This window comes from Leucoraja erinacea, chromosome 33 (assembly GCF_028641065.1).
Source record: "Leucoraja erinacea ecotype New England chromosome 33, Leri_hhj_1, whole genome shotgun sequence".
In the NCBI taxonomy this organism is placed as follows: domain Eukaryota; kingdom Metazoa; phylum Chordata; class Chondrichthyes; order Rajiformes; family Rajidae; genus Leucoraja; species Leucoraja erinaceus.
The window spans coordinates 9,069,887-9,207,500 of record NC_073409.1 but is presented as its reverse complement, the minus strand read 5'-3'; the positions used below and the strand labels follow the sequence as shown (position 1 = coordinate 9,207,500).

Below are 137,614 nucleotides of genomic sequence, written 5' to 3'. Positions count from 1 at the left end.
CTCCAGAAATGCTGTCTGACCTGCCGATAGTTCCAGCACTTTGTGTCCTATTGATATTTATGTTCCTATCTATTTTCTTCTTTGCTGAACAATGTTTTTAAAGAAATGGAAAATAATTTTATTTTGAAATTGAACTCGAGACTTGGATGCAATATTCACTTAATATTCCTGTATTAATTTGCCAATGCAAATTACAAGGAGCAGAGGGAGGGAGAGAGAGAGCTGTGGATCCCATGGGTCAGGTTTCCTTTAACAACCGAATGGTTCCTGTAATTGGCCAATGTAACTGGAGTCCAGGGCTGATGAGTGACAGAGAAATGGTTCAAGCCTTTACACTTTCATTTATTTACGCTTGACACCGCTGTGAACAACTGGGATGAATATCTCTTTTATCTTGTTTCTAAGGAACATCCCTGCTGGTGATCCCAGCGTCCCACAGCACTGTCCCGAGCTCACTTTCTCCATGTTCAACCTCAAGGGTCAATGCTGTTTTTGATGTGGACATGGGTATCTACCGTATAGTGTAGAACTGGACAGAGCGCGTGTTCAATTCTTGTGTCTGGCACGCACTGTGCAATAAAGGTTCAGGCTCTCTCTAAACTGCCACACCTCCCTGGGCAATGACTGCAATTCTCTACGACTGACTTCAAGGAAACAATATCCCAGTAGAAGGCTCTGGGTAGGAAGCTTGCGAACAAATGCAAATGGCTTGACGCGTTGTTTGCAGCTGTGTTTTTTGCACCATTTTATCCAGCATGTAAAACAAAATGAGCGAGGTGCAAGGGCCGAGAATGTTGAAGTTCAAATTAACATGCCTTTCATTTGGCAGACCTCTGGGGGACTTGAAGTGGAAAGTTTACCCAGTGGCACTGTGAAGCTGCTGTGAGCAACACAGACACACTTGGATTATCACCTTGTTATCTTCACAGTTACTTAAGAAAGCAAATGGCCTGGACTGATATGCGAGCACTGGGACTGAAAAGGACTTTGCGACTGGTATTTGTCAACTGTACAAATTTACAAGCAAAGGTGTGTGCGTTTAACAGAGAAACCTACCATGGCTGTTGAGAAGCAGTCACAACAGCAGACTGCATATTGTGAGATTGGGGGTTCTCCTTTAGATTGGTTTCCAAAGACGTTCACCAACATCTGAGATGGCAAACATTTATTTCAATCTCTGAAACGTGCCGATTTGTTAACATGTTCAAGCAACAGGCCCTGTATAAAATAATCCATTGAAGGTGTGAACGAGATAGATGTCTTGCTACAGGAGGTGGAGGTGCAGTTTCCCAGTCCATTCTACTCTTGACCCTGGCCACACTGCCTCTGGGAATAGGGCATCACCTGCAGTGAACCTGCTGTGGGCAACAATTAAAGCAAGGGGTTAAAGAGGGAACTGCAGATGCTGGAGAATCGAAGGTTACACAGAAAAGCTGGAGAAACTCAGCGGGTGCAGCAGCATCTATGGAGCGAAGGAAATAGGCAACGTTTCGGGCCGAAACCCTTCTTCAGTCTGAAGAAGGGTTTCGGCCCGAAACGTTGCCTATTTCCTTCGCTCCATAGATGCTGCTGCACCCGCTGAGTTTCTCCAGCTTTTCTGTGTAACCTCCAATTAAAGCAAGGGCTCTGGCTTAACCTTGTAACCCTGTTGCTGTTCCTCTATATTCCAAGGTTAACCTGCAGTTTGGAGCAAGTGAGTGGGATTGCCCGCAGAAAGTGAGGGGAGTTATTTTAAATGTCAACTGGGGTCTTTGTTCACATTGAATAGGCAAGGGTCCAAACTGGGACCCCACCCCACCCCCATGATCAAATTCCCACTCCTGTCTGTCAATTAAGTGGGGGTTGTAACTGGCCTTCAAGTGGAGAAATATTATAGATGTTATGCATAGATCTCTGTTCTGGCCAATACCTTTGCTGTATTGATCCTGTTCCTGCTAACAATTGGACATTCCACCACCTAGGGGAGAACTTTGCCATTGATTGCCAATATTAAATACATCAGAGCTATTTGCATTTACCTGCACATATTTAGCTCTGTTGGTCAATAAAACTGAAGAATGAGAGTTGACTCTTGTACTCCTGTGTGTTTAGTCTAGACGACCACAGCTAAATGCCTTCTTTATGATATACATGCTTTCATTGCATAGTCCTACAATTTATTAACACTTGTCCGTATGTAACAACTATTATATTTCAGAAAATAACTAATTAGCTATTGTGCTTTAAGATGTCCTAAAGACATGATATAAATGCAAGTTCTTTCTTACTGTTTTAAGATGGGTTTTAAGCTTTATTTTCAGTCTTTTCTTATATCCTGCATTTTTCTGTTCTTAGATGTATACAAATGTAAGATCTGACATATTTGTCGGTTGCAAAGAAAACTACTAATAATTTGCCATTAAATTAACTTCCCTAATTGTTCACTGAAATGTATAGAACTGCTTCACTAGAAATCTCCTGCTCCTGCGCTGAAACTGCTGGATCCGATTCTGCCTCAAGACTTTAGCGATGGTTCCACTGGGAGCGACTTTAGATAACACAACAAAATCACCTTGAATTTATTATCTAAGTCAATGCTGATAGTTTAGTGTTTTAAGGAACACACTGGGGAAATGAATCTGACAACAGCAAAAGAAGTGGAATCAAAGATTGTAGACTACAGTCTGATGAATGGTCCCGACCCGAAACAGCACCCATCCGTTTTCTCCAGAGATGCTGCCTGACCCGCTGAGTTACTCCAGTACTTTGTGTCTATGATTGCAAAAGAAGCCCTGGATTGTAACACAGTGACATATTAACAATTCCTCAGCTGGACGACAACCCTTGTCAGCCCTTAAACCCCTAGTCCCCACCGAAGTGCTAATTTTTCCTGCGAATTCTTGACCTGTTTAAAAACCTGGATTTTGTGACAATAATGACGGTGGACTTATTTTCCCTGTGCTATGTAAGTGACAGGAGCTTGGGATTTCTATTGGTGGTAGTTTAGTGCAGGAAGCTCGAACTTGTGGTGTGTGATTCAGCTCCAGTCAAGATAGCTGGCACCATTCACCATGGTTGTGGCAACATGCTCATTCAATGTCATGATGAGCACTGGGATATTCATTAACTTGCTTTGCTGAAAAATAGCCTAAAAATGTCATGTTTTGTTCGGTGAGATATCATTTTTTTTAAGCATCCCAAGTATTATTGCTCAGCAAACTCTGGCCTCAACATTATTTATGCAGATAGTTCTGCTATAGCGCATGTTTCTATCATGTGAACTAGATATAACATGAGTGATGAATTAGGGAGCATTATTGTATTACAGCAGCTGAATTGGTTACAATGCAATTTAGATCATGGACTAGAGATGGAAATTGACAAACAGAATAAAGCTGTCTTGGATTTAAACTGTACAGGGAAAATAAAATTGCTTCCATGTAATGTCCCGCAGTGATCAGACACCATTGTCTCTTAAGTACACATCTGCTACTTTACTGCCCATGGCCATTAAAATTGACAACCAATTGTTTTTATTGACACTTCTGTAAAGAGACTCTATGAAACAATGGAACATAACCTTTAGTATTTTTTCATTTGTGGTAACAAAATAAACTAATGACATTGAAAAGACCTTTATTTTTTGATAATTCTATGGGAAATATATCTTGAGTTTGAGTTTAGTGTATTGTTAAGTGTACCGAGTTACGGTGAAAGCTTTGTTATTTTGAGTCTCAACCTTTCTGACCACTGATCCCCTTTCCCCATTGACAGAATGATCTTTATAATAGATTTTCTGTAACACTAGGTTCCTAAGGAACACAACTATCACGTTATAGCAGAACTACCTGCATACGGGGAAGATATTCCTTCAGATAATTATTTCAAAAATATACTGCACTTCAGATCCCATTTGTATATTTTCCTATATATTTAGCATTCTATACAGTGATTCAAATATGATTGCTTTTTCCTTCCTGTTTTTTTTCCCCATATGAATTATTTTATACGATCAGATGTTCAGTGAGCTCGTCGATATCATTTTGCTGCGTTAAACATAACGTACTGCAGTTGTTGGAAATCTGAAATTGAAGATAAAATTATTGAAATGTGTAGGAAAAGGAAGTGCAGATGCTGGGTTAAACCGAAGATAGACAAAAAGCTGGAGTAGCTCAGCGGGACAGGCAGCATCTCTGGAGAGAAGGAATGGGTGACGTTTCGGGTCGAGACACTTCTTCAGACAATTATGGAAGTGATGAGCAAGAAATACTCATTGACCTACAAATATTATTCTTTCCGCAGGCTGCATTACTTTCTGAGTATTTCTGGAAGCCGGATATTTCATTGAACTAATGCCTGGCAGCAACCAATTTGGGGAAAGGGGAATGACTCAGCATAGAGACCTTTGGATCTTTGTGTGCATGCTTCCTCAGTAAGCCCAGTTGCTTTATTGCTGATTGGAATATACATTAATAGTTGGCTCCTTTGAGGTTGTTTTAGCAATCCTTGCCTCAATGAACAGAACAGACATGGGATTTATAACCAAGGAATCTTTATAATTAATTACTCGGGTTGAGACCCTTCTTCAGACTGAGGGGCAGTGGAAAGGGAAACAAGAGACATAGACGGTGATATAGAGAGATATACAACAAATGAATGAAAGATATGCAAAAAACTAACGATGATAACGGAGACAGGCCATTGCTAGCCATGGCCTAGGTGAAAACGAGTTACAGACAATGAGATTCAACAAGACAACTTTGAAGCTAGTACAACAACCTGGGTGGGGAAGGGACGGAGAGAGAGGGTTGTAAGGGTTGCTTGATGTTAGAGAAATCAATATTCATACATCTACAATGTTTTGTTCTCCATATATGCTCTTGCCACCCAGTTTACCTGCAAAACCTTCCATTCACTTTCCCTCTTGTAATTATCTAGCATATCCCAGTCTGTTCATCCCTTCCTGATAAGCAAGTCTTGGTACCATTGTTGGGTGTTCTTTCTCCACTCCCTCTACATGCTTCCTGGAGCAGGACTATTCACAGTGCGTGTGTGTGGTCTAACAAAGCTCGGAAGGGCATGATTATCCCTTTAAACGGAACAACAGGACTTGATTCTTGAGGTCTACGAGCATTAACACATTAAAAATATCAAATAACACTCATTGTGCATTTGAGTTGAATTCAAAGCTGTGGTGGTCCATTCAAAAACACTTGTCCCTTGAATGAAACGTCTTTAACCTGACCCCTAGCAGTTCTGTCAGAGACGGCAGAGTCTTTGTGTTCTTGTTCTCTGTGGGGCCCAGGGCAGTGTTGTTGCTTGCGTTATGCAACATTTTCTGTTTCCTTCAATATGAGTGCAATCAACAATCATTCATGCTTTACCCTTTGATTTGATCTTTACATGTAGCAGAGTCATAATCATGTAAGAACCAGTGAGAATGGTGAGACCAAGCCAGCGATTTCTTTGTGGGAACACTGTCTGACTTTCAAGTGTTGCGCTTCAGTTGTAGAGTACTCTTGTGTGGGCCGGTTGGTCATCAGCCTTTGCAGTCAGGTATTGAGACACACACGTTAGGATGTTGCCAAGTTCAGTTGTTCCATTACAGGCAGCTTTGACAATTTGCCTCAGTTCCTTTAGCCAAAGAAGGAACTAGATTTCCCCTTCTCATGATCACCGAATCATTGCTGGTGACAGATTCCTGTGTGTGGTTGTCTGACGGAGCAAGCATTTGGTTTTCATTGAGATGACCCTAAATTGAATCAAGTTTTCCACTGTCAATCCAGGTTGGGGCAGCTGACGGGGCTGCTGGTGTCCATACCTACAATACTCTCGTGTCCTGAAAAGAAATGGGACAAAAACCTTCACAGTCGGAGTTCCTGCATTAGGAGCTCTGGGCAAAAGAACGTAAGCTTCAGGAGTAGAGAATGTACTGTATCATGGGACTTCCCATAACTAAGTCAATGTTTTCGCCTGATCCCCAATATCTCTTGACACTGTTTCTTCCCTGTGGCTATCAAACTGTACAACTCCTCCCCCTTCTATTGTGTGGTAGTCTGACTCCCCTCCCCCCTACCCAAATCTTTACACATCCCCAATCCTTTGCACTCGTTACTTTAATTTCATGTTTCATGTATCTTATATTTTAAGACTGTCGGCAGATCAATTTCCCTCCTAGGATAAATAAAGTTCTATCGTATCATCTCGTATTGTATCGTATCGTATTGACACACCTTAATTTATATTATCAGGCTTTATAAATCGGTAATCCAGTTTACCGCTGGGCGATTGGTTTAATGTTAGGTGAAAGTGGAACCAAGCCTGATAGTTTAATGTTAGATTAGTTAAGATTAGTGACGTGGTTGTCACATGTACCGAGGTACAGTGAATAGCCTTTGTTGCGTCAGCGGAAATACTATGCGTGATTACAATCGAGGCATCCACAGAGTACAAAGGGAGTGGCCTTACATTATCATGAGTGGCCTTCCTTTATCATGTTGTCTATCATGATTAAGGGAATAATGTTTAGTGCATGATGGAGTCCAGTAACGTCTGTTCAAAGAGAAACCATTTGAACTAAGGCTAAGCAGAGAAGCTATAGTTATCATCCATAGCAGCGCTAACCTTCTCATATACTGCACCAGTCACTTTACTGTTATAGCTCAGAGGTGCACAAAGCCAATATTGCCTCCAGGTGTGAGGAATTGTACCGGGTCGTCCAATGGCTGGTAGCCGATTGAGAATTTGCTTTCCATGCAAATTAAAATGTTTTGTTATCCCCATTGTTTTATGTGGAATAGGACAAGGGACATGTCTAAAATGGATTGCCTGTAACTATTGGAGAAATGTGTTGCTCTTGTTCGGTCAGCAACTTGCTCGACACCAGCATGGCCCTTTGCTAATGGTTTGCTAGGGGTTGGCAAATCTGCCATGCAAAGTCTCTGAAGAAGGGTTTCGGCCCGAAACGTTGCCTATTTCCTTCGCTCCATAGATGCTGCCGCACCTGCTGAGTTTAACCAGCATTTTTGTCTACCTGTAACTATTGGCTTCTCTGCTGCTTATGACTAATTTCAACTCCAATGTCTGAGTGAGTGTTTCTAAATTCCTCAAAATATTAAAATCTTTTTTAAATCGGATGTGGAGAATATTGAAAGAAGCAGGCATTCATTTGCATGAGAAATGATACACACTCACCTTGCAGTCATTTCACACCCAGGCCAGGTTCTATCACACAAGGATTCATCAATGTGTGGCCAACTAGGAGATGAAAGAAGCAACCTTGCTCCTCGAGAGTGAGTGCCGTGCCTCTCACCACACAGCAGGGAACATTAAGCATTGGGTGTTATGTAGGTAAACACAGCAGGTTGTTTTTTGCATTGTGGAAGGTTCCACAAGCAGCACAGCGATTAATGCCTTGTAACTCAGCTTCTTTGGTAGTCTCATTTGAAGGAGAAAATAGCGGGCTAAACTCCAGGCATTCTCCTCCTCCTCGTTAGATAGTGCTGTGAGATCTTTCACAATGATCTGAAGCCAGGGAAGAACCTGGTTTAGCATTTCCACCAAAGGAATTGGCACTGCACCTGAACATTAGTTTAGATTATGTGCATAACCGTGACATCAATCCCTTTGAATCAGTGACAAAGAGCTGTGATCAGGCAATGCATTTAACACAAAATCAAGTCTCCAAGATTTTCTTCTTCTTCTGGCGTATGATGTGCACAGCCTAAAGTTGTAGGCCAACTTGTTCTATTTGATCTTATTTGATTGTGCACGCCGGGTTGGTTGCATTCGTCGAAACAGGGCGGACCACGTGAAGGTTGCAATCTCCCACCCCAAGATTCTCATCAACTAATTAATTGTATGGTGGAGGCAAGATCCAATGTCTTGACCACCTGCAGTTATCCTGATGACTCGGTCCATTGGATTGGTTCATAACATCGTTTTTAATGTGAGTTTGATGCCAACTCCCAGTGTGTTGCTCCTGTTCGGTCGTCAACTTGCTCGAAGCCAGCATGGCATTTGTTAATGTTTGAGAAGGAACTGCAGATGCTGGAAAATCGAAGGTAGACAAAAATGCTGGAGGAACACAGCGGGTGCAGCAGCATCTATGCAGTGGCGGACTGGCCAGGGTGTCAGCTTGCCCGATGGCAAGTGGGCCCCTGATGAAGTGATAGCAAGTGATGGCAAGTGAGCCCCTCTTAAACGATAGCATTGTGGGTGGGCCCCCTTTGTCTCCTGGCAACCAATTGTCTCCTGGCAACCAATTAGACCCAGTCCGCCACTGCATCTATAGAGTGAAGGAAATAGGCAACGTTGCCTATTTCCTTTGCTCCATAGATGCTGCCACACCCGCCGAGTTCCTCCAGCATTTTTGTCTACCTGGCATTTATTAATGGTTCGCTAGGGATGGGCAAATCTGTCATGCAAAATCTCTGCACCAGGAACTGCGGCAAGCTACTGAGCCCAGTCGAAAGCAGGATGGGCCTGACTTGTGCTAATGCTAACATACGTATAGCCCCACTTCTCTCTCTGTGCCTGCTGGTTGTGGTGCCCCACTCCGCTGCATTAATTCACAAGTATTAACGTCATTTTTTGAAGGTGGCCCAGACAATACTCCTGCTTCCAATCAGTTCTCCCAACAAAGATAAACAGTTCTTGATTGCAAGAGGTTTTTGCTCATGATGTAATTGGTGCAATGCGTTTTCAAGTTGTGAAGCGTTTAGTATTTAACTGTTTTTGAATGTATTACTTTAAATGGGAGTCTAAATCAACCCCTTCATCTGCACGTTAACCTTGACGACAAGTCCGATGTTGGGGGGAGGAATGTGCCGCAAAGTCCTTTGATCACCTGGCCGGAGTAGAAGACATGAAGAGCAATTCCCTGCTCCTTGCAATAAGTGGACGGACTGCTGGAATCCATTTCATGCAATTTGTAAGACATGTGGTGAGTGCCTGGGGAGAATCATTGATTGGGGTTTCTTTTGCTCTCTGGCAGATTCCGACTATACCACGCACCATGCCTCAATTGATATCTCTCGTGACACGAAAGGAAAAGAAGGAACTTGGAAATGATTTAAATGCCACCCTGCCCTCCATAACCCTCTCATTTATTTCATGTGATGAGGTTACTCCTGTCATGTGTTCCCATCCACTCCGTTTGTGGACGACTCGTCGTGGATTCAAAACTCAACAAAAAGGTTGCAATGACATAATTATTGATGGGCCTCGCAGTTCTGTGCTTGAGTTTGGTTTATTGTCAGGTGTGAAAGCTTTTGTTGCGTGGAAAGGCAATACATGATTACAATCGAGCGATTCACTGTGTACAGATATATGATAAGGGAATAACCATGAAAAACACAGTGCCAGATAAAGCCAGTAAAGTCCAGTAACGAGGGTACATGGTAGCACAGGACTGCTCTCGAGTTGTGGTAGGATGGTTCAGTTGCCTGATAACTGCTGGGAAGCAACTGTCCCTGATTCTGGAGGTGTGTGTTTTCACACTTCTGTACTTTTTGCCCGATGGGAGAGGGGAGAAGTGGGAGTGGCCGGGGTGCGACTCGTCCTTGATTATGCTGACGGACAATAGCTTTAACTTTTGCATAAAGTCCCACTCACTTTGATGCTGTGGCTCTAACAAACAGTACCACACGCTGATAGGAAGCTGCACGTGATGGGGACATGCTGCCTAGTGTGCCTGCTACAACTAGTCACAGCTGCTGCCCACCTCACCCTCTGGCCAACGCCTCTGTGAGACTCGTCAACACGGTGACATCTCAATGCTGACACTCCTGCCAGCGGGGTAGCAGAGATTAGCTTCTCTTATGTTTAAGTGGTTATCTGCAACAAAGCAATAGATTTGAAATCTGCGCCAGGCTAAGAGACAGACAGTAACTCTATCAACAACTAGAGAGCAGTCCTGAGCAACTCTCTACCTCATTGGGAGTCTGGCTATCTCCATTCGGACTTTATTGAACCTTATCTTGCACAAAATGTCATTCCTTTTGTCATCTATCTGTACACTGTTGATGTCTCGATTATAGAAACACAGAAACATAGAAATTAGGTGCAAGAGTAGGCCATTCGGCCCTTCGAGCCTGCACCGCCATTCAATATGATCATGGCTGATCATCCAACAGTATCCTGTACCTGCCTTCTCTCCATACCCCCTGATCCCCTTAGCCACAAGGGCCACATCTAACTCCCTCTTAAACATAGCCAATGAACTGGCCGCAACTACCCTCTGTGGCAGAGAGTTCCAGAGATTCACCACTCTCTGTGTGAAAAAAAGTTCTTCTCATCTCGGTTTTAAAGGATTTCCCCTTATCCTTAAGCTGTGACCCCTTGTCCTGGACTTCCCTAACATCGGGAACAATCTTCCTGCATCTAGCCTGTCCAACCCCTTAAGAATTTTGTAAGTTTCTATAAGATCCCCTCTCAATCTCCTAAATTCTAGAGAGAGTATAAACCAAGTCTATCCAGTCTTTCTTTATAAGACAGTCCTGACATCCCAGGAATCAGTCTGGTGTCTGGATTATAATCATGTATAGTCTTTCCGCTGACTGGTTAACAAGTGAGAAAAGCTTTTCACTGCACATATGTGACAACAAACTAAAGTAACTAACTAACTAAAATATCGAGGTTTTGGTTTAATTGTGGATTGGATCTTTATCTAAGTGTGATGGCAAATTAGTTCTGCAGGACACAAACACATTGTTCACACATTTTACAGCAGATCAGAACAATATATAAAGTGTTTTTTAATTTGTTAGCAACGTTCCCACCAAGTCACACACCATCCTGATTTGGAAAGATATTGTGTTCCTTTATTGTTCCTGGTCTGAATCCAGGAACACCAACCTAACAAGACTGGGAGGATCTTCACCAGAAGGACTGCAGTGGTTCAAGTAGGTGATGTTTCGGGCGGTTGGAGAGGAGTAATACAAGTCAGCCTTGCCAGCAATAATAAGCTAATGACGCAACACTGTAGGCAGTGATAAGAAGAGGAAGTGGAATGATTATGTCTGGAGAATAGTTTTTGGAGGAACTGGACACATTGTCCTGGAATGTGATGCTGCTTTGGAGCAACACTATATCCAGTTTTCTCAGTCCCTCGGTCTCCCCAATAGTAACCTAAGTAAGGCTGCGTATTTGTTTGGTATTACCACGTACTTTATTTGCCACATGTACTGAGATACAATGAAATTAATTTTTGTATACAGTTCAGTACATGTATCACTATAAGGGTTTTGGCCTGAAACGTTGCCTATTTCCCTTCGCTCCATAAATGCTGTTGCACCCGCTGAGTTTCTCCAGCACTTTTGTCTACTATAAATAAGCATTTAGATACATAAGCATCTTCAGTAAGCATCTCAGATACTTTCCAAACCCCAATTTGCAAGTGCGGCTTTATTGACCTGACCATAATGGTCTGTTGTTCTGGGTTACAGGGTCAGTCTGGCCAAGCGTAGCCAAGTTTGTCGTTGACCTAGATATGAATCTCCTGAATGGTCGAGGAAAGGGATTGACTTACTGTACCCTTACAAGTTATTAGATCTTTGTATGATTCATCGCCTTGATTGGCCAGATGAGCTCATAGAACAAAGGAAAACAGCGACAAGATCCAATTTCCTTCCTGAAATCCCAACATCCCACCGAGACAACATATTCCCATGTCCCAGGGCAACCTTTTGCTTAGTGATTTTGTGTGGTGTTGCCTTGTTTTCTTCATTCTAGTGGAATGGTAAAAATGTTCATTGCTGTAAATTAACCTGGGATGTCCTGAAGTTATCATGGAGGTATAATATATGCTCGTTATGTCCTTTATCTTAATATTCCTATTGCGCTATGAACATATCCCACACAAAGCAAATGATGAATTGGTGCAATGATCTTTAATACAGCACACGATTAATTTAAAGGAAAGAACATATGGGCAAGTGGATTAGTTTCAACCAATATACTCACCGGTGTTTTTCACTGTGTAAACAGCTAGAGAGAAGAGTGAGGCAACGCACTGCGGTGCACACAGACAGCGAGGGAACCAGCACTGTGGCCCCTCATCGCAACTGCCCCTCCTGTGGCTAATCATAGTTCAGCGTCAGTAAGGCACATGTTTGTGTCTTGGACAACTTCCTACTTAAGCAGCAGAAGGCAAAAAGTGCCAGAGGAAATAAGAAGTAAACATTTATAAAAACATTATTCTGTCCGGCAATCTTCAAACTAGCTTTGAATTGACTGAGTTTAGTTGCATAATAAAAATGTTTAGACAATTGTGTTTATTAAGTTGTGTACAGCTTTCAAATTCAGTTATTAGTTGCAATATGTCTCCTTCTCTTGGTATGCCATGAAATATTCCCAATTTCTAATCAAGATATGACAGTCATTTTGTATCTTCCACCAGAGCTTGAGGGCAATCATTGAGATTCAGGTGCGCCTGAAAGCGTTCATAAACTGTGCATGGATCATATGTTAAAGACCTACATTTATAGATCTAATGCTGCAAATGGGAAACAGTACAGTCCCGACTAATAGCATGTGTGCCGTGTGAGTGCAGCCCTGTCATCACCTGCATGCCCGAATCAGCAAACATCTGCTTCCTATTTTGTTTTATGCAAGGTGCAAGTGTTTTCCACTTGAGGTTCTTGTAATATATGCAGCTTTGTCAGAATCATTTTAGACAGACTTTTGTAAACAGACGTTTTCAGCAGGGATTCAGATATTCCGCTGAAACTGTACACTGTTATATTGTCAAAACTCTTTTCCTGAAACTTAATCCATTCGGACACATTTCACTACTGGAAAATACACCTTGTAAATGTTGCCTTTAGTTAGCTTTGCACACTTTGATAAATACTTTAAGAGAGTTTGCTGTTCTGAGCGAGAGACTCACTCTGAGATGTCACTGAGGCTGTGAGCAATTCCTTCTCTCAGCAGAAAATCGCTCCCAAACATCTGGCTCCCAGGCTACTGAATTGACTGTTCTCTCAAACATATACTTTCTTTTTCCATTCATTCAAACTTTTTATTAATAATTTCCTGTTTTCCCATACTTAACTATCTGGACTGATGTGCTACTTCTACAATAAAGCTGGACATGAACGGCAATAACATTTTGGCTGTTCCCACTGTTGTCTCCAGCATTTCCCAAGGTTCTTCCCTTGTCCCCACTCTGCTTCTGAGCACCATCGTTCACCAGTCTCCACACATACACTCTTGGCCCCCAACTCCAGCTCACCAGTAGCTCTCTCCACCCCACCTCCCTCTTTCCTTCGGTCATCTACAGTGTGACATCCAATGCCGGATGAACAGCCTCTGACTAAACAATGGAGACAAACACCCTGAAACTCCAACCCCTTCCCTCTCCCATTGCCCATTACAACATGGACCCTTGCTGTTTGTTGTAATAAAACAGGAACACTTAGCCAGTCCGGCAGCATCTGTGGAAAGAGCAACATTGATCAGAAGTCTGAAGAAGGGTCTCACCCATTCCTTCTCTCCAGAGATGCTGCCTGTCCCGTTGAGTTACTCCAGCATTTTGTGTCATCTTGATCAGAACCTTGACTAAAAATGTTAACCTTGGTTCTCTTTCCACAGAGCCTGTTTTTTTATAGCCTGCATCTCTAGCTTTAGCTTTTTATCCCCTTTGGTTTGAAGGAAGGATGTTCCATAGCACTTACTATTGCCAGAAGCAGTGGTGGTACTTGTTAGATTTATCTCAGTTATTATAAGAACCCTCATCACCGCCATGTTGATATATTGTGGCACCATTACATATTCAGAACCAGAGTGTGTAGATAATATCTGAAGAGATTTGGTGCTGAGGTTCCTATGACCTTCATTCAATCTCCCGCAGGCAAAATGGTGAAAACCAGTCCTTGAGGGCTCCACTACCGGGAATGTTCACGGACCCAATATATGTGGCTGGTGCAACTTGGTTCCTACCACGTATATCAGCTGTTGAAGTTGTTCATCTGCCCAAAGTAAAACAGCAGGCAAAAGAGAGAAACAGATGATTCGGGAGTGGGGCTGGAGGAATCCCTGGCCTGGATCACACATTGCGCATTGCATCGCAACCTTGGCCAGCTCTTTCCTCACAGCTACTCCTGCTTCACCACAGGAAGCTTCCCAGATGTGTGGCGGAAATCTCATTTGCAGATAAAGATTCCGTCAAAGTTGTGGCTCTGGAGCAGGAGCGGGTCCAGCCAGTGCCTTCTCTGGCCACCCGTCAGTATAGAGGCAAGCTTCTGTTGGCTTGGACACAGACATGTTCTCCAGTTGTATTTTCACTCTTTCCATACAGATGTTTCTCTGCTGGTCTTTATTAATATAGTTTAGCTTAAAAAATAAAATCATGAATGTATCAATCCCAAACAATCTATCAACCTCCCCCCCCCCCCCCCTTATGTATCCAATTATCACTCGCTTGGGTTTCTACTGCCCCACCTCGCTTCCAGCTTTCTTCCCCTCCCACCACTATCAGCCTGAAGAAGGGTCCCAACCGCAACGTCATCTATCCACCATCTCCAGAGATGCTGCTTGTCCCGCTGAGTTACTCTGGCACTTTGTGTTCTTTACGCACATTCTCTATATGGACACAAGCCAATAGGGACATGTGCCAGATACCCCCTACGTGTCACAGTGCACTGTGCCATCCTCCGCCCAGCTCCACCCCTACCCCAGCCCCAGTGCCTTCTGCACCCCATCCCTCTCCCAGTATTTTGCTTTTGAAGACTGAGTCTGGAGTATTATCTTGATGGCTCGATCCCCAATATTGGGAAGTTGGAAGGTAATAACATGAAACCACAGATGCTGGTTTATACCAAAGATAGATGCAAAGTGCTGGAGTAATTCAGCGGGTTAGGCAGCATCTCTGGAGAAAATGGATAGGTGATATTACGGGTCGGGACCCTTCTTCAAACCCAATCCGAAATGTCATCTATCTGTTGTACAGCTGGACATTGCTTTCTTTGTGATTCTAATCTGTAAACCTTTTTTTTTTTTTTTTTTTTTTTTAAAATGTGTGTGTATATGTGTATGTGTATGAAATTCTTGTTAAAGGGAACGTTAGCTGCTTTCCCCAAACTCAGGATCACTGCCAGATGACATTGACTGAAACCTGGCAACCATCCTGGGCCTGTCGATACTGAGAAGTCTAATGAATTTACCTCATGCTACAAACTCCCTGCTTCATGTGATGGTGCTGCCGTATTTTCACACCGTTCTTTGAGGTTTGGATGGAAAATGATGTACCCAAAAGTTAATCTTAGAACATTGAACCGAGGGGCCTGATTTGTTCTGGCCTTTTCTTGCCCACTTACGCGCCCCCTCCCCCCCCCCCCCCCCCCCCCCCCCCCCCATGTCTACTTTCAATCTGAAGAAGGGTCTCGACCCGAAACGTCACCTATTCCTTTTCTCCAGAGAGGCTACTTGACCCGTTGAGCTACTCCAGCATTTTGTGCCTATCTTCAGTATAAATCAGCATCTGCAGTTCCTTCCTCAATAAAACAGTGCAGCCAGCACAGGAACAATGTTTGTGCCGAACATGATGCCAAGTTAAACTGATCTCATCTGCCTGCTCATGATCCATATCCCGCTATTCCTTGCACTTCCATGTGCCTATACAAAAGACTCTTCACCACCACCCCTGGCAGTGCGTTTCAGGCCCTGCACCACACTCTGTGTAAAAACAAACTTGCCCTGCAAATCTCCATTAAACTTTCCCCCTCTCACCTTAGTGAGATCTAATTCCTCTTGACACATTTCTCTGCCCTGTACAAGTGTAGCTGCCACTTCAGTTGCAACAGCAGACTTCTCTCAGTCAACAGATGGAATGTTTTCACCCAGCATCCTGTTACACTGAGGGGAGGAAGCTCTGTGCAGCTGATCTGGAAAATTGTCAGGAGACCTTGTGCAGTTTGAGAGCTGGGCCTCGCTGCACAGATGCTGTGCTTCCCAACCTTGGTTGGACCTGTTCCAGGAGCTTTCTTCACACAGTATTCCCCCTACCTCAGGGCACCTGGTCCAGCCCGCAGTTCCAGCGCACACCCTGATTGCCATCAACTTTAGAGCTGAAATTAGGACACAGAATGTGCACGCTTTTGTTAACAGCTCGAAGACTTCACTGGTGCTCCTCCTGAGAACCTGGAACTCTTGGAGGCTCCAGGACAATCCTGGCTTGTGAGAATTGGAGCCAGATACATCGGCACGGACCAACACTGAAGATAGGTGATAAATCATCCTCCACGATAACCTTCAACACTGGTGCACCACAAGGATGTGTTCTAGCCCCCTTCTATACTCCTTACACACATAACTGTGCAGCCAAATCATACTCATAGAAACATAGAAAATAGGTATAGGAGGAGGCCATTCGGCCCTTCGAGCCAGCACCGCCATTCATTGTGATCATGGCTGATCGCCCCCTATCAATAACCCGTGCCTGCCTTCTCCCCATATCCCTTGACTCCACTTGCCCCTAGAGCTCTATCTAACTCTCTCTTAAATCCATCCAGTGACTTGGCCTCCACTGCCCTCTGTGGCAGGGAATTCCACAAATTCACAACTCTCTGGGTGAAAAAGTTTTTTCTCACCTCAGTCTTAAATGACCTCCCCATTATTCAAAGACTCGATTTACAAATTTATAGATGAAAGAACTGTAGTGCACAGGATATCAAGTAATGTCGCGACAGAGTACAGGAAGGAGATTAATATCCTCGTAATCAAGTTGTTAGGAGTATATATTTGTCTTGGACCAGCCAAGGGCGAAAAAAGCAGACCAATGGCTTTACTTCTTTAGAAGGCTTAGGAAGTTCAGCATGTCCCCAACAACCCTCACCAACGTCTACAGATGCGTCATAGAAAGTATTTTATTGCGATGCGTCACAGGGTGGTTTGGGAACAGCTGCAACCAGGACTGTAAGAAATTGCAGAGTGTTGTGGACGCAACCCAGTCCAACCACCCTTGCATTGACACCATCTACATTTCAAGCTGCCTCAGCAAGTCCACTCTCTGCTGTCACTCCCTCACTCCCTCTTCTCCTTTCTCCCCTCAGGCAAGAGGTACAGAAGTTTGAGCTCCCATCTATCTCATTGGAGACCCTCGGACTTTATCTTGCAATAAACATTATTTCCCTCATCCTGTATGTGTACACTGTTCATGGTTTGACTGTAATCACATATAGTCTTTTTGCTGGCTGGATAGCACGCAATAAAACAAGCTTTTCACTGTACCTCGGTACAGGAGACAATAATAAACTAAACTACTCTCCAAGGTTCTATCTAGTTTCACTAATTTAATTAATTGCTGTTTGTTCTGTCTGCTCTTTAGTAAGGCCACCAGAGGCTTCAGAGCTCATTCAGCCCGAATACCCGAATTAGGACGGCACGGTGGCGCAGTGGTAGAGTTGCTGCTTTACAGCACCAGAGACCCAGGTTCGATCCTGACTCCGGGTGCAGTCTGAACGGTGTTTGTACATTCTCCCTGTGACGGCGTGGGTTTTCTCCGAGATTTTCGGTTCCCTCCCACATTCCAAAGACGTTGAGGTTTGCCGGTTAATTGGCTTGGTATAAATGTAAATTGTCCCTAGTGTGTGTAGGGTAGTGTTAATGTGCGGGGATCGGTGCGGACTCGATGAGCCGAAGGGCCTGTTTCCAAGCTGTGTGCCTAAACTAACTTAACTAAACCCCCAGCCATGTTCTCCAGAAATGCTGCCTGTCCTGCTGAGTTATTCTAGCACTTTGTGTCCTTTTGTTTATTAACCGGCATCTGCAGGTCTTTGTTTCTTTCCTCTTCCCAGTGTTGGCCGTCTGCCTTCTGTGTCCCTATTTTGCTCAGTAACAGGGGCATTACCTGAGGAAGATGTCCGTCTATTGGGCAACCTTTCTGAAGTAAGAATCAACAAGTGGGACTTGCTACGAGTTCCCCATGGGTCTGAAGCCAGGCGTACCAGTGAAAATATCCCCAGAAGACTTCCCCTTTAGCTTCAGTGCAGTCCGCTTTTAATTAACGATCCATTAAAAGGGCAATTTCTTTCCGAGATTGAGCCAGAGACCAATAAACCACTCATTTCTATTTCTTTATCTTCCTTCACTCACCAAATGGCGTCAAAAGACAGAAATAGAATGCGTTGAGTAATTACTGTGCTTTAGAACATTATATAATAGGTATCCCAATCTACTAAGCTTTGACAAAGACATCCGTGTAGAAGACAAATCAAGCATGATCTAATTAGACCTAAATGAAAGGAGAATCTTGCACAACAAAAGCACAAACAGATGGAATAACTGCTGCCTTGGTTGCGTTTTAAAGGCCTGGTCATCATAAACATTTACAAAGCTATCCGAACCCGGAGATGGAGTTACAACCTTGTAACATATACTTTATGGCAGCTGTTATTATTTATAATGTATACAACCTGTGTATCTTCAAAAATAAATGTAAACCTCGAGTACCGGAAGTCTTTCAGCTTTCAAACTATGCTCACTCTTTCTCACATAACATCTGCAAAAATGGTATTCTGCAAATTTATAATATTTAACAATAATGGACCTCCTGTGGGTTTGCTTATGTTTGGCCTTCTAAGCCTTAATAACAGCCATTCCTCCCACTTCCTGCATAGTTTCATGTCTTCTTCTTTTGGCAAAGGTCTTTCCTTCTTTGTTCCCTGAGCCACACTCAGTAGGGGATTGGTGTGCCCAAGGGTATTTTTTGCAAACAGTCTCATTCTCATCCACAACACTGCCTCCATCTCTTCACTGTTCAAAACTGCTCACAAAGATTGTCTATCCTTCTTGCATGGAATGACGTAGAATATACAGTTGGAAAACAGACCATTCAGCCCAACCAGCCCATGCTGGTGGTTATGCACCACTCATAGAAACATAGATAGAAACATAGAAAATAGGTGCAGGAGTAGGCCATTCGGCCCTTCGAGCCTGCACCGCCATTCAATATGATCATGGCTGATCATCCAACTCTCTACCACAGAGGGTAGAAGTTCATTGGCTATATTAGAGGGAGAAGATGTGGCCCTTGTGGCTAAGGGGATCAGGGGGTATGGAGAGAAGGCAGGTTCGGGATACCCTGGATGATCAGCCTGATCATATTGAATGGCGGTGCAGGCTCGAAGGGCCGAATGGCCTACTCCTGCACCTAATTTCTATGTTTCTATGTTTCTATGTATCCTGTACCTGCCTTCTCTCCATACCCCCTGATCCCTTTAGCCACAAGGGCCACATCTAACTCCCTCTTAAATATAGCCAATGAACTGGCCTCAACTACCTTCTGTGGCAGAGAATTCCAGAGATTCACCACTCTCTGTGTGAAAAAATGTTTTTCTCATCTCGGTCCTAAAAGATTTCCCCCTTATCCTTAAACTGTGGCCCCTTGTTCTGGACTTCCCCAACATCGAGAACAATCTTCCTGCATCTAGCCTGTCCAACCCCTTAAGAATTTTGTAAGTTTCTATAAGATCCCCCCTCAATCTTCTAAATTCTAGCGAGTACAAGCCGAATCTATCCAGTCTTTCTTCATATGAAAGGTTCAACTTCATCTAACATTAACTCAATGTACTGCGGGAGGAGGTGGTAGAATCAGATACAATCACTATATTTAAGAGGCATTTTGACAAATTCTATAATAGACAAGGCTTAGAACAATAGAACAAGGGCCTGTTTCTGTGCCATATGATTCTATGGCTATTACCTTCCAAATGCACACTAATCATTATCTTTTTTTAATTTGTAATGCAGTAACAGCCTTGACAATGCATTTCGTTGTCTCTGTACTGTACACTGACAATGACAATTAAAATTGAATCTGAATCTGAATCTGAATCTGACTCTTGACACCTTGAGCTACATATCCTCAACCTCTTTGTTCCTTTCTGATTTTGTGGTAGCTATCATGCATTGGTGGCCCCTTCACAAGGAGATACTTTTGTGAAGAAGACATCTTCTTTGTGACCAGATGAAGAAATGTCTTCCACAGGTTAGTTGACTTTGCCCATGGCCCTCCGTAATGATAGAGTGTTACGTTGGAAGAGGACCCATGGTTACATTTTACTTACACCAGGTAACTGAAGGCGGGAAGTTGGATGACCATTTGGGGATCATAAATAATGGGGCAGAGGCACAGCTGGAGGCCAGATGTTCAGAGGCCCATTAGGATACGTCGCGCGGTTTATACTTGCTGAGACTTGCTGCTCCCATCATCAGCTCATCTTATCCATGAGCTCCTCCCATTGACTTCATTCCCTCTGACTGCTGACGGGCCAACTGCGCTTCCCCTTCACCCATCAGCCCGACATGAAGAGTGCTCCCTGGTAATCCGGCACTCTCCCCCAGCCCCACCTCTCTCCACACAAACATCGCCCCTTTTCCCTGCTATCAACACGCACCACCGCAACAACCTTGCTCTGTATGGTTCTTATTCGTTGTTAACTCCCATATTCCGGCCACTTTTCCAACAAAACACTGCATTGCCCAAACACAGCATTGTGACAGTGTACATCACCCCCTCCTCCAATACCCCAACTTCTCTTTGCACAGTACCACCTCTCCTTGCCTTCCTGCATGTCCATCTCGATGGGCTCACTTACACCTGGTCCCATCTGCTGGCAGTCAAAGCATTTCCAGTAATCGCTTCTTTCCCTGATCTGACATTAATCCCAAGGGGTTCCCTCAATGTTTCCCTTCATTCATGCAGACTGCATGAGTGCAGAGACATGGAAACAAGGGAATGCATTTTAGTGACTGGCTGAAGTGTTTTGTATTCTTCCTAAGAATCTCTGTTTCATCCTATCTAGAATGAAAAACTAGGAAGAGGGGAGCTTCACATTTCACCCAGATAATTTATGTTGCTTCCCCTAGAACAGTGAGCCACTTGTGCACCTTTCTAATGTGGAAATTACATGTTGATCTTAAGCACCTGTGCTTTGCACAGATTAGATTGCATGCAACCATTGATTACTAGGCCCGAGCATTAGTAGATGCAATGCTCAGTCGTTGGTCAATTGTTTTCCCAACATCAGATGCACATCCAATGGGATCACCATCGAAAGCCACTATACCCAATAGCCCAATACCATCCAATCCATTGTCATTCAATCCAATGCCCATTCAATCCAATGCCTATCCAAAGACAATGCCAACTAACAGCACCCAATTCAATACCACTCAGTTGTATTCCATGCAATTGAACTCTGTCCCAGCCAACACTTATCCAATGATATTATTAGGGACTCCAGGACCTGCTGCCATATACAATGACAACAATTTCCGGTCATATGTACGATTTGCAATTCTAAATCTCCGAACACTAAGGACCAGACACAGAGATCAGCAAGGAGGAATGACTTAAACCCCGGTGTTCTTGCGACATTTCACTCTTTGCTTCTGACAACTACAGCCTTGATTCCGCAGCATATTTCTAACATTGCTGTATATTTTCTGATTTATAGTGGCCTCTCCACATAATTCACCACACACTTGAGTTGGCTCCCTCTGTCAGTGTGACGAGTCCATGCAGTAATTGGTCCACGCCTGGTGTGGGACAAGCCTTATCATGTGTCTCTACACTGTAAAAGGATCGATGTATTGTTTTTCTGCTGACTGGTTAGCACATAACAAAAAGCTTTTCACCATGGTACACGTGGCAATAAACTAAACTGAACAGAAGCTGTGTTCACTATCATGGGCAGTGATGGTGGCCAACCAACCTCTGTCTTCCCTCCACATGCTCCATGGTTGCCATGGCGAGAGGTTCTTTAATGCCCCTGTCCCACTTAGAAAACCTGAACGGAAACCTCTGGAGACTTTGCGCCCCACCCAAGGTTTCTGTGCGGTTCCCGGAGGTTTTTGTCAGTCTCCTTACCTGCTTCCACTACCTGCAACCTCCGGCAACCACCTGCAACCTCCGGGAACCGCACGGAAACCTTGGGTGGGGCGCGAAGTCTCCAGAGGTTTTCGTTCAGGTTTCCTAAGTGGGACAGGGCATAAGGCTCTTACAAAAGAAGACATGGTTATCAGGGTCCATGACACAGCAGTCTTGGCCTACAACAAATGTGCAGGTAAGGTTGTTAAGAGTGAACCAGGTGAAAAATTACGCTAGCCATTTTTTACATCAAGTGTTTTTACCAACTTCCCATTTTTAGCCAGGTGGTCCAACTGGACATTTGTGCATTCATTTAGCTGTGCAAAAAAAATAGTGAACTTGGCACGTTAGACCCTCCTGCTGTTGGTGCTGGGATAAACTGACCCCCCATGATCCTGATCGTCTGAAAGTTGCTTCGATATTTGTGGAGCAAATTGTGTAAAGAGATATATGTGGTGAGAAATTGAACACATGGGAGTGGGTTCCGTTACGTGTAAGTCACTTTACGTTGCTTGATGGACATTGGGAAATTGGATTGGGTGCTGCCATGCACGACTCCCCTAGTTTTACACGAATCCCGCGCCAATCTTGCAGCTAACAGTGTCATCACATGTGCAGCAGCTATTTCTGCGATTACTGAACTACCCTTGGTGTGTTAACCTATCGCCTGCATTTAATTAGCACAGAGAAAGCAAGGAACAAACTGCAGGGCAGATTGGCAGAGAGACGTGAATTAAGGAGTCGCCAGTGTCATGCCGTGCCATGACTTCACTCACAGCTTCCATCACAATATTCAGTCCCATGGACAAGCACCATTGTCGGCTCCCTCAATGATCACAGCATAGCCAGACTGATCAAATCATACGCTGCAAAAGTTCATGCCCATTAGTGATAGGAGCAGATTTAAGCCATTCGGCCCATCAAGTCTACTCTGCCATTCAATCGTGGCTGATCTATCTTTCCCTCTCATCCCCATTCTCCTGCTTTCTCCCCATAACCCCTGACACCCATACTACTCAGGGCTGGTCCCTCACTGCTCTTTCAGTGCATTAAAATGCTGCTTTCAATGTAAATTTGCAGTTTTGCAAACGGTTTCCAGAGAGGGCTTTAGTGTCACTCAGTAGATGTTTAACACTAGAGAAAGGTGAAGCTCGATCTCTACGCATTGGTCTTTCAATATCTGACATGAGGTGATTTGAGACAAGGCCTCTTAATAGATTCCAGCTTTTATGTACAAGCTAGAGCACAACCTGCAGCAGATTAAGTGTCTGAAGCCCTGAAGACTTTATATCATAAAGAACATTGCATTCAATGGTTCTTTATCGTCATGTGTACCTAAGTACAGTGTAACATTTTTTTGTATACAGTTCAGGGACATCCAGAAGGAGGAACAGTCCCTTTAATTCATTGGGGTCATTGTGGCATTTAACATAATATGGGTAATCTTTTATCTAACTTTGTACTCTCTCCCTAAGATCAGGTCCCTTCATTGCCTTGATTTCTAAAGAAAACAGCAATGATAAGCTTCTGACAATTTATTTAAAGGAAAGGTTACAGAGGCATTTGCCTCATCCAACTTGTGGATTTACAAAATATTCTGCGTTTAGTTTAGTGTAATTGAGAGATATAGCATGGAACCAGGCCCTTCAACCCATCGAGTCCATGCTCACCATCGATCACCATTCACACTGGTTATATGTTATTCCACTTTCACATCCACACACTAGGGGCACTTTTACAGAGGCCCAATTAACTTACAAATCACATGTCTTTGGGATATGGGAGGAAACTGGATCATCCAGAGGAAATCCATGCAATCACAGGGACAGCATGAGGTCAGGGTGGAACCCGGGTCTCTGGCGTGTGAGGTAGAGCTGCTGCCACACATTGCCATGCCTGTTCCAGGGTTCAATCCTGACCTTGGATGCTGTCTGTGTGGAGTTTGCGTGTTTTCCCTTTGAACACGTGGAATTCCTCTGGGTGCTGCGATTTCTTCCCACATCCCAAAGGCGTGTGTCTCTGTAGGTTAATTGCCCCAAGTGTAGGGAGTGGATGTGTAAGTGGGATAACATCGAACTTGTGTGAACTGGTGATCGATGTTCAACATGGACTTATGGGCCGAAGAGCCTGTTTTCACTCTGCATTTCTAAACGAAAACTAAAAGCTGCAGCAGTTGTATCATACATAGATGTATCAATAACCAACCTGAATGAATCATTTCCACTTAGTATTATCAGTGCGATTGAAAAGGTGCATTATAAAAGTATTCGGTAATAAAAGCAATGGTTGCTTCTGACAGAGATCTCTCCCACTCACTACCTGCATGTCAATGTAAACACATCCAAGTCTTCCTAACACTTCAGAAGTGGAGGAGGCTGTTACTTGGAGCTGGAAAACAGAGAGCTGATAAAATCCAGTCGATGTTGGCTATCAGCTGGAAAGGCTGGTTACTGCCACATGGCCCAACATTAAGTGATGTTAGATCTGATCATTTCAACAGCAATGCTATTAAATGTACTTCACTTGGGAATAGGGCAGCCAGCACCTGTTTGATTCCACTTACTATTCAGTCCTCTCTTATTTTACTCCGACCTCTCGTCTCCCAAGGATGGTAAATCACGACCCACAAGTACCCACAGCTCAACCTCTTGCATCCCTTGAAGCAGCCCATGAGCTCCAGGTCACCCGTCCACATGGTGAGCCCGTTCCCTTCAGCTAATCACTTGCACATTGCACCAGCATTGAATGGGAGGTGGATACAACAGATATTCTGCAATGTTACTGATCGTTTTTACCTAAAATGAATTACAACTTGCGGGGAATGGCTTTTGTTTTGGCAGAAATCCTGGCATCCTGCTTTGCCAACTTAAATTTAGCTCAGAGGGAGTGGATGCCTGACTCTAGGCAGAAAACAACTTTAAATCAATTACTTAGGGACATATCTCACTTGCCAAACCTTCATGCGCCTATTTTACAAACCATTTATTCAACAAATGTTGAAAATCTAGTTTGAGGAAGGTTTCAACACCTCCCATTGACCCACTTCAACATGTCCGTTGATTTATTTGATGTTGTTTTAAAGCTATCACAGTTCATTGTGTGATCAGGCAATGAGATCTTCACATGATGTGTGCTGAAGGGTGTAACAGTTTCATTGTTTGATACATGGGCTGCAATAGACATTTCCAAACATGACATCAATAAAAACGCAATAAAATCAAACTGAGTTTTTTGATTTAGCTGGCATAGACTCGTCAGCTTTGACATGAATATATTAATGAGCAGCGTTGAGACTTTGTGCCAGAATATGTCAGGAACTGAAAGCTGCAGACACGAGGCTGTTTCTCAACACAGCTCAAACCATTTTATAAATGAAGTAGTAAAAGATCAGGGGCAGCAAGGGGGAAAAGATACTGACATAAAAACAATGCAGAACGGCTTGTAATGATTTGTTAATATTGATCCATAACAAAAAACAACACTATTTATTATGCAACATATCTTCAATTACTGTCAGAACTTGAAATACAGTGCAGGATGATGTAAATGGGTAACTGTGCATAGATGGGTTATCAAATTCTGCAACACCAGAGGCCATTCAGCCCATTGTGAATGTACTAGTCCTTTGAATCTTTTAACTGCCCAGCCCTATCCTTAACCTCATCCATCACTGGAAGGACACAAAGTGCTGGAGTAACTCAGTGGGTCAGGCTGCATCCCTGGCGAACATGGATAGGTTTTGCAAACTGGCATCTGCCGTTGCACATCAAGAATTAATGTTAGAAGTGACACATGTATCTACTTGCGGCTGTCTAATAATCACATAGATTGGCTTTTAGTCGACACACATCAGAAGGTTGAATGGCTGTGTTGGTGCAACAATTGGAAATCGAAGCTCTAGGTGTACGGCAGCATTGTGAAGAGATTGTACAAGGGCAAAGAGATGCAGAACTCGGATGATGTGTCGGTGCACAAGGTTCAGCTGGGAGCCGACCACAGAAGCATGCGTCGTAAGCTCTCGAATTTCAGAGGCTGAAGGGCAATTTATTCAAGGTGTTTAAGAGGGAACTGCAGATGCTGGAGAATCGAAGGTTACACAAAAAAGCTGGAGAAACTCAGCGGGTGCAGCAGCATCTATGGAGCGAAGGAAATAGGCAACGTTTCGGGCCGAAACCTTCTTCAGATTTATTTAAGGTCCCTGCAAGTGAGAGAAACAATTGATAAGGTGAACTTCTAGAGGCTATTTCCTCTCGATGGGTTATCTAGAACAGGATAATGGTCAGAACCTTAAAATTAGAGGCTGGAAGCAATATTAAAAGGGGATTGGAAATGTGGACTCAGGCCTGCCTCAAGGCAGAGAGAGGCACTGAGTCACAGACTGAGGTTGACCATTTTTTAGACTTTAGACATTAGAGACGTCGTTGCATTACTGGTCAGCGCAAACTCGTTGGGCTAAAGGGCCTGTTTCCGCGCAGTAGCGCGGAAACAGGCCCTTTAGCCCATCGAGTTTGCGCTGACCAGTAATAGAAACACGCCATGCCCTTCGAGCCTGCACCGCCATAATCACGCCATGCACTACCACTATCCTATGCAATAGGGATAATTTACAATTTTTTTTAGGGAATCCAATTAATCTACAAACCTGCACGTCTATGGAATGTTGAAGGAAACCAGAGCACCCAGAAAAAACCTACGCGGTCAAAGGTTTCAAAGGTCTTTTATTGTCACCTGTACGAATTAAGGTACAGTGATATGCGAATTACCATACAGCCACACTAAAAAATCAACAAGACACACAACTTCATAAAAGTTAACATAAACATCCACCGCAGCGGATTCCCCACATTCCTCACGTTGATGGAAGGCAATAAAGTCTAATCTTCATCCCTCATTTTTCTCCCGTGGTCGGGGCAGTTGAACCATCGATCAGGGCGGTCGAAACTCCTACGGCATGGAGCTCCTGAAGTTGGTCTCTAACCAGAGACCGCGATGTTAAAGTCCGCAGGCACCCGCGGGAGAGCTCAGAGGTCGATCCCTGGCAAAGGGATCGCGGGCTCCCTGATGTCAAAGTCCCGCAGGCTCACGTGGTGGAGCTCTCGAAGTCGGTCTCCAGCAGAGGCCGCCAACTCCTCGATGTTAGGCCGCAGTGGGGACAGACATACGACACAGAAAAACATTGCATCTCCGTCGAGGTAAGAGATTAGAAAAAGTTTCCCCTAACACCCTCCCCCACATAAAGAACAAGCTAAAGAACATTAAAAACATACATTTAACACATACTAAAGAAACAATGAAGAAGAAAGGGACAGACAGATTGTTGGCGAGGCAGCCATTGCTGGAGCCACCTGGGAGAACGTAAAAACTGTACAAATAGCACCTGTAGTCAGGTTCGAACCCGGGTCTCTGGCGCTGTAAGGCAGCAACTCTACCACTGGGCCATTGTGCCTTACTATGGATATAATAAACTGGATATAATACAGCTAAAAGAAGTATTCAATGCATTTTACAAATAAATAAGATGAAGGCCATAACCAAAATGAGCCCGTGAAAAATCCATTTCACATTTCCTGTGCTTTATAATAATAATAATAATAATAATTTTATTTATAGAGCACTTTAAAAACAAACATAGCTGCAACAAAGTGCTGTACATCACTAATCATTGACAAAAAAGTTAATACACACCAAAAATAACAATCAAAAGAAATAGTAGGAAAAGACATGTAAAATAAAGAAACATCAAAAACACCACAAACAGAAGCAAAGCCTCAGGCATGGTCAAAAGCCAGGAAGTACAAATGCGTTTTAACACTGGATTTGAAGATGGACAGTGAGGGGGCCTGTCTGATGTGCAACGGCAGGGTGTTCCAGAGTGCCGGAGCAGCAACAGAGAAGGCTCTATCCCCTCTGAGCCTCCGACTAGACCTCGGTACCTCCAGGAGCAGCTTTTTATAGTTTTATAGTTCAGTATTAGGTTGAATCATTCATCCTTGAGTGGGTTTGACTCTGAAATCTCCTGTACTGACTTCTTTACCCATGTTATACAGGCAACGAGAACTGCCAGCCCATCCATTCACTGCTGGATCAAGCAGAACCAGTTGGTTCTTCATTCAATCTGCATTCATTGCATTAGTTAAATTATATGAGAGCTGGTTGAGTGGGTCAGAAGGTGGCGCCACACGCAAACTGAACCACAAGACTTTCTCAGTCGTAAAGGAATGGAGGTAGCTTCATACAAGGAGGAGCCAGGGTGGTCGTGTTTCTCACTCACGGCTGTGGAGCCCTTGGACAATTAGGGTTTGTAATATTCCACAAGACTCTTACTGTGTGCTCTGGTTGAGAATATGATAGATATCTGCTATGATGGGAATAGATTGGAAATTTAATGATAAGAGGAATGGGATTAATAGAAACATAGAAATTAGGTGCAGGAGTAGGCCATTCGGCCCTTCGAGCCTGCACCGCCATTAATGTCCGGAGTTGTTGGGAATACAATGGATATATCTACATTGGTGAGAATGAGATGGATACCCGCTGTTGCTAGGAATGGGATGGTATCCACTGTTACTGGGAATGTGATGGATATATCCGGGGGGGCTGGGAATGAGATGGGTATCTACTGTGGCTGAGATTGCTGCGTATATTTTCAATGCGGGAATAGGATAAATATCTGCTGAGTTGGGAATGGGAATGGGATGGATCCCTGGTCTGGTTGGGAATGCTGTGGATATTTCCGGTGGCGTCAGCAATGATCCCATTTTCCCGGTGGCTCCCTGCAGCCAGTGGAAGGACTGACGTAAATCAATGTGGCAGAATCTGTCCTGTTTTTAATCATCTTTACAAAGCGACTCCAGGGTTGCTAGGCATCCTGGAAAAAGACAAAAGAGAATTTACTGTGTTTAGAGTAAATGTGTACTGCTGTTGGAAATGCCTTTTGTTTTGGTCTATTTTTATCTTTTTCCTGAGAGTGAACTACTAATTGAGCGTCCACTCTTGCTGCAATGGTTACAATTCCCCCCCTTTCCTTAAACCCCAGTTCCACTTGGAATTGATGCCCAGAGACGGGTGGAGGGCCAGATGGCATCAACTGGTGGCACTGCCCCTGGAAGGGAAAGACACACCCCTTGATCAAACACCAACACAGACTCCCAGACTCACACCCAGCAACACAGCAGGGTTTGGTTACAATATTCCACCACAATAAGAACGGAGCCGCACCACAGGCAGGACACCCTGACGACCACAACCATTCACATGTCGTGCCAAGGGATCGTTCCCGCGCGATGTTGACCAAACTGCACAGAAGCACAAAGCAAGTTGTGGAGACGTAGTTCACCAAATCTAGCGTGTCCCTGGGCAATGGGTGCCAGCGCTGCGGGGAACCTCTCACCCACACGTCTGGGGTGCGTGGATTGGGCCCATCCCCATTCTGCTCAGCAGGACCCACATCTGTGTCTGGCTGAGGACAACCACTTCACAGCCAACAGAAAGCTTTTTCAGAAATTCCATCCTGTTACAAAAACAATTTGTCCCCTTCCAGTAACATCTTAAGAGAGCTGTTAGAAGTTTCACTGACAACACAGGGACAAACATGGTTCACATTTAACAGTGTCAGTCTGGGAGGAAGGAGATCTTGGTGTATTCTGATGCCAGCTGTATTGAAGGGTGGTGCCATACCTGACTCACAACCCAAGCACAGCAGGTAGTGAAGATTCATTACGTCCCCATGGTTTAATGAAGGTTGGGATAACTCCAGCTAACGCCTCAGCCAAACCAGATGAGTTGATCTCAGCCAGTGTAGGACTGGAGTACAGCCTGTACAGCTGGAATAACCACTGCCTCACCACTCCAGCAACCCTTGTTCGATCCTGACCCCGGCCGCTGTCTGTGTGGAGTTTGCAAGTATTTCCCGTGACCGTGTAGGTGCTCTGGTTTCCTCTCACATCCCAAAGACGTGTGAGTTAGGATGTTAATTGGCTGCTGTCTGTGTGGAGTCTGCCTGTGTCCAATGGCTGGATGTGGGGAATGTGGAGAGGATAAAGTGGGATGAGTGCAGTGGGATCTCCAGGTTGGCTCCATATTCTATATTCCTAATGTTTTCGAGGCACGACTGTGAGGGGCGGGTGTGGGCGACTGATGGGGACCAGTTGCAAACACAATCAAGTGTAGAGGGAGGGTCGGGACACGTTGGGAGCTCACGGCTGTTCTGCCACAGAGGACAAGCTATTGAATAGACCTCGAGAATGGCTCCCACTATCAGAGTTGGTGAACAGCTTATGCAGATCTGCCGTAAATAGCAAGAAGAGTTCACTGAGAAACAGAAACATTTATGACATAGAAACATAGAAACATAGAAAATAGGTGCAGGAGTAGAGGCCATTCGGCCCATCAAGCCTGCACCGCCATTCAATATGATCATGGCTGATCATCCAACTCAGTATCCTGTACCTGCCTTCTCTCCATACCCCCTGTTCCCTTTAGCCACAAGGGCCACACCTAACTCCCTCTTAAATATAGCCAATGAACTGGCCTCAACTACCTTCTGTGGCAGAGAATTCCAGAGATTCACCACTCTCTGTGTGAAAAAAATGTTTTCCTCATCTCAGTCCTAAAAGATTTCCCGCTTATCCTTAAACTGTGACCCCTTGTTCTGGACTTCCCCGACATCGGGAATAATCTTCCTGCATCTAGCCTGTCCAACCCCTTAAGAATTTTGTAAGTTTCTATAAGATCCCCCCTCAATCTTCTAAATTCTAACGAGTACAAGCCGAGACACAGAAGAAGGTTATTTGGTGTCTGTGTTGGTTGAGAGCTGCACAGATCCATCAAACCTTCCTGAAGTGGCTCTGTGGGCCTGCAGGCTAGAACTCCTCGAGTCCACAGACAAAGACTCCTTCAGGCAGTTTCCAGATCCTCACTACCCTCTTTATCTCATCTCCTGTCTAATCCTTTTACCAAGCGCTTTTGATGTATGCCCCTGGTTTTGGACCACCTTCCTAAATTCTCATCCCTCATAATTCTGTCACCTTAATTAAACCTCCCTCCAGCCTTCTCAGTTCCCGGGAAAACAACCCTAGCTTATTCAATTCTTTCCTTATGGTTAAAGTTTTCCAGTCTTGGCAACTTTGTTATATATCATTTCTGCACCCTCTCCAGTGCAATCACAGCTTTCCTGTAATGTGTTTACACAGTCCAGGTAATTCTGCTACAACTTGTGTCTCCATAACACTAATTGGATTTAATACGATCGATGATTTGGGAAACACTATTTGAATTATAAGGGCTGAAATTTTTTTAACTGCAGTAACAAAAATAAACGTATAGCTATTAAAAAGACCTTTATTTTTGCAAATTCTGTGGGGAAATATAACTTTGCTATAGTGAGTCTGAAACTCTCTCACCCCCTAACCCCCCTTTTCCCCATTGACACTATTTGTTTTTATAATGTAATTTTCTATAATGTGAGCTTTGTTAGGAATGCAACTATCGTGTTCTAGCAGAACTGCCTGGACTCAAAATGTGGTATTGTGTGCAATTGTAGTATTATCTACTTGCATTTGTTTTTTTAGTTTAGTTTAGAAATATAGCATGGAAAAGGGTCCTTCAGCCCACCGAGTCTACGTTGCCCATCGATCGCCCCATTCACACCAGTACTATTTCATTCCACATTCTCAGCCAGTCCCTACACACTAGGGGGCAAGTTACAGAGGCCAATTAACTCACAAACCCGCATGTCTCTGGGATGCAGGAGGAAACTGGAGCACTTGGAGGGAACCCACGCGGTCACAGGGAGAATGTGCAAACCCCACACAGACAGCACCCAAGGACATGATCGAACACGGGTCTCTGGCACTGTGAGGCAGCAACTCTATCAGCTGTGCCACTGTGCTGCCCTTTAGTCCTGGACTCCGAGTCACAGAGATGCCTTTCTCAGCACATCAACTTGCAAAGGGAAGCAATCCAATCCATTTTGAACATCTTCAATGACCTATCTGAAGTTTTCTATCTGACGTTTTGCAGCCTTAATGTCACCCGTTTGGCCAGTGTTTGCATCAGCAGACCATGTGTCAACTTCCTTGTGCACAGGAAACTTTGATCAGGTTTGTTATATACATTACATACAATCTCGCATCTGGCATACGGGCTGTCTTTGCAAGAATGGGCTGTAGTGTTAGTGAGTTGCACATGAGTTAATGACAAGCACGGGAGTGATGCTTGTGTGTGGGTGCCAGTCTATGTCAGGGAACATCTCTGCTATTTGAGGATATATGGAGCAATTTGAAAGAATGTTATACTTCCCAGTTGTATCTTACTTTGTTGGATTGTGTGGCTTTCATAGAAATTGCACTAGAGGCTATTATTTCTAGGCCATAATGCCATAACATCATAGTTTGGGTATTGATGATCGAGGCTTAGTTTTCTCCTGATACTGTCTAGCTGGATCATATGACTAATGTTAAAAAAACTAGACACCATCTTTCAAGCAATTCTCATTGCTTCTATAATATCAGTCACAGGAAGACAATTAGCTCAGTCTCTGCCTGAACAAAGAGGGGAATTCCCGGCCTTTTAGTCAAATAGTCTCAGAATAAAATGACTGTAATAAGGCAAAAAAATCTTGGCCAAGGAAAGCGTAGATCTTTATTCAAAGAGTGTGAGTTATCAGCTATTAGGCACATTATGACAGATCTTTAGGGGATCAGACAGGAAAATGGATTTGGGATATTAGATTAGGATTAGGATTCGCCAGGATCTCATTGGATGGTCAAGATGTTTTGCATTATTCATGCTGCTATTGCTTATGTTCTTCAAGATGCTACAGGAATTATTTGTTATGTCAACAAAGCATCGGTTTAACATCTTGTCCAAAGGATAGCACTTCCCAAGGCTCTGAACTCTCATAAAGCTGGTTTTATGAGCCAGTTTAAATTATATACCCATATCATTGGAACACACAACATTCTGACTAAGAGACAGGAGTGAAAACACTGGAATATTTTTTTCATGTTCTTTCCAAGGGACATCTGGGCAACATTCTAATCCACTAGACCAAAACTGCCCAGTGAAAATCCCTCGGCAGATTGGTCCATTGATAGTGGATAGTGGTCCAGGGGCCTGTGGCAATTTCTAGCAGACCTTGATCCAGCTGTTACAATCATCAGATTGTAGGGATGAAGGGAGCGATTTTTTTTTTGAGCGGAAAAACCTTAGTGTAAACATTTTGTTAATACAAAACAGGAGTTGCACTATGTGCTTGGACCTGTTGTAATTTTTCCAGCAAAATTGTTAGTGGGAAATATGTTGTCCTTAAGTGTCTGAGTGGGGCGGACCAGCAAATAAACCTTCATTGAGGAATATAGGTTTGTCCGTGACCAGCGCATGTGTGGGAAAAGTGACCCAGTCTGGACTGATTTGCTCATACACTAAGAGTTTGCTTTTCCTCTCAGCAGTATGGAAACGGTGCCAGATTTTTCTGCAGATGTAAGCAGGAGCAGATAATGAGCTCCGGAGAAAAACAACACCAGTTGAGCTGGGCTTTGGCCAAGGCGCATTTGGCCTGTGGTCTCAAGTTGGGGACCAATCGTGCTTTCTTGCTTTCTGTGGCCTCCAACATCTCTCCCAGGAGTTAAGGAAAACAAAACGATGTGGTACAATTACAGCTTCCCAATATGCCAGCTTGGACAATGAGATGTGAGGGGAAGATAATAAAAGCTATTTTTGCTTTACTTTATAAGAGAAAAACAATGATTAAATCAAGACAATATGAATAACAGCTGCAGCAGGTTATCATTGATGTTTAAAGAGCGAAATGAGAAGAAAGTAATTTAGTATTTCCGATAAGATCACTAAAGCAGCAGTAAAGAGAAACAGTGGAAATTGTACAAGCAAGACACCAGCTGATACCCAACATGTGATTATTTTACCATTAACTTATTCACTCACTGAAGTGATACACTGAAGTGATACAAATGGAAACAGTATTCTACAGTTCTGAGTGCTTATAACAGGACGCGATGAAATCTATATATTACTAAAAGTCCGTTTCTTTGTTTGTTTGTTTGTATACGTACGTGTGCGTGATATTTCAAAACCCCGCCAAAATGGTGCACGATAGTGCTGCAATTTTTGGCCCACCTTACTCACCATTTTACTTGGAAGTAAATAACATTAGTTCGGATTAATGTTATATTTTACAAGTTATTGACATTTTAAACTTTACAAAAATCACTTTTCAAACCACTTTTCCACTTGCCCTGACGTCACAATGATGTCACAATGGGATCCCGAATCCCATTTTAAAAATCGCAATTTTCAATGAAAAAAAGTGTTTTAATCAAATTCTTCTGTTTTCATAGACAGCTAACATTGTGTTTAGGTTATTTTAAAGAAAAAACCCAATTCTCATTGAGAATTTCTTTTTTTTTTAATCACGATTTTCATTGTGGAGGGGTAGGATAGGGGAGAGGTTTCATTTAAAAAAAACATCGTGTTTTTCATGGTGGGGAGGTGAGATAGGGGGAGGTGAGGAGTGGGGAGGCAAGGGGGATAGAGGGAGAGGGGGGGGTAGGGAGGGGAGAGGGAGGGGAAAGTGGGGAGGTGAGGTGGGAGTGGGGGAGGAGGGGGGGATAGAGGGAGAGGAGGGCAGTGTGGAAGGTGAGGAGGGAAAGTGAGGGGTAGGATAGGGGGGGAGGTGAGGAGTGGGGGAGCAGGAAGGTGGAGAGGAGGGGGTAGGGAGGGTAGAGGGGTTATGAATGGAGGGAGGGAGTGACTGAGGGTAGGGGAAAGGAGAGGGAGTGAGAGGTGAGGAAGGGAGTGGGGGAGGGAAGGAGGGTGAAGAGGAGGGGGAGGGAGTGCTGGTGATGAGGGGGAACGGAGGAGGATAGGGGTAGGAAGAGGTTGGCGAGGCGCAGTTGCGGGTGGGTTGCCGTGACTCACGTCACAACAGAAAGCCCTCAGCCGGGGACGGGCTCAATGGGTCCGCACCTGGTCTGGTGTAATAATAAAGTTTCCCATTTATAACAGTAAAGGGTTGGGTACTATGTACTATGCCGATGGAAAATTGTTGTCTGGTGAAATTAATCTTCACTAAAGGAGAGATTAGTTTTGTTTAGTTTATAGCATGGAAACAGGCCCTTCGGCCCATTGAGTCCATGCTGACCAGCAATCACCCATACACTAGCACGATTCCACACACGAGGGAAGATTTACAGAAGCCAATTAACCTACACGCCTGTGGGAGGAAACCCGGAGAACCTGGAGAAAACCCGCAAGGTCGCAGGGAGAATGTACACACTCCATACAGCCAGCAACCGTAGTCAGGATCGAACCTGGGTCTCTGACGTTGTAAGGCAGCAGCTCTGCCGTTGTGCCACCATACTGCCCCAAAATGAATTGTCAAAGGCTTGACCATGTAGTCCAGCAATTTTACAGAGACTGCCAAGGAAAGATTCTCTTCACTGTTCTTGTGCGCTGTACACAAATCTGAATACTTGCTGCCCCAGTTCCCCGTATCCCTGGAATATCAATCCTTCTTTCCCTATTTTTATGCTGCTGCTGCTACAAATGCAATGGAACATCTCGCGATATGTCACGTTATCTCCTTCTTTTATTCACAAGTGCTTAACATAAGAGGCGCTAAAATATGCCAACCGTACATTAGTGGGTTGTGCAAAAGAATGTCACCGTGCTGTGCATACATGACAATAAAGAATCATTGAACCATTGGACGTCAAATAGACACAAAGTGTTGGAATAACTCAGCCGGTCGGGGTCACATCTCTGGAGAACATGGATAGAGATGCTGCTTGACCTGCTGAGTTACTCCAGTGCTTTTTGTCTTATATTTCTGTAAACCAGCACCTGCAGTCCCTTGTTTCTCTCTCTTTCTCTCCTCTCTACCACATTATCGTACTTGCTGACTCTTCCCCTCAGAATACACACACTATCCTAAGATACTTTTATCCATTGTCAGAGCTTCTTATCTGGGCACAGTAGCCACTGGCACCATGAAGATGAGACTCAATCAGAGAGAACTCAATTAGGAAGTGAAATTAACACCAACCTGACAATTCCTGACACTGATGAACTAATCAGATCTTGGCACCAGTGATATATATAGATGGTGAGTCATGCTTGAAGTGGCCAAGAACAATTTTGCCAATTTACTCTCTCATTTTCTGCTTAACCGATTTCAAAAGGACAATTTTAAATAAGTATCTCTGCTGCCTCTAAGCCCCAATGTTGGTTACATTCAATTATTTCAAACAAGGTGGTTCATAAGATGTCAGGACTGTCTTATGAAGAGAAGACTGGATAGGTGGTTCTAGAATTTAGAAATTGAGAGGGGATCTTATAGAAAACAAAACGACAGGGGTGGACGGGCAGTGCAGGTAGATTGTTCCCGATGTTAGGGAAGTCCAGGACAGGGGGTCACAGCTTAAGGATAAGGGGGAAATCCTTTAAAACCGAGATGAGAAGAACTTTTTTCACACAGAGAGTGGTGAATCTCTGGAACTCTCTGCCACAGAGGTTAGTGAGGCCAGTTCATTGGCTATTTTAGGGAGTTAGATGTGGCCCCGTAAGGGGATCAGAGGGTATGGAGAGAAGGCAGGTACGGGATCTCCTGAGTTGGATGATCTCCGGATTGAATGGCGGTGCCCACTCGAAGGGCCGAAAGCCTACTCCTGCAATTTCTATTGTCCATGTTTCTATAACTATAATTTAACAAGACGACATGGTGACGCAGTGGTAGAGTTGTTACCTTACAGCGCCAGAGACCCGGGTTCGATCCTGACTACGGGTGCTGTCTGTGCGGAATTTGTACGTTCTCCCCGTGACCACGTGGGTTTTCTCCGGGTGCTCCGGATTCCTCCCACACATCAAAGACGTGCAAGTTTGTAGGTTAAAAAAATGTGTATATTGTCCCTAGTGTGTATGGGGATCGCTGGTCGGCACGGACATGTTTCCGCGCTGCATCTCTAAACTAAATTAATTCAAAATATTTTTGAAATAATGAGCACATGAGACAGTGGACAAAGCTCTCTCTGATTATACTGGGATCATTGTTTAGATTGTAACTGAAAACTGATGGACAGATCATTGGGAATCTAATGTTGGAGTTGCCTGTTAAAACACTTCATCTTTTTGCCACACATAGTGACAAACGCCAGATTTTCCATATCAACATCATTTTAATGGCAGAGGTAACATTTATTTTAATGAATTATGATCAGTACTAAAATAAGCCCAACAGCAACAAGTAGGATCATAGTTCATTATAATTCAGCACTGAAATACTGACGTTTAAAGCACATTTATTTTCATTAGTAGAAATGTATTTGCAATGCAGATGCAGTTAGGGGGTGAGATGCATGACAAACAGAAAGATCGATACAGAGACGCACACATACGCATACACAGATGCACAGACACACATGACAAACACATATGGTGCGCACACACACACACACACACACACACACACACACACACACACACACACACACACACACACACACACACACACACACACACACACACACACACACACACACACACACACACACACACACACACACACACACACACACGCATGCACACACACACGCGCACACAAACACACACACACAACACACACACACACACACACACACACACACACACACACAACTCAGCGGGACATAAGAAAGACAAAATGCTGAAGTAACTCAGCGGGACAGGCAACATCTCTGGAGAGAAGGAATGGGTGACATTTCGGGTCGAGACTGAAGAAGGGTCTCCAGAGATGCTGTCTGTCCCACTGAGTTATTCCAGCATTTTTGTCTATCTTTGGTTTGAACCAGCATCTGCAGTTCCATCCCACACTCATAAGGGAAGCTTACAAGCACACTAAAACATACTAAAATAAAGAGAGAGAAAGGCATAGAAGCAGGGAGAGACACAGAGGGAGACAGAGAGACACAGGAAGAGACACAGGGGGAGACACCGAGAGAGACACAGAGAAAGACACAGAGAGACGCACAGAGAGAGACACAGAGAGAGACACAGAGAGACAGGCATAGACACAGAGAGACACAAACACAGAGTTGAGTAATACTTGTGTGGCAGATCATAAATGTATGCAAAATCTTCCTTCTGCTTGCCACACCAGCAGGGTTTGTGTCGCCACTGACCCTTAAATCACAACTGATCTTTGTGGAAAATGTAAGTTGCCCACGAACCAAATCGGTCTCAGCAGAATTCCAAGTTAATACAAAAAATGAACAAGAAAATTACAAATACTTAAATAAATAAAACATTTGTGTGTTTACATTGAGGCGAGACTCGAGACAATCCCCAGATAACAACTTCCATTTTGTCGCTGGGTCCCTTGATGTGAATATGTATTCTCTGAAATGCCAAGGCTAGTGAGGATGTGTGGATCATCTCATTCGCAGAGAATTGTAACCTTCCTAACCATGATGCAATATTATGAAGACATTTCTAAAATTGAAACTCGATGGACAAGCACTCCATGGTTGGAATCACAACTCACACAGAGGGAGATGGCGGTGTTTTAATAGTGGTCCATAATCCTGGCCCTGGACGTGACTGTCAGTATCCTCGATCCTAGCTATCTTCAGCATCTTCCTCAATGAGTTTCCTTCCATCCTGACGGACGTCCCACCATCAACTTATTGAGGGTTGCAACTGACATGAAATTCAACTGGAACAGCTAAATAAATCCTCCAATTATAAGGTCGGAAGCATGGCAAGTGAACCTGCTCCAAAATGCTTGAAGGTCACCCCAGGACAAGTCAGGAGGGCCTGGATGAATGGAGCTCCAAAGGCACTGAAGAAGCTCAACATCATCTACCTCACACCCTTGCAACACTCAATTATTTATTCCCTAGTGTGTGGATGAGCATCACAGCCTGGGAGAGTTGACATAAATGTGGGGAGAATACAAATGGATTCTTGTAGGATTTGTGTAAATGGGCGGCTGACTTGGTCTGCCAAAGGGCATGTCTCCGTGCTCTATCTTTCTGTGACTCCATTACTTTAAAATTCATGAGGCATTCATGAATTGGAGGAAAGCCAGAACGAAAAAAAGTCATTAATCATTCAGTAAATAACTATCAGCCAGCTCTTTAACTTCATTATATGATTTGACAGGATCCAAAATGATTTGATAACCAAAGGGGACGGAAATGTGCATTGGTTTGGGAATGATGCATTCCCCCCACCATCTTGATTCATAACATCAACGGCATTCGTGAGGCAAAGCAAGGACATGTATAGTGGTGGATGTTACTCCTCAGTGTAGATCACACCCACCAATAGATAGAATCCACACTGTGATTTGGGGAGTTCCTCAGTGGCCACCAAAAGAGGCAAAAGGATGGCCTGGTACTAACCTTCCCTCTGGCAAAGAGTAGGGAGACCCCCTGTAGTTACAGTCACTGGAGCCGTCTCCTACTTCAGTTCCGATACTGCAATCTCTGATGTTCTCTGGCATGTCCTTGTATTCCGGTGCTTTCTGATACTGAAGCCAAGAAGATCTTCATGGGTGCTAATTATGGTGGACTTCAGGGCAGTTCAGACCCTGCGGTCACTATGCATCTCCTGTTAGTTTAACGTGTGCGATGTACAGTTTTGAGTCACTTGAGACCTGCGATGTCGGTGTTAGAAACATAGAAAATAGGTGCAGGGGTAGGCCATTCGGCCCCTCGAGTCAGCACCGCCATTCAATATGATCATGGCTGATCATCCAAAATCAGTACCTCATTCCTGCTTTTTCCCGCTATCCCTTGATTCTGTTAGCCCTAAGAGCTCAATCTAACTCTCTCTTAAAAACATAGAAACATAGAAAATAGGTGCAGGAGTAGGCCATTCAGCCCTTTGAGCCTGCACCGCCATTCAATGTGATCATGGCTGATCATCCAACTCAGTATCCTGTACCTGCCTTCTCTCCATACTCCCTGATCCCTTTAGCCACAAGGGCCACATCTAACTCCCTCTTAAATATAGCCAATGCACTGGCCTCAACTACCTTCTGTGGCAGAGAATTCCAGAGATTCACCACTCTCTGCGTTAAAAATGTTTTCCTCATCTCAGTCCTAAAAGATTTTCCCCTTATCCTTAAACTGTGACCCCTTGTTCTGGACTTCCCCAACATCGGGAACAATCTTCCTGCATCGAGCCTGTCCAACCCCTTAAGAATTTTGTAAGTTTCTATAAGATCCCTCCCTCAATCTTCTAAATTCTAGCGAGTACAAGCCGAGTCTATCCAGTCTTTCTTCAAGGTCTGACATCCCAGGAATCAGTCTTGAAAACATCCAGTGAATTGGCCTCCACAGCCTTCTGTGGCACCGTGGCTGTTGCTGCAGTTGGTTTGGTTTGATAGAGGTACTGTAACAGATGGATTAGACAGTGCTCAGTCCACCATTTGACAATCAGAGACCAAACAATATATTATGGTTTATCCGGAGACAATCTCCAGCTCTTTAAAGAAGAGATATTGCTTGGCTAAGGTTTTGCGGTCAGCAAGGCAAGTTTATCACAACATTTTTAATTAACTTTTTGAACATTTTACAGAGCATGGAATCAAGATGGGAACGCGCATGGGATTAAGTTGGAAACTGAAGCATCATAAAGTTAAAAAATTAAGATAAAAATATTTTCTAATATTTTAAACGAATTACATTTTGAATTCCTTGACTGAGGAAATGACAATCCAAGTTGTAAAATTAGTTTATTGAAGTCTAATGGCTTCCTGGACAATAATTATAGCTTAGTCTGATGTTGGAACCATACTTACACCACATGCAAAACTTTTCAGAGATCTTTACAAGAATAATAATTTGCAAACACCGGAACTTTTTATTAGTTTTTTACTTTCTCCAGATTTCATTGGGGAAGTTGCAATCATGTTCCCTGTGAGGGGCGGATTGTCATCAACTTTATTCCTATGACTATGCATTCTCCAGTTATTGCTTTAAATTCTCACAGTAGTATAGTGTGTACAGAGAGGCATAGGGTCAGACAGCACAGAAACAGGCCCTTCGGCCCAACTAGTCCATACCGACCAAGGTGTCCCATCTTAGCGAGTTCCATTTGCTGGCATTTGGCCCATATCCCTCCAAACCTTTCCTATCCATGTACGTATCCAAGTGTCTCTTAAATGCTATCATCGTACTTGCCTCAACTAGCTCCTCCTCCTGGCAGCTATGGAGAGAAGGCAGGTACAGGATACTGAGTTGGATGATCAGCCATGATCATATTGAATGGCGGTGCAGGCTCGATGGGCCGAATGGCCTACTCCTGCACCTATTTTCTATGCTTCTATGTTTCTTCCATGTAACCCACCGCCTTCTGAGTGGAAAAAGTTGCCACTCAGGTTCCCAGTAAATTTTTCCCCTCTCACCTGAAACCTATGTTGTCTGGTTTTTGATTCCCCTACCTTGGGTAAAAGGTTCTGAGCATTCACCCCATCTGAGAGTCTCACATTTATTTCTAATCTCATGTTCCGTCCTTCACAGTTGCTGATTTATTAGAAGAAACAAGATACGAAAGGCCACCATATTTTACAATGGATGGTCAGTCCTTCTGTAACCATTGCAAGGGAAAGAGTACTTCCATCCCGTTTGTCCCCACTCCTGTTGTTAAACAAAGGGGATGGACTCAAGAGCACCTCATGAGAAGGAAGAGCTAGATTTATATCCAGTCGTAGGTTTAGTTCATGTGTCATTGGTTATAGTGTTTGAAGCTTTGACCACTTGTTTGTTTAATAGTATGGCTTACACTTTTGGCAGCGTATTATTCAGAGCATTAAATGATTCAATCAGGAGACATTCGTCAAACAGAAAGATCAAGAGAAAATAAACATATTGAGCAAACCCACAAAAGTGGACATTTGTAAGGCCAGAAATTAAAATAACAACAGCCAAAATGAAGCACAGATGTGGGACGTGGACAGCTGTGTACAACTTTGGAATAGTTTTCTTAATATTTGAATGAACGAGGTAATATTATCCTTTTTGATATTGAGTCAAGTACAAAGAATGTCATGCTAAGACAACAGAATGGAAGGGAGTGGAATAAAAATTAGAACACCAGAGAATGAAACATTTGACAAGACAAAGTGTTTGTCTCCTGCATGATATTGCGGAGAGGTGAGACTGGTGCTTGTGCAGTACCTGCGAATGTGTAGAGCAACAGGTTTGAGCTGCACAAGTCTCTGGCAAACATGGGTATTCAACAATATTCAAAGGTTTACACCAGTGTTCCAACACTTCACTTCAGTCAGAGTATACTGTTACCATAATGCTACAATTTGATCAACACCTTTCAAATGCAAATGACAGGCAAACTGTTCCTGGAGGCACTTTGTGGGAAGTTTTCATTTAAAACGGGAGTTTATAGATCAGCAAATACCAAGGAACCAAGAGCCATGCCAAGTAAACAAATATCTTCATACCTTGTAAACTTTTTATTTTGTTTTGTGCATGGTGCCAGCTTGGCCAGTGATCTGTGTTCAATAGCTTCAAGGGGTGACTTATGACTGACAATGTTCTACTTGTACAAAACAAGACTTGGCAACCAAAGAAGTTTACCGTTCACTGCGTCTTTATCATTTAATGATTGGGATGAAATGTTCTCTAGATTGGCACATGGAAATATTAACGTTTTAAAAAAAAATTTCAGCAGAAAATCCTCAGATGATTAGATACAATAATTTCTGAAGATGATTTAGAAATTCAAAGACTTACTGTGGTGCAGCTACTCAATGGAACATTGTATGGATTATTGCGGAGAATTACTTTTACCCAGGTGCTGCTGTATTTTGGTATGTTGATGTCCATGCCCTTCTCAGAGTTTAGTTTCATTTAGTATAGAGATACAGCATGGAAACAGGCCCTTCGGCCCATTGAATCCACACAGAGAAATGATCTCCTGTACTATCCCCCGTTCTATCCTACGCATTAGGGGTAATTTACAGCAGCCAATTAACCTAAAAACCTGCACGGCTTTGGAAGGTGGGAGGAAACAGGAGCAAACCCAGGTAGTCACAGGGAGAACGTGCAAACTCCATACAGACAGGGCCCGTAGTCAGGATGGAACCTGGGACCCTGGTGCTGTGAGGCAGCAGCTCTACCGTTCCGCCACGGTTCGAGTGAACCTCAGGTCGGGCGACAGCGATTGGCTTTAATAGAACTGAATGCTGTGTGAGTTTCTATCCATGTCAGAAAAGACCAACATGAGCGGAGGAGTGAGGGAAGAATGGAATTGTTCCTCCTCTGCGCTGTTGTGGTTCTCCTCAAATAGGCTTGGGGCAGCTGTGAAGGGACCAGCCAACTGACATCTGGAGAAAGACTGGGCTACTGGCTTCCTGTTTTCCATGGAAAAGTGAACGTAATTGGAGAATAAGATTTACAAAACACAGATAGAAGTCCAAGAATTCCATGTAATGAAAATCTGAATTGATTTTTTTGCAGCCTCTGTAAATCAGTTGTGCTTGTAATGTCCTGTCTGCAATATCCTTGTGCTTGTCAACAAGAATGGAGCAACTTGGAGCCAGCATCTTAAATTACTGCCATTTCCAACCTCCTCTGATGTACATTTTATGCTCTTAGAATGTCCGATCATGTCTGTTCTTTCCTTAGTACTAAGTATGAGATAAGCATTTCCCTCATCCAGCCCTATCTTTCCCATTGAGACTCTTTGAAAAGTTACCCATTCCTTCTCTCAGGAGATGCTGCCTGTCCCGCTGAGTTACTCCAGTTTTTTGTGTCTATCTGCGGTTTGAACCAGCATCTGCAGTTCCTTCCTACACCTACCTATCTTTCCCATCCCTGTATTCCCAATTCCCAAACCATTGATTCATCAGCAGTTCAATCCTAATAGTCATAGCGTTACACATCACGGAAAGAAACCCTTCAGCCCACCACATTCATGCCAACCTTTTTGCCCACCTATACTGATCCCTGTTTGCCCACATTATGTGTGCATCCTCCTATGTCTGATCTCTTCATGTGCCAGTCTAATTGTCTTTTTAAACATGATGATAGTATCTGATTCCACCATGCCTTATGAGATAAACAGATGATAACAATGGTTCTCCGTATTATTTAAAAAAAAGTCTCCTCTTCTGTTAAAACTGCTTCCTCTGAGCTTAACCCTGTGCCCTCTTATTATTGAAACCACTGCTATGGTGAAACGATTCTGACTATCTACTCTATCTATGCCTCTATCAGGTTACCCCTTAGCCTCCTTCATTCTAGGGAAAGCAAGCCCACCCTATCCCAATAACTCAAGTCCTCCAATCCAGGCAACATCCTGATGCATCTCCTCTGCACCCTCTCCAGTGTAACTACATCCTTCCTCGAGCTTGGCGACCAGAACTGCACACAATAAAACTGCAACATTACACACCAGTTTTTGTATGGTATGCCCTGACCTGTGAAGTCAACTGTGCCATATGCCTTCTTTCTTCACTGTACTATAGACCTCTGTAGTCACTTTAAGGGAACTATGGATTTGAACCCAAGGTCCTTCTGTTCATCAATACTCATTGATGTCCTATCACTTACTGTCCATGTCCACCCCACTTGACTTCCCAAAATGCATCACATTGCACAGGTCAGGATCAAATTCCATGTGTCAATGCCCTGCTCAACTTTCCATCTGATCTACATCTTGGTTGTAGACTTAGATCTATATCCTGCCATAACCTTTCTCAATGTCCATAACACACTGACCCACATGTCATCTGTAGACTTGCTAATCATGTCTGCTACATTCATATCCAAGAAGATATGAACACGTGGGCAGCTATGACTTCGATAATTGACTTCGATAAAGATTGTAAATTGTCCCCAGTGTGTAGGATATTGCTAGTGTACGGGGATCACTGGTCGATGTGGACTTGGTGGGCGGAAGTACCTGGTTCTGCGCTGTCTCTAAATTAATTGGTGGTACATTAAACAAGTCATGTGCTCATACAACTACTTGCTCATGGTCTGGAACACTTCTAATATATTGATCAGAGAAATGTTTTTGACAATATTTAAAAGGGGAAATAAATCAGATCCTGTTATTTAGCAACAGTGGAAGAAAAGATGGTAAAAGTATTGAAAGAAAAGAGTTCTAAGATGGTTTGGAATGGTTGGTTATTAGAAAATGTCTGACCCAAAACATCACCCATTTCTTCTTTCCAGACATGCTGCCTGTCCTGATGGGTTAACCCAGCTTTTTGTGTCCTCTGGTTTAAACCAGCATCTGCAGTTCTCTCCTACACATTAGAAAATACTAGGTCTCTTCAGGAAATGGAAGATTTTCCTCAATGGGTGAATAAAGTGGCCTAATTAATGGGTGATAGTTCAATGGATTTTCTGTAAAAAAATATTGTTGGCTTTTTTGTTCTTGATGGGGACACACACTAATAGTAAACCATTTCTGAAATCCCCTGCAGCAACATCAATGACTTTCAGAAGTAAATACCCAGTGTGGCATATATCCAAACTTAGCACAAATTAGTGAGGACAGACTTCAATGAGAGTTTTTAATAGGGATTATTTAGATGACCAACACAAAATGCCGGGTTTACTCAGCAGGACAGGCAGCATCTCTGGAGAGAAGGAATGGGTGACGTTTCGGGTCGATGCATGTCCCGTTGAGTTACTCCAGCATTTTGTGTCCATCTTCGATCTAAACCAGGATCTGCAGTTCCTTCCAACACATTATTTAAATGACTGTTGGATAATACGTTCTCATATGACATTTGCTGGGGAACAGTTTTGCTGTATTCTTAAAACTCTGCAGCCTAGCCTGTTCAACCTTGTCACATAAAGCAGACTACTCGGCCCAGTAGACCTTCCTTGATCTGCTTTCAACACATTAACACATTTCCTTGAATACAGGGACCAACACTGTGCATGGTACTGTATATCTGGCCTCACCAATGCCCCACATCCCTAAAGCATTACCTCTCTCCTTTGTATTCACTCCACCTCCCAATGACAATGACTTTCAAAACCTTCCCACCTCATCTGCTTCATTTGCACACAAGCCTCTGCAATCTCTCACCATTTGGATACAATTATTTGCTTTTATTCTCCTGACAAGGTGTACAAACAGAAGTTTTATTGTGTACATGTTTAAGAAAGAACTGCAGATGCTGGAAAAATCGAAGGTAGACAGAAATGCTGGAGAAACTCAGCGGGTGAGGCAGTATCTATTGAGCGAAGGAATAGGTAATATTTCAGGTCGAGACCCTTCTTCAGACTTCTTCTTTTATTGTGTACAGGTTTGTTACCTGAAGGATGTGCATATGGTTCCTTGCAATGAACACATCTCCACATTATGGACTAGATTGTGATGAGTGACGTTTGCCAAATACTTCTGTTTCCTTATGCGTGCATGTTACATTACTGCGTGTGGAATAGCCCTGTGGACCCTGGTGAATGGTTGGTATAGAAGCCAGGGCAGGGTGGTTTTTGTAGAACAGGTGGTCTTTCTCTTCGTCTATGCATACGGGGTCTTAATATTTATTTAACTTCACATTGAACCTTTTAGATAGCAACTACAGCCATCATCAAAAGGGTACACTATCATCGTATATACATGTTTGTCATTCCTGTTTAAATATGCACAACTCAACAATTATCTACATTAAATCCATTTGCCATTCTTTCCCCCCTCCATTTATTTAAGAGGCCTGAGAGTTGAATGAGGTTTATGTCTTGGTATCAACTTGGTATCATAAACATAATTTATATCACTGAAAGTATTTCACATAAAACTGTTTATAAAAAGTGTAAACAGCAGGGAACGCGGGACTTCTCACCACCCCTCAGGAACAGCTTTGTCCGTTCCCCGTCACTTTCCTCCCCACTGCTAGAGTTTGGGTGGAATTCGATCCAGGGGAACTGGAAGTCACCTGGTCACGGTTTCATCACAAAGATGGGACAGGTTGGTGTCCATGTGCACAAAAACGTTAGGAATCCGCTTTAAATCGAATCGCTCCTCGCGTCTGTAGAAAATTCAAAGCTGAAGGGAAAATTAGCATTTTCTTTTCCGAAACAGAATTTTGGAACAAGTTTAGAATAATCTGTGCCTTGTTTCCTGTTAGGTGGATGTGGTGCTGCCACGAATCTCTGCGACTGCTGGCACCCAGTCTCACCGCGCTACCATTTGGTTCAGGTAACGTGTGATACAGAGAGAATCAAGCTGCCATTTGCACCGCGCTCACAGCAGGGCTTTTTAGATCACTAATAAAGCTGGTGCAAACCTCAAATCATTTTGTCTGTGGCTCCATTCATGATCCAAAGTCACACAACAAAAGCCTCACAAAGGCTTAATATGCTCCTTTTGAAAAGTGAGAAGACATGGATGTGTTATATTCCATCAGCAGCACAGACACCCATTCATCACATTTTCCCAATGAGGCATCTGTCAGTTAAATAATCTGGCTTTCCTATTTTTTTGTGCTTGTAATTATGCGCTTGATGCGCCGTGTTTTATGTTACTCCTCTTGAGGGTGGGTTACAGGAGTAACGTGGCCCAAATCATGCAATGGGGATTAGTGACTCTGGAAAGTGAACACCCTTGGTGAAGAACCGTTGGAAATTCCTACCTGATGGCAATGGAACCAGAAGAACAAGCCAAAGACTCGAGAAACTGCAGATGACAATAGACAATAGACAATAGGTGCAGGAGTAGGCCATTCGGCCCTTCGAGCCAGCACCGCCATTCAATGTGATCATGGCTGATCATCCTCAATCAGTACCCCGTTCCTGCCTTCTCCCCATATCCCCCTGACTCCACTATTTTTAAGAGCCTTATCTATCTCTCTCTTGAAAGCATCAAGATGCTGAAATCAACAAAGTGCTGGAGGTACTCAGCGAGTCAGGCAGCATCTGTGGAGGGAAATGGACAGACAACGTTTAGGGTCGGGACCCTTCTTCGGATGGAAGGACGATGTGGGAGTGGGACAAAAGCCCCCACCAATGGACCTCTGGACATTATCTGATGATGGATGGTTCTCTACTTTGAGGGGATTTTAGAGAATGTAAAATAATTTCATGCATTCATAGAGAGAAAGAGCATAGAAACTGACCCTGTGACCGACCCAATCCGTTCATACATTTTTACACTCACCCTACTAACCTAGCCCATTCCATTCTCTTCACATTTTCATCAGCTCCCACTCACAAGAGTAATTTACAGTGACCATTGAACCTAATAAACCGTACATTTCTCGGATATGGAATGAAGGGGAAAATCCACATGGTCAAAAGAAAACATGCAAACTCCACACAGACAGTGCACGAGGTCAAGGATGAATGTGGAGTCAGTATCGCAATGAGGCAGTAGTTCTACTAGCTGCACCACTGTTCCTCCCTTCATCATCTTGGTCAACTCCGCAAGTCGCCTGCCTGACTGAAACCAGACAATTAATCATAGGATTGCAGAAGCCCTGTCACACAGAAGGAGGTCATTCGGCCCATCGTGTCTGTGTTGGCCAGGAGATGCTCGCCGCCTTTCATCTCGCAACGCTGGGTCTGAGCCCATTATCTGGAGCCCATTTAAATGCAATAAGGTTTGGGCACCCACTACCCTTTCACACAGTGAGTGCCAGAACCCTGCCAAGCTCTGGGTGAAAAATCTTCTTATCCTTTCCCCTCCCATACGTCTACAAATGATTCTAAATCTATTCCCCTGCTCTGGTTTTTGACCCTTCTGCTAAAGAAAACAGGGCCTCCTTATTTATTATACATTTAACATTGCCCCTGGGGTTTGCTGCAGCCTTCCTGTGGGTTCTGAATGGAGCTGGCGTAGAGGACACCAGCTGAAGTCCAGCAATGCCTTTCCTTGGATGAAATTCCATTAAGGCAATTGGGGCCCAACTGCAGGATAGCTGCTGGTACTTGCCTGGCCCATCTCTCAATCACTTACCCAAGTACCTGCACTGGCCATTTCATGGTGCTTTTACTTGCTGTTCCACTGCCATCTTGATTCCAATCCCTTAAAACATGGTGACCCCACTTTGCCGAGATCAGGATGGATGGCAGCCTGACTTGTCCTCCTCTTATCCGACTCACGCCCTGAGTGAGAACTGTGCCTTTAAATCTGTGGAATCTCCATGGCAGATATATTTATTGTTCATTAATCTATTTGTCGTGAATGAAGAGGTTGCTCTTCAAACTCTCACCCTAAAACCTATTTATTTTAATTGGAGGTTTATCCCTGTGAAGTCAAAGGTATTAACGCTCCCATCAAATCATTTCTTGTACCTGAATAACTTTTAACAAAGCAATTACATTGAAGCTTCCAATAATGAGATTTAAACGGCAAGAAAAATTTAAAAGAGGAAGTCTGAGAGAAAAGTAAAAATTAGACTAAACTGGATTTTTTTTTAAATCTCCATTATTGCCTGTGTATTTTGGCAGTACTGGTTTGGATCAGTTCAAATATAAACAGCAGCTGAATCAAAATTACAGTCGCAGACTAAATAAATGTATCTCATGCTCCTCGGTGCATCTGTGGCCAGTCAAACCACTTCTCATGCATGAATTTAACAGAAATGCTTCCTCAAGAAAAATTATCTTGGCGATTTACACTTCAAAGGTGTAATTCAGTCATGACAGAGCTTCCTGTACTGAAAATCTGGCCGGTCCCCAGCTCAATCTGTGAAAGCACTGAAGAGGACTAGTGAGTGGAACACATGCAGTTTGAGGCAGCCTTTCCCATGCTCTCTGTGCCTACCATTCATTTGATGTGTAGATCTGTGCTGTGTTGTTAATATCCCATCTCATAACATTGGATACATCAGTCTTAATAGTTTTTATTTTTTGACTGTATCAACACCGCACGCTCGCTGCAGAATATTTCACAAAATAAACAGAATATCCTCTGTGCCTTTTGTTGTAATTAATGAGGAGTCACTAATCTTCTGAAGGTCAGCATGCTAAATGGTTTCAGGATTACCTTGCGGAATGTGTAGGATTGGGAACGGGATCATGAAGTTTACAGAGAAGCATGTTTTTCCTGTGATGTCATCATGCCGATGCCTGATGAAAGGTCTCGACCCGAAACGTCACCTATTCCTTTTCTCCAGAGATGCTGACTGACCCGCTGAGTTACTCCAGCTTTTTGAGTCTATCCCAGGAACAATAATTTGATTGATGGAATTATTACAAAACGGGATATTTACAGTATTTGTGCGAGGACGAAGTATGGTTTGTTTTGATAACTTTTTTCTATCGTGGAACAAGAAACACGCAGAGAGACTTACACCAAACCATTAACTCACTTGAAAGTCAGTCTTCTTCTTCTTAGTGTGTATGGTGTACACAGCCTAAAGTTGTAGGACAGCTTGTTCTATTTGATCTTATCTGATTGTGCACGCCGGGTTGATTGCATTCGTCGAAACAGCAAGGACCACGTGAAGGTTGCAATCTCCCACCCACTTGAAAGTCAGTATTTTAATGGTGGGAGAACGTGTTATGAAGGAAAGTCGGACATTTTTGAATTTCTTGTTTAAGGAGGAATTTCTTTAGCCTGAGGGTGGTGAATCTGGGGAATTCATTGCCATAGTTGGCTGTGGAGGCCAAATCATTGGGTATTTTAAAGGGGAGAATTATAGGTTCTTGATTAGTAAGGGCGTCAAAGGTTATGGGCAGAAGGCAGAAGAATGGGGTTGAGAGGGAAACATCTCAATGCTGATCATCAGCCCCCCATTTACACTAATCCTGCACCAATCCCATTCTATTATCCCCAGTCCCCGCATCCCATCATCTCTCTCCAGATTCTATTCACAAACACAGTGGAGACAATTTGCAGAGGACCAATTAACCCACCGACCTGTGAGTCTTTGGGATGTTTGAGGAAACTGGAGCACCCGGTGGAAACCCACGCAATCACAGGGAGAACGTGCAAACTCCACACCGACAGCACCCCCCCGAGGTCAGGAATGAACTGGGCTCCCTGGAGCTGTGGGGCAGCAGCTCTACCCACTGTGTCAGCGGCTTCAGGATGCCACAAGTGGTCAGATGCCACCAAGGTGACAAGGGGAGTCCGGCACCTCTTTTGCAAATGCTCTTGATGGTGGTGTGAATGTTAATTTTGGATCTGAGACACAAAGAGTGGAAGGTGGGAATGTGGATGTTGGTGGCACTCCAGCCACTGTCACCGCCCAAGTGGTGCAACAGCCCTGAGGGGGTGGGGGAAGGGAGTGACTAACAACCAGTTCCCACGTTCCACCTGTATGTCTCACATTTGTTGGACTCTGCCTCACACTCAAAGTGCTACCGGCTGACATTTGGGAAAGCATAGAAACAGAAAATAGGTGCAGGAGTAGGCCATGTGTTCTTTGAGCCAGCACCGCCATTCAATATGATTATGGATGATCATTTAGAATCAGTACCCCGTCCCTGCTTTCTCCCCGTATTCCTTGATTCCATTAGCTCTAAGAGCTAAATCTAACTCTCTCTTGAAAACATTCAGTGAATTGGCCTCCATTACCTTCTGTGGCAGAGAATTCCAGAGATTCACAACACTCTGGCTGAAAAATAAACAGTTTTTCCTCATCTCAGTCCTAAACGGCCTACCCTAATTCTTAATGGCCTACCCCTTATTCTAAAGCGCAGACCTGCACCAGTTAATTCTTTGACATGATTGAAAAGTGTGACTGAGGTCCTCCTGTCCTTGCCTGGAAGGGGAATGCTCCGTAAAAATGCACGAGGCTTTGGCAAGCACTGAGCAGAAACATCTTCTGCTAGAAAAGTTCTCATAGCCATCCTTTTCTATATAGATTGACTGACTCCAAGGAACAGCCTGGAGTCCCATGCCAACCACCGCTGGTTTGATGTTATTCCACTTTCACATCCACTCCTTACCCACGAGGGGCAATTTACAATGGCCAATTAAACTACAAACATTGGGATGTAGGAGGAAATTAGAGCACCCGGAGGCCATCCATGCAGTCACAGGGAGGACATGCAAACTCCGCACAGACAGCACCCAAGTTCAGGATCGAATTTGGGTCAAAGGCGCTGTGGGACAGCAGCTCTACCAGCTGTGCCACTGTGCCATCTTCCCTCAGGAATCTCCATGCCAGAAAATGACTTTGACAGGAAGCAGGTGGGTACACTGGGCTTTGACAGATGAGGGTCAGTGTAAAGTTGTGTGCATGAAGTGGCTGAAAGTGCTAAGCAGCGGCCTCCTCCTCATCGGTCCCCGCACAAGTGAACAGCGATATCCATGATAGCTGAACGTTGAAGAGTTTGCCGCCACTATACGGACTACAGGACAGATGCAAGTAGCATTGCAAGTACAATCCAACAACTTGGTCTAACAAATGCAAACACCGTCAGTTGCCAAGAGATACAACGATAACTACAATGTAACTCTAACAAGAATCTAAGTGAAGGTGGCAGGGCTCCCGGTCGCCATCTGTTTTACATTGGTGCTTTTCGTACCTCCTGCTCGCATCATTGGAAGGACTTATCATTTGGACCAAGGATTTGCGCAGAGCCTGAGGTAGGCTCAGTGTTGTTTGTGTTGTGTGCTGAGGGTACACACTAAACCCCAATAACTCAGTGAGCTGGTGCTTGACACACAGCAGCTCCCTCCCTGGGTGCGAGCCAACACATTGCTCTTAATGAATTCTTGGAAAGGCATGGGCTAATCAGGACCAGTCCGCGTGGATTTGTAAAGGAGACCACAGTGTGCAGAGAGGTATGGAGAATGCGGTGAATATTGTTTATGTGCACTTTGGAAAGGAATTTGATAAATGTCTGTCCAAGAGAAGCACAAACGAAGACGGGTTTTCGAAAGGAATGTCACTGTTTAGACGACTAAAGGATGGGGAGTGAGGGACGGAAATAAATTCATGTTTCCATTGCGGCTCAGGTTTGCCGACGTGCTTGATGCAGCCGTGCGGATATCTCTCGTTCACCGTTTATGCACATGATTTAGTCGCAGCCAAAAAAACAAATGACATTGATTTGTAATGTTAGTTAAAGGTGGGGGGGGGGGGGGGGGGCAAAAAGCGAGGGGAAAGTCAGGAACAGCAGAAGGTCATAGGCAGCGAATTCAGCACAGATGTAGAAGGCAGTGGCAATCCAAGGTGTTAAAGCTGTTCCTTTCTGGATTAGGTTATACTGGTGATTATTTCCAGGTGAAATTGCATCAATGGGGAGAGTGGCCTGGCCACCTCCGAGCACAATTCACCTGAACCTGAGGTGTTGCCAGTGTCAGCTGCGTTATTAATGACACTACAACATGTGCACTGCACACAATCTTGGCTGCCGCGATAAACACATGACTCTGATCCCACCAAGGAGACGCCAACTCTACTTCCTTAGAAGAATTTTCGGGAAGGAAATTCGGCATGCCTCCAATTGACGGACACAGAATGCTGGGGTAACTCAGTGGGACAGGCAGCATCTCTGGATGTAAGAATCTGGGATGATCTGATGTCTCCAATGACTTGTACCAATTTCAACAGATGCACCATAGAAAGTATCCAATCTGGATACATGGCAGCTTGCTTTGACAACTGTTCTGCCCAGGATCGCAAGAAATTGCAGAGAGTTGTGAACTCAGCTCAGTTCATCACATAAACCAGCCCTGCCTCCCCCACCCACCCCTCAGTCAACTCCATCTACACTTCGCGCTGTCTCAGGAAAGCAGCCAACATAATCAAGGACCAGTCACACTATGGCCAGTCTCTATTCTCCCCTCTCCCATGGGGTAGAAGGTAAAAAATCTTGAAAGCGCACATAACTAGATTCAAGAAAGCTTCTTCCCAGCAGTTATCAGTCTCATGGAGTGACCTCTCAAATGCTACAGATGTTTTCCCTATCTCCCAATCTATCTTGTTGTGGTTTTCGAACTGCAGCTGTAAACACTATTCTGCATTCAGTTTATTTTCCCTTTTTATCCTACCTGCTGTACTCATCCATGGTTTGCCTGGATAGCACGCTAAATAAAGTTTTTCACAGTATCTTGGTACATACGACAATAATCACCAATGATAATGGCAAGAGAACATATGCCATCTCTACGTGTTGGAATCTATAATCCTCGAGAAGCTTTTTGGTTTTCCACGTCATCCCTCCATGGAGTGGTGGAGGGAATGAATGGTTCGGAAGAAGAATGGTCTACTGACCAAATGGACTGTTGTGCCCTGAGCAGTCTTAAGCTTCTCAAATGTCCTTGGATTTGCTCCCATCTCGGCAGTGGGGAAATATTTCCCATATCAACCTGTTGATGGTGGTAAGGCTTTGAGAAGTCACTCACTGCCTACTTATTTTTCTCGAGCTTTATATTTTCTGTCTCACCCTTTTCCTTATTGATTTCCTTATTTCAACGATTCATTGATCCGGTAAAATGAGAGATGATAGTTGGGAAATGCAGTACACAAACGTCGCCACGTTTTGGCACAGACTAAGTTACAAAATTTCACCGAATATTCTTAATCGCAGAGGATTTGAAAGAATCAAAGTAAGTCTATTGGGGAGAGGTTTGCATTTAGCGATCCATTTGCCGCCCAACATTTGCTTCCACTGACTTCAATTAGGCCAAATCTGTGGAAATGAGTACAGATGGCACCTCGCACGGCCAGTGCTGGCCACCTAACGTGCGTGAAGTCCCAAAGGGTGAATAAATCGGCAAGAATCGATGATTCCAGTTTGGTTCTTTTTGTTCAGGGTTTCTTGCGAGAAAATTCAATGCAAATCCCAGACGCTACAAAACGGTGCAGCATTATGTTCCTTTGACTTCATGTAGCCTGGACAAATTTCAGCTTTGAACATGGTAATAATTTTTAAATGTGACACCGTGGCTTATTGATGAAGCCAGCACAAGCCCTAGTGAAGAGGGCAGATTAATTGAGCAGTAATGAGGTGATGATGTTAATACACAGTTATGTATTGGTAGGAGACATAAGGAACTGCAGATGCTTAGAACACAAAGTGCTGGAGTCTGGAGAAGGGTCTTGACCTGAAACTCTGCCTATCATGTCCTCCAGAGATGCTGCCTGACTTGCTGAGTTACTCCAGTGCTTTGTATTCCAGTCATAGGGAGATGGGGTTTTAAGATCCCAGTAAGGAGTAAATAAAAGTGAAAGATTGTCTTCTGGTTTTGAGTGTGAATGGAAGGTCAGTGATCCCGATTCTATCTCACATCCGAATCCGTCTCAATCTGCTGATTCCCCGTGCATCCTTCAATTCCAGGCCTCTGAGAATGTTTAGTCCACTTCCTCACTATTTGACTTCCGTTACAAAGAAATTCAGATGTTTGTTGCAAAGTGACTCTAAAGTAAGGAGTGTCATACGTTGCAGATGAGTGGGGCAATGCCAGTGTTATAGACGTAATCCAGACAATGCAGCACATAGCAAGGATCATATACTCGCACATATATCCCACAGCCTGGGGTGGGACCTTTCTCCAGAATCCAGCACTTTGTGTTCTGCATCTACAGTCTCTTGTGTCTCCTTCCAACGAATAACTGAGTATTACCATCATCATCCATCACTGCTTTATTCATCTGCCATTTTCACAAGGACTTTTGTGGGCTTCATCACAAAGTCATGATGTCACATCAAAACATTATATATAACGCAGCCTTTTGTCTCCCTATATTTCTCTGACCTTTGTCCTCCCATCTACCAATCCAGCTATCACTTGCCTGGCTATGTCCCGCCTCCACCTGTCGTCCAGCTTTCTCCCCCATCAATCTTGAAGAATAATCCCAACCAGAAAAGTCGCCTATCCATGCCCTTCAGAGATGCTGCCTGTCCCCGCTGAGTTCCTCCAGAATTTAAGAGTTATCAGGTTTTATAATGCTGTGGTGAAACTGCACCTTGAATAGCACATTTCTTTAAGATTCAAGAGGAACATTCAAATGCTGCAGGCAGAGCAAATGAAACAGAAAGAGCGACGGAGATTTCTGCTTCAGATGTTCACCTGCTCCAGAGTCCGTTATGAAAAAACAGGGAGAGACCTAAGGTGGAAATTCAATCCCTAACGCATACACTAAACATCAATGTAAAGAAGTGGTGTGCTTAGTATCTAGAATGCTTGCATCTAGACTCGATGTTACCACTAGTGGGAGAAATATAGGACTAGAGGTCACAGCCTCAGAATTAAAGGATGTTCCTTCAGGAAGGAGGCAAGGAGGAATTTCTGTAGTCAGGGAGTGGTGAATCTGTGGAATTGTTTGCTACAGAAGTCTGTGGAGGCCAAGTCAATGGATATTTTTAAGGCAGAGATAGATAAATTATTTTTTAGTACGGGTGTGAGGGGTTGCAGGGAGAAGGCAGGAGTATGGGGATGGGGTTAGGAGGAAGAGATAGATCAGCCATGATTGAATGGCGGAGCAGACTCGATGGGCCGAATGGTCTAATTACGCTCCTGTCACTTATGATCGTATGACCTTAGAACAGAGGATAATCTTTTACAACACAGATTTTAGATGTGTGTTTCTATAGAGTGTGTTAGATCGCTGAGATAAAGTCAACTCAAGTTATTTTAAATTGAAGGGAACAGCAGGGTATACAGGTGTCAAAGAGGAACAGGCTTTTGATTCTTTACACAGGATGAATTATGTGATATAAGCATCCACAAAGTATGGTGGAAGTGGAAGCTCTGGGAGTACTTAGGAGACATTTGGATGTAGCATCAGGGAGTTTAATAATCTCTCTGGATTAAGATGAACTGTAATAACTTTTCTATTCACGATTACTGTAATAGGATCAACAGGCCTTTTCTTAACAAACCACACAGGTAAATTATTATCGTTCTGATCTCATTACATCTGCTATCCAAACAGGCATGCAAACATTTTCTATTTCACAACTTATTGAAAATAACAATGACTGATCACAGATATCTTAACAAAACAAAACCTTTATTAGCTGCAGGATGAATTGCTAAAATGTTCAGTTCTATTTCTGGGTATACTCAAATAACCAAATATTTATGCAGGCTTTTCTATGCTTACATTATTTGCACTTCACTTCTAGCATGATAAAAGTTAAGATATTGAGCAGTTAATGGATTTTAATACATTGCAATAAAAATTATTAATAATATTTAGCTGGAGGGAAGGACCCAATCTGAAAATGTAATCATAAGTTGCTCATGGGGATTAAATGTGACAAGGGCTCAGTGCTTGGTGTTCGGTATGCAGTTGCCAGAACTAAGTGCACCCATTACACTTTCATCGAATTATAGTTCTGGGGGAAGGAGAGATGGAAGATCTAACCACCAAACTCTATATTTAATAAGCATAAAGTGAATAATATCTACAATAGTCTCCACATTCAAAACTGTTCTCTTCCTTTAATGCACACATCTCAGGTAAAGGGAAAGAGATTTGAATCAGACACTGGAGTCCAATCTCCCGTAAGAGGAGTTTTTATATTGGATTAGTCACAACCAGTACAACTCAACTGATATCTGTTCTAAAGCTTTGTCACATTTTTAGGCGAATTGCTCTCACATAATTTTAACACTCCGATACCAAATGTATCTTGGGTTTTTTTTTAATGAAAAACAGCATAGAAAATAAATTTATATATTCATAGTACATAATTGTATATACATGATTTCAAAACTGCAATACAGTTAACAAAAAGAAAGTTGCAGTCATTCAATCAGTGTATAAAGTTTACGGATTTACACATTATTGCTTCTGTTGTGACATCAACCACAGGTGACTTAAAATAGAGAAAGTAAAAGACACAAATGGTGAAACTTGGCAACATTAATGCTCAGCTTTCATATGAGCGCAGTGAAAGGTATGAAATAAAATATTAGATTAACATTCCTTGCGATTATAGCATAACAACAAAATATGTCAAAAGCACACTATCCTTTAAATCACAGTTTTATTAACAGATAGATGTATATGAATTTACATAAAATTCCCCCGTTCATTGTTTTAATAGACATATTAATCGGATTTTTAACAGCTGGGTTTTCTGGAGATGGTGAAAGGTAACCTCATTGAGATTTTCAGATGGTTTGATCGGGTAGAAGGTGAAAGTTGGAGAGTCTAGAACCAAGGCCATAGCATCAGGAAAGAGCTCACCCACTTAGGACTGTGATGAGAAGTTGTCTATTCCGGATGGCTGTGGGTATGTAATACTTGGGGCGGTCCATTTTGGAGCATCAACAGAATCAGTAGACATGGAATTATGAGTTAATGTGTAAATTCAGGCAACACATTCATTCGATGGCAGAGTAGGTGCAATAAAAGATAGGACCTTGCTCTTATTTCCCAAAGTTTTTTGATAAAATATAGGATTGAGCAATATCCTATGGTTATATACTCATTGAGATTAAATCATCAATAATAAAAGTGATCTATTTAAAGCAGAGACATGTTTCTGAGTACTTTGGTATCGTCCCATTTCATATCATATATTATGTGATTTTTTTTTGGCTCTTATTTCAGGTTCTACGTTGATTAGGAAGCTTTATTTCTATATGTGCTGCACGTTGCCTCATTACTTAACTCTTGTTGTTCAACAACCCAGTGACAGAAATTCCATCTCAGTGGCAGAGTACAGTCATGATAGTTGGGATTAGAATACACATTTAGCACAAACCACAGAGCCATTGTTCCTATTCCATAGTAATTTATAAGGGGTGTTGATATATATTGTTGTGGCCCAAGTAGAACAATTAATGCTTGGTATCTGGCACAGGGTTGGGTGACTGGGGTACTGTGTGTTGTTTAGGATGCATCATTCAATGGCGTTGAGCTTTCCAATGCCTCCAAGGCCTGGGTTTTATTCTACGTGGCAGAGTAATGTTTAATCACCAACGTCACAATATCACAGACTACAATGAAAGAGAATGTTGCATGTTTGTGACGGAATCATGGTTTTAACAAACCTTGCTGGCCTTGTCCTTGGAGAAAGTATAGAATCATGCACTACTTTCACTACAGCAACATTCAAAAGACATTTAGGAAGGGGTACATGGACAGGGTAGGTTGAGAGGGATACGGTCAGGCAGGCGGGACTAGCATAGATGGGACAACTTGGTTGGCATAGGGGAGCTGAGCTGAGAGGCCGGTTTCTGTGTTGTTTGGTTCAATGCCTTTATAACGCTGTTCAGAGGTGAAGACTGCAAAGAGGTGATGAATTGTAATGTACCCATCAGAATAAGTTCACAAAAGACAATGCCTTGGTGAGGTTCGGCCTGGGGTTTGGTGACACGACACATGGGCTGCTCATTGAAACTCCATAAATAAATGATGGTCGGGTGGTTTGCCAGGAGAAATGTTTAAAGTTGCACAAGGAGAGAATACTTCATTGGAAGTAACAGTGTTTGCATCTTATGTTTTTGCGTGCGATGAATTGGGAAAATCAACTTTACTGTTACTGGGCAGGGTGGAAATATTGGGATTTTATTTAACCTGCTGATAATTAGTACGTGTCTCCCATTACCACCACTTTGCCGTTGTGCGACATGTTACAAAGAAAGCCAACAATTTACTATCGCTTGCCTGCTATCAGACACAGAGAAATGCTGTCCGAACACTGAGGGGGGGAGGTGTGGGTGAGGTGGGAAGCAGAAGTCTTAGCTCAGACTCACACTGAGCTTGAGTACAGGCCAGCGGTGGAGCCTCTTTACACACAGTGAACGACGGCCTTTCACACGGTTACTCTGTGGCTGAGCCGCCCACCAGAGCCAACCTCAGAACCCGCCTGCACCATCGACGGCCAACAGTGCAAGGATACGGTCTCAGAGTGATATCAGAACAGGGGGACCTCAGCAGGCAGGGCCATTTGAACATGCTGCGGCAATTGAAAAGGTGACTCGGCCTTTAGTTCTTTAGGTTGAACAATTTGTGACCACAGTGAGTTGTTCAGCCCAGTGACAGAGACATCTTTAGTCAGCACAGCATGGCAAGGGATACAAGCATGAGATCACCGTGTGAGGCGCAGCGGCAGAGGAGGTCTCAAGTGGGACATAAGCTCACCAATGCAACAACGAGGCTGAGTCGCCCTGTTTCTGTGCTGCAAGCAGTACTTTTATGGAAAAGTACATTTAAAATAAACACAAGGCTGCCGATCGAACTGGGACCAACAACTGGGTCCAGTTCTACCCTAAACTGGATGTTTTCAAGAGGGAGTTAGATGTAGCTCTTCGAGCTAATGCAATCAAGGGATATGGGGAGAGAGCAGGAACGGGGTACTGATTCTGGACGATCAGCCATGATCATATTGAATTATGTTGCTGGCTTGAATGGCCGAAAGGCCTACTCCTGCACCTATTTTCCATGTTTCTAAATCTCCCTCCCTGCAACACACCCCTTCCCCGGCTCCGGATTCTCTCGGTCTCCTTGTCTTTTCCAGAGAAGAGCAACAATTGGCTTTCATGAGTTGAGGAGTTGAGTTCCCAGTCTGAGCTCGCTATAGTGTTGAGCAGACTTCCAGCTCTCTGTAACGTTGTCATCGCAGGCAGAGTCTGTGAGGAATGGCCAGTGGGCTGTGGCAAACCACCACTAGATGTTGGTGTCTGGGCTGCCGACAGAACCACTCGGAGATCTTCCCAAGTTCAAGCGGTTCTCTTCGCTTAGGCTTTTCCCACTTTCTACAGAAGAGCAAAGGTGGTGGATGCCACCCTGACCACACCCTCACTTACCTCTGGCTGCTCCCAGCAACCCACCTGGCATCAGAGGACACACTCTCATTTTCAACAGGCATTGTTTACCCTCCGTGGCAAGTCCCAACTCGATGGAAAGAAATAAGAATTTGTCCTGCAGCTCCCAGTGTTGTGTGGGTCCATGGACTGGCAAAGCCCCACCAACTACAGATTACTCAAGGCTAAAATTGATCAAATGGGAACCATGTAATGAATGCACTCGGGGGAATTTGCTGAGATTATTGTATTTTCTTCAAATACACAGTATTTGTGGTACATATACATTCACTAGTATATATTTTTTTACATTTTATAAGATAAAGCTTCAACCATATGCTGCACAACCACTGTTGTGTGTGTTTGTCTTGCTGGTAAATGAGAGGATTCACTGTGTCCATGGCCATGTCTGGCCTCGAAGCTCTCTTAAGAATTCTTCTGTTGGATTTTGACAGTCACAGTTTTGATTTCAGTGTATTCCTTTAGTCCATATTCTCCCCTGCAATCACAAAACCATTTTGTATCACCAGAGTGACTGAGTTAATGCGATTTACAGTATTAAGAAACATATTTGAAATGTTTCCATAGTTTAAGATTTTCCCATTGTTTAATTTTTTACGTTTAACAGAGAATGTGTCTGCAGAAATTCAACAGCACATTTTGGTGAGAAACTCGGTGTTCTGAAATCTGAGTCTATAAACCTACTTACATTTCTCGACCATTGCCAGACATTTTAAATCCTCCAAAGGGACTCTGGACATTTAAGGCATTGTAACAATTAATCCTGCAATAAAGAAAGAATGAATTTAATTTGAATTCAATTACTTTTCCGAGAAACATTTTCAACTACAAAGTCGACAAGCAAGACCGCTGGAGAAAGGCTGAAGGATGATTTGGAACAGTATTCACAGGAGGGTTTGGCGCATGGCTCATGACAGTGAATTTAATTGGTACAGACAAGCAAAATCTGGAACTCTGTAATCTCTGAAGAGGGCACACACCGCAAAGAGAAAGCAGAACCAACTCAAACTAATCAGAATAGATAGCAACTCTAAACTTAAATCATGTCACATTTTTGTCCTCTTCCAAAACCTTAATGAAAAGTTGCCCTGCGTCAGAAATTATAGTATAGTGCAAAGGATTCAGTTCTTGGAATAATTCCCGTTCCTTGAAATTCCCTGGTGCTAAGCCAAGATTTCTAAAATATGAGTAAATTTGGAGCACACTATTAACGAGTCTGCGATTTGATATTTTCAGCCCAACTAAAGATGCTTCCAAAATGACCCGATGCATGTTTTCCTTCCAATTGTTTTCCACATGGTTAATTTTTTAATTAGCCACAATCACCCGATGAAGTGAAGTGATCTGTGTGTCTCTGGATGTGCGTGTGAGTGAGGCAATGTGTTCTGGTGTGCACGTCAATGCTTTTATTGGTCCATTCATTAGCAATCCGAGAATCAAATTTTGAACCATTGAAATTGACTCCCAAGTTTAGCATTTTATTTCTAATTGCTATCGCCCTCTTTACTAATTTCAACTTTTCCAATTTTGCTTCCACTGGTTCTGCGAAGAGATAACTTGAAGTTGTATGTGGAAGGAAGTGCAGTGATATTTTATGTCACTATGTTTCTCTTCCTTTGTATTCAATCATGTCTGATCAGCAAACTTCCAGCCCCTCCCTCAAACGCCCATTCCAGAGGGTAACCTTAGATCCTCCGGGGGGGGGGGGGGGGGGGGGGGGGGGGGAGGGAACCAAATGGAATTGGTTGCAGCTGGCTTCTGAGCATAAAACTGAACAGAAAACAACCCAAGTCAGGACAGGAAGGGCCAATAAAATTTAAATCAAGTTGTGAGCCGCTCCACACCCCACCCCTACCCACAAGCCCATCTGTATCTCAGCTAACATTACGTCAGTGAATTACTCTGCTTCATACTCTTCTTGCACGCATTACATTGTCCACTCAGTCACCAAGGGAGCAACAGAGACATTGACTAATTGCCTTGCATTGCTAAAGCCCAAGGCAATGGACCTTGGATGAAATAGATGTGCGCCAACAAGATCAGAATAAAATTCATAGAGCAAGTCTAACATACAAAATAAACGGGTCGTGCTCTGCAACTTACAATATACAAACAATGTTCTCACATAATGTCACATATCCCGGAATCTGTTAGCCCTGAATAAAACACACGATCGTACTTGACATCAGATTGAGCTGACGGAGGTAGGCACTGTTGTGAAGGTTGGAAACCATCTGAGGCAGGAGGCCTGCCAGCGACTGGTGCCAGCAACAGCCCTGGCAGCAGCCTGTACTGCAGCATGGTTGCCAAGTTTCGAAAGTAGTGAGCGAGGCAGAAGCACACCAACTGACTTGGACAGCTTGAATCCATTGTTCAGCGACGGTTCCCCGCACACTGTATCAGAAACCCACACTCTTCGCAAAATAAGAACGTGTTAGGAAGGCAGCAACAGATTTCAGGAGGACATCGACAGACCGCTCAAACACATGGGAGATAAAATTAAAAGCAGAGAAGTGTGAAGTAATGCATTTTGCAAGGAAGAGTCAGGGAGACTAATATATACTGAATGGCGCATTGTTAAAGTGGGGGTGCAGAAACAGGGAGACGGGACGCAGACACAGACACAGACACACACATACAAATCTTTGGAAGCTAAAGGATAAGTTGGAGGTTATTCCAAAAACATATGGCTGGCAAAATAGAGTCTAATATTAAGGTAATAGAGTGTAATATGAAGAAATGGTAAACCCGGCTGAGAAATTGGTAGACTCAGCCCTCTCCATGGAAAGCATCTACATGGTGCTGCCTCAAGATCACAGCGTCTATCAACAAGGTTCCCCACCACTAGGACAATGCTCTCTGCAATGCTGCTACCATCAGGTAAGAGGTACCTGAAGTCCCATCTCACCAGGTTCAGCACTTTCCTACAACTACCAGCTTCTTGAACCATCCTGCTGAACCTGTGTTATCTTTTCAATTTTGCTTTGCGTCAGTGCCTTCTTTTTTGTTTGCGCAGTCTTTTTCTTTTCACTGTCTTGTAAAATTTACATGTAATTTGTGTGTAATTGAAGGATTTGTGTGTTGTCCGAGTCTGAAGCTGTTGCAAACAAAATTTTCAATGTACTTGTACTGCACAGTACTTGTGCATATGATAATAAGCGTGACTTGGCTGGAGTTGATAAGTCGCTGTTATGTCCTGTTTCTGGGCCATCGCAGTGTCAAGACCAGGATGCTGATTTATTGGGAATATTAAGGATGAGTGAACAGAAATAGGTTACGGGGGAATTAATTTAAATATAAGGATTAAATAGGGAGTTATTCTTTCCATTGGAAAGAAGATTGGCAACCAGAGAACACTGTCATATATCCGTCAAAACAGTGACTGGAGGGGTGAGAATCATTTTACAGAGTGCGTGTGTGTGTTAGGTTTGGGAAGCATTGGTTGAAAGAGCTTAGGTATAGGCCTTTCAGCCCATTGAATCTGTGATATTCCACTTGTTCCTTTCACATAACCTTGTGAAAACAGGTGCAGATATTATTCATTTTGTAAGTGAAATATTTGCAGGATTAAGGAGACATCACATATTCAATGCGTTGATTGGCCTAAATTCCAATGGGATCAGTTGGTATAAATTGGTAATGTTGCATTTGGTAAAAGCTGCGCTTCGCTTGTTTTCAAAGGTAAATACGTCTTGCTATTGGAAATGCAGCTCACAATGCTGCGATGTTCCTTGATAATTAATTCATTGATTAGTTGGCGTCTATGTTAAAACTAAACATTTGCCGGATCGTTGATGTGTTGGAATTCCACATTTTGTAAGGGCTCCGTTCTGAAGAGAGTACCGTGGTAGGGAGCTCAGAGAAAGGTTTCTCAGTCTGTGCTCCTGGTAGGCAACGCAGGAACAAAACTTTGCAAGGTTTACTTTTTTGATTCTATGTGGACAGTGAGTGAATCCATCACATTTGAGCAAAACTATCTTGAAATCCTCATAAGCAGAGCTTTCCCAGACTGATGTGAACAACATGGAGTCATCCAGCATGGAAACAGGCACTTTGGCCCAACTTGCCCACGCCAACCAACTTGCCCCATCTACACTAGTCCCACCTGCAAGCATTTGGTTCTTTCTAAACATCCTATCCATGTATTTTGATGTGGACAAGCTTTTCCCTTTGAGAATAGGGAAGATTCAAACAAGAGGACATGACTTCAGAATTAAGGGACAGAAGTTTAGGGGTAATATGAGGGGGAACTTCTTTACTCAGAGAGTGGTAGCGTGGTGGAATGAGCTTCCAGTGGAAGTGGTGGAGGCAGGTTCGTTGGTATCATTTAAAAATAAATTGGATAGGCATATGGATGAGAAGGGAATGGAGGGTTATGGTATGAGTGCAGGCAGGTGGGACTAAGGGGAAAAAAAAAAGTTGTTTGGCACGGACTTGTAGGGCCGAGATGGCCTGTTTCCGTGCTGTAATTGTTATATGGTTATATGTATCTGTCCAAAAGTTTTTTAAAGTTGTGATAGTACCTGCCACAACTACCTCCTCTGGTCCACAAATCCATCACCCTTTGTGTAAAAAAGTTCCTATATAATCCCCCCCCCCTTCACAAACCTAATTTTGTAAGGGAATCAAGGATCAGACTGCTCAGGGTAATTAGGTCAATAATCTCATTCAGGACAGTCCCATCTCCACCATGCCAGTGTAGTACTATCGGAACACCATATCATCTCTTACCAGACTGTCCCAGCCTGCATAGCCGCAGAAACTGTTAATGCTTTATCAATATCTTTGGTGAAGACAGCGGCTACCAATCCGAACTGCGAATTATTGGCCCTTTCCACCACTTCTTCCATGGTTTTAAACTTGATAATGAGTTGAACTGGGCCAAAAATCTGAAATAAATACATGAAAATGCTCAGAATTAAATGAAAATTTGGCAACAGGGTGGCATTCCAAAGAGTTGCGTTGAATGGCAGAATCTAATCACTTTAAACAGCAATCGGACGGGTGTTTAGACTCTTGTACCTCTTCCTTTGCTATCCGCATATCATCCATCACGTTTGAAAAGACAGTCGGTTCAATGAAGAAGCCTTTCTTGCCCAGTGATTTACCACCACACTCGAGCTTTGCTCCCTCAGTGATGCCACTCAGCACAAGTTCAAGGACCTTATCGCATTGTAGTTTGTCAATCTGAAAAGAAATAAAATCCTTCAGAGCAGCAATCCATCATCGCAGGCCAAATGACTGTAGCATTTGGCACGATATCACACCAGATCCTACCTCGTGATGCGTGCAGAAATTTTTTATCTCATTTCGGAACATTAAGTGGTGTATTGTATACAACATACCAGAGAAAAAAAAACATTGGAAAAATAAAACAGCTTTATTCCGTTTCACAATAAACTCATACGAATACAGCACTGAAAAAATTAAAAAATACTATATCAAACTATAAAGAACCATGTATATTGTTTTGTGAAGTATGCAACCTTATAACACAGGGCCGAAACAGCCTTATGCCAAGAAGTACAAACATCAGAAGTTTGTCTTCCTCTGGAATGTGATGCTAATATTTGCGGGGTTTATTAAGATTAACATTAACTGTTTCCTTCAGATGTTTTTAATGTGATGGATGGCACAGGATGAATATTGTGTTTTGATTTTCTTTAAACAAAGACCCATGTCCCGAGCTCCTAAAAAACCCAAGATACAGCATGATACAAAAATCTCCTCCATAATAAAAGTGGATGAATATTGACACAGTCATATTTTTGTTTGCTTTGCTTGGAAAAAAAAAATCTTACTTGGGGCCCTTGCTCAGTGGCCGGATCAAACGGGTTTCCTACTGTTCTTCTCTGTGCACGTTCTGTACTTTTTTGGACAAACTCCTCGTAGATCGGCTCTTCCACGTAGATCCGTGATCCTGCTGTGCAGCATTGGCCCTGGTTGAAGAACACTCCCTGATGAGCCTGTTCCACGGCATAGTCCACTGTGAGAACGAGACAAGAACCCAAAACCAGCATTAGCACTTCTCCTGTGTCCGGAAATGCCAGGAACAGACTGGGCAATAAATTCCCAAAGTATCAACACTTTCCCAGCAAATGTTTACAAAAATGGTAAACTGCGTAAGTCAATATCACGAAAAAAAATGATGAGATTGCAGTACAGCCTTTTTATTTACACCATCAACATCTGCAAACTTAGACGATATCTAGGTTGGTACCAAAATACCACTGTACTCCCCAAAGTATGAAACAATCTAAGAGATCTTCCTGTCCTTTAAATGCTTGACAAGAGAAAACAATTGCATTCTTTCTTTATGAGTCCTCCTTGGTCAGTAAATAAATCTACTTTATCAGCTGTTTCTCTGTTTACTCCTCCTTTATTCTGTCCAGGGAAGCAGAAGGCAAGGGTTGGCCTGATTGCGGCAACAATCAGTGTCTTATTCATTGGAGATACAAGGAAATGCAGACGCTGGTTTACAAAAACCAAACTTAACGTGCTGGAGTAACACAGCAGGTCAGGCAGCATCTCTGGAGGGCATAGGCAGGCAACGCTTGTGGTCAAACTGCTGAACAAGGGCCCCGACCTGAAACGTTGTCCAGAGGTGCAGCCTGACATGCTGAGTTACTCCGGCACATTGTGTTTTTTATTCATCTAACTTTATCTGGTTTCCCCGTCACATGATGTTTGAGGAGAGGATGCTTAATCTTCATTCAGCTAACGTTTGAGAAAAACAGTAACATATTACACAAGCATCAGTATTACTCCCTCCATGAACCGCAGGCGAGGAATTGCTACAGTCCATTCTATCCCAACTGGAGTCCTGTGTGTGTGTGTGTGTGTGTGTGTGTGTGTGTGTGTGTGTGTGTGTGTGTGTGTGTGTGTGTGTGTGTGTGTGTGTGTGTGTGTGTGTGTGTGTGTGTGTGTGTGTGTGTGTGTGTGTGTGTCTGAGTGGGCGTGTACATGTGTGTGTCTGTGTTTACATGTGCGTAGGTGTGTCTGTGTGTGTCTGTTTCTGTCTGTCTGTGTACATGTGTGTGTCTGTGTTTGCATGTGCGTAGGTGTGTATGTGGGTATGTGTGTGTTTGTGTGTGAGTGTGTGTGTGTGTTTGTGCTTGCGTGTGTGTACTTCACAGGTCCTGCACGTATGTGCGCACGTCCACATGTGCTAGTATGCCTTTATACACAATACTCAATACTTTAAGAAGCACCTACAATCAGCATCTGCAAAGATAATGTTTGGGCTCTTTCCTCCCAACTCCAACGTCACTCTCTTCAGGTTGCTCCTCCCGGCTGCTTCCTGGATTAGTTTCCCAACCTAATTAGAAACACAGAATGCCAACTTTACAACATATGAATGCCAGCACAGCCCAAGAGCAAAGTGCAATTACAACAAAGTGACAAATCTTAGACGAGTAGAAAGAAATAATTTAAATATTCTTCAGAAACCATTCTATTAATTTGGCTTAAGACGGAATTGGCAAAGTAAATGTTAGGCCAGGTGAGGGACATGTTTTGGACAGCTGTTTGTATATAGCCACAAGTCGTAAGATCAGCAGTGTGATGGATGTGTGGGAGAGGAGGTACCATCCACACTGTCACAGCGGCAGCACATTCACTTGTCGTATTCCATGGGCCCTCAAAGTCTTTAATGCTTTTCCTTTTTAAAATAGATCACACTCGAGGAACTCTGGAAGCCCCGCTGGGTGACTGATGGGTTTTGTAGTTAATGCAGCTGTTAACCCAGAGAATTGGGCGGCTGGGATTTTAGTCCCTGGTTTAGTTTTATTTACATTGACGGTTGCCCACTCCCAACTCACTGCCGATGTGAGAGTTAGCCGTGCCATATGATGTAGCTTTGCATGACTTCAGATTACACTATAATCTATACACTATTCCGCTGTTTTACACTCAACATTGTATTTATTGTTGTGACCATCGTCAACATATACGCTGTGTACTTTATGTGCTTCATGCGACCAAGCCTAGACCATATGACACCCTGGGGCATATGACAATAAACTGATTTAAATCTGAATACACATTCAGAATTGCAGTCTCCTTTATCAGCAGAACACTGGATAGACACACAAAAAATAACTCAGCGGGTCAGGCAGCCTCACTGGTGAAAATGGACCTGCTGAGATACTCCAGCATTTTGTGTCGATCTTTGCTATAAACTAGCCTCGGCAGTTCCTTTTATTCCATACCACCATCACTTGGTTTTGCCAGAAGAGGTGACTATCTGGCCTGAATCCACCAGATGGCTCAGTCTGAACATCTACCCTGTTTTTAATACTCAACAAGTCACCTATAAATAGCAATTACACTGACAAGGGTAACAGGAATTACAAAAACACTGGAAGTCTTGGCTTGTTTGCTTGTGGGTGTTGTACAAAGCATATAAAACAGATGGCAATACTTGGATTACTGAGAGACACCATCAGCAAGAACATTCGATCTGCTCTCTGTACAGATCCAACTGAGCCTCAGCTCCTCAGAACTATCCCTCAGCTGCACCCCAGCCCACTTCCACCAGGAGTCCATTACTACTTTCCAAATGGGCGCTGTGGGTCCACAGCCCTCTACAGAGAGACCCGAATCTGTCACTTCAGCGGTGCACTGAGAGGGTGCCACATTGTCAAGAGATGCTGTCTTTTGAATGAGACGATAATCCATTGTCCTAAGTGAGCCCCAGAATGTAAAGAATAATGGTCTTCATAAGTTATAGAAGCAGAATTAGGCCATTTGGCCCATCAAGTCTACTCCACTATTCAATCATGGCTGATCTATCTTTCCCTCTCAATCTCAATCTCCTGCCTTCTGGCCTTGAAATGAGCCAGATTTTTTGCTCATCTTACAAACAGAAAATGAGCCCCTGAGCTTCAGTGTAGTATTCTGTACGTGTTCACCCACTGTCTTACGAACGGTTCCTATGTACAGAAAATCTCCAACAATCGAACCCCCTTTAATCTGAACCAGCAGATAGTCCAGGAGATTAAATGGTGCTCCTAACAATGACCCCACATTTTTATTTCACCATTATTCCCTGTGCCACAGTATATTGAATTGAATTGAAACGTTTTTTTCAGTATATATGGGAAAGATTTAGAGTGATACGAGCCAAATGCAGGCAGATGGGATTGGTGAAGATGGGGCATCTTGGTTGTTATAGGCAAGTTGAGCCAAAGGGTGTGTTTCCATGCTGTGACTTTTTGACGTTATGACTAACATGACAAGTTTAATGTTTAACCAGTGATGTTTCAGTTTGTCTATTTCAGTCAAAACCAGGCTGAATTCTACAAGCTCTCCGGCCACAATCTCCCCAACTTACCGACAAACTTTGTTCCCAACCCTGGCTCTGGATACCAACAGGGACATAGCCCAGGCCCCTGGCCCTGGTCACCCGCTGGCATTCCGAACTAAGGGATGTGCCAGACTCCAAACCCTGAGGATTCCTGAACAACCAGATAATGGATTCTCTGAGTTTTGTTGTAACTGTGCAAGAAGGAACTGCAGATGCTGATTTAAGCCGAAGATAGGCACAAAAAGCTGGAGTAACTCACGGAACAGGCAGCATCTCTGGAGAGAAGGAATGGGTGACGTTTCGGGTCGAGACCCTTCTTCAGATTGAAACATAGAAACATAGAAAATAGGTGCAGGAGTAGGCCATTCGGCCCTTAGAGCCTGCACCACCATTCAATATGATCATGGCTGATCATCCAACTCAGTATCCTATACCTGCCTTCTCTCCATACCCCCTGATCCCTTTAGCCACAAGGGCCACATCTAACTCCCTCTTAAATATAGCCAATGAACTGGCCATAACTACTTGAAGAAGGATCTCGGCCCAAAATGTCGCCCATTCCTCTTTTGTTGTAACTGTTTTGTGCCTGTTCCTCGATCAGGCCTAAGATACGTTATGGATATTTCAGCAGGGGCTGGAGATCCAAATCAGAGCATCTTTCTCCTGCGCCTTCCAGAGTGTCCTCACACTCAGGCATTTGCTGACTAGCGCACGGTGTCGGTAAAAGGACAACATTTCCTGAAGTGAACCTGCAAGCCAGTGATGTTCAATATTCACGTCCTCGCCCCGCACTGTCTCGCCCCCTGCTCTATGCGCAGCACACAGGCAGACTCCACCCTACGCTCTCCCTGGGTGAATGAGGCCAGTGAATCTCCTTTGTCTTTGGCCCTGCTGCCAGCCCCATGGTACAAACAGCAGGGGGAACAGCTTACGATTTAGTCCTTGTAGGATCCTGCTGAACATCAATTAGCTGCAGCAGTTTCCTGCCAAATAACAGTCACTACAGATCACGGCAATACTTTAATTGTGAAGAGATTTGGATGGCTGCAAACGATAAGAAATAGTTTTAAAGGAGGGGCAAGTGTTTTTTTACACAGAGTTGTGGTTTCCTGGAATGCATTACTGTTGGTGGAGGCAGATACAATAGTGGCATTTAAGAGGCTTTTAGACAGGCACGTGGATATGCAGGCAACGGAGGGATAAGGATCACATTCAGGCAGAAGAGATACTTTTATCTTGGCATCATGGACATTGTGGGTTGAAGGGCCTGTTTTTTTCCTGTACTGTTCTATGTACTTCATTATAATCACCAGGTTAAGAATTGTTTTGTGAACAAATCCTATTAGCATTGGGTGAGATTGTTCTTGAGCCCACCTGTAAGTCACACTCCCCTCCTGAACTAAAACTCTGGTTCCCATTCATTTTGCAACCCAGTGGATGTAGTTTAGAGGCAGATCCTACTGCTGTGACCATCCTTGGCAATGAAGTGTCCACAAGCAGTGATCAGGCTTCAGGTTCAGCAGCTTCTGATGCCCTAGATTGCTCCAATGGCTTTTTGACAACTCAAAGGTTCTCCTAATTGTTTTTAAGCGTTCCTAATAATCAGGAACATTTAAAAATCAACTTAAGTAATTTAATAAATTAAAGATAACCAAACAAAAAGAAGCTGAAGTAAGATGCATTTAGATGAGAGAAATTAAAAATGTTGAGGATTTGTAAAATAAAGTGAAGCCAAGCAGTTTATCTGTGCTTCTTTGCTCAGTTGTTGACACTATTGGCAGGAATGGGCCGTTCATGTGTAGGATGAACCTAGAGCTGAGCATTGCTGTGCTCAATGCAAGACGAAGGCCAGCAGTGGAGGACAAGGTCCAAGTTCAACAAGAATTCCACCTTGTTCCCAACAATGGCTGTGGATGTTGGGAATGACCAGACCTTCATAGAGCCGCTGGTCAGATATTCCCCATGCAACTCCACCCTTAGTGGTGAGCAGCCTGAACAAGCCTGGAATTCTCCTTTTGTGAAAAAACAATAAATTGGACAGGCCCCACAACAAAGCACTTGCACATTTGGATTCTTCCAGTGAGTTGAGTATTTGGATACTTTCCCTTCAGATGGTGACAATCCAAGAATATTTCCTCCTCGTTGTCACCAGCCGCTTCAGGAAGTCAGCTTTACAGTGGTTTTGGCCAATAATCAACTCAAAGACATTAAAGTGGAGGCGATGTGTTGAACTGGACCTCTTTCATGATCGTGACTTCAGGAGGCGCCTTAGGGCGAGAGGATCAGTTGCCAGGCATGGAGGAGTTTACTGGAATCAGACAGGGTGCAATTTCCTGCTTAATAAGAAGGCCACAAATGGGAGTACACAATTGCTTTTTTTTTGCCTCAATAGATTTGTCAAAGCTCTAAGTTATTGTTTGCTTCCTGTTCCCTTTTGGCTTGAAGAAAAGCTCCTCAGTGTTGTATCCGTCTGGTCAATGCAAAGTGAGATCTGATCAGAAAGGCTTTAGCAAATGCTCATCATCCCCTCTACTTTAGAGTAATTATCACAGGAAATCATTAATGGCCAACTTCAGAAGAATGCTTTGGGGGAATTATGGTGGGTTGATTCTCCTCTTAATTGACACTTGTGGATGAAATAACCAAGAAAATAAAAATAAATGAATTCTGGCATTTAAAGACTTGAGACAGGAAACAGCTTTCCCCCTCTGTCTTGACTTTAGGTTTTTAAGAGGACATTCTTGAAATCTTTTAGAAATAGAAGTATTTCATCCATCATGTGAAAGTTGGAAAAATCAAGTTAATTATTTGCAGAGCAATAAATTGAAAGCCTTTAACAAATACAGCTTTTTTTTTCCCGGCTCAACTGCCTTTGAAGTTGACTCCACTCCAATGGACAATGGTGCCATCTTTGGGAGATGGAGAAGAGAAAGCTTGATAAAGAGGAACGACTGTTGTAAAATATGTTGGATGAACATGGTCTCATTCACTCTCTCTCCATGGAAAATGGTAAGGTGCAATCCCATTCAGTCCTCAGTAAGTCTATGGTTCTTTATCATATTGAATCATTTACATTGGGGCATGTTAAATGGCAAATTAATTACTTTTGAAAGCCACCATTTTTGTAAATGAATATGGATATCCCTGTTTTCTCTACCTTGCCTAAACCTCTTGACAATTCTTTGTCTGAGGAACTCATTCCTCTTCTCCGTTTCCAGCCAACCCAATTTCACCAGGTTTCACTTTGTCCAAATTGCAGTAGGTTCCCAATGAGCAGGTTTGCGTTGATCTTTAAAATGAGCAAGTTGTAAATTAAATCTTAATTTTAGTAACTAGAGACGCAGTGAAAAGACAGTCCATGATCTTGCATCAGATGCATGGTTCTGCTTTATTGGAACCAGTTATCCACCTTGGTTGTATGTCCACGAGTCAATGATAGGAAACTATCGTGTTGAGTTGGGCCGATACATCAGTAAAGATGTTTGAACAAGTTGAGTTTTCCAGTGTGTCCCCATCCCCACTAATATGAAAACTCTGCTGATACTTGAAAAGTTTTCTCATTTATGTATGGACTTAGTCAGACATCAGCAGAAAAATAAACTATGCATTATTTTGGATAAATTTCTAAAAATTCTGAAAATTAATTGCAAAAGGAATGGAGCGCCAAAAATATTTTAAAATGGCAAAATACACAAATGGCACATATCGTAACCTTTAAGAAGCCTGTTGTGATGTTTGCAATTTGAGATCAACTTCTCAATTGGGTGTTCGACATCACTACAGTCAGGGATTCAGGTTGGAGACATGGTAACATGAGGAACAGCATTAGTTCCATTAGACTTTGGGCATCTTCTGTCACTGAATTAAACTTTGGAGTTAGGAATGGGGACACACTGGAAAACTCAACTGGTTCAAACATCTTTACTGAAGACTAAAGTGGGCCTTGTATCGACCCAACACAACCTGATAGATGTCTGTCAGTGACACGTGGACAAACACACAAACTGTAGACAACTGCTTCCAATAAAGCAGAACCATGTATCTGAAGAAAGTTCTTGACCCAAAACATCGTCTATTCCTTCTCTCCATAGATGCTACCTCAGCCGCTGAGTTTCTCCAGCATTTTTTGTCTACCCATGTATCTGCTATGATCATATCCATTATCTGAAATGATTATCTCCACTATTCCACCTTTCCGCTCTGTCTCTCAACACCCTCACCTAATAAAAAGCTAAATCACTTAGAACCGGAATCGCCAGCTAACTCAGCACGCCTGGTCGTTAAGGGTGGGATGGGCGGGCGAGTTGGGGGCGGAAATCAAATTCCATTCCTCTGATACCTTTGCACAAGAAAATGCCGCCTGACTTTGCTGTGAATGTGTTTAAGGAGGAACTGCAGATGCTGGAAAATCGAAGGTAGACAAAAATGCTGGAGAAACTCAGCGGGTGCAGCAGCATCTATGGAGCGAAGGAAATAGGCAACGTTTCGTCCCGAAACGTTGCCTATTTCCTTCGCTCCATAGATGCTGCTGCACCCGCTGAGTTTCTCCAGCATTTTTGTGTACCTTTGCTGTGAATACCCTGGCTTCACCTTTTCGTATTCAGCCTTTCCTCTCATTTCCACAGTGGGTCACCGCTCGCCACTGTTTTGTTACTTAAACTCCTTTCCACATTCAGGACCTGGTAACGGGAGGTAAAACAACAAAAACAGACTTGGTTGGTAGTCCCCTTTCTGCGGAGTTTAATGTTATAATAGAGCGATTGTTCCTATTTTCTTTTTCTTTCTTTTCTAGGGTCTATTTTCTCACTTTACTTCCTTCTCTAACTTCTTTTCTAAGGGCTTTCTTTTCCCAACACTCTTGCACTTCACGACTCTTGCGCACTTTCTTTACTTTCCTTACTTCTATCTTTTTCTTAAAGCTCAAAAAAAAAATGAAGCGGTACAAAAAATGTATTAAGATATATGTGTTGTGTAGTATTGTAATTTACCGTACTTCTAATAAAAAAAAAAAAAAAAAAAAAAAAAAAAAAAAAAACTCCTTTCCACATGACTGTTCTGTCCTGACTGAGCTCCATGTAATTATTGTATATGAATGTTGGGTGGCACGGCCAAAATTGGTCAGCGAACCACTGCCCGCAGGCGGGCCGATGGCCTAAACCCATCTGTAGACCACAGGGACCCTCACTGCACATAATGTCCCCAAATATTTACCCTAGTGCTCACAAACAAGTTCAATTTCCATTCCTCACAGTCCATTTCTTCTTTGTTGTTAAGGAGAGTGGTGCTTCTTAAATGGAAAGCAGAATTTACTTTATTGCAATGAAATATAAGCATCGCAGCTGGCAACAAACGTTGGAACATGACATCAAGCCCAGACGTTTTCTATTTAAATATTTAATGATCTGATGCCTAGTAAAATCAAAGGGAGTAATTCCTGCAACTCCACTTGAAACTGTGCAGCAAGTCACTGCCATCGACATGCGTAGAACTTGGAACCAGCAGGTTTAGAACCAGGCAGCCCAGAACAAGGCCATTCAGCCCAGTGTATCTTTGCTCACTCTTTACTGCAACCATTCCAAATTAACCTCATGTTCCTGCTCTCTCTCCTCACAAAGACATCCTGTAAAAATTCAATGATCTCTGTCCCAGCAGATCCATAGGCAAATGGACATGTGTCGAAAGGAACTGCAGATGCTGGTATACACCGAAGACAGACGCAAAGTGCTGGAGTAACTCAGCAGGTCAGGCAGCATCTCCGGAGAAAAAGGATGGGTAACATTTTGGGTCGGGACCCTTCTTCAGACTGAAAGTAGAGAGGAGGGAACTGGAGGTAAGAAAAGGCCAGAACAAAGCAGGACCGGTAAAGGAAAGGTCCACAATTGTAGGAGAGGGGTTAAGAAAAGCTTCTGGAGCTTGTGGCAGTTTTAATCAATTCTTGCATTGGCTTCAGTTTTATGGGCAGTTGTATTGGTGAAGGAAAAGCAGGCTTTGTGGATAGTACATGAACTGACCCCCAGGAGGATTAGCAGGAGAGCTAACTGTTCCATTTAGGGGCCACTGAGATCAACAATAAAGAAAGAATTAAGGATGAAACCTCCAGATGTTGCAGGCATTAGTCCACAGAGAGGTTGCAACATCACCATTGTTTACAGAACAAATTGAACTCAACTGACATTTTTGTAATGTACTGCAATCTCCATCTCTCTTTTTCCATAGAAAAAACCATAGGTATTGTTGTTGGTATCTGACAGGACTACCACAAAGATTACACATTTTACACGGAAAGCTAAAAGTAAGGGAGACTTTACTGCTTATACATTTAACAATGCTATCCATCACAGTAGCTATCTATCTATCTATCTATCTATCTATCTATCTATCTATCTATCTATCTATCTATCTATCTATCCGCACGCAATATATATATATATATATATATATATATATATATCGCAATATATCTATAGATATATCTATATATATATATATATATATATATAGATATAGATATATATATAGAGGGTTATATGTCTACAGGCCTGTATCCTTATAGATTCTAGAGCCACAAAGCAGGTAGAAAATTATAAGCAAAGACCTTCAAAGGGTTTGTTGCAATTGTGCAGGTCTTTGGCTAGGCTTCACCTTGAGGATTGGGATCAGCTTGGGAAGAGCTGACTTGCTATAATGGGAATGGAGCAAAGGTTCACTCGACAGGTTCCAGGGATGGCGGGTGGTCATATGATGAGAGATTCAGAAATCTGGCACTATACTCTTTAGTGGTTATAATCAGGGTGACGTCTCATGAGCATATAAAGATTTTTCTAAATGACTGGGTGCTTTAGATGTAGGAAGGTTGCATGCCCACACTGAGGAGTTCAGAAATGGGCTCATAAGGGCATAAGGAATAGGAGTAGAATTAGGCCATTCAGCCCATCAAGTCCACCATTCAATTATGGCTGATATATCTCTTCCTCCGAACCCCATTCCCCTGCCTTCTTCACATAACCTCTGACACCTGTACTAATCAAGAGCTGTAAAAGCTCTTTCACTGTGTTGCTTTATGGTAAAGCTTGATATATGTTTGAGCATTGTGGGACTACGGAATATGGGGATGGGGTTGGATAACGACTCCGAGATTAGACAATGACCCAGATAAATGGCACCACAAGCATGCTCTTGTTTCTTTCATCCTTAGGTTTGTTAATTGTAAGGTGGACAATGGTGTGGCGGTTATCAATTGAAGATGGTCCATGGAAAAGGAATGCCATTTTGTCTTGGAATTAAGAGAGGCAGAAGAAACACTCAAAACAGATCTTTGGAGAAAAGAAGTGCAGCATTTTACAATGAGCAGGTAGCTGGTTAGCAGGCAACCCTTTGTTAGTGGACACAAAATGCTGGAGTAACTCAGCGGATCAAGCAGCATCTCTGGAGAGAAGGAATGGGTGACGTTTCGGGTCGAGACCCGAAACGTCACCCATTCCTTCTCTCCAGAGATGCTGCTTGACCCGCTGAGTTACTCCAGCATTTTGTATCTACCTTCAATTTTACCAGCTCTTTCTTACCACATTTAACCCTTCGATAGTGTTGGGCATGCGGCACAGACTCTTATAGGAAAGTAGATGTACTGCCTTGTCGTATTCCTGTCAAACCAAATGTCAACTCTGTGCAAAGCAGTGGCTCTGAGACACTTGGATCATAACAGGAAATCAAAACCCAAAACGGACCAAGTTTACAATGGCTGAATGTCACAGCGACCATCTGTGTTTTGTTTGGCTCCGCGAGAAGGGGTTTTAGATTTACAATTTTTTTTTTCTGGCACCAAGACATGTACAGGTAATAGAAAAACTAAACTTGACGTAAATTGCACAATATTAAGTTCGATATTTCCTGAAAACGCAACTTTTATTAATGCATTTGAAATCAAGAGCCATTTCCAACCATATATATATAATAACTCTAAAATACCTCACTTTAAAACTCCAACAGTAAATGAGAAGAAATAAAGAAATCTAGCAAACTTTTTTTTTTGGTTCTGGAATGATTAAGACATTTCGATTTGGCTTTCACATTGCAAGCAGCTGTTGTGTGAATACACTGTGCTGGATGGGAAACGTGGTTTATTCTGATCATCAAAGACTCATCTCTAGATTAAGTGGCGATGGTGATTTGATTCGTCTGATTGTAGCATTCCTTTTGCAGGCTGCTCCACCCTATAAAAATTCTAAATTTAAGGAAGGTCTCTATTCCATAGTCCCCTTTCTGCGGAGTTTAATGTTATAATAGAGCGATTGTTTCTATTTTCTCTTTCTTTCTTTTCTAGGGTCTATTTTCTCACTTTACTTCCATCTCTAACTTCTTTTCTAAGGGGCTTTCTTTTCCCAACACTCTTGCACTTCACGACTCTCGCGCACTTTCTTTACTTTCCTTACTTCTACCTTTTTCTTAAAGCTCAAAAAAAATGAAGCGGTACAAAAAATGTATTAAGATATATGTGTTGTGTAGTATTGTAATTTACCGTACTTCTAATAAAAAAAAATAAAAAAATAAAAAATAAATAAATAAAAATAATTTTACAAACGTCAAAAAAAAAAGAAAAAAAAAAAGGTCTCTATTCCATTCCAGGTCTCTGCCCCAGTCTGAAGAAGGGTTTCGGCCCGAAACGTTGCCTATTTCCTTCGCTCCATAGATGCTGCTGCACCCGCTGAGTTTCTCCAGCATTTTTGTGTACCCTCTATTCCATCAATCTCATTTCACCCCTTTTATTTATTGCCCATTTAAATGGCGCTCAGAATTTCCATTCAATATATAAATCCTCCAATGTGCCATCCACTTTGCCATTCCTTTACTCACTCTCTTTAGACATTAATTTCAGCCCCTTCCTCCGACTCTATCATCTGCCAGGGAAGCCTTGAGCATCTCAGTCTAAACCTGGATCCCTCTGTGTAAACCGTCTTTCTATCACCCCCATCTCGGGCACCACTGCCCCTTTGATCTCATTCTCAATTGTGATCGGTATTTTCGCAACTGCTTGCATCAATTCTCTCCTTTCTGAAACATTAACAGCATTTAAGGCAAGCTGTTACTTATGACGGAAGGAGAGACTGGAAATATTTTTCTACAAATGCATAAAATGTCACAACTTCTTTCACACCAGAGTTAATTTTTAAAGAAATTCAACACAATCCGTTTTCACTTGAAGGTTTTTGGATTCTTGCCCATAAAGTATTTCCAACCATTCCAGGTCTGTAACAAATCTCTTTTTTTTTCAAAGTTTATCTTTAGTATTCTGACTGCATTGGGAAAATCAAAAGCCAAATTCCCAGCGATGTTCTATACATTTTAAAGTGCTTCTCCTTCCAACTTTGTTATATGTTATACCTTGGTGTCACTAATCATTGGGGTACCACTTTTTACCTGTGCCCGTTTGAACCGTGAAACAGATGACTACAAGATTTCCTGAAATATCCTGACACAAATACCAGTCAGCTCGGCCCTGTCCTGCCATGACACGCGACAGGCCCTTAGTTAAGTAAACAGGTGCAGTACAGTAACATCACCAGCCCACTCCTCAGTGCTCAGTAGGTTTCCACATGTGCAAGACAGGATCAGTCAACGTCAGCAAAGTAGAGATCAAATGCCAGCATCTTGCTTGTTAATGCCTTGTTAAAGATAATTAAATCTGAACTCATTCAGTACTGCACAGCTGGATGCGTCAACTCAAACAGTGAACATTTCATTCCAATTCAGGCACAGCATTACAAACTTCAGTGGAGCAATGCAAGTGGATTGGCAAAAAAAAAGAATGAGGCAGTGGCTGCCTGTGATATTGGTGTATGGTATAGCATGTTGTGGTGTGTTGTGGTGTGCTGTAGTGTGCTGGGCTGTAGCGTGCTGTAGCGTCAGTGTACTGGGCTGTAGCGTGCTGTAGTGTCAGTTACCACCTATATTGTTGGGTGGGTATAAGGAAAGGGAAAGCTGGGAAAGAAAGAGGAACATCTCAGCAGATCTTCAAGCAAAGGGGTCTGTAAAGTGGGCTTGGTGTATCAGGCAGCTCAGACTCGCGAGAGGAGCATTACCTCAGCTGTGGCACTTAGTCAGAGACCACCTGAAACACCAATCAACCAACTAGATACAATCCGAAGCACTAGTCTCCAGAACTGTGGCACCAGAATTGTTCAGATAGTTCAGGACAAGTAAAATTAGTCATCAAGTACTCAAGCACACTGAGTACTCATCTATCCTTTGACATTTTACATTGAGTACTCATCTATCCTTGCCCCAGTTTTCATTGGCCCTCCAGCTAGCTCAACCACTCAGTGAGATCAGTGCCTGGTTCAATTCGCACTCGGTCTCCATATCTCTTGTGTGTCTCCACACCTCTTGATCCATTCACCGTCCAAAAAGACCTCAGTCTCTATGACTGAGCAAAGCAGCCTCTGAGATTCAGCTCAGTTGTGGCCTCTGGGATTGTACTGGGCGAATAAACAAACGCAGTCTCTATGTCTATAATAATATTGAATCCAAGAATTGAGACACCAAAAGTGACTGAGCCTTCAAATCACCTGGAATTATTATTATTGAGCAAACACAGAAGGTTTGCTGTTCAAGAAGGAACTGCAGATGCTGGAAGATCGAAGGTAGACAAAATTGCTGGAGAAACTCAGCGGGTACGGCAGCATCTATGGAGCGAAGGAAATAGGCAACGTTTCTGGCCAAAACTCTTCTTCAGACTGACTTCTGTCAGACTGACAGACGGTATGCTTATTGCCACTGACAAACAATCAGGGAGTATACTTAATGAAACAGTATCCACACTGTTTGGCTATAAAATAATACAGAATGCGCATATTCAGGGTCTGTCCATTTAGAGGGCCTGAGATTAGACAATGATTGAACATCCATATGCTTCCATATTTCCATATGACATAGGATGCCATTCAGCCCTTCAAGTCTATGCCAGCTCATTTTCCCCGACTAATTTTTACTGTGATCTATTCTCCCTACATTCCCATCAACTCCGACCAGGTTTTACCCCTCCCTTACGCACTAGGGACAATTCAGGGTGACCAATTAATTTACTAACCCGCATGTCTCAGTGGAAAACCATGTGGTCACAGGGAGAATGTGCTACCTCCAGACTAGTGCCTAAGGTAAAGGTTCTCTGGAGGCGAGGATGAACCTAGGCCTCTGGAGCTGTGAGGCAGTGGCTCCAACAGCTACACCATTGAATCTGTCGATCGTCTAGGATTTCCGCCAACGACTGAGCATTCTCAGCCGCTGGGATTTTAGTCAATGCCTGATCATCTAGTCTCAGTCACATTTAATGTTTAATTTTTAGTATGTGTTAAATGTATGTTTTTAGTGTTCTTTAGCTTGTTTTATATGGGGGGGGGGGGGGGTTGGGGGAAACTTTGTCTAATCTCTTACCTCGACGGAGATGCGATTTTGTTTCCGTATCGTATCTCCGTCCACACTACGGCTTAACATCAAGGAGTTGATGGCCTTTGCTGGAGACCGACCTTGGAGCTCCACCGCTGGAGCCTACAGGACTTTAACATTGCATCGTGACCTGCAACATTGTCTGCCCACTTCCCTCCACAGATGCTGCCTGAACCGCTGCGTTTCTGGGATTAGGATTAAGCATTGTCATCCTCAGGAATCTCAGTCATTGAGTAGACTTCAACATTTTCTGAGAAAATACTCCATGCCTCAATTTCCATGTCCTTATTGTGTTCAATAACTCAATGTTGAGGTTTTGGATGTTGAGACATTGAATCATATTCAATGACTCAATACGCAAAACCTCTAGATTTAGGGGTTTTCCTCTTTGAATGAGCATCTGGAACCACTGATATTATAAAGCAAAGTGTATGCACAGATTCTGGGATTATATTCAATATCTGAGCACCATAATCCACTGGAGTTACACTCAATGTGCGATCATCCCCAGACTCTGGCAATAATGCTCAAGGAAGGAATGTACAGAGCCTCAGTCAGTATCTTCATTGACTGAGCTTTCAAATCCTCTGGTATCACAATGGCTTGCCATGCACTGCTTTTGTGTTTATGGCCAATGGCTCATCATTCAGGCCTTGGAGAGCATCCAACAGATTGGGCAAGTTGCACAATGTCTCTGTCACTAAAGTGGCACAGCTGGCACAGCTGATGGAGCTGCTACCTCAAAGAGCTAGAGACACAGATTCAATCCTGATCTTCGGTGCTGTCAGCGTGGAGTTTGCACATCCTTCCTGTGACTGCACGAGTTTCCTCCAGGTGCTCCAGTTTCTTCCCACGTCCCAAAGATGTGCGAGTTTGTAGGTTAATTGGTCTCTGTAAAATTGCCCCTGGTATGTAGAGAGTGGATGAGAAAGTGGGTAATATAGAACTAGTGTGAATGTGTGGTAGGGTGGGCGTGGAGTTGGTTGTCTTTAGTGCCTGTTTCCACACTGTATCATCCCATTAATCAATCAGTCTGAGTGTACACAACCTCTGGGATTAGACAGAAGGACTGAGCACCCACCAACTCTTGTATTACATTCAATGACTGTACATCGACGGTGCAATGTCTCAATTTCCGCAGCCCGTAGAGTTATAATTTACTACTGAGAAGCCACAGTTCAGTGGGACTATACTCAGTAACAGTTCCTGCACAGTCTCTGTGATTACATCCAACGCCCAAGCATCAACATTATATTTCGGGAATGGGTTTCCACAACCTCTAAGGTTGTACCCGATTCTCAGCATTTGAAGCCTTTTGGGTTGAAACGTCCCTGACTCTCCTGACGTTAATCCCTTTACTATTCCTTAATAGGGTCCTTTCCCTTTATATTCTCCACACCAAGGTCACAGCCTTTCAACATCAAACCTGTCAAGTTCCAAAAACGTTATCTTTTGATGCGATCACTTCTAAATTTCCAAGAATACACAATCTGTTGAGAAATCAGAGGATCAACATAGATCCATGAATAATGACTACTTGTTTTAATTGCTCCAATGCAATCTCATTGCTGGAAGCAAGTGTTAGCAAGAATTTATTCATTTTGATTCATTATAACTTTCTATGTTTTTTCTCCAAGAAAGGAGTGTAGCAATTGGTAGCCAGAAGAGCAACACAATAGGACTTAAGTGAATGATGCCAAATGCAGTTGATGCAACACAAAGAAATCCTCTCCAGAATAACTCAATTAAAGATTTGACATCCCGATCTAACTCTGAAGAGCCCACAACAGCTTAATACCATTTATTGACAATAAATAAATGTTAAGTATCATTTCTAAATCAACATATGTATTCATTAACAATTTACTAGGTGACATATACAACCCATTGACTGATGTGGTTAGTATATCTGTGAATGATTCTACCTCAGTAGATCCAGTGAAGGCAATTTTGTCGATGTCCATGTGAGAGGCTATGGCTGCACCGGCTGTGCTGCCAAATCCAGGTAAAATGTTCACCGCCCCTGGTGGAAACCCGGCCTGGGGAAAAAAGATGGGATGAAGCAAGCTCAGTTAAAATGCAGGTGTGGAAATGAACAGTGGAACTCTGCTGGCATTATCACAGGCAGCTAAATAGAAAAGCTAAAATGGCGCACCTCTTTGATGAGAGCTCCCATGTAGAGGGCAGTCAGTGGCGTTTGTTCCGCGGGTTTGATGACCACTGTGTTTCCACAACACAACGCTGGAGCTATCTTCCACGCAAACATGAGGAGGGGGAAGTTCCACTGTTGAGGGACGGAGAACAGGAAGATAATGAAAAGGAGGAAAATAACCCCATTCTGCTCACATAGCTTGTTCTAGCACAAGACCACCTGCACACTTCAAATTCTACGGGGGACTTTGATAGCATGATTGATATAACTCTTTACACAAAATCTGATTCCAAATGCACCTGTCCCACTTAGGAAACCTGAACGGAAACCTCTGGAGACTTTGCGTCCCACCCAAGGTTTCCGTGCGGTTCCTGGAGGTTGCAGGTGGTTGCCGGAGGTTGCAGGTAGTGGAAGCAGGTAGGGAGACTGACAAAAACATCTGGGAACCGCACGGAAACCTTGGGTGGGGCGCAAAGTCTCCAGAGGTTTCCGTTCAGGTTTCCTAAGTGGGACAGGGGCATAACGTTTACCAGATTCCAATGGCATTCTCCTCCTCTTGTTCACCCATTTATTCTGCTGAAGGACAAGGAATGTTTATATGTGATCCAACCTAATCCTAATGTGATCCAATACTAATCACATCAGTCAATAGGTTGCACATGTGATCCAACAAGAATCCCAACCTCTACTTTGGAAAAAGAAAGCAATGAGATGATACAGCCACATCTGTGCTTTGTGTAATGCCAAGAGTTATACCTGCAATGTTCACTTAGGCCTTAAGTGTTCCTTCATTTTAGTTATACTGTATATTAGTGTTATTTTAATTCTAGAATGGTAATTTGTTTTATTTTCACAGTACTTTAATTTTTCACAATTTCTATGAGAAGAAGTTGGGAACCCACACTAGATCTTGTCGAGCGTGTTTGGTTATGTTTACATTTTTAATAGCCGGGTCCCTTTGCGAATTCTTTGCACAAGGTGAAGACTTTTGTCATGGAGATATAAAGGGACGTTCCCACAGAATCTATTGTTTGCAGATTGCTCCATTCACATGCAAGCACTTAGCATCCCCAAAACATCGATTGCTTTGCTTTCCACAGACGTTGCTTGCCTGACCTACTGAACGTTTGCAGCATTTTTATTTCACATTTCCAGCATCTACTACAGTTTTCGTTTCAATTTTCATTTAGAAACCATTTTGCGGTCTCCCTCTGAACTAGGCATCAAATTAGCAAACGGCTCCTTGCCCTCAACTCTCTGCTTCTAAACCGAGAGTCAGGAGAGGAACAATTTACCCAGGGATAACAGAATGCGCATATTCAGGGTCTGTCCATTTAGAGGGCGTGAGATTAGACAATGATTGAACATCCATATGTTTCCATATTTCCATATGATATAGGATGCCATTCAGCCCTTCAAGTCTATGCCAGCTCATTTTCCCCGACTAATTTTTACTGTGATCTATTCTCCCTACATTCCCATCAACTCCGACCAGGTTTTACCCCTCCCTTACGCACTAGGGACAATTCAGGGTGACCAATTAATTTACTAACCCGCATGTCTCAGTGGAAAACCACATGGTCACAGGGAGAATGTGCTACCTCCAGAATGTGCTACCCCCCCCCTGTTTTTCTCTCCTTGTTTCTGACGTCCCTTAACTTCCCAGGCAAATTGCTGGGATCTTCTCCCTCTGGTGTGGCTGCAACAGCAGACAGTGCCTGACTCCTTTCATACAGTATCGGATCTATCCACACAGCTAGAGGTTGCAACACCATCAACCCATGTAGCTGCATGCATTTACTCATTTGCTCATTACAGATCACCTTATCTTCTAGATGCAATTTTATAAACAGACGTCCTTTGAGGAATCAAAAAAAAAGTTTAGAGTTTAATTACTTCTGACTGGAAGTGACCTTGGAAGCACCGATGCCTGGGAGATGATAATAACACAATACTTCATTGTCCCATTCGCTCCCAACTAAAGAAGCTGAAAAGTCAGTCAATTAAAATGTCCCAGATCTTGGTTTGAGATATTAGAATCATTTTATGACTAATTAGTTAATTATTTTATTTTAAATAATCATTTACAGACAGGAGACATGAGTTCACTGGTGAGTAACATTGATGCCCCAACCCCATACAATAGCACATCTCCCAATCTACAAGTATATTTGTATTGATATACTTTTTCATCGAGCATATCTACCACAAGGACCCATTGTACCTCCGAGGGAATGTGGGAGTAAGGGAATGCTTTAGAATATATTGTACATTTAGTTTAGAGTCCTTGTGTAAAGTAACTCAAGGGGTTTATATAGTTTCAGATTTCCAGCATCTACAGTTTTTGTTTTTGATTTTCATTTAGAAATCATTTGGCCGTCTCCCTCTGGACTAGACATCAAGTCAACAACTGGCTCCTCTCTTGTCCTCAACTCTCTGTGTTTTGCCAGAGAAGGGGTTTATTGGAGTTACAAGAACACAAGGTGCGTGCATTACTCCTGCTGATACATGCAATAAGATTCAGCCAAACCTATGAACGTTCAATCATGCTGTAATTCTTATTCAAAGGATCATTATTGAAGATTCACGAGCAGAAAATTGTACTTTCATGTTGGGGGTGATCAAAAAATAATGACCACTTTAAAACCACTGTTCTGCAATAGTCTGCGGTGTTATTGAGAACACCTCCTGCCGATGAATAATACTCACAGGGATGATCTGCCCACACACCCCTATGGGCTCATGTCTTGTAAATGTGAAATAATCTCCATCTGCAAGAGAAGTCTACAATTACTCATCATTCTCATTTAATTTGGTCACACAAACATACCATTGAGTTCTGGGCACATTAATCAACTTCCATGAAAGAGAGAACTATGAGACAAACGCTCTTGACAAATACATTTAAATTTAGATTTAAAAGAAGGTTGTGAAAGTGCTTATAGTGCATTTAAAATGTTGGCTGGAAATTGACATTTAAAGTTAATTTTAAATTATGTTTCAGCATTGTTTATACAAAGAGCAACCATTTAGGCACTTAAGTTCTTTATTTCTTTCATCTATTTCCCTCTACAGCTGTTCACAGTCTGAAGAAGGGTCTCGACCTGAAACGTCACCCATTCCTTCTTTCCAGAAATGCAGCCTGTCCCGCTGAGTTACTCCAGCATTTTGTATCTATCTTCGGTGTAAACCAGCATCTGCAGTTCCTTCCTACACATAACAAATACCTTTTCCCTTCTACCTGGGATAGTATTGAGCGAAGCCTTAAGGTCCTAGTTCCGATCTAAGTCTGTGGTCACAGCTGGTCATCAGGTCAAGAATACCATTTGGTCAATAAACAGCATATCTATTACCTCTATAATAAATAGTAACAAAATGTATGCTTAGTGTGCTTAGTCTGACATTGTTAGTGGCATGCAGAGTGGTCAGAGAGAAGGATTTGGACCTATCACCCACCAATGGAGAGACATGGAATAAACAACATGTTTAAGAAGGAATTGCAGATGCTGGAAAAATCGAAGGTAGACAAAAAAAGCTGGAGAAACTCAGCAGGTGAGGCAGCATCTATGGAGCGAAGGAATAGGCGACGTTTCGGGTCGAAACACTTCTTCAGACTCAGATCATTTATTCTTTGCCCTAACCTCAGATAGTGAGAAATGACTATCAAACAAAGGGTCTGAATTAGGCCATTCAGTCCATCGAGTCTGCTCTGCCATTCAGTCATGATTGATCGATTTTTCCCTCTCAACCACATTCTCCTGTCTTCTCCCCGTGACCTTTGACACCCGTACTAATTCAACTCATTTGTGATAAGCACATAACACTTGAAATCATTCTTACCTTAAAAGTTTGTTTAAGGAAGAACTGCAGATGCTGGAACAATCGAAGGTGGATAAATAATGCTGGAGAAACTCAGTGGGTGCGGCAGCATCTATGCAGAGAAGGAATAGGCGACGTTCAGATGTCTCGACCCGAAACGTCGCCTATTCCTTCTCTCCATAGATGTCGCACCCACTGAGTTTCTCCAGCATTATTTGTCTATTTACCTTAAAAGTACCTGTTTGTCAATGTTTACAAATGCAAATCATTTTCTCAATAAACTGTGAGTCGGTATTAGACGAGGCATTATAAATTCAACCATATTTCGGAAATTTTCATGCAATGAAATTCATCCTAGAATTATTTTTAGATTTAGTTCAGCTGGTAACTGTTTATGTAACTAATCTATACACGTGTTTTTCCAATTAATTTACAAGTGTGAAGTTGTCACAGCAAGGAATCTTGGGGAGGTAGCATGCAAAGCATTGAGTTGTGTCCAATTGGCCACTGGCCATCTCTCAACGTTGCAGGCCTTCAAGTGAGAAGCGCTGATGTAGTTTGAACGCTTGCACGGAGCTTTGTGTGTTCCTGTGTTGAAGTGGACTCCGGTTGGCTGATTAGTTACTCTGATTAGAGTAATTTAATCATTTTACTTTGTGCCTGCAAAATAAGTTATTTATCTTTGTCAGTTCATAAACAATGGGGGGAAAATAGACAAACCTTTGTTGTGTTATGAAAGGCTTCCATAGCACTCAAAATGTAGAAACAAGGAACTGCTGCAGATGCTGGTTTTCACGAAAGGACACTAAATGCTGGAGTAACTCAGCGGGTCTGGCAGCATCTCCGGAGAACATGGGCAGGTGAAGTTTTGTGTCGGGACCCTTCTTTAAATGAATCGATCTAAGATGAAGGGTCCCGACTTAAAGCATCACCTGCAGCCACATTATAGGCACAAAGTAAAATGATAAAATTACTTTAATCAGCAAGGGAACTAATCAGGCAACAGGAGTCCACTATATGATGACTTGTACATCCAATGCTGGCCTGAAGAAAGTTACATTGTGAGCATTGCTCTGTGATATTCCCCAGTATACAGTAAGTCTCCAAGCACACAAAGCTCCGTGCAAGCGTTCAAAATACATCAGCTCTTCTCACTTGAAGGCCTGCAACGTTGAGAGATGGACAGTGGCCAATTGGACACAACTCAATGCTTTGCATGCTACCTCCCCACGATTCCTTGCTGTGACACCTTCACACTTGTAAATTAATTGGAAAAACACATGTATAGATTAGTTACATAAACAGTTACCAGCTGAACTGAATCTAAAAATAATTCTAGTATGAATTTCATTGCATGAACATTTCCAAAATATGTTTGGATTTTCATGCCTCATCTAATACAGACTCACAGTTAATTGGGAAAATGATTTGCATCTGTAAACATCGATAAACAGGTACTTTTAAGGTAAGAATGATTTCAAGCGTTATGTGCTTATCACAAATGGGCTGAATTAGAAAGTGTGTCAGGGGTTTTGGGGAGTAGGCAGAAGAAAGGGGTTAAGAGGGAATGTTAGATCAGCCTTTTTTGAATGGCGGAGTAGACTTGATGGGCCGAATGGCCTAATTTTTCTTCTATAACATATGAACATTTCAATTAGCACGACACAACTGGGAAGAAAATATTATTGGTCATTTTTGTTTATTTTGCATTGATCCCAGAGAAATTATCTTTTTTTTTGAGAGTCATTCACTGCACAGAGTTAAAATTACATGATTGCTAAGGCTCTTCTTGAATCTTAGCTTCCTTGTGGTATTGAGATAAGCATCTTCATACTGGCCCATTTCTCTGCATGCTGTCAACAGCCCAAACCACTTAAATATTTTTTTTTCTTCAGAAACAACGGAAAATAGGCAGAAAATAACTGAAAAGCTGTCAAAGTGCAGCGCGATTCTTTGTGATTATATAATGCACCCCTCCTGATGGATTCTTGCCTTTATATGCTTCAATAAACAAATCCCATTCTCACGCCCAGTATGTTAGGGTGAGCAAGAGAATGGCACAGTGAGAAGGTATAAATCACGGCCTCAGAAATGATTGTGTAAACAGTAGTGGAAAAACACACGTCAGATTGGAACGGAAATCCAACAGTTATCTGCCAATGGTTTAGAAATGACGAAAACATCATTTTCTGCGCAGTTTTACACATGGGGAGGTCACGGAGCTAATGAAGCACGGGGTCGGGAAATTCTCCTGTTAAATTTTAACAGAGATATTCTTGAAAATAGCAGTCGAGTTTTGAGAAAATTACTCATTTTACTTCGGAGTCACGTGAGTGACTATGTGAAGAACCCCGCCAGGACGCATGCGTGTCATATCGCTTTCACGCTTGCGAAACGACAGGCGTTCCCCCACAGCGGTAAGTTTGAAACCGCGTAGTGATTTACTCTGCGGTAGTTTTTGTCCCAGCGCTGTTTTTACACAGGGGGGGGGGAAGCTGGACAAAATAGTGTCCACAAGTGCTGCGAGTGAAGCTGGCTGGGGAGGACCGCAAAGTTGCGGGAGCCAGCAGCAGCTGAAGGCACAAGCCCCGTAAGTGGGATCAGCTGTGCCGACTTTTGGTCCCGCACCGGCCAGAACACCACGACCGGGCGGGAGACTATTCAGAATGGGGCCGTCGACTTTGACAAGTCGAAAACGGCAGGAGGCGGGGTGGAACAACGTTCCCACGTAGCAACAGTTTAAACCAGGACCTGCAGGTAAGAGTACTCTGTGGTCTTTTTGTGTTTTCCCATGCTGATTACAGGTAGGGAGCATGGAAAAGTCGAAGAAACCAACGAGGGCTGCGACAAGGCTGGTGGGCCAGCAGCGGCCAGCGGCACTTGAATCACCTATAATGGGATCAGCTGTGCCCGATGTCGTCTCCGCACCGGCCAGATCCACTCCGCGGCCGGGCGGTAAGGCAAAACAAAAAACCATCAAAGTCGTGGACTCAGATGAGTCCGACTTTGAGCAGCCGCGGGCGGCCAGCGACCGTGAGCGCTGGAGCCGGATGGAGCGGTGTGTGGAGCATTTTGCTCCAACGTGAACATGATTTCGGCGGGCCACAGACAGTCCACCAAAAAACAGTATCTGGTCTATATCAGGAAGTGGGAGATGTATTGTCACAAAAACAGCATCACCTACAGAGATATGAACATCCCGTCTGTTCTGGAATACCTGGCAGGCCTCCATTATGATGAGGGGCTCAGTTATAGTGCCATCAACTGCGCCAGAAGTGCCCTATCAACTTATCTATGGCAAGGAACAGAGCGTCACTCTGCTGGGACTCACCCACTGGTAACAAAAATTATGAGGGGAATTTTTAATACCAATCCCCCAAAAACCAGGTACTCCCAAATATGGGATGTGAGTATTGTCCTGAAGATGCTCAGGAATTGGTCTCCAGCAACAGCTCTGTCCCTACATAAACTGACATTAAAAACAGTCATGCTAATGGCATTGGTCACGGCACAAAGGGTACAGTCATTACATAAATTAAGACTGGACACATGACTTCTTCATCTGAAAATATTACGTTTCATATTTATGAATTAGTAAAGCAGAACAGACAGGGATCAGCAGGCCTCAATATAGAATTTAGGCCTTACCCAACAGATGATCGTCTCTGTATAGTAAGACATTTGTCGTTATACATGGAGAACACGAAAATCATCAGAGGCAATGAGAAGGCACTTTTAGTCAGCCATAAGCAACCACACAAAAGAATGACGGTCCAGACCATCTCAAGATGGCTGAAACAGGTTCTAATACAGGCTGGGATGGATACTAATATTTTTAAATCTCATTCCACCAGGGCTGCAGCTACATCGGGAGCTATGCAGTTGGATGTACCAATGGACCAAATCCTCAAGGCAGCAGGATGGTCAGGGGAAAAACATTCCAACTATTTTATCATAAACCAGTCATTAAACCTGGAACATTTGCAGAAACAATTTAAGTTCTGTAATTTAATTACCCCATAAATAGGGGCTATAATTTGTGTTAATCAATTAATGGATTTCAATGTCGGATTCATGTCTAAAATATGTTGACACAATTCTTCCTACAGTCATTAAGGCAGATATGATGCATGGACTCATTTCCACGGCATGAAATCACAGAGCTTTGAAATCTTCACGTAGTCACTCACATGACTCCGAAGTAAAATAGTAAGATAAAATGAGAACTTACCAGTTCGAAGTTTGATCGTTATTTTATGAGGAGTACGTTGAGGGAATACGTGCCCTCCGCTCCCACCCATGATCATATACTCAACTGGTATTTCTTCTCTAATCTTACTATGTTTAAGTCATTACAGTTATCTGTGATTTCACACCGCTGCATTGAAGAATGACACGCATGCGTCCTAGTGGGGTTCTTCACGTATTCCCTTAACGTACTCCTCATAAAATAATGATCAAACTTCGAACTGGTAAGTTCTCGTTTAATCTTACTATTTCTCAGCACTGATGTTGCATTTTATTATCAAAGAGGCAAGAATTCAAGTTTAGTTGCGTGTTTGAAAACGATGATTTCTGAAAACCTTTTAAATACCCACCCACTTGCGAGTTTTTCTTGAACACTGTAATTATTTCAGTTGGACACGGATTATTCAAAGATTTATCATCGACCATAATTCAGACGACTCTGCCTGCACAGACATCTGACCTAGTTTCACGACGCTACTCTTCCAGACTGACGGATTCACTGCATGTGCGTTTTATAAAGTATGGCTGCATCTCCACTCCCACTCACACAAACATCATAAACCGGGAAGGCATCTGGGCCCAGACTCTGTCATCATTTATGGCAGTTTTATTTAATGTGTTTTCATCATAGACGCCCTTTTCAGAAAGGCAGAACTGCTTGATTGGGACCTGCAATTTACTCTGATTAAAGATTCAATCGTGCTGCTTTTTTTGTCTCAACAAGAGGATTTCAAAGAAAAATCCTGTTCAACTACTGTTCACTAAATGATTATGTTGAAGAGTAACGCTTTTGACTCGGATATGTGTAAGGTGCCGTGTATACCAAATTTACAAGTGTATAAAATCATGAGAGGAACAGTTTGGGTAGATGTAGGCGAATCGAGGACCAGAGGACATAGGTTTAAGGTGAAGGGGGAAAGATTTTATAGGAATCTAAGGGATCAAATTTTCACACCATGGGTGGTGGGTGTATGGAACGAGCTGCTGGAGGAGATAGTTGAGGCAGGGACTATTGCAACGTTTAAGAGGCAATTAGATGTACATGGATAGGACAGGTTTAGAGGAATATGGGTCAAACACAGGCAAGTGGGACTAGTGTAGATGGGACATGTTGGTTGGTGTGGGCTAGTTGAACTGAAGGGCCTGTTTTCACATTGTATGACTCTATGACTAATACAATGGAAAGAAACACATGCAGGCAATTGCTAGAGAGGTGATGTTTGTTGGTCAGCTTATCTCTCATTATACATCTGCACAGAATTGGAGATGATCTGCCCAGCACCTGACCACACCCTCCACTATTGGACTGGTCACTGAGATGGCTGCCAACGGACCACTCATCAGTCCTACCATTTCACTGAAGCCACTGTTTGCTTATGTAGTGCCTCATGAACATTTGAATCATTTATGTAAATGTTTTGATTCTTTCTTTTATTTAACTAAATGTAAATGCTTTAATACAATCACTTAAATCTTTAAAATCAGTAGACTTCATGTTAGACTTCCGAGATACCGTGCGGAAACAGGCCCTTCGGCCCAACGAGCCTGCGCTGACCAGCAGTCACCCTGTACACTAACCTACACACACTTGGGACAATTTCACAACCAACCAAAGCCAATCAACCCACAAACTTGCATGTCTTAGGAGTTTGGGAAGGAAACCGGAACATCAGGAGAAAACCTATGCAGTAACAGGGAGAATGTACAAACTCCAAGTGTAGTCAGCATCAACCCCGTGACTCTGGCACTGTAAGGCAGAACTCTACCGCTGTGCCACCGTGCCACTCTCAATTATTTAAAAAGTTTTGTTTCTTAACACATTTGCAATCAAATGAACCATTTTCTCTCTAGAACTTAGGCAAGAAAATAATTGGGACGTGATCTTTGTACATTTGCTAGTTGTTTTAATAAATGGGAATGTAAGTAGTGGTGACCACTAAATTGTCAATGCTTTACCTTATAGAAAGATCACGGAACGTGATGTGGGACAACTATTTTGGAAGCTGAGAAGCTTTAAGTGGTTCCAATATCATCTGAAGGTACAAAGCAGTGTGTAATGTTGCCTATAGTTTATAACGATATTTGATTTCCCCAATGAATGTAAGCCTAGAACTTCATGTGCCTCCAACTGGGGTACAGGGAGGTGTTATTTGGGTGGGACAACAGCTCCTTTGTTCACTGTCATAGTGACTAAGGTCGGAGGCTTTGGTACTAAAATATGCACCGGCCACTGCTCTTCCCCTGAGCACAGGTGTGGGGACACCAGCCAGACCCCAGGTGGCAACTCTACAGTCTAGAGTTGCTGCCGTACAGAGCAAGACACTGGCATCCGATCCTGACTATGGGCACTTTCAATATGTAGTTTGTATGTTCTCCCAGTGACCACGTGGGTTTTCTCCGGGTACACCGGTTTCCTCCCACATTCCAGAGATGTGCAGGTTTGTAGGTTAATTGGCTTCAGTTAGGATTGTAAATCGTCCCTAGTGTGTAGTATAGTACTAGTACATGGGTTGATCGCTGGTGGGCTGAAGATGCCTGTTTCCACAATGTATCTCTAACATCTAAAGTCTAAAGTGTCCATGTGCTCAGCTCCTCTATCACCACTGACGCCCAGCAGGGTGAACTTGTGCGGGAAGCAAGGTGGAAAAGAAAAAACATAGTCGCATGGAAATTTCTCAAGGAGTGGTTTATTACTGAAACTCTGCCCTTTGATTTTGTTTCAATATGTTGAAGCCTAAGACAGAGGTTCCCTCCCTGACAGTAATCAGTACTGGATAGACAGCTAAAGCCACTGCCTCACAGCACCAGAGGCGCAGATTTGATCCTGACCTCAGGTGATGTCTGTGTGGAGTTTGCATGTTCCTATTTCCCCCAGGTGCCTCAGTTTCCTCCCACATCCCAAAGACGTGCTAGTTGTAGGTTAATTGATTTCTGTAAATTGCCACTAGTGCGTGGGGAGTGGATATGAAAGTGGGATAACATAGAATTAGTTAAATGGTTGGCATGGACTTAGTGGGCTGAAGGGCCTGTTTCCATGCTGTACCTCTAAACTAAATAAATTGAGACACAGATGCTAGTTTGCAAAAAAAGACACAAAGTGCTGGAGTAACTCAGTGGGTCAGGCAGCATCTCAGGAGAACATGGATAAATAAAATGAATTTGCACAGATTTAAAATGTTCCTGTGGCATAGAATTCAAAGCACAAAAACTGTAGTTGACAAAGTGAGTTGGACCATTGTTACCCCATTGTTGCAGACGGGGCTAATCTGAACTCAAGGTTAAATTATATTAGGTATCTACTCTTGTATCACACAGTTATTGAAGCAAATAAACCCAACATTTTGGTTACATTTTGGCACCATTATAGAAAGATGTTGTCAAGCTGAAAATGATGCAGAGAAGATTTATGAGAATGTTGCCAGGACTCGAGGGCCTGAGATATAGGGATAGGTAGAGCAGGCTTGGAGTGCACGAAAATGAGGAGTGATCTTATAGAGGTGTGCAAAATCATGGGAGGAATAGATCGGGTAAACACATATAATCTTTTGCCCAGAGTAGGAGAATCGAGCACCAGAGGACATAGGTTGAAGATGAGGGGGGAAAGATTTAATAGGAACCTGAGGGTTAAAGTTTTTACACAAAAGGTGGTGGGTGTACGGAACAACCTCCCAGAGGAGATAGTTGAAGCAGGTAATATTGCAACGTTTAAGAAACATTCAGACCAGGTACATGGATTGGGTAACACAGAAACATAGAAAATAGGTGCAGGAGGAGGCCATTCGGCCCTTCGAGCCAGCACCACCATTCATTGTGATCATAGCTGATCGTCCCCTATCAATAACCCTGCCTGCCTTCTCCCCATATCCCTTGACTCCACTAGCCCCTAGAGCTCTATCTAACTCTCTCTTAAATCCATCCAGTGATTTGGCCTCCACTGTCCTCTGTGGCAGGGAATTCCATAAATTCACAACTCTCTGGGTGAAAACGTTTTTTTCTCACCTCAGTCTTAAATGGCCTCTCCTTTATTCTAAGACTGTGGCCCCTGGTTCTGGACTCGCCCAATATTGGGAACATTTTTCCTGCATCTAGCTTGTCCAACCATTTTATAATTTTATATGTTTCTATAAGACCCCCCCCGTCATTCTTCTAAACTCCAGTGAATACAGACCTAGTCTTTTCAATCTTTCCTCATATGACAGTCCCACCATCCCAGGGATCAATCTAGTGAACCTACGCTGCACTGCCTCAATCACAAGGATGTCCTTCCTCAAATTAGGAGACCGAAACTGTACACAATACTCCAGATGTGGTCTCACCAGAACCCGGTTTAGAAGGATATGGGACAAACACAGGCAGGTGGGACTAGTGTAGATGGGGCATGTGGGTAAATTGGCCGAAGGGCCTGGTACCAAGCTGTAGGAATCCATGACTCTATGACTCTAACATGAATATTAGTACCTGCCAATACTAGACACTGATTAATTATTTACACCAGGTACCAAGACAATGCAAACTTGTTTTTACTTGGATATAATTATGTACTGCATGTGGTCAGTTCAAAGTTATGCTGCTGGTTTTGACTTGCATTCAAACGAAAAGTAGTATGAATTAATTCTGATTTAGTTTTCATTGAAAATGAAGAGAATATGGCAACAGAACTTGCTTTTCCATATTTTTTTTTAAACTTGATACTAAGTTTTATAAAATACCCAGGGGACTAAACATGCAATCCTACAATTCACATTTGCTACATTAATATATAACTGTAATAACTTGAATCTCAGTAATCCAAAATCAGTAAAATGGGCAGGTCGAAACTGTAAAATGCATCTGCCATTTCTTTGAAAATAGTATGATGTGTAACAGTAAAGGCTCCAAAATTAAGGTTCTTCTGCCAGTTTTCTGTCAATCTGAAGTGATTTCAGATGTTCAACACAAATGTGGCACACAGAGACTCGGAATGAAATCAAGGACAGAACTGTGCAGTGAAGCCAAGCTCTCTGATTATACTGTTACTCACATGGTGGAAGAGAGGCTTCCCTTTCATGTCGCTCGCTGGAAGGTCCCCAAATACTACGCAACCAGTGAGGAATTCCTAAAGCGACAGCACTGACGTAATGTAGGAGACGCAGCAACCAACTGGCACACAGCAGGCTCCCGCACACTGCAAAGTGATCATGGCCACACAGCCTATTTTGATAACATTGATGGAGGAATCACTATTTTCTTGGTCAACTTGAGAGAACTCCCCTGATCTTCTCCTGAAAGTTTAATATCAACCTGAGAAAGTAGGTCAGGTCTTTATAGAAACAAGTATGGCAAATTATATTGAAAAATGGCTTTTTTGCGATTAAGTTCCAAGGCTTCTTTTAAAACCTAAAACATATATTCAATTACTATCCAATCAATTAAAAATAAATTGGATAGGCATATGGATGAGAAGGAAATGGAGGGTTATGGTATGAGTGCAGGCAGGTGGGACTAAGGGGAAAAAAGTTGTTCGGCATGGACTTGTAGGGCCGAGATGGCCTGTTTCCGTGCTGTAATTGTTATATGGTTATTACAAAAGGTTTTGGTACATATATAAGACGAAGCTTTCGAATCAACATGTGATTGCAACAGCAGGGAAAGCCAGAGCTTCACACCTGATGGATGGTGTCTTTTTCCTGATCGATGATTTTGCATCAATCCCCAGTTTTTCCTTTGCCTCACCCTTGTCTCCGTGTATTCTTGCTGCAGCTGAATAATATTCATAGCGGCTTCAAGTAATCAGCTGTGACAGTGGAGAGAAGAAAGGGTCGTTCCAACTGGGTCCCAGAGAACATGGCCTTGCTTTGACTGGGATTCATGCTGCTCCCAAGACCCATTTGATCCGGTTGCAGATGGACATCGGTCTGCAAACTACCAATGGATCTCAGCAACAGCTATTTTATCGGTAACAGCTTTTATCTGAGTGCATAGTGAATGGCAGAAACCTGTGCAGTGGTTTAGAACAGTGAGACCTTGAGTACAAGTATATAGTTCCTTACAATAGCAGCAGAGGAATACAAGATGATGATGAATGCATCATCAGAAGGGTTTTGGCCCGAAACGTTGCCTATTTCCTTCGCTCCATAGATGCTGCTGCACCCGCTGAGTTTCTCCAGCATTTTTGTGTACCCATGATGATGAATGCATTTGGCATGCTGGCACACGTGCCCTAAACGGTCAAGGCACTGAACCAAAGAGTTGGCACAACATGTTACTGATGTATAACACCATGTTTAGGCTGCACTTGGAGTATTGTGTGCATTTCTGGTAATTATACTGCAGGAAAGATGTAACTAAGCAGAATAGGTTGCAGAAAAAAATCACAAACATGTTGCCTGGTTTGAATGGCGAGAGTTATGGGGAAAGATAAGTTGGTTCTGCCTTCCCTGGAGCTTCGAAGGTTCATTGGTGACATGATAGAGGTACATAAAATGATGAGAAGCTCAGGCAGTTTAAATAGTCAGAGTCCGCTTCCTGTGCTAAGGGTGTCTAATGCTGGAGGGCGGAAGTGTGAAGTGAGAGGAGGTATAAAGGAATTCTGAGGGGTAACATTTCACACAAAAGAATAGTTGGTATCTGCAATGAGCTGCCAGAGGAAATGGTGGAAGCTGGAACTGTGGTCACATTTAAGAACCACCTGGACAGGAATATGAATAAGCAGGTACATAGGGATATAGAAATAAAGTAGGCAAGTGGGATTTATAAATACGCATGCTGGTCAACGTAGATGTGGCAGGCCGAAGGGCGAATTTCTGTGCTACACAGCTTTGGATCGAATATACCGAGCTATCTTCTTCCTTAGGGATGCTGATCCCTGCAGAAGAATTGAGTGGAACCTGGATCAGAAGATGATCCTGGAAGATGCCAAGACAAAGAGTGAGAATTGCTGGCTCTTTACATCTTGAAGGTCCTCCTCCATCTTCCCCTGGGACTGGAGCAGATTCTGCATGCTTGCAGGAGTCTTGTGCTTCCTTCTGTCTCACTCCATTCTTGAAGATGAAGGAACTCTTGATATTTGCATCGATATCTTCCACCATCGATGGGTTTCGAGAACCTCTAACACTCTCTCCTGGGTTCCGATGTTTTTTACTGGTTGCGGTTTTCCATTCAGCTTGCAAATCCGATGGCTTTGCTCCTTTCCCCATCCCAATCAACGGTTTGGACACAGCATTGAGTTTTCTGACATCTCAGCTGGATAACCTTGCATAGCAATAATGCAGTTGGTATCATCGCCCAGAACGAGTGGACGAGACATCGTGTGCACCAAGGATTTGCTGGTAAACTGGCAATCTTTGATTTCTTGGAGATGGGGCCCAGACAAGAGTGGGACTGAGTTGAACATTTTTGTGCATTGCATTTATCATGAGGGAGACACCCCCACCTCCACCTCTCTGACATTAGAGATCCTGAAGTTGTTTTTCTGCAGCACAACACCCAGATCAGAGGAAGTCACAAAAATGCTGGACTAATTCAGCGGGTCAGGCAGCATCTCTGGGGAACATGGTTACGTGATGTTTTGTGTCGGACTAAAGTATGATCCCAGCCTGAAATGTCGTTTTGAAGAAGGGCCCTGACCTGAAACGTCGCCAATCCATGTTCTCCAGAAATGCTGCCCGATCGACTTAGTCACTCTAGAACTTTGCTTGTCTTTATTTGTAAACCAGCAGCTGCAGTTCCCTGTATCTACCCAGTTCCGAGGAACAGTTACCGGTGCCTCCTGACCAAGCTGATTAACCATGGGGCCATCATTGCCACCATTGTGCATGATTGCCAAAGTGAAATGTGCCTGACTCCTGGATAAACAGCACGGTGTGGCAATCTAAAGTTGCCACACTTGCCGACGCTGTGCACATTAGTTCAGGCAATCTCTCCCATTTTTAACATTAAAATACACAGTCTAAAGCCACATCGCACTCAGTTCTTTGTTGAAGGAAGCCCATAGTACATGTGAGCTGCTGTACCTACTCTGCTGTTTCTACTGCTTCAACTGCAATGCAATAGCTCCTGAACCATTCACTGGGAGTGTAACTGAGTCTGCTAATCACACATCAAATTCCATAGATGCAGATTCTGACATGTTGTTGCTAAAAGTGCAGACACTTTTTTAAAGTATTAATATATTTTATTATCATTGGGTCATTTTAATTATGGCACCAACCTCAATCCACCAACCAGGCTACGACATTTCACACAAGGTTGAATACATTTTACATGTGCGAAGGCTCGTCGGTCGGGGGGGGGAACAGGAACCCGAAGGTTTGGGAGACGGCGGAACCGGGAGGGAGCTGGAGAAGTCGGATGCGGGAGAAAGGGACCGGTGGGAGGGTGAACTGGGGTAATGTTTCCAGTGCCTTCATCTTCCAGGGCTCCAGGACACATGTGTAATATATGCAGCTGAACTTTACTGTGCAGTTGCAAGTGTGACAAATAAAACACTATTGGCTGTTGATTATTGACTATTGATTAACATTAATTCAGATGACCCAGATTTATAGGCTTGAGGCTTGTAACCATCGTGATATTTCCTTGTCATTTCAACGTCAAATCATCAATAACCACCAGCATCTGCACATGTACAGTTGAATGTAGAAATCCGAGAACCACTGCCAGTGAATCCCTCTGACAGGAAGGGCTGGGATTTGCTGGTGATCACACTTCACGGGTGCAATTAACACAGAGCCAGAGGGCCTGGCTTCAGGCTTTAACTTTTTTTAATGTGCTGTTCACGAGGCAACATTGTTGAAACTGTGCAACACTGCAGAATGAGATGTTATTCAATCCTAGATGTGTTACCACGAATCGTGCTTATCATCTGTTTTTACATTGCTAAGAAATATTTTTAAAGCCTCTATTCTACAATAAAAAGACAGGATTATAAAATAGCAAACCAATTTAATATTTGTCTTCTCAAGTTTGTCAATGGCACTTTAATCCTTGAGTAAGTCCCAATCTTTGCTGTTGTTGTCTTAATCAAAGGAAAAGTTGACAATTACCCAGGCATTGCATTGCCTGGACTTGTAACTGCAAGAGCCGCGATCTGAATGGCTGCTCAGCTATCTGAAGGCGTCAGTGCTCACACAACCCTGGAATGTAACAGGTTGAAAGTCAAGTCAGAGGGGAATCTAAAGCACGAACAGGGCCACCTCTTCATTGGCAATGCACTTTGAGGTCAGTTGCAACCATTAAAGGCCATACAATAGGCTCCGAGCCATCGTTTATTTATTTATTTATTGACTTTCATTGTGTTTTTTTTTTATCCATTGCTCTAACTTCAAGCAAAAACAATCAAGAGCTTCAACCTACCGACTGGAATTGTCTTCCCATGAATCTTGTCGGTCCAACCAGCAAAGTATCTGAGCGTTTTTATGACTCCCTGTAGGTCAACATAATAAGCCTGGAGAAATGGCTTTCCACTATCTAGAGATTCAAGTGTCTGCAAAGAACATAAAGCAATTCAGTGAGCGAATAAATCAAGCCGCAGACAGCATGTGAGATTACAGCCATGCCTTTCACAATATTAATCACTTGAAGGTATATAGCAGTCTCTTGCGGACTGTGTACACAACTTTACCCAGTTGGAAATCAGCCACATCATTCACGATTGACAAAGTGATGAGAGTGTTATTGTGATTAGGATCGTAAAACTGATTATTCGTATTTCCCAGGGAAGATTTACATTTAGGGGTTTCATTTCCTCTGGTGGGACTCTGGTTAATGTGTTCACAGGACATTCTCCAGTACATTAAACCAACGCACAAGGAAACCCTGCCTGAATGCATTACCAGGTTGCTACCAGAGGAAGTGGAGCCTCGCTGGGTGTGTAGCAGGTGCATTATTATTTGGAGAATTACCAGGACCATTTATTAAACTAGAGAAACGAGCAGAAAAAAAGGCAGTTTAAGCTGATATCAGCTCTTCTCTGGAGGAATGGGCCTCTGGGTGGGGTAGGCAAAGCAAACTCTCTTACATCAGGCAATAAGCAGCTGGATACCATAACGCAAGGGGCCTGGGGAATAGATAAGCTGGTAAGGACCATCTGGCCTTCCCAAAGGCATCTGCAGGAATTTAAATTTGACTGCTTGGGGAAGAGTACATGAAATGCGTAAACATGTGCCCTTAACATGTATAATGATCACAGTGTTGGGGGAGTAGAAAGTACTGCCCTCTCCACATAGTGGCTACTGGCCCCTCCCTCCTGCACATGCCTATGTGTCTTCCTCATCAGTATGTGTCTTGTTTAATTTAAATTTAAAACTCTGCTTCGAGGAAGATTTCTAATTTTGTCTAATTAAATCAAATTAAAAGTCTAATTTGGTGCAATATTATTCCCTGAACATATTTGCATGTTACATGTTGTTGCGGAAGCTTCATGTAACATGCATTTGAGTTTCCCCTGTTGTTTTGATGGATGTGTAATGGGCAAACGAAGAGAGGAACGTCCCAAAGTTGTAGTATGTATTATTTTGCCAATATATGAGTCTGTTGTTCCAAACACCATAAAATTAATCCCAAATATGTGAAGAAGTGTCTCCCAACATAAAACAAGCTCGTTGGTCAGTTATTGACTTCATTCTGTGGAAATTACTGCATTTCAAAGCTTACACAAGCAGTGTGGGTGGGCAAAAGTAAGTAAGTAAGATTATTGGCCAAGTATTCACATACAAGGAATTTGCCAAACGGAGACAATTTATTAGTGATTTCATAAGATGTATATTCTGTGATATTTAAAGATATCTCTTGCATGTTAACCTACTATGTTAATCTCTTAGAAATTAGTTTACAATATTTTCCAAAATAATGGTGGTTATTGTGCTTCAGAAAAAGTATTGAAAGCCATGATATTAAAATGTGTAAGTCATGGTAAATGGGGAGTGCTGATTCCTCATGTTGAAAGGTGAATGGTATTGTTTTTATGAAAGTCATTGAAAAGTTAGATCTGTTTCTCTTTCTACAGATTCTGCCTAATCTATTGAGTATTTTCAACAATATCTGTGTTCAATAGTCGCAGAGAGATAGTGAATGGAAACAGGCCCTTCAGCCCGTTCTGCTAGTCTGCATTGACCATTAACCACCATTCCACATGAATGCTACATTTTTTATTCTCTCCATATTCTCCTGTGGTTTACAGTGTATGTATGTTCCTGCATTGCTAATCTTGTCACATCAGTCCCAAATGCAAGATAACAGTATTAATATATTTTATAACCCCTTCAGCTTCAAATTCCGACTGACGTCTACTCAGTCATTCACTGGTGGGAAAGTGGATACATCTCCATGAGCAGTTCTCACCACCACTTCTGCTTAGACCGTCACTTAGTTTCACAACACAGGTGAAACTCAGTTGTATCTAGTACCTCTGGGTTTTTACACAACGATTCTCACCAATGCATTTGAATCCACAGGCTTGACTTATCCTATATGGGATTTTTGCTTAATTTCAGATTTCCTACATCTGCATTGCTTTGTTTAGTTTGGTCCAAAGATACAGGAATGAAAGAGGCCCTTCGGCCCACCGAGTCCAAGCCGACCATCGATTACTCGTACACTAGTTCTATCCTATACACTAGGGACAAATTACAGAGGCCAATTAACCTACAAACCCGCATGTCTTTGGAATGTGTGATGAAATTGGAGCACCCGGAGAAAACCCACGCGGTCACGGGAAGAACGTACAAACTCTGCGCAGACAGCACCCGAGGTCAGGATCGAACCCGGGTCACTGGTGTTGCTTTTGCTTGTGCTCTTCTAGTTTTCCATCTTTGGGAGCATGTCATGAGGGAACTCATTCCCTGGGTGGGTATGGTTATTTTGGGCTTCAGATTTAAACTGTTTTGCGATTTTTTCTCAGTAAGAATACGATGCCTTCTCTGTCCCCCTACGGCACGGTGAATGGCAATAAAGCACCATGGAGATGTGCCTGGATACTCACAGCGAGCTGAGGTCGGTCCCGGTCCACCAGATCTGCCAGTTTGTCAATCAAACGGCCTCTCTCCGATGCATCCATCCTCCTCCAGACCGATCCGGGGGAAAAGGCAAGTCGTGCCGCCTGTACTGCCTTGTCCACATCAGCCTGGGCAAACAGTGGACAGAAATATTACCAAATCTTGCAATTATTTTAGTTTTGAACAGTGTTTGTATTATACATGGAGGTAGCTCTATTTTTTACACACACACACACACATATATATACACATATATATATACACATACATACATATATATACACATATACATACATATACATACACATACATATACACATACATATATATACACATACATATACATACATATACATACGTACATATATATACATACATATATATATACACGCATATACATATACATGCATATACATACATATATGTGTGTGTGTGCGTGTGCTTGAAAACTCAACTAACATTGTGTGCAATCACTTCACAAGATGTATATATGTACTTGGGGCAGAGATTACTAATCTCAGATTCAGATTCAATTTTAATTGTCATTGTCAGTGTACAGTACAGAGACAATGAAATGCATCTCTCCACAATAATAATGGCATTTTTACTTCACAGTTCAGATACAGTAGTCCAGAGTTTCTCCTTTTCTGCAGTTGTTACCTATATAGTTCTGCAGGAGTTTGTAACTCCTAAACAGAGGGGAACCCTGCAGGGATGTGCTTATGCCCATAGGTTTACATAGAAACATAGAAACATAGAAATTAGGTGCAGGAGTAGGCCATTCGGCCCTTCGAGCCTGCACCGCCATTCAATATGATCATGGCTGATCATCCAACTCAGTATCCCGTACCTGCCTTCTCTCATACCCCCTGATCCCCTTAGCCACAAGGGCCACATCTAACTCCCTCTTAAATATAGCCAATGAACTGGCCTCAACTACCCTCTGTGGCAGAGAGTTCCAGAGATTCACCACTCTCTGCGTGAAAAAAGTTCTTCACATCTCGGTTTTAAAGGATTTCCCCCTTATCCTTAAGCTGTGACCCCTTGTCCTGGACTTCCCTAACATCGGGAACAATCTTCCTGCATCTAGCCTGTCCAACCCCTTAAGAATTTTGTAAGGTTTCCTGGCATTTCTGCTGGGGCAACTTTGTGTTTGGGCTGACTCTTTAAACTGCTGTATCCATGAAGCAGAAAGAGAGCTGTTTTGTCAATAATGCACCCGTGACCTTGACTATCACACCCAACGTTCTATCTCTTTACCCAATAAAGGGATAAGAAAGCAGAGAAAAATATGCAGAAATCTCAACAGCAAAATTGTGTCAAAACAGAGAGAAAATATTCAACAACTTTTCGGAACAATTTACCACCATCTGTAGTGTGGTTCAATAGGTTTATCTTTCCTTTCCTGGGTTGACAATGTCATACATTAATAGAAACATAGAAAGTAGGTGCAGCAGTAGGCCATTCGGCCCTTCGTGTCTGCACCGCCATTCAATATGATCATGGTTGATCATCCAACTCAGTATCCTGTATCTGCCTTATAAGATCCCCACAATGGCTATTACCAGCCCTAAATGACTGAAGTAAGTTCAATGAACATGAACTGCACAGTTTATTTCAGTGGGGAGGATTGTGACAAGATCTCATGCTTCCAGCACTGCTGAGATTAACAATGGAGTTATATCAAAGACCCAGCATCACAGAGAATCAGATGTCAATGCATAACTCCTCTATGTCATCAACTGCAAGACATTTAAGACATAATAATGGGAAACCCCATTATTTCACCAATACTTTCCCAGCAATTTTGAACCACTTCGTACAAAAATCACCATGCATTATATATTCATAAATCAAGATACATTGTGCACCAAAATGATTTACTTGGCAAAATTAAACGAGTAAATATTCATGGTTCTAATTCACTAGTATAAAATGATTACCAATCACATTGGCCTGCATTTTAACAAAGTCAGTTATTGTCCAATTCTGGCTGTTAACAAATCCATTAAGTTGTGAAGATAATTTGACCACGAGTTTGGCATTAGTGAGAGGTGAGCTCACCTTGTCGGCTTCTTGAACATCACAGATTTTCTCTCCAGTCGATGGGTTGTAGGTTGACAAGGTCTTTCCACTTGCTGAATGATGCCATTCATTGTTAATAAAGAGCTGGTAAGACAAGCAACATGCAATGTCAGCGAGGAGTCTGTTGTCTCGGGGGACAAGAGCACTGTTTATTACTGACTTCAGACATGTGTGAAATAGATTCCTGCACTCCCGCGGCTCATTGTCTTGTGGAAGCAGTATCCTCTAAATACCCTTCTGCCACTAAATTCACCATCAATGTACAGACACTTTTGTAGGATACAGTAAAGCAGCACGTCATATCCTTCATTATATCCATATTGGCTCTTTGAATGAATGAATTAATTTGCCTTGCATCTCTGCTCTTAATTCTAGTGCCTAGAATTGCTCACAACATTCCAGCTGGACCCTGGCAGCTTCACATGGTTTAATTATTGCTGTTTTCCTCTATATCCCTGCAGTATGCGGAATGGTTCTCCATGCCCGATCAATCCCCCCTGGCACTTGTATAAGGTCCTAATCTCAGTCTTCCTGCATCCAAGTTAACATGCTAGTTTTATAATGACATAGCGTTTTATAAATGTTGTATAACGTCTCCCAATCATCGTTCACACTTTTCTGCATTGAATTCTACCTGCGATGTACCTGCTCATTTCACCATTCTTCCCCCTGGGTCCCGGTGAGGTTGTTACTATTCCGCTCACACTAATGAGTCTATTGCCGAATTTCAGAATAAACTTCACATTTAAAAAAAATGAACATTCTTTAGTCAAGACCAGACCATTGTTCACATTGAAAGTGTGTCTTATTGGACACATTTCTGCAGTCTGATACATAATCATGTTTGCCTCTTTGCATTTTGAACCTTAGTAAATATCACAGACGTGTCCGCAGACTCTTTGACCCCCTTAGTTTTGATCAATCTGTGACGTTTGCTCAATCGCCAGCTAAAAGAGGTTGAGTCTAGTGCAAGGCGCTCTCCTGAAACTAACCTTGGGGGGAGGGGGTGGACAGGCGACGTTTGGGGTCTAGACACTTTACCAGAAGTCGGCCGACCCCGGAACCCCCACAACAGTAAACCGCCCGGTGTTTATTCTGGACCCGCCGCAGTCTTTATGCTTTAAACCCGGAGAATCCTGAGCGATCAGTACTGTTAACAACAATATTGCCCATGAAGGAAAGACACAACGTGCTGGAATAACACAGCATCGCTGAAGAAGGTGGATATGCGACGTTTCGGGACGGGACTCATCTTCCGCCCACCCTCTGGGCAAAAACACCAGCATTTCCAAAACGCCGGTCCCATCCCTTTCGCGATCTCTCACAGTGCCAGCAAAGTGCCTGTTCCGGTTCCGCCTTATTAATAACTACAGTGATATCCCGTTCTCATCAGCTAACGCTCGCTTGATGTTCGGAAGCTTCATCTCAACGAGAGGTTTAACCACAGTAAACCTTCAGAGGCCCCCGTCTATGTTACAGCCACCTCCCCTTCAAGCCGAGACCAAGACAGTCAAGAGCATCTTGGTCAAGAGTCTTGACATATGCCCCACATAGAGCTGACATTCTTACTGGCAGCAGCACAACAGAATATAATGGGAACATAGAAAGTAGGTGCAGGAGTAGGCCATTCGGCCCTTCGAGCCAGCACCGCCATTCAATGTGATCATAGCTGATCATCCAGAATCAGTACCCTGTTCCTGCTTTCTCCCCATATCCCTTGATTCTATTAACCCTAAGAGCTACATCTAACTCTCTTGAATACATAGCATTTTGTAAACAATATAATAAGCAAGAAACAAAAAGTTCAGTGTGCGAATATATGTGTGTATGCACATTGAGCTTGTAATATATACTGAATTGTACATATATCTGGCGGGGGCGGGGGGGTGTGACGGGGAATTGCTCTCCTCTATCGGTGGAAAGTGATGCTAAGTTCGTTTTCAAACGCCCAGCCGCTGTGTGGTGCCAGCTCCGCGGCGCACACACACACACACATACAGCAGCTCCGCCCGAGGACGCGGCGCCGGGCCCTGCCTGCTCCACTGTTACCGGCTACACCTGTGTTTCGTCCCGCAGCGAGCGTGTCATTTGGCAAACTGTTACCCCATCTACAGTGTAGGAAGGAACTGCAGATGCTGGTTTCAACCGAAGATAGACACAAAGAGCTGGAGTCACTCAACTGGTTAGACAGCATCCCTGGAGAAAAGGGACACAAAAAGCTTTCAACCGAAGATAGATACAAAGAGCCCGGCGCACTTTGAAATAGTGTGTCTTTACCCGCTTGAAACCCCGGAATTAGACCCACCCACAGCTCATTGAGCGGGGCCTTCTCTTTAACTGCGCCGTCCCCTCTCGTTGGGAGAAACTCAACATTCTTTGCCCAAACCTTTACCCCGACCTCCAATGAGCATTTAAGCTCCCGTGAAGATTATTTGAGGATTGAAATCACGTATCTCAAACGCTTTAATACAAAAAAAAACAGATCCTTTAGCGATAAACTTACAAAATGCTTAAGGGGTTGGACAGGCTAGATGCAGGAAGATTGTTCCCGATGTTGGGGAAGTCCAGAACAAGGGGTCATAGTTTAAGGATAATGGGGAAGTCTTTTAGGACCGAGTTGAGAAATGAGTGGTGAGTCTGTGGAATCCTCTGCCACAGAAAGTAGTTGAGGCCAGTTCATTGGCTATATTTAAGAGGGAGTTAGATGTGGCCCTTGTGGTTAAAGGGATCAGGGGGTATGGAGAAAAGGTATGGTACAGGATACTGAGTTGGATGATCAGCCATGATCATATTGAATGGCGGTGCAGGCTCGAAGGGCCGAATGGCCTACTCCTGCACCTATTTTCTATGTTTCTATGTTTCTGTAATCAAAAGCCACCCTCTCCTGAGCTTGGAAGTCCCGCTAACATGCAATTCTCTCGTGCTCAGCGCTCCTCTAGTATATTTGGTCGGTATTAGCAGCAGGCAACCAAGGTGCACGGTCAGGTATTGGCTAACTTTTAAATAAAAGCCAAAGAGAAGGCCATTATACACAGGCAGCGAGGAATGCAGTAAAGTGATACCGTGTACAATTTTGTTTTACTTTTTACAGCTTATCGGAGTCATTAAGATCTCCCATTTATACTCTGTTTAAGTCTCCACGAGAACAGTATTTATAATACTCCCTTGCGCCTACGGATGGATGTATAACAGTCGCTAAATATTTATATAATAGAATACTGATTTATTGAAGTCAGGTACGTAAATTTAATCTGTCGGCGAAATGGGGATTAGCCGCTTCCAAGGAGATATAGAATAAAGGAGCGCAGCTCTGTGGAACTGCCTCATGAATGAATCGTTGCAGCTGGCACTCGGAGCGTTGGCAGTTTTACAAGGCGAGTCACAGATCCCCATAACTCACGGCTGAAGGGTGGAGGTATTTAGTATCAGCGGGTACCGCGACCGCGGCGCTCCGGCGTTGCAAGCAGCCGCGTCTCCTGCATTCCGTCCGTCATCGACCCGCCGACCTTTCCCAACCCCACTCTCCTCCCGCTTCAACAAGTGGCGCTTCACCGGCGAGTAACGTCTCGACTGGGATGTTGGAGCTGACACGAAATGCACATCCCAGCCCCGGCAGGTTGCAACATCGTGTAATAGCGGGGTCAAACGAGCCAAACAGCCGCGTCCTCTATAAACCCCAATAATCGCCAACCCTTCTCCGCTATCGCTAAATGGGACTACATTTCATTTATATAAAAATCCGGATCAGTAGGTTTTGAAGTGTGGGATGACGACTTTCCTGGCGATGTTTCAGTTTACAGTTGACATTTGAAGATGTAATTTGAAGATTATTTGAGAATTGAAATCACTTTTCTCAAACGCTTTAAGACAAATAAACCCCAGATCCTTTAGTGATAATCCAAAGCCACCCTTTCCAGACATGTTTCCATGTCTCAATCGAAGATGTCTCAATCAGATCGCCTGAAGTTTCCTTTAAGCAACCCTTCCATTGGGTAGTGAAGAAACTCTCTTGTTTTCATCGAAGATTGAGACAATATAAGAACTGCTTAATACTAAATTGGTTTTACCACTCCTGATATATGTATTTCGGCGAATTATTCAAATTGTATTCAACATTGAGTCTCTATCCGCCGACCAAGACTAAATTTGGTGATTTAAGAATGGTCGTGACCCGAAACATCACCCATTCCTTCTCTCCAGAGATGCTGCCTGTCCCGCTGAGTTACTCCAGCGTTTTGTGTCTGTCTTTGATGATTTGATTGTTATAGGAAATAGGAAATATGCCTTTGGAAATACGAGGTGATCGACAGTGTCGTAGTTAAAATGCCACCTTCTTCTTCACTCTAAATATTGACCGTATTATCAGTAGATATTTCAATTGTCATGTAGGTCTTTATTGAGGATCCGTCTGATTGAAATGAATAGTCCCGAGTGTGAGAAGAAGGCGAGAGAGCTATGTACTTGTGTATTTCTCTGCTTCAACATGTTTATTTGTAATCTGGAGATGTCACGTCCCAGTATCCATGACATTTGTACTGAAGAATGCATCAGTTATTGCTTGGCATTCCCAGAGCTGTTTTTTTTTTAAATTATTGTGTAGGAAGGAACTACAGATGCTGGTAGACACAAAATGCCGGAGTAACTCAGCGGGACAGGCAGCATCTCTGGAGAGAAGGTTTGGGTGTCGTTTCGGGTCTAGACCCTCCCTCTGACCATTCCTTCTCTCCAGAGATGCTGCCTGTACCGCAGTTTTTTTTTCATTCTCCCATCACCCACTTTTATACCATGTGGTGGCGGGGAATTATTTTACTGGAAAATGTATCCATGTTCTGCCAGGCCGCCTGTTACTCATCGTCACATTTCTGAAACCCGTGTGAAAACTGGCCACCACCTATTTACACTTCATTGTGCAGAATGATTTGCTGCTCAAGTTGTTGGGTGTTTAAAACCGTTTAAACTCCATAATTTAAACCGGTACTCATTGCCCAGAAATGAGATACACGGTACGTGTTTAGGACAAGTTTAGAGGAACATGGGCCAAACGCAGGCAGATGGTACTGGTGTAGCTGGCACATGGCAAGTTGGGCCGAAGGGCCTGTTTCCACGCAGTATGACTCAACGACTCTCAATGAGATCCATCAGCGGTTTCATCACTCGTTACCCTAGTAAAACCGGCTACGCCTTTTAAAATCCAAATGCATCTCTGGTACAGTGCATCCTTGCCTCGGTCGCAAAGAATATTTGTTAATGCTTAATTGAACCAAATACATTCTGTAGACGCAAGGAACTGCAGATGCTGGTTTACCAAAGAAGACACTGAGCGCTGGAGTAAATCAGAAGGTTAGGCAGCATCTCTGGAGAACGTTTTGGATTTGGACCACTTCAGACTGAGGAGAAAGCAGGTAGGGCAGGACACAGCCTGGCCAGTGCTAAGTGATACAGGTGATGGAGTGGTGATTGGCAAATAGTTGAACAAAGGCCAGAGATGGAAGGAAGTTCTGGATTCTTTGTTGAATTAACCTTGTTCCAAACTGTGTCTGTGTAGTACCAAGTCCCAAAACCAACCCTTTAAATCTCATTCCAAATCCAGCTCAATGTTGGCGCTGGACAGTGAATGGGCATGAACATTGAGGGAAAGCTTGGCTGCAACGCTGGGCACCATGCTCCCTTCTCAATAAATCTGTTGACATTCACTCCCTGGGATTACAAGTGTAGCAAGTTAGGTGGAACTATCAATGCATGAGCCCAGGACCACAAGAGTGAAGAAAGATAGAAGATGATTTGAATTGAATAAAGTCTCATTCCTGGTATTTGAAGTTCATTGTTGACTAATTGTTGAATGTTTTGAAGCATTTCAGAGTGTTGTGATAGCCAGCAACTTTCTTTTCTCCACTGCACATATATAGAGCGACTCACTGACTTGCGGAGCCTGCATAGGGACATCGATCCCAGTATCTGGGTGTCACAGTGGCACAGCTGGTGGAGCTGCTGTCTCATAGCACCGGAGATCCAAGTACAATGCAGGTGGGGGGCGGGGGAAATCTGGATGTCGGAAAAGGCCAGAACAAATCAGGGGCGGCAAAAGATGACCAAGCACATAGTGGCTGCAAGCCCATACTGTACCTGTCGATTAATCTAAAGGAGTCCGCAGTATTTATTCACCCAATGAAACAGGTAGGAGGTATAACACATAGTGTCCGAAACATAGACACCATGTGCTGGAGTAACTCTACGGGTCAGGCAGCATCTCTGGAGAAAAAGGATGGTGACATTTCGGGGAGGAACCCTTCTTCAGACTGGGGGGGAAATCGGAAAAGCCAAACAAATCAGGGGCGGCAAAAGATGACCAAGCACATAGTGGCTGCAAGCCCATTCTTCTACTCGAGTAAGGAATCATGGAGTTATGGAGTCATATAGCATGGAACCAGGTCCTTCAGCCAAACCTGACAACCCTGACCAACATGCCCCATTTCCACTAGTCCCACCTACTTGAGTTTGGCCCATATCCCTATAAACCTATCTTAACCATGCACCTATATAAATGCTTCTTAATTCTTGCGATAGTCCCTGCCTCAACACCTGCTCCATCAGTAGTTCCATGCACCCACCATCTTTTGTGTAAAGAAGTTACCCCTCATAGGTTTAATCTTTCCCCCCCTCACCTTGAACCTATGGCCTCTGGTTCTCGATTCGCCTACTCTGGGCAAGACTCAGTCTACCCAATCTATTCATTGAAGCTTGATCAATGTGTAGTGTTAGAGGACCAGGACAATATAAATCAACAGAAGCAAGGAAGAATGGTGAACCAAACTTGATGCTCAATAGGAATGAGGCAGAAGACGTTTATTGGGCAACTATATTCTCATCCATTTTAATCTATACCATTATTCACGTTCAGTTGTAATAATCTCTATTGGGCAGTGAAATGGCTAGTGTTACTATTGTTCATATCAGGTAGATGAGCTGGATACGACCATCTGATGTGACACACCTCTAAGATGTACAGTGATAAACCTACATGGAAATGAAAGTAACACAGAAATAACATATCTCTGGTTTAAGGTGGCATTTATAGTCCATGCAACCTCAGTTCTCACAGATGGTTGAGCCATCTCAACTTCTAATGTGTTTGAGCTGTTCCAGAGGAAATGGAGATATACCAGCAAGAATTAACTCATGGCATAATAATGTAAGCAGTTTCAACAAAGCTGTACAAATACAGAAAATGCCAGTCAGCATCTGCTGAAGGAGATACTGAGTCTTTGATTTAAAACATTAACTGTTTCTCTTTCCACAGATGCTACCGAAACTGCTGAGTGTTTTCCAGAATTTCCTGTTATTATTTCAGATTTATGGAATCTGCCAATGTTTGAGTTTCAGTTGCTATATAAATATACTTCTACTCATTTAATAGAAGTAAATATATAGTTCTCCATAGTCCACAGTGGAAGTCGGTAAATATCCCTCATGATTGGGTCGAGCTTGTAACACGTGGCTTTGGATATTTATTGTACATATATATTTTAAGACTTTATTATGCCTCTGTGAATTAAATGACATGATATGCTAAAATGTCAAAATAGCTTCTCAGTTTTCTATCAATGTAATTTCAGCTCTACATTTACATAACATCAGAAGTCTTTTAAATACATTACAGGCATGGTATGCTTTAAAATTATGGTTTGCATTGAGCAATTAGGAATCATAATTTTAATTCGGTTTCAGAAAATGTCACTAGAAATTAAGCTTTGCTCTCATATTTAATGACATAATTTAACCAATTAAATGATAGGTTTATAACTCAGTCCCACCTTCCCTCCACAATTCCAGGTCCTGCTTTGCTAATGTTACTGCATAGAAGTATCAAAATTGGTTTCCAATCAGATTCAGATTCAATCTTTATTGTCATTGTGCAGTGTACGGTAATGAAATGCAGTTAGCATCTCACCCAGAAGAGCGAACATAGAATAATGGAACAGCAAAATATATATATGTACATACATTAGCAATAGTGCAATTTTTCTGGGGGAAGGAGTGTCCGGGGAGGGGGGGGGGAGGCTGGCAATCATCAAGGTGCAGAGTTAAGTTGTGTAACAGCCGCAGGGCTAAAACAATCAGTTTTAAAGGTCTGTGCTATCTTGTGGCACAATGCTTGGGGAATATGAGATGTGTCTAGATTATATTTCAAATGCAAACAATATTTAATCCAGTATGGCAAAACTTTTACATTTCAGAATTATTAGATGCATTAAAACGATACAGAAGTTCTAAATGACCCTAAAGCTGAAATGGGCTAGAGCAGTGCCTTATTATCTGTAAGATCTAACCTTTAGACTTAGCAGGCAAATAGGTGCTCACCTTCTATGATGCTCGCTGCAATGCCTACGTGTAAGTTTAGCTGGCATTCTCAGTCCACTTCCTGATATATATAAAATTGAAGCCATTCACCAAAGTCAACACCAGAATGGCATTTCATCCAGGAAAGCCACATTCAATGATTCAATGATTCAACTCAATAATTCATCTATAATAGAGGTGGTTGTTAATATTAAAGATATTAGGCCAGATAAATCTAAGTAATTGAGGCTGGAGTTAAAACATGTTGAAGGCAAACCAAAGAAACATCTCCAGTGCATTTATGTTACGAGAAACTAGCATAAAAACGTTGGTCCAAAATTAATATTAATAACTTGACAAATGGAAGATGTGCTCAAGCATGATAAAAAAGACAATGTTTTTTATTTCTCTTTTTGGAGTGTTAAGGCAATAGAGATCTACATTTCCTTAAATCTTGGAGTGGAGTTGGGAAAGAGTGGGAAGGGTGTAAAGGAAGAGCAACTGAGGCAGGGGTGCTGACCAAATTCAGTGCTGAAGGAATCACCCAATTCTAAAGTCTGTTGCGCAGGATCATTGGTTTCTCTTTGGTTTTCAAAAAAAAAGTTTGAACATTGTTAGTTCATCTCTGTCCCTGCCTCCACCACCCAAACCGCTAACTAACGCACCTACCATTCCCATTGTTTAAGTCCTTGAGTGGGATAATGTAGATGAGAGATTTCCTCTCAGTGACCTGCCTGTATCATTCTCGACTCACTGGGGTTTAGAAGAATGAGGGGGGACCTCATTGAACGTACAGAATAATGAAAGGCTTGGATGGAGTGGATGTGGAGAGGTTGTTCCCACTCCAGTCAGAGAGTCTAGGACAAGAGGTCATAGCCTCAGAATTAAACAATGTTCTTTTAGGAAGGAGATGAGGAAACATTTCTTTAGTCAAAGGTGAATCTGTGGAAATCTTTGCCACAGAAGGCTGTAGAGGCCAAGTCAGTAGATATTTTAAAGGCCGAGATAGATACATTTTTGATTAGTATCGGTGTCATAGGTTATGGGGTGAAGGCAGGAGAATGAGATTAGGAGGGAGAGATTGATCAGCCATGATTGAATGGTGGAGTTAACTTGATGGTCTGAATGGCCTAATTCTACTCCTATCACTTATGACTTAATTCATCAGCAGAGAAGGGAACCTTAATGGTCCCTCAAGAGTATTTTGTGTTTGAACAATTAATTAGACTTGGTATTGCCTGCTATCTTGAATTGCTTGTAATGAAAACCAGAATGATAGGCTATCCGTACAATGGAATGAAAAAAAGTTTAGAACCTTTGTAGTTATGAGACTTCTTTATGAATGCATTTTTGTGTGAAAATGATATTAAGGTATTTTATATCAGGTTTTAATCTCTACATCATTTTTATAAACAGTCATCATGGACATAACTTGAATAATTACTATGAGCAATAATTCTAGATACTTAATGATTTGGATCAAATACTTCTTATTGCAATTTGAATGCAGGCTTTGAATAATTTAAAATAAACATATTGATGCCTCCAATTATCTAGCGGATAGTGGAATTAGTTAAAGATGCATTACTGCAACATTGTCCACAGCAATTGCAGTCTCTAATTTCACTGCTCGAGGAATGAAGGGCTCCACTGATAATGCTGTTGCATATTCCTGTTTTTAGCCCAGACATCCAGTAGTCAATGCCTTTCCTTTAATTACGTACATGGAATTACATAGAATTTAACAGTACAGAAACAGGTTATTGGCCCAACAGAGTTATGCCAACATATTCAACATATTCCTCTATATTTTTACCTTTCCCTCACATGAACTTTTGCTATTTGTGACATATTTCTGACAGAGAATAGCTTATTCTATCACTCTATAGAGTTTCTTATGAGATGCTGATTTATATTTAATTGTTTCAGATTCTCACATGAATGAAACATCCTTATGTCGACCCTATTGAATCTCTCCTTCATTTTAAAGGCTTCAGAATTCTCTTTTTTAGACAAAATTGCTTCAACCTGATAAACCTCTCAGCTAATTATGCCCTAACAATTCTGGAATCCTCCTTGTTTGCCCTTTCTTTGGTGTTTCCATATGCTTTTTCAATTGTTGGGTTACAAAAATGCATTTGGAAACAAATTTTGCTCTTGCTAAGTTGAACTTAACTTCATGACTCATGGATTTTATCCCTCCAGAAAGAAATCTTAAAACTTAGTTTGGAATGTTTATGGCTTTTATTAAATCACATTACCACCTTTACTGGTCATCTTTAAGATTCTTCTAATTCATTCAATAATAAAAAGATCCTTTGCCTCTCTCGTTCATGTTTGCATTGCCAATACTTCTACCGAGGGAATCAATCAATTTTCTTCTGTGGTATTGGATGCTTTGGACTGTACATACTCTGTGGTTGTTTTACAGTAGTGGCCTTGTTGACAGAAAACAAATGTACCATCAAATAACAGGATAAACTATCAAATACATTATCTCACTGAGCCAAACAAGTTTGCATAAATACATGGGGCCTAAAATTTTAAGGGCAAACTTGAGAGAGTTACTTATACTTTTATGAGTTTTAAAATGAAAAATAAATAGACAGAGATCACTATCAAAATTAGTTTTTGAGTTTAGTTTAGGGATGCAGCACCAAAACAGACCCTTTGGCCTAACAAGTCTGCACCGAGCACCGATCCCCGTACACTAGGACTATCCTACACACTAAGGATCATTTACAATTTTTGACCAAAGTCAATTAACCTACAAGCTGTACATCTTTCGAGTGTGGTGGGGAAACCTATGTGCCCGGGGAAAACCCACGTGGACACGGGGAGAACATACGAACTCCGCAAAGGCAGCACTTGTGGTCAGGATCAAACAGGTCTCTGGCATCTCCACAGGTGTGCCACTGGGCCACCCCTATGTCAAAAGTAATGTCACAAGAGATTTTTAGAACATTTTGATACTGATCCACGTTGAGAGGTGTGGGCTCAGATAAGCAAAAGTCTGGTTAAAGAGATTTTACTTTAGGACAATCTTGAAAAAAGGAGAAAGTAGAAATATTTAGGCAGGAATAAACAGAGCTTAGTGTCGACATAGCTGAAGGCAATCCATGATGTGAAACAGGCCAGAACTGAAGAATGCGTCGTTGAGGTTTGGACAAAGTATCAGTGATGAGGCAATGGAGCGGTTTGAGAGCAAGAATGATAATTTTGGGGTAAAGTATAGACATTTCCGCTCTTGTACAATTTACATACAAATGAGAAAGCATTTCACAACAGAAAACCTGCATCCAGGAAAATGCATGGTGACTGAGCAAACTGGAATTGCAAAACACACAAAAACCGGAAATACCTCTGAAAAATGACAACAATGTGTTGTTTATGCCAATGTTATTTATTTCATGATATAAAAGCACATTCTGTAATATGTCTTGCATTTGAGGTCACGCCAATTGTTCCATTCTTTTTATGTTACTCTGTAAAGTAAGGATGTCCCCAACTTTGTGTTCTAGTTCAGAATCTATTCTTGAGATAAAGATCTCAAATAACAAGATGATGACCATAAACTAAATCATCACACTTACCAGCCTTTGCCCACTCTCACCTCCACCACAGCATTCTCCCCCCCCAAATCTGAAGAAGGATCCTGACCCAAAACATTGTCTATCCATGCCACTTGACCAGCTGAAATACTCCAGTACTTTGTGTTTTATGCAAGAATTTGCAGTTACTAGCATTTGCAGTTCTTTGTGTCTCCATAAACTAAACTACACTGTGTGCAGGAAGGAAAATTGTGTCGCAAATTCAACTGTTAAATGATGGTGGCATGATCTAGAAATATTGAGTAGTATTTTAAATATAACATTCTTCTTAGTTATTAAATGTAATATGTTTTCATCAAGAAATTCAGTATCAAATGAACTCAACTGTGGAAACAGTCCAGTCTGTATAGAGTGAGCAACACCGGAAATTGGAGGAACAGCACCTCATATTCCGCTTGGGGAGTCTGCACCCTGCGGGCATGAACATTGAATTCTCCCAATTTTGTTAGCCCTTGCTGTCTCCTCCCCTTCCTCAGCCCTCGGGCTGTCTCCTCCCATCCCTCAGCCCTCGGGCTCCTCCTCCTCTTTTTTCCTTTCTTCTCCCCGCCACCCCCCATCAGTCTGAAGAAGAGTTTCGGCCTGAAACGTTGCCCATTTCCTTCGCTCCATAGATGCTGCTGCATCCCGCTGAGTTTCTCCAGCATTTTTGTGTACTTGTACCCTTACATTGGTATTATAATCTATCCCCAAGTTTAATTCTGAAACATAGAATAGAGCAATCTAAGACAAGACACAAAAAAGCTGGAGTAACTCATCGCTGGAGAAAAGCAATAGGTGACATTTCAGGTCGAGACCCTTCTTCAGGCCCAAAACATCACCCAGAGATTTCTCCAGAGATGCTACCTGACTCATTGATTTACTCCAGTGTCTGTCTTCAGTTTAAACCAGCATCTGCAGTTCCTCCCTATACAATAGAGAGATCTAAGTGTTTTCATTCATTTGAGAACATTTACTCTATTTAAGAACCCAACAAACATCCTGTACATCCTGCGATGGCTGAGGATGGATCAATATTTATTTTAAATAGAGTTGCTCAACTCTTTTTTTTCTCTCCCAATATTCAGTAAAGTTTAAATTGATTTACTATGCAGCATGATAGCTGGAGAATTAGCCTCAGCATTTCTCACGGATGTTTTTGCATTTTCAGCCTCACACATGTTTTGGTACCGGAAAAGTTTTCACATCCCAAATAATGGTTTCCCACATGAGGAATAACTTTAGGTGAACGGAGGATTGAATGAATGGGAATTTCTTGCATTTTAATTGATTTAGTAGCTGGTTGCAACTTCATTCCATAAAAAAATAATTCCTTTCTCATATGTGGCTTCCTGCTTTGAGAGTTCTCGACTCCCATGCTCAGAGACGCAGACATCAAATACTCAACTATTTTTGAAGCATTAGCAGCTGTTTGGCTCCTAGTGTCTTCCAACTCATGGAATGACACAGTTTTGTAAATATTCCATAGCCTCATGCACGCTGGGCACCTGTGCCTAAGACAATGCAGGAAATTTCATATCCTGTTCCAACTTAAGAACTTCATTTCCGGTTCTTTGGAACATTCAGAGCTGACAATTATCATTGTAATGGAAGAGATATGGGCCTGGGGAACACAAGTGTACTTTGAGATGCATTCAGTTTTACAATATAAATGTTGCACAGATTTAATAATAGAAATTCTAAACAGTTATACTACCGCCATTTATCAATTGTTATTAACATTTGCAATATAATAATAATCCTTCCATGCTTGACTCCAAATACAATCATTAGTTTATAACATATGTGCCATGAAACTATATACGCACCATATTATGAGGATCCTGAACAGATACCAAACTGGAATTCCTACTGAAATAGGAGAATCTCCATGTTATAGTGGCTGCAATAAAGCCCCGGTCACAAGGCTAATTAAATACAGTTTTGCAACTTGCATCGTACTTTCTTTTATTACCGAAAAGGTCATGCAAGGATCGAATTTCAAAATCATTACTTTAATACCCCTGATCGATTTTAATGTGTTCATGGGGAAGGAACTTCATTGATGTGTCCATGGAGCAAAACAACGTTCACCCCAGGAAATTGGCTCCTACCGAGGTCAACCGCAGAAACAGCTCACCAGTGGTATCTGTTGTCTTCTGATGAGCTGCAGATACATGGATGCTTGGAGAAATCAAATAACTGACAGGAGTCTTTAATTCTGGCGGGGGGGGGGGGTGCAATTACCTTTGCAAATTTGTGATTTTACCTCATATTACTAAATAATGTTACGTGATTCAAATGGATGAGCTCCAGCCCAGTTTTGTCATAGGCAGACACAAAGAACTGCAGATGTTGGTATACAAAAAAAGACACCAAGTGCTGGAGTCATTCAGCGGGTCAGGCTGCACCTTTGGAAAACATGGATAAGGCCCTGAACCGGATATATCGCCTATCCATGTTCTCCAGAGCAGCTACTAGAGTTACTCCAGCACTTTGTGCCATTTTTACGGGTAACCATGTATTAATGAAGAAAAAAACATCAGGAATTAGTTGCTCACACAACCTTCAAACTAAGGAGAGAAGTATGAAGGGACCATAGAGAGGAAACAAACAACTTGGAAATTGAGCTGCAAATATAAATAGATAAATCGCAATAAAACCAATTTTCTCTCCCTCATCCGCAGATTCTTCTGCAGACTGCCTTTTGGTCAGGTAAGCAAGAATGAAAATTATTTCAAATCAAATAAGATTAAATGGATGCATGACTGAAGTGAATTAATAGCAGGACATCAAATGCATTTTGCATAATGAAAACTTTATTTTGCAGTCAGATTAATAACTTAGACTAACAGTGCAAAAGGAAACAAATCAAAAGCATGAGCCCCACCTGACCTGTATAGGAATAGTTACAGTAACAGTGCCTTATACAATCCCTGTTAAGGCACTTCCAAATGTAAACTACCTGTCATTCCCATTACCCTAGATCATACCCCGCCATCCTTCCTGTGTTAGAAAGATGTCTATTTGAAGAAAGCAATGTGAAGGAATCCATTGAGCTGATAGTTGTCCTTATTGATTTCTGATTCTCGAATTGGTTGCCATCCAATTTTACAGTTAACAAAATGTTCTTACCATCAACAACATTCACTAACTGTTTTTACTTGTTTATCTAATATATAACTTCTCCCTTCCAGTCAAAATCCTTTACGTTCAAATATATATGTTGCTTGAGGTATTATGACCATAAGTGGAGACAGATTTTTAATATTGCAGACACAAGGAACTGCATGTGCTGGAATCCTGAGCAAAACACAAAGTGCCTGGAGGAACTCAGTGAGCCAGGCAGCATCTCTGGAGGTAATGTCCTTTCCTTCCACAGATTCAGCCTGCCCCGCCAATTTCCTCCAGCAATTAATGTTATTGCAGATGGACTGCACACGTTAGGCGGAACTGGTTTTGATGGAGAAACTGCAGCCCAGCATTGTCACTTCGGATTCACTGTTCTCTAATTATTTAAACACACCATGTCAAGACCCTTTAACATTTATCTGTGAGATTTCTAGGTGAAAATAACAAACTACGACACAAATGTTTTAACTTATTAAATCTAAGATGGGTGTGTAAAATAGTTTAATATTTTAAACTCTTATTCTAAGTTTCAAAGGTTAGTTTTATATCCATTAATGTCACAAAACTGACACAAAGAGACTGGGCTAAGACTACTTCCTCCAATGGGCAATGCTAAAAAAGTATTATTTGAGTATGCCACATGGGCCAATGAGCTGGAGTTGGTGCAGGCCGTAAGATTATACGAGTTAGAGTTATTTCTTCCACAATTAATGAAGTCAATTTAGTTTTAAGGCATTCAATTTAAAGAGTGTAGGAAATAGAAATGATTGCAACCTCTCCCCAAAAAAGCTGGAAAATACAGTGAGTGAAGAATTGTTAGCCACAAACCAAATGTACAAAATCAATCACAGCCACTTACTGTATGTTCACTGAGTTTGACCTAAGGAGGAATTAACTGTCATGTTAATGACTCTCGGCATAGTCACTATTTTAACACCAAGACATTTTACTCAGAAGCCCCCTTTCGGAGATGGAATAAATGGTGTTAAAACGGCACCATTACTACCACCACATTAACATCACTTTCAAACTATCCAATGGTTAGTTTTTTTTTAATTGCATTAGTGGAGGAAGAGGGACTCTGCGACAGTCTGATGGTGACTGGGATATCGCCTGCTGCCTTTGAGTTTACTATCATGACATCTATGAAACATTTGGACAGGTACATGGATAGGATAGGTTGAGAGGGTTATGGGCCAAGCATGGACAGGTGGGGCTAGTTGGGCCGAAGGGTCAGTTTCCACACTGTATGATTCTATGAATACTCTCCGCAGACCATTCAAACTCTGGCAACTGACCCCTACATTGTCCATTGGGCAGTGCACATTCCACCACACCAGGGGATGCTCTTTGGGTGATTATGACTGAGAGAGCCACAAGTGTCATACATACATTTTTGTTTGGGCAAATAGTGATCACACTCATGGCACTATTGATGGTCTGAATAGCAACTGATATGGTGGTGAAACCACGATCTAGAACATACATGGGGACTGGAGGGTGTGGGGAGGGGGTGGGTGGGATTGATGCTAGACGTATAGTCAGCAGGAACAGGCACAACTATAACACTTGTATGAATTAGCTCCGTACAGCCGGAGTAGATCTGTATAGGGACAATTTAGTTCATTTTGGTTTAGAGATACAACGTGGAAACGGGCCCTTTGGCCCACTGAGTTGACACCGACAACCGATCACCCATAGCCTAGTTCCATGTCCTACAGACTAGGACCAATGTACAGAAGTCAATTAGCCTACAAACTTGTACATCTTCGGAACGTGGGAGAAGGCCAGAACACCTGTAAAAACCCACGTGGTCACATGGAGAACGTACAAACTCCTCACAGACAGCACCCGTGGTCAGGATCAAACCTGTGTCTCTGGCACTGTGAGGATCTAGTCCGAGCCAATTACTAATCTAATTAACACTTCCTTGTAATTTCATCAACCTTTAACTGCACTAAAACATTTTCACATACCTCCTTTATAACACATTAAATAAAACTTAAATGTATATGTTTTAATATTTACTGGAAAACATATTTATTAATATATATCATATTTACATGTTTCCTTGTGGTAAAGATGGCTTTGGATACAACAGCAAATTATTGAACATGCATTTACCATGTTGTGACAACATCCAGAGTAAATCCTTTCCCCTGGTTTGAATGATCCCAGAAGGTTTTGTTTCTGCACACACCAATTTGCACAATTTGGAAAGGTTGTAACACCTAATAATCACCCGCCCCACTGTTTGTAAATGGTTTGTTGCGGCAAGTATTATTGAAGGAGAGTATCCCTAGCAAAGTGATAATACTGCATGTAGGGACAGTGTTAGAGTGGAACGCCCAGTAAAATGGTGTGATTGCTCCCTTTACAAGACTCTTAAAAACAGGGTTGTGAACTAGCCATCGCCATGAGTCACTAGGTAATAGTGACTGCTGGAAAATATTATCTTTTAATACTATTGTGAATGATGAGGTATTCCTGATGAGTTTTTATTGTTTCAATGAGTCGCAGATGTGTTTTTTCTCTCTTTTCTTTGTTGTCGCACAAAACGGCACTATTACCATCACAAACCATCAGCAGGAAGTTACAAAAAAGTGCTTCCAATCATCACTAATAACAGGGACACACCCCCTTCTAACCATTGCACCAAGAATTATTTCCATACACTCCGCTAGCTTTGAAAACTTAGAGTCTTGTTTAGCATTTCTAACTATTCAATATATTAATATATTTCCCAAATAATAATGCTGAGCTTTTGAATTTTAAATCAATTCCTTGCATCAATTCATTTGATGAATAAAGTTTTTATTCATCAAATGTTAACCATCTTCAATGGACATCTTTATCTGGATTCAAGGGAAGTTTTATTATTATTTAATTATGTTTATTTTTGCAATCATCTTAAAGTATTAGTGCAATATATGAAATATAATACTTCATATGTATATACACTTTCACTGAAGTTAACATTCTATGTTTGGGTGGACTAAGGAAGTCCAAAGTCTAGGAAAGTATTTATAGGACAGTAAATGGTCTGAGGAAATCACCAAGCAGTTTTATTCAACAAGTCAGAAACTGAAATTGGTTTATTCTACATTTGCCAACAACTAACTTTATAAAGAATATAAAGTATTGGCGCTGTTCCTTGTAAACCACTTTGTGATAAAAATGGAAGGAAGTCCATCTTCCAAAGAGCAACTAATATAAAATATTAATCACTTCTGCAAACTCCAGTCTCACAGTGACCCATAAAATGCACAAAGTCCCATTAAGGCAATTTACCCTGTTTTTTCTCTTATACGTTTAAAACTGCAAATTAGATTGAAGGTCAAATCTAATTATAAACCTTTACATTATAAATGCACTCCAGCTGTCATTATCCTAAATATCTTTTCCGTCTGATGCAAATTGTAAAGTTGCCATTCTGAATAAAACTTAGTCTAAATAGTTGAACATTGTTGATGCAACCCTGCACACCGAGTAACCCATTAGATATCAGCATGATAAACATAAAAGTCTGTCCCAATTCCTTTCCCAGTGACACCATGAATACCATTCTTAGATTGATCTACCAGGAGGCAGCCTTGAGGGAGGTGGCTTGCCTCATGGAGTGAGGAAAAGGATGGGACAAGACGCATGCCATGCCCTTCCTCCCAACGTCTTGGATGAGAATTGCAGGAACTCAATCAAACAAAAGAAAAACAAATGGAGAAGGTTTTGGTGGATTGGTTACTACACTGGGAGCTAGCTCTCAGCCAACAATCCAATATACTGTGGCACAGAGATCAAATGTTTAATAGAGATCAAATGATTACATCTATTCCCCATGAAACACTGTTAAAACACTATGTTTACACACATGATCATCAATGCTTGCATGCATTTTCCACATTAATTCCCACTCAATGTTCTTGCAGAGTTTTCAACGCCGGACTGTTTACTTGTAAAATGACTTCAATTTAGCGAATATTTTCCAAGGAACCAAAACATGGATTGAGAACAGGTATGATGAGGCCTATAAATTCTGCGTTACCAGCCACTGCTGTTCTATAATCTACCAACAAGATGTTGCTAGATTACAGAGCAGCAGGGAGTATGGAGTAGGGAGAGTCAGGGAAACAACTATATCCTGAAGACCGCCTCTACATCTTTAAATGACCACTTCTGCAGCTAATCTCTGGAAGCTGGTAAATTAGACACTGCTAAAGAGTGAGCATATTTGTAGTTGTTTTATTTTCAAATAATGATATGCTTTATTGTTCCACTTGCAAAAAAAAACAAAACTACTTGGCACAGTGGTAGAGTTGTTGCCTTACAGTGCCAGAGACCCGGGTTTGATCCTGACTAAGGGTGCTGTCTGTAGTGTTTGTGCATTCTCCCTGTGACTGCATGGGTTTCCTCCGGGTGCTCCAATTTCCTCCCACAATCTAAAGATGTGCAGGTTTGTTGCCTAAATGGCTTTGGTAAAAATTGCAAATTGTCCCTAGTGTGTACGGTAGAGATGGTGTTCGAGGTGGGATGGAGAAGTGGGCTGGTGGGCCGAAGGGCCTGTTTCCGTGCTGTAACCTTTAAAGTCTAAAAACTACTTCTGGAGTTCTTGTATTTTACTCATTTAAGAGAGACCTTCTGATGATTAGCCGGAGCAAGGACTAGTTTAAAACAATGTAGGCAAAGGCTTCCTTTCTACTAATCAGGCCCAGCAAGCATTATAAGCATTAGGAATGTAGAAGCAGTTCTTGGTGAGAATGCTCTGTGGGAGGGCCGTCTCACATTGATAGGATGGGAGGAGAGAACACTGGCTATCTTTTACCATCTCCCATCAATCTGTTATGAAACTGGGAATGTAACTTGACATTTTGTTATGGAACAAAATACTTGCACCAAATGTTTGCACTCTTGTGACTCTTCAATTGGTCACGAAATTTACATATGGCAACAGAGCAAGCATAGGGCACCAAAATGTTTATTTTCCTTCCCTGACAGCTTATCTGTGGGGCACTGCTCCATCCCAAATGTTTGCTGACTTCCAGAACTTGGGAATCCTTGCCACAATAACATACAAAATTATAACCAACTACATTGGAAGTAACGTTTTACATCGCTTGATTTTAAGTTTCTGATACCTTGATATTCAACTACATTTTAATTCAGTAGTTTGAACAAAATAAGGGCCTTGTATCATCATTCTGACAATTCCTACGCTGATTTTAAATGATTCCAGACGAAAACAAAGTACCTGTTACTCTGACCCTCATTTCTCAATATATAATTCCGTCAAGTAGATTTCATGCCTTTTCATTTTTGTTGATCAAGTAAAACCCTCTGTATTGGAAAGCTTGTCAGTATGCAGTCACAACCCATTTCAGCAAAAGCATGTGAAGCACTTTGCAATATGTTATTTGCAATGCTAACAGCCAAAGCTGCTGCTTTACAATTACGAGTCTTCCATATGACAGCCTTGATCTAACGGTGGACAAACGCTTAAAATTTTGCAAGACGTTTTTCTCTCTGCTATCTTTTAAGATACATGTAAAGCTCATAACTTTAATAGAGCTTAATCCCCATTAAAATAACAACACACAGTTCACTGATGTGTGGCTGTAAATATGTGGTTCCCATAGGACGAGCTACCCATATATAATGGTGTATAAGCAATACATATTACACATGGTTCAAACATTTTTTTCTACAACCCTATTCATTAAAGTACTGGAGAAAATGTTAGTAACAGCACTATGTTATGCATTTGTGTGTTCCTATATCTTAAAGTGCTTTTGTGTTAGTGTGTGTCGGTTTACATTGCTATCTATATACATATCTATATTGCAATATTCAGGAATTTTGCTGTTCCATTCCTGAAAGGAAAATCATGTTATCAAGAGAACGTCCCCTCATCAAACAGAGGAGATAACAGGAATGTCACCTTCATTTGCAACAGCTCCATTTGGCCCAATCCCCCTCCTTGGCAATGATGAATCACCAGCAGTCTCCCCACCTTCGCCCGTTTGATCTCAGCTCAGCAAGACTTAGTTTTGATCTGAAGAGCTGCAGATCACATGGGTCAGAGACAAATAGCAGACCCACTGACCTGCACAGTGGTAGAAGATATAATTTAGGCCAAAGCGATAAATATACTTCTTGAACTTTCTCTGCCCATAATCTCCCGATACATTTAAGTTTTATGCTCCTCATTGTTCCACACTTTGCTGTATTCATACAACTTTTAACATTTACAATTTAACATTTTTTATTACAACTTTAAGGCAGAGATAGATAGATTATTGATTAGTACATGTGCCGGATGTTACGGGGAGAAGGCAGGAGAATGGGGTAAGGACGGAGAGATAGATCAGCCATGATGGGCTGAATGGCCTAATGCTACTCCTATTCCTTATGAACTGAAGTACACGTGACATTCATTCATTTAGGTGTTGTATTTCCTGTGAATATTTCTTGCTGATAAAATGACTGCGTACATACTTTTGTCATTTACAAATGTTTTGCTAAAAGATTGATTTTTGCGTAATTAATTCAAATAGACACCTCGACTTAAATGGAATAAAAGTGATGATAGTTACAGTGTAAGTACCAGATACAAGAGGGCACTGGAATGCTGTTGACTTCATCTGTGCTTTAAAAAAAAAAGCAAAAGAAAAAATCCTGACAGCTCAAAGTGATTAACCTTTACATGAAGCGAGGAATGACATTTTAGCTAAAAATTTCAAACAAAACGTCCGCAGTTATGAGATAAAGGTGTGAAGTTACAAATGCCAGCTCCAGCATCAACCTGAAGCTTTCCACAATGAACGGTCCTTTCTTCTCCTGCTCAGAACATCTATCTCTTTCCCCCGCTTGAATCCTTTCACAAATTTGATTAAATGATGGCAAAATGTGGAGGAAAGCTCATTACTGCTCAGGATTTACTGTAGGCTCAATAGATTGAACTTTGTGACACAAAATCACTAAATGGCTGGAACCACCAGCAATGCTTTCATTTGCCAAATTTATCACCCAGACAGTGCAAATACTTATCAACATGTGGAGGTGTGGAAGGCCATATTCATTACAACCAACACATGTAGCCTGATAACCAGCCGTCCTCAAAAGAAGCTTCAATGGACACATACTGGAGAAAGTTAATTCCCCGCAACCCTTTGGTCTTGCCTGCAATACAATATCACATCAATTCTAACCGTTTAGTGAGGTTTAAACTCTCTAGAGAGGTAAATGAAGTTTAATGTTGTTGTTATTCCAGGCTCGCTGCATCCACTCCCCCTGAGAACTGCCTCGGCAAACAGCTGGGAGACACAACTACAAAGACCCCTACTCACACAAGTCACTTTGTGTGGAAAGGAATAGGTCATTACTCAGGAATAAGTTATCAAGGAGTTGTTTGTCTAATGAGACATTCATGCCTAAGTAGAAAAGAAACATTTACTCAAAGAAAACATGCCTGAAAATTAGCTCCAATTTGTACATGGTCAGAGTGTGAGCCCATTACATGGCAAGTGTCAGATTTCCACCAAAGCAATTTACTGCTAAAACACTTGATCTGTGACCATTATCCAATTCTGAAATGTATCGCACTTCCTGCTGGAACTATAACAAGTAAAACACCGTACGGGAGGGGTTTCAACTATTACTCAATCTATAAAAATACATGTATTTTCATTGAGTTTATTAACAAATGTGAACATTTGGTGACTGTTGAACGATTTTATGTGAAAATATAACAATGCTCTGACTAACAGATTATTGTGTGCCTTGAAAATAATTTCACAATGTTTTTGTTTTAATCAGTTTCGCCAGCTGGAAGGAAGTGTTGTTCCACAACTTTTAATTTGCCAACAGGGATGTAATTGGCAAGAAGGCTGTGCCAGCTTGGAGCTCCATAACATTCGAGTGTTGTATCAGGACAATCAGTTCAGTAATAAATTTAATCTACTGCAGGTGGACACAAATGGCTGGCAGAGTTGAGATTTAGTTACCTAGTCCTGCGATTCTACCATTCTTCCTCCGTTCCAAACTAAAACAGTGCCAGTAGAATGAAGAAGTAAGTGAGGGTGATATGTCAGATTCAGTGCCATTAGAAAATAATCATTACGTGTACTTTATGTGATTACCCTGCTTAAGTCATTAAGTCATTAAGAAATTTGTCAGACTATCTATTTTGTTGTGGAAGCTTTCCTTTCGTTGCTACCCACTGTGACAGCTTCATCGCCAAATAAATGGTAACATCAATTCCTTCTGCAGTATTTTTGATGTTTGGTTAATACTAATTTAAATAGGTTAATAGTTTTGTTAAAGGATTACACACAGAAACATGATGAGAATTGATTGTCCATTAACAGTAGGGTATAACCCCTTTTTAAAGCAAGAAGAGCAATGATTTACACGGTAGTATGTCTCAAGGTCAGAACAGATTTTGAGGCCGAGACATCATTAAGAAAGCTCTCAGGTTATGATAGAACAGTTTATGCCAAAGTTTCAGCTCCTCAGTAAGCTGCCATCTTGTAATGGATGTATCTAAGACGATAAATGCAAAAGGCATTTGCCTTTGGTTGAGTGTGCCAACAATCCCTCAGAGTGTTTCATTTTGAAGGAAAGTGCAAAGAAATGAAGGCAATTTATGGAATTTCATTAAATACTCTGAAAAATGAGATGACTCACATGTATTCAATTCCTGTAATTTTTCTACTGGTTTGCTCAACTCTGATGTAACAGTCGCATGGGTAACACAGTCCTGGTGCAACAAAGGCCAACTCCCACAGATCCGAAAACCCATATCTTTGCAATCCCATGGATTACTCAGTCCAGTGTCACTCAACCTACAATTCCAGGGTGGCTTCATCTGGAAATTTTATAGTTAAGATATTTTATGACTCGTCCATATCACGACATAACCTTGCATAACTTTATTTCCAGAAAATGACGTCTCATCTTGATTTTAAGATAATGACCATTCCTGATATTACCCCAGTGAGTCTATGAATGTATCCAGTAAATTATGGATCAGCTCCTGGTCTGTGCCACATGAGATGCTAAAGAAGCAGATGCAATGAAATTGGGCCCAGGCTGGGAAGCAAAAATTAGCTAGCATTCCCCCCACCACTGATCACTATTCATTGACTTCTGCTTGAAGTGTACATATGTGATGTCAAGTAAAAGACGAGACCAGGGTAACGTGTGATGCCCCTGCGGTGAATGGCTGACAAATCTCACACATGCAGTGAGGCTACTTGCTTGAGACAGCAGCGAACAGCTTTCCACCCGCCACAGAATCAAGTTACACAGTTATTGAATAGAATTTAATCTTCATATGGGGCAGTTTTGAATCCTTTTGAAATGTAAAATAATCTAAAAATGCTCAATCTGTTTTCTAGTCACAGCTGCCAGAAGTGACACCCAATTGTTCTTGGAAAGGGAGATGCATTGATCATTATAGAAAACAGAGCCACATCTACCATGTATTTTATGTTCTGTGGAGCATGGAGATATTAAATAAGGATTGATCCATTCCACCTGATATCACGAGGGGAATAGAATGCAGAGTCTTTTACCCAGGGTAGGGAAATCAAGAACCAGACAACATAGTTTAAGGTGAGAGGGGCAAAATGTAACGGGATCCTGAGCGGCAACTTTTTCACTCAGATTTTGGATGATCAGCCATGATCATATTGAATGGCGGTGCTGGCTCGAAGGGCCGAATGGCCTAATCCTGCACCTATTTTCTATGTTTCTGTGAGCTATTACAAGACTGTCTATGAACACATCCAAACTTATCTCGAGTTATATGTTCATGACTTTCAAACACTGCAAAGACACAGACAGAACTATTTCGATATCTACACAATTATGTCGGACTGCTTCTGCCTGTACAGGCGGATGTGGCCCTACGAGGAAGTGGAAACAAGGAACTTCAGGTGCTGCTCTTCCTATCCATGCATGTACACATACATGTACATACACACACTTGGCTACAAAGAAACATAGAAAATAGGTGCAGGAATAGGCCATTCGGCCCTTCGAGCCTGCACCGCCATTCAATATGGTCATGGCTGATCATCCAACTCAGTATCCTGTACCTGCCTTCTCTCCATACCCCCTGATACCTTTAACCACAAGGGCCACATCTAACCTCTCTTAAATATAGCCAATGAACTGGCCCCAACTACCTTCTGTGCAAGAGAATTCCACAGATTCACCACTCTCTGTGTAAAAAATGTTTTTCTCATCTCGGTCCTAAAAGATTTCCCCCTCATCCTTAAACTGTGACCCCTTGTTCTGGACTTCCCCAACATCGGGAACAATCTTCCTGCATCTAGCCTGTCCAATCCCTTAAGAATTTTGGAAGTTTCTATAAGATCCCCCCTCAATCTTCTAAATTCTAGCGTCCATGTACATGACTGTCTATCTGCCCTCGGCCAAACACAGGACTGCCTCTCCATGCGCAGAATTCTGGCCGTGGACAAGTAAACTTTAGACAATTCTGCACACGTTCACTGCTGCCTCCGTGCACACGCAGAGTTGTAACCTCGCATCTTCGGAAACAGCCTCCAACAATTGGAAACTCGCATGTTTCGACGGTAAAGCGATTCTGCGCTGGCTGTAATTAACAGCAGGCGGGCATTCTCCGCATGGATTTACACCTCACACCTTGTCAAATCGCGAAGTGTAAATACTGTTGCGGGGCAAGGTTAACATCCGTGTCCAACAATTTGATCCCCGCGCCACGCTAAGCGTGTGTGGTGTGAATAACTGATCAAGGAGCTGGGAAGTTTGCGAACATTTCTCCAGTGCCCGAGCTCGCTGGGGATGCAGCCTCCCACTGCAACCTTGCAACGCACATACACTTTGTGCGGGTACTGCCTTTATTATTGTTCTCACTCTAGGCTCAATAACTCAATCGACAAGAGACACAAAATGCTGCGGTAACTCGGCGGGACAGGCAGTAGCATCTCTGGACAGAAGGAATGGGTGAGTCTGAAGAAGGGTCTCGACCCGAAACGTCGCCCATTCCTTCTCTCCAGAGATGCTGCTGCCTGTCCCGCTGAGTTACTCCAGCACACCCAGAATCTACAGTGTTTAAGAAGGAACTGCAGGGGCTGGAAATTCGAAGGTAGACAAAAGTGCTGGAGAAACTCAGTGGGTGCAGGCTGCATATTTACAGTTCCTTCCTACACGCCAAGATTCAAACCTCGTGCTGCACGGATAGCAGCAGCATCCCAGAAAGCAGTCACTGTAGTAGATTGAGCACACAAGGAACAGTAGATGCTGGCATCTTGAGCAAATCACAGAGTGCTGGAGGAACACAGCGGGACAGGCAGCATATGTGGAGCGAGTGGACGGGCCCGCTGAGTTTCTCCAGCACCTTGTGTTTTGCGATGGATTTAGCAAGTTTTTAGGGAATGAAGAATCAAATGCAGAATGTGATGCTTCCAGAATAAAAGACGTCTTGGGATATTTACACCACTAGCCAAGGATTGGCAAAATCTTGAAAAGCAACCATTAGTCTGAAGAAGGGTTTCGGCCCGAAACGTTGCCTATTTCCTTCGCTCCGTAGATGCTGCTGCACCCGCTGAGTTTCTCCAGCTTTTTTTGTGTACCATTGCAAATAAGTATCTATTTGCAACACGCGGTGCTGCAATTAAGCAGACCTTGTACAGGGCTGCCCCTCACTCTCGATCCGGCACTCTCCCTGTTACTCCAGGCCCAGCCTCAGCGCAAAGCAATATACCCTAATGTTGTAACAAGGAACCGCAGATGCTAGTTTACACAAAATGACACAAAACGTTGGAGTAACTCAGTGGGACAGGCAACATCTCTGGAGAGAGGGAATGGGTGATGTTTCGAGTATGAAGAAGGGTCTCAACCCAAAACGACACCTATTCCGTTTCTCCAGAGATGCTGTGTGAATGACTCCAGCTTTTTGTGTCTATCTTCGGTGTAAACAGGTCCTCCCGACACGTGGATAGGCGACGTTTCGGCTCGGGACCCTTCTTCAGACTAATATGCCAATGCACCATGACTTCGATTCACCATTTTCGACCTTCACCCATGTTTTTTGTTCGTGCAAATATTTCAGGGCCCTTGAATTCTTTTCAGTGTCCACCACCCCGTCCCGTCAAAGAGTCGTGGAAAGTTGTAGACAGTCCCCTTCCACAAGTATACAAATTAATCACTAAACGCACTCCCGACTTCACAAGCCACCGCCCCTTCCCGGAAAGAGAATGGCAAATTCGAGGCACGTTACCATATGGCGAGAAAGCAAGGTTTCATTACCAATTAGATCTAAAAATAAAATCCAGGGTTCACATTACAAACCTTGCCTCATTTCAGCTGTTTGTTTTTCTTTATAATAAGTCGGAAAGTGGATACTGCATTAAAGGGCCGGCTGGGGATGGTTCTATCCCCAAACCACTAAATAGCCATAAATCTCACTCCCTCCCCGTTGAGACTCGATGGTGTGCACGAGAATGGGCCCCGCAGACTGCACGGTGCACGGATTACTCCGACACATCTGCGCCGATTGCCATTTAATCGCCTTGCAAAAAGGTGCGATTCACATTTTATTTCAAATAATACATTCACATGGAGAGGTTAATGGATTTGGAAATCCTTCACACCGTCGCCAATCCTGGAGATGCCATTGATCAATAATTTCAAAGGTTTTAATGCCAGCAAAAACAAACGAGCAACCAAAATGAGAAAGACACATTGTTAAAGACACGGATAGTTAAAAAAAAACTAAAGGTACATTCCCGGAATGAGGATTCTTGGATCAAACTGTGTTGGGAGGAAATGCAGATGCTGCTTTAAACCAAAGATAGGCACAAAATGCTGGGGTAACTCATCGGGTCAGGCAGCATCTCTGCGTGGAAGGAATGGGTGACGTTTCGGATCGAGACCGTTCTTCAGACCGAGTCTATCTGAAGAAGGATCTCGACCCAGAGATGCTGCCTGCCCTGCTGAGTTAGTCCAGCATTTTTTTTGTGTAAACCAGCATCTGCAATCCCTTCCTTTAACCAGAGGGACAGGATGTCTATGCTGGATAAAACTGGGCGTGTAGAGGTGCGAATGGCAACAACACGGCGAAGGCATGGGGCGAGAGGTCCCTGGGGCTGGAGCGCATGATCACAAACTGCGGAGAAGCTGCCGGCAACGCGACCGGCCTCCCGGGACACAACCTGGTACCAATCGGCGCAAACCACACATACAGGATCCCTCGCTAATGCCCAGCCCCGCTCTGCACCTGGATCCACTCTCCTCCCTCTCACCTCACCGGACTATTGTTGGTCACAGAGTGTCCAATCTACCAACTTTCTTAAAAAAAACCCCAAAACATCCCATTTTCCGCACGGCGACACTGTTGATGAAGTGGCTCCACACTCCTGTTTGTCAGGTTAATTCCCCGCTGAATATGTACCTCAGGAGAGGAACCCACCTGCTGCTCCTAGTCAAAGCAAATAAACAGGAGGCGAGAGCTGGTTCCGTGTGAAAGGTGAAAGGTGAGAGAGGGTGGTGTGTGGGGTAGGGGTTATATAACGGTGCCCAGCGGAATGGGCACTCGCCCCGCCGGCTGCCCACCGGCCAGGCTGGCTCTGGAAGATTGTTCCCCACTTGCCCCCTCTCCCCCTCCCCTCCACCACCGGACCCTGGCTAACACAGAACGACCCGAACCCAGCAGCGGAGCCCCGCTAACATAACACAGAGCAGCGAGCGAAGGGAGATGCGAGGAGACGAAGCAGCACCCACCTTGGTGTGTTTGATCTCCAGGTTTGAAGTGGGAGACGGCAGCAGATGAAGGGAAGCGATGAGAGCCGGCGGGTCCGCCTTCAGCTCGCTCGGGAACTCAATCTCGCTGGAAGTCATGTCGGCCGTCAGTCCCAGCTCACACACACACACGCACACACACACACACACACGATGCCCGCTGCTTTTTCTACTTTTGCTGATCGGAGATTGTGGCTCGTCCCGGGCGCCTGGGCTTTGTTTATAAGCAGGTGTCAGCCTGTGTCTCTCTCTCTTATTGGGCATCAGCTGGGAAAGGGGGCTGGGCCGATGAATGATATGCTCAAAAAATAAGATTCAACAGTCGGGCTCTTTTGCCATTTGAATGCGGGGCTAACTCTCTCGCCTGGACCATTAGCGACACCTCGAATTATGATCCTGTCACGAGGAACACTTTATCTCTGCGTCTTGTGTCAATGCCCAGTCGCAATAAGCGAGGACATGAGAGCGCACGGCTCATCTCACCTGGAACCGCCCTGAAACGCGGAGATCACGCGTTCTTACCTGTACGCGGGCTGTGTAAAGAGTTGGGGACAAATCGCTGACTTCATTCTAAAATACAGTGTAACCACTCAGCCAATAACCCCCTTCCTCACACTCCCAAACACACAGGCGAGTGCCACCATCTAGAAACCGAAAACAATTGGCAGATATTCAAGGTATTGCCACATATAGACTGGTTTCAATTGAAGAGGAAATCACATCTCCCTGTTCATCTATCCGTTAGAGCGATGCAGCGATTTTCTAAAGCCGGCTGCTTTTCACTTTTATTTTTGGTTTCTTAATACCGAAGCAGATTCTAAGTAACTCTGACAATCTCTCTCTGTTCTAGTCAGCGTTTACTTTCTACAGGGAAAGGCAGCGGGTTTTTGCTGTTAATTCCACTTCGCTATTTACAATTCGTTTCTGAACACAATGTTGCAGACAGATCGATGAGAAATACCCTCCTCTGTGTTATGGGTTTTATTTCCATGGTTAATATATTATTGTTGGAAAGCGGTTGTGTTTAGACAACAGGGTTTGATAGAACGGCATACACCAGCGTTATATTCCGTTCAGCGAGACGAGAGGGCATTTGGTGGGACCCATTAGTTGGGTGAATCTGTTTGGAGCGGATCCCTCTTCTCGCAGTGAAACTGTCACATAATCTAAACTGAAACCTCTCCCAGACTAGAGAACCGCCGGCGACGGCGGGTGCGGACCGATCGCACACTTTTCCCACAGCCTCGAGACATGCCCGCCACTTTTACACAGCTGGGATTTCTCATTGCCAATAAAAATCCAAGCTTTAAGTATACAAAACAGCTTTTGCGGAACGAAGCAGGCGGACTGGTCCAAAAGCAACGCGCTTTTCACAAAGGCAGCAAGAAAGTGCGGCGCATGTTTTGGACTCTCCAGTCTAACACTCCAAGTCCGCCTCTTGCCCGCTGCCTTACGGCGGGTGGTATCTCCCTCGGCCGCTCAATCCGGCATCAGCTTATCCTCTCTTGTTCATTTCATTCATACATTCACATATACAGTACACTCGGGCACGCCGCTGGACATGAACTCTCCCCACCGTTATCTGACTTCCCGCCAGGTCATTACATTCCCTTGGGTATGAGAAGGTGCGATTTGGGTAAGATTATAGTGTGCCTGGTCTAGTGAATCGGGTCGGCGTTTAATCTTAAAGCGACTCGGCCAGACACACAATAAGGGCAAGAACCCCTTTCGTCACTTTGCTACTTGGCGGGTAATCAACTTAAGGTAGGAAACGCAGGTAGGAAACCAACGCGTTGGACGTGCGGGCCATTTATTTTAAGCGACAAGTGGAACCTTGACTATCGTTCCGCAAAAAAACTCAGCGGGGCTGGCTGCATCTCTGGAGAGAAGGGGTGGGTGACGTTTCTCCAGACTGTGTCAGGGGAAAGGGAAACGAGAGTGATAGACGGCGGTGTAGAAAGTTATATCCGTCTGAGAAACCCAATTAAGGCGTGATAATAATGATTCTGATACGTGTAATAGTTCCGATTTACAGTGACGGCGCTATTACTGTAAACCTATTGCAGTGATCCGGGAAGGCACGGACCTGCATGCCATTTTCAACAAGAAACGGAGTAAGTCCCAGTCTAATGCGTATTACTGATGACCAAAGTCTCAAGACTTTAACTTTCGGGCTTGGAGGAAATTACACATCTTTAAACTTTGCGGCGCATCAATAGATCATTTTACAATTGAAATGACAGCCTTGGTTGGACACTATTCAAGAAATTAGCCTAAATCAACTCGTGTTATCTCTCAATGTCTGAATGGGTACGCTTTCTTTAAAAAAAAAACTGTTTTCCTACACCAGAGGTTTACATCAAAGTCCTTAATTCCCGAAGAGACTGACAGTGATTAATGTAATCAAAACATCTAGCCCTCGAGTCATTACTTTAAACACAGACAAAAAAGAACTCACATGCAGTTAACAAAGCAAAGCGTTGCCGGCTCAAGTTGGGACCCGAGGCCGTGCTCCCTCTGCTGGCGGCTTCTAGCTCCGTGTTCAACCGCCCCGCTACACACCGAGCTCCAATGCAACGCGAAATCAGGCGGGAGCGTCTACAATAGTTGCTAACCCGACCTCCGTGTAACATGGAGGCTATTGTTCATGTGTAGGAAGGAACTGCAGATGCTGGTTTAAACCGAAGATAGACACAAAAAGCTGGAGTAACTCTCAGCGGGACAGGCAGCATCTAAAGAGAAAAGGAACAGGTGACATTTCGGGTCAAGACCCTTCCTTCCTTCAGACTGAGAGTCAGGGGAAAGTGAAACGAGAGACATAGACGGTGATGCAGAGAGATATCGAACAAATGAATGAAAGATATGCAAAAAGTAACGATGATAAAGGGAACAGGCCGTTATTAGCTGTGGCCTGGATGAGATCGCGTTACAAAGAGACTCAACAAGACGGCTTAGAAGCGTGACAAGTGATATTATTTATTGAACGCTAGCAACTCCAACGAAACTCAGATCTATCTTGCATGCACCAGGAAGTTTGGGATTTGCTTTTTTTTTACACAATATTGGGTTTTTTAAAAATATATTGAACCTTTTTTCCTGTTGGTTTTATTATATTATATATTGGGTATTGTGTTTACAAAACCTGTTGTGCTTTTGTAAGTAATACTTTCATTGTTTCTTTTCGGTATATACAACAAATATACAACACTCTCGACTTAAGTCTTGAAATTGAGTAGG

General features: G+C 42.8%; 1 protein-coding gene across 1 annotated transcript; it reads right to left on the bottom strand.

The window, feature by feature from the left end:
• Nucleotides 1-56,170: 56,170 nt before the first annotated feature.
• On the bottom strand, nt 56,171-135,003 carry aldh1a2 (aldehyde dehydrogenase 1 family, member A2). Its single transcript, XM_055661222.1, has 13 exons — nt 134,360-135,003; nt 105,519-105,623; nt 103,442-103,582; nt 100,816-100,945; nt 86,125-86,186; nt 83,419-83,547; nt 83,189-83,302; nt 67,733-67,835; nt 66,319-66,503; nt 65,540-65,704; nt 65,249-65,406; nt 61,206-61,280; nt 56,171-60,995 (listed from the first exon to the last, which is right to left on the bottom strand). Exons 1-13 carry the CDS (start codon nt 134,639-134,641, stop codon nt 60,923-60,925), a joined length of 1,722 nt encoding a protein of 573 aa, XP_055517197.1. The 5' UTR covers nt 134,642-135,003; the 3' UTR covers nt 56,171-60,922.
• Between the last annotated feature and the right edge of the window lie 2,611 nt (nt 135,004-137,614).

Bases quoted from the DNA above. Each gene is read 5' to 3' on its own strand.
- aldh1a2 (XM_055661222.1), bottom strand. From the start codon at position 134,641: ATGCCCAATAAGAGAGAGAGACACAGGCTGACACCTGCTTATAAACAA. The intron at 100,946-103,441 runs GTGAGTATCCAG...TGTTCTTTGCAG, and splicing joins GGGACCGACCTCAGCTCGCT to ACACTTGAATCTCTAGATAG. The intron at 66,504-67,732 runs GTAGGTGCTTCT...TCGTTCTCACAG, and splicing joins TATCTTTGCAGATGCTGATT to TGGACTATGCCGTGGAACAG.